The sequence below is a fragment of the Anomalospiza imberbis genome, chromosome 3 (assembly GCF_031753505.1).
Source record: "Anomalospiza imberbis isolate Cuckoo-Finch-1a 21T00152 chromosome 3, ASM3175350v1, whole genome shotgun sequence".
Classification (NCBI taxonomy): domain Eukaryota; kingdom Metazoa; phylum Chordata; class Aves; order Passeriformes; family Viduidae; genus Anomalospiza; species Anomalospiza imberbis.
The window spans coordinates 95,026,805-95,170,983 of NC_089683.1; the positions used below are offsets into that span (position 1 = coordinate 95,026,805).

A 144,179-nucleotide genomic window follows, 5' to 3' on the forward strand; every position below is an offset into this window, starting at 1 on the left:
TGAAAAGGAGCTGATGGTTACAGAAAAGTTTCTGAGACCAATGTTACAAAAATGGTCCAGTAAACTGTGAGAGAAAAATAGCCAGGTATTCTAAGCCTCGAAAGTCATCCTTGCTAGTCAGGACAGTGCCAGGTGCTACACTGATGGTGTTAAATCTAGTGATAGAAAATGTTTAGAAAGTAGTTGCTCAGGCAGTACAAAACCAAGCCAGCTAAAAAAGCATCACATATCAGGTGCTCAGAGCAAAAAAGGAAGGTAGGGACCAGTGCCAGCTACTGTTCAGAGAATATAAAGCAGTGTAAATCACCATGAAAATTCAATAAAGTCAAAGTTTTGAAATGGAAATAAATATAACAGTACAGAATATAACCTCTAACAGTTCTTTAAAAACAGAAAACTCCTACACTGAAATGAGAACCCAATAGAGTTCAACATCTACTGAAAACAGCCATTAGGCAGAAACTCCTAAAAGCCTGCAGCTCTACCCACCAGAGAGTTGCAATTTAGGTAAATAATTTCCTTTAATTAAACAAACACACCTATCAAAGTCCCATGTTGCCTTTTAAGATGCCAGGTCTGCTGCTTTAGGACAACCCCTTTTAGGCATGACACTCTCTGTGTTTTCAGAATATTAATGTTTCTTTCAAAGAAGTAATTTGCAGTCTAGCCTGCATTTTTAGAAGTAAACTGGGCAGGTATATACTCTTTAAGCTCAGGCCACAAAAAAAGGCAAGCTATTTTGATCATTTGGAGCTGTGATGCTTCAGACTGTGTAGAAGACCAAAGCTTACTCTGGAGAACTCTGTTTCACTTCTTCCTCATAGAGTTTTCAGAGGAATGATAAAAAGGAAATTATTGTATGAGGTTACCCAGTAAAGTAAGGGAGAGCGGTAACTGTTTGAACTTTATTGCTGTGGGTAAGATAACCATGTTTGGTCTGGATCTAAATTAATATCAACCTTGGATTTAAGCACAGGGATCAAGAGTGAACTAATGACACTTTGGGTCCCCTTGCACAGAAAACTGTTTGAGACTTAGCTGCAGAGCTGTCATTTATGGATCTCACTCAAAACTGTGGCTTTCCACTGCTAAATACAGAGACATACAGTCTGCTCTGAAGGGAGAATTTGGAAATAAGTGACAATCCATGATGTTTCTAAGGCAGGGTTTGTACTGTGAGAAAGAAACCTTTTAAGCCAGGTGGTAAAGTCAAAAGAAAACTTTCAGGTCCACAAATATGTTTTTAATGTGTGGCAGAGATTTATAGCTTTTTCTCACCTTTATGAAAAGAACCTCTTATTTCATATACTAATGGTAACTGATGTGTTTGAGTCCAGAGAGAGCTGTCAAATGCTTTAGATACTCAACTTTAATCCCTCTCTGGCAAGTGGGCAGTGTGTATATCTACTTTTCTGCACATTACAGAATTGGAGGCCTGAGCAGTCAGCAAGTTAAGCATTATCTTTTGTCCTGATAAACATCAAGACTTTATATGAATTGCTACCATAGCTACTTCCCCAAGCTAGGAATTTCCTCCTTGCCACAAAGTTCACAAGTCAGGTAGATAATCACATAGCATATTGAGTGAATCATGCACATGAGCAGTACGGTTTGAAATAAAATGCTGGTATAACAGAGCTGTAATTAGGGATAACCTCCCACTCAGCTCATGAAACTGTCTCTTCTCCCTGTGATTGCTGACAGAGCAAATGCATGTTGGGGGAAGGGGGGTACACAGCATAACAGAGTGTTAAATGCAGAATTCCTGTAACTCAGGATGGTGTTAAATAAGACCTCTGACTAAGTAACTGAGTGGGCAGCCATCACACCTTTCATTCTGAAACAATCACCCTCCTCAGGTTTCTTTTCCTTTACAGTCTAAATTACAATGGCCATGACTGGAAATGAGCGACTGCAGATGAACTTTTTGATGCAACTAAGTTACAATGATTCAAAGACCTTTTGGAAAGGGTTTTCCAAAAGACATTGTTAAGTCTGCATAAGCAAAAATCAGGAATCAAATCTGCAATCTTTGCCTAAATCAAACAATCAGCAACCTTTAAGAGTACTCATGATAACTATTTTCCTTCCCAGCAAAATGCTCCTAAGAGGACAGCTGAGAGAGAGGTGTGGGGGGAACAAAACCCACCTATTTTATGTGGCTCTTACTACGTTTTTGTTTAACTGTTGCTGTGCCTGGCCTGTTTTTATGACTGGTGTCTGCAAATGTTCACAGGGTTGAGTTTTGGTGGCAAACATGCTAGCAGGATATGGGGGAGAGTGGCAGATGTGGCTTTCCAGAACCAAAGGTTTCATTTGCATCCTCTGGCCTTCATGCCAGAGCAGCATGTGAGCACACACAGGCAGAGAGCAGCTAGACAGCACAGCTCATATTTCCAGGTCTTGGAAGTTGCTCATCAGTGTAAAATAGTCCCCCTTCCAAATAAATTTTCTTGAAGAGATCCTTAACCTAAGCAAAATGTATCATAATACTTCACCGTGTCATTATTCACTCAGCTCAACTTATGTGGGTTTGCTCCCATCAACATTTTGCAAGACAGTTCAAAATAATGGAGCCTACCTATGCATACTGTGTGAGTCTATGATTCATGAAACACAATTCTGAATTCAGACACAAGTGTGTTTTTTTAAAAAACTGCTTTCTAGCCTTACTCTGAAGTAGATTAGCATAAAATACCCCTCTCTACCTAGCCAATGAAGAGTTTTTTGACACCAGATTTGACAGACTTTAAAAATCAGCTTTACTTCTGGCTACTGCCCAAGGCAGCAGCAGGACTCTACAACCAGTAGAGTTCCTCTCTAGATCAAAATTTCAGCTTCATGTGTGCACACATAATGGATCTCTTAAGTATGAAGTTCATGCTGGTTTCAGCCCAGAGGAGATACAGTTACAGATCCCTGACAGTAAAATTATGGTTTCCAAGGAATTTCACAGAATCACAGCATAAGCTTGAAGGGGCATAGTTGAAAGGGGCCCTGAAAGATCGTAGAGTTTGACTCCTGCACATGCACTGTACCATGCCCAAGACTCACAACATGTGCATTGCCCAAACACATGGTTTACCTCTGCCAGGCTGGGTGCTGTGACCACTTCCTTGGGGAGGTGCCCAGCCACCCTCTGGGGAAAGAACCTCTTCCTGATATCCAACCCAAACGTCCCCTGACACAACTTCAGGCCTTTCCCTTAAGTCCTGTCACTGGTCACCACAGAAGAGAGATCAATGGCTGCCCCTCCTCTTCCCCTCACGAGGAAGATGTAACTTCAATGAGGTCCCTCGTCAGTCTCCCCCTATCCTGGATGAACAGATTTCAGCCACTTCTTATATGGCTTCCCCTCAAGGTCCTTCAGCATCTTCATAGACCTCCTTTGGACACTTACTAGTAGTTTAACATCCTTCTTATAGTGGGGATCCCAGAACTGCCCCCAGCACTCGAGGTGAGGCCTTTGTGTTCACCTTGTCATCAACCAGGATCCCCAGGTACCTTTCCATGGCACTGCTTTCCAGCATCACATTCCCCAGTCAGGACATCCAGGGTGGTCCCATCCCAGGTGCAGAATCCTACACTTTCCCTTGTTGAACTTCACACGGCTGGTGATTGCCCAGTCCTCTAATTTGTTGATGTCTCTCTGCAGAGCCTCCCTACTTTTGTGGGAGTCAGCAGCTCCTCATCCTTTGATTTCTACTACCAGGTGTCACACTAAGGACCACACACTATCAGAGCACCCACTGACTCTGAGAATGAATTTAGCCATGACAAACACCATGTACTATTTTGGGTACTGAGAACGTGTCATCAGACCAGCCAGCTGATAATTTGTCATTCTTCACAAGCATGCATTTTTGCCTCTGGGCTGATTTGAAAGAGCCAAAAGCAAAACCCAGGAAGGCAAGAATGTCTCAAGGCTAGAAACAATAGAAATACTGTATGAAAGCTTCACCTGAAAAGATTCCTTCTCAATTTTCAGAGCAAAATAACATGCCAATAAACTTGCCAAACCAAAACCAGCACATACATTTCTTGGCATAAATACCTTTATCACCACTCTGGTAAATCTTGTTCACTTGGGTCAAATATGAAGAGACAAAATCCATGTGGCAGATGGTTGAGCCCCTACGACAATTCATATTGAATCAGAGGAAGTCTGATACATCATTAAAAATCCCAAAGTTAATACTTATCTCCAAGGCACAACCTACAAAAAGAACATGTTCCCTCCCCCTTCCTTCGAAGTTATTTGATTCCCAAGGAGCTCACTGGATAGCATATAACAGATAGTACAAAAAGGGCATTTATTATGGAAACACTTGATGAGAGGAAATAAGATGATATCTCTATGCAACTTAAGGATCTTGGACATATAGTATTACAAGCAAGGAGCATGGATGGCAGGCAGAACTCTACACATCCTTCTCAAGAATATTGAAATCCAGCTTCTTCCCTGATAGCCATGAATGATCAAAAGGCGTAAACAATCAGGCTTTCTATGCTAATGATTGTACTGAAATACTTTCTTAAGTAGTTTAACCAATTAGAACGAGCACCAGCCATTAAAAGGAATCCTAATGATAGATTAGTTATTCAGAATCCTTTAAAAGAAAACTACATTGTTTTTTTATCTCTTGTGTCCATCATTTTGTCTTGACTTTGGCTGTTTTCCATTTTTAAAATAAAAAACCCACCCCCCAAACCTTCACAAACTCTTAGAAAGTATGAAGCTACCAGCCTCTCTGCCTTTATTTTCATTGGCTTAATTTGTGAATCTTTGAAAGTTAATGTATTTGTGGCTTACACATGAAAAAGACTTGAAATTTTAAGTAATACAAGTCTCCTATGTGGGCTCTAAAGCAAAGAATTTCTAATTGCTATGAACTGACTAAGAGAAAAACCTCTTAAAATGAAATCAAATTTCTTTAATTAGATTTCATGTAGAAGGAATATCAGGGTTAAAGTCTGTTTGAAGTATCACAAAAATCTTTCAGTAAAAAGTTTCTGTGTGTTATTCAGATGGGAGTGGAGAAACAGCAGTAGTTTATTGCTCAGGAACACGTTGCCTGTAACATATTTCATATAAAAAGTATTCTTAGCTAAACATGTCCTCCAGTACTGATTAGATTAATAATTGGCAAAATTTGGCCATTATACATTACATTAACAGAAAGTCACTCTTGGCTGTTAACTCTGTTTAGGCTGTATGTTGAGCCATCAGTGCTACAGTACAGGACAACACATTGAGTAACACCATGGGCAAGTCAGAATTAGCAGGAGCATCACATATGTTATTGCTAGCAGAAGCAATGCAGACTGTTTAGAGGACTGCAATTCCTCTGTCAGCTTGTTTAGCTCTAGAGTTAAGCAAAACCACTTTAACTTCATCTTTGTTTCTCATTTATATGGTGTGATTTTCTTTTTTATGAAAAAACCCCAATAGCAACAAAAATCCCCAAAAAACCACAACAATGCAGACACACACAACAGATTTGGCCAGGGTTTTTCTCCTGGAGGGCTTCCTGCTGTGTCCAAATTCACATGTCATCATGGACTGGCCTCATCTGTGGCTCCACAGGTAGTTCTGCCTCGCAGCTGCAGCCAACTGCTTGAGCCCATCTCCCCTGCAAAGCACACCTTAAGGACTTCACACACCTCCTCTGGAGCAGGTGGGACATATCAGTCAGGCCTAGCTTGAAAAACTCCCAGTGAAGTCCTGCATGACAGCTATAGAGCAGGTGACTGAGTCCCACGTCTCCCAACCCCACATTCCTTCCCAAGGGGAATTCAATCCTTGCTCAGCCAGGCTGCAAGGTGTGTTTTGAGGCTGGGTAAATACATGTGGGGCCATTCTCTGTCTTGATTCCTACAAACTTCAGACTTCTCATGGCCTTCATATTAACCTGCAGAGCACGCAGCTGAAGGGCAGTGCCCTGCTAGTATGCCTGTTCAAGATCTGGAGAGAATGAAATCACTGAACTTTTTATTAGCAACCTTTTCTTTGGTTGGGAAGAAAATTAGGCATTTTGAAGCTGAAACTTCTGGGGGGTTACATACCACTCTCATAATGCTAACACCCATGTAGCAACACAAGCATGAGTACTCCTGCCTTTAAAGGGGCCTGGTTTTGTCTCAGAGCAGAACAGAAGTGTTCAGAAAAACACAAAAGTTGTGCAGGTTAGGAAAGTATTTCCCACAGAGCTCTAGTTATGGGAGGCCTCTAATGGTATTTTATATTTCAAACAATTTTGGTTTCAATTAAAATAATAGATGGGAAAAAAAAAAGAAACGGATGGAAGGAGGGTAATTTTTTCCTATCCTGCAGGAAAATTCCAATTACTTAAATTATTCTTTTGCAGAGAAATGAAACAATTGCTGCAAAGGGAAACATGAAATGTCATCCAATCTGCTTCTGAAATGCATTTTATGCAATGAAGCAGCATTTGTGTGGATTCCACTAATTCACTCCATTTTAGAACGTCAGCCAGACAGCAGTTTCAGTGTCACTTGAAAACTATTATGACTGCTGACAGCCAGGGTCCACCTTCACCCCCTTTCCCAGAAGCACCTAAATGTTTTACGGACACAAACCAGTGAAGTATTAGGAACGAATTTTCACGAGGCAACATAAGCATTTCAGTCCATGACCCAGAGGCACTTTAGGCACACAGGTTGCCCTGATGCCCCAAGAGACTGTAGGAGCTGCTCTGGAAGTCTAAGCCCCAGTGTTGGAGACTTATAGTTCTAAAACACAAGATTACCTAGAGTACTTATTGCTAAAGATACAGTGCAGCTCTCTAGAGATGGGCATTATTCCCTACAATCATACGATCACAGTATGGGTTGGAAGGGACCTTAAAGACCATCCAGATCCAGTCCTCCTGTCATGGGCAGGGACACCTTCCTCTAGACCAGGTTTCTCAAAACCCCATTCAGCCTGGCCTTGAACACTTGCAGGCATGAGGCATCCGCAGCTTCTCTGGGCAACCTGTTCCAGTGCCTCACCATTCCCACAATAAAGAACTTCTTCCGTCTATTCAGCCAGCTATTGGTTATCATAATATAGGAGGATTGAACACCAAAGCACTGAATTACTGTTCTCCAAAATTCTTAGGTCCTTCCAAACCTCACAGTCACTTGGGGGCATCAGTTATATCTGAAAAACCTGGTCTAAATATGATCTCCGACTTCCTACAGGCTCTGGCAGGTATCACTTTGGGATTCTCTGGATGGTTTCAGAAATGTTACTCAAGATCTAGTCCATTGTCTTCTGCAAAAGCACAGAATAAAAGTATTTTCAGTGAGATGATTCACTTTCCCCTTTTTTTTAGCAAGAATTCTGCTTGTAGCTGACAGGAAAAGCACTAGGAACTCATATGCAGCAGTCAGGATTTTTATTCCAGAATATTTGAGTACTGTTTCAAAAAGACAGCAAATTAAACCAAAGCCAATAAAATAAGTACTGCAGCCAACATCTTACAAAATATTGCCACCTTCATCTGGTCATTGGATACTTGTTCTATCATAGATACTACTTTCTGGAAACTATAACTAATAAGGAAAACTCCAAGGAGAGTAATCTTGAAATAGGCTCAAAGAGCTGTGAAAAGCACTGTAAGTATGCTCATTTTGGAAAAATAATCTAGTTTTCACTAAACCAGTATCTATATGTAAATAAATATGTCTCCAAGACTTCAGCTATAAGCACAGGCATTAATTTTGTTAGTTTCACTAGGCTTTGTCCTTTCTTCATCTGAAGCAGCACGTTTGCAATGACGATCCCATGCTACTAAGTGAATCTCACATTTACACTGAAAGTGCCTAAGTGCTTTTCAAGCCTTGACTCTGCTTTATCTGCTTCTGTCATAAGTCTGCCTGGCAAAAAAAAACCACATGCAGCTGAGACAGGGGTATGTTCACTTTCAAAAGTCAGTGAAAGAAAGGGGGTGTGGAAGAGAAACTCTTTAACATTGCTCAAGAAAATAGTTTTCAGTCAGACTCCAGTACTGCCTAATTCCTGTCTGCATCAGCCCAGTTAAAGCTGCCTGTGCTTAGGGGCGATTGGCAGTCTGCTCTGGGTTCCTTCACTGCACTGCTAATCTCCACTAATACTCTCCCATGCTTCATTTAATTTCAGTCTCAGGGCTCTTTTTCAAATTCTTCCTCAAATCTTAAACCAATGCCCTCATTGTTTAGGATTCCTTTACCCTGACAAGTCTGACCTCAGATATCCTTTCCTCTTTCCTGCTCTGTAACTCAGGCAGTCCACTTACTCATTCATATGGTAACCTCACATAATGGTCTCCACATTAATTAAGTAATTTTGGTTCTTTAAGGTACTACAGAGGGGTTTTCAGTGCCTTTCAGGCCAATTGAACTATTTTTTTTGTTGAACAGACTGGAGAGTACATGGTAGAAGAGCCAAGGAGAACATGCTCGCTCTCCCTCTGGGCCATTCCTTTCATGCTGCTTCAGGGTTAGGCCAAAACAACATCAGCAAGTCTAATTTGCCCCAGCAGCGGATGGGAAATGACTAAAAACCCTGCAGATTAATTTGTGTCAGATGTATGCTTTAAAGCAAGTGAGAGCAAGAGAGAATGTGAGAGCATTTACAGAAAAACATGCTCTTTCTCTGGGATTTAGAAGGGTCCTCTTGTTTCAGATCTCTTGGGAGCTGAGTGGCCCCAAGCAAATGAAAAGTCCTACCTTTGCTTTATGTTCTCCTTTTGTATTTGATGCTTTTCAGTAATCAGAAAATTCAGAAAAAAATGAGAGGGATAAAAAGAAGCAAAGCTGTACAATGTATAATTGTATTTGCAGTATCTGCTGATTCTTCTAGCAAAGATAGTTTTGCACCATACAGGTAAGATGGTCAGAAAAAAAGGGGGCCTGGGGATTTTTTTTGAGGGGTGAGGGTTGTGTCCCACATCACTCCAGGAAAAGCAAAACATGGTGGAAACTTCATGTCACTCTGGAAAATAGTAATGATTAGTGTTACATAATCAATAACCTAATAGGATTGAAACTGTAGATCAATACATGATCCTGACTAGGAAGCACAGGTCCAAATCAGTTTTTCTGTTGAAACAGTAGACCTCAAGTTGCTCTCTGATGGCCAGATGTGATCACCCAGCTGTGATATCCTAACAGGACGAGTCCTGGAGTGGCTGTGGAAATCCAGCAACCATAATAGTTTGGTGCTACTTGGTGTGACTTAGTTGGGAATAAATTTTTCTGTATATGACTAACACATGAGCTGAAAAACAGCACAACTGGCACTGGTTAGGCTTCTTACTGGTATTTCCAGCAAGGCCAAGAATAGTCATCTCTGTGTCCAATCTCTCTGGTTAATGGTGTTGCGACACTGGAGACCAGTCATGCGTGGGCTATCACTGTGCAGTAACATTTCTGTTGCTAAATTAAATAGATTTAATTTTGCACATTCTTAGAACTCATATCCAATCTGATCTGCTCACCACATCTAAAAGGATTTGTTTACTTTTTAGGCAGACTTGCTGTTTAGATCTCAGATGACTGCCTCAAAAATTCTAGGGAAACTCAAAATAAGTCTCAAAGTGCAACATTAGCATGGACTTATTTCTGGTGAGCGATAGGTCTGCCTCAAAAACTTCAAACCTTTCTCTTCATTCACACTGTTCCTAATCCTTGTCTTATTATGAGACAGAAATAATAACATCCAAAGTCTGAATCCCAATCCCATCCTACCCAAAGTCTGAATCCCAATCTGATTTGGCAGCATAAATATAACCACAGACAAATCTTCCAAGAGAGCCAAAGAGACAAAAAGCCCCAATCTAAAAAGAAAGCAAAGTTTTGTGGAATTAGACCTTAAATCTCAGTTTCAGAACAGGCTAGCACTTAGGAGCCTGTCACAACTTTCAACAAGATGTCAGATATAGTTAATACAACATTTAATATTGGTGCAGTTATACTGGTACTCTTAGCAGTATCACCTATTTCAATCTAGAAAGGAAATAGCAGTACAGGGAAGAAACAACATAGGATGTCTTTATATCTATAAATGTTGTTGTAGTGGGATGTTTTTCAATAAAAACACATACCAGTAACCTAAATGGTTGTACTACTGCCAGATCTTCTATATGAGACCAAGAGTCTCAAGAAGATTTAGATGTCTGTACCAGACCAGTTTCACTAGTGTTTTGGCAGGTAATAGCATTTCCAGACCCACATACAAGCACCAGGTCACATCTGAGAAAGAGAGAAAGTCTTTTGTTACTTGACCATTTTGAAAATATTCTTTTTAGGGTTGCTTAAATGTATAAGAATTGGCAAGTTAAAAAAATAAAGCAATCCTCTTCAAAGGAGCAAAATCAAACACAGCCATTCAGAAGAAATAGTAACAAAAGGAAAGAGAAATCTGTATTAGTGATGATTGTGTCAGCAAGTCTTCTCTCTCTGTAACACATACTTGTGGAAAATGGTAAATACAGCTGTAGCAATTCACACAATGCTGTCTGAATATTTTTATCTGAGACAAAACTACGCTGTTATCTTATGCAGGGAAAAAAACAAGTTCTGGAGCAGCTTAATTCAATAATATCTAGATTCCTAATTCCCTGATTTAGGTCCCAGGAGAAGCTTAGAAACTTTCAGTAGAAGGAGAAAGAGGAATTTCCTTATTTTATCTGATCTACAGGAAAATCTCAAGTTCATTGAGATAGTCTATCAGTTTTAGTGTGCCTAGTGCTGGAAAGAAAAAAAGGCAGCCCAAGCCTGCAAATAACCTGTTTGACTGACCTCACTCTACAGCTCTAAGTTTATTCACCACACACTCACATCAGTGCTAGTTCCAGCTCAGGAGAGAGCAGCTCAGGCACATAGCCAGGGGTTTGCAGGGCAAGCCTCCTCAGCCCTTGCTTGGAGCAGCTTTAGGAGCCAGGAACCACACCCTTGCTTCCTGTCAGAGCAGAGTAAGCCTAGAAGTCACAAAACCTATCTATTGGTTACACTGCCAGAAATGTGCATGTGTGCACCCAGTCCAATACCAATTAGTCTTTCTGGCACCAAAGCCTCAATCATCTATCCCAGGCCAAACCTGTCGGTAGTATGGGACTGACAGTCCTCCTGAGATACACACGAGGTTGGAGGAAACAGCATCAACCTTTCCCACCTCTCACCCATGATGCTCTCCTGTTCAGATAAGGACCATGACTATTGCTCATCTTGGGCTGGGGAAGCAGTCTCAGAGAGGACTTTGGAATATTTGATCCTCCAAAACTAGCAGGATTCATGAGATCAGAACCTCATGCCACATAAAAGCTCAGTGAGTCTTTGCTAATCTGTGCCCAATCTAAGCTCAAATTTGCAATTCCTGGACAGTACCAAAAATACAATTGTAACATTTCTGAGAGCAGAGCTCCTAGTGCTGAGCTGAAGAGCCACGAAGACTGCAGGGTCTTTGTGTATGGTAAGAAAACTGTGCATGGGAGAGGCAATCTGAATGACAGTTGCAGCTCTCTCAACCTTCCTTCTGCCAGGAAGCCTCTCAGCCCCACCAAAAGTCTGTATCTGCTGCCAAAGATTAACCAGCACTGTCAAAAAGACTTCCAGTATTTTCCTGACTTAAATATCTGAAAGGTATAATTAGCAGAATCTCAGCTAATTACTCATCATTACTATCACTATGATATCTGCATTATATTTTTAATAATACAAGGACATTGAAATAATTATGAAGGCTACAGATAACTTGAAATCTGATATCCCTGAGCAGCTGCTTGTAAATATTTCCTTCTGTTATTCCACATTTATTTCTCCTTTGAAATAATTAAGCACTTAAACACTATTGTTTGCTTGCATACCAATGCACATTTCTGACACGAATAAACAAAAAGTGAAAAGTAATAAATTGCTTATCAGGAAGGTACATTTGTTCTGCATTTTGAAGAACATCTGAAGAAGTCTGAAGGACAGAAATGAGATCCCTGAAAGATAGTTTACCATGGCTAATTCTTAGAAAAAAACCCAACCACTCACATGTATTTAAGAGGGCTAGGAGACTTTATTTTTGCTGTAAGCCTCAAAGATTTCATTTTCAGAACTCAGCTAAGGATTCTGCATTCTTAACAATTCTGAATAATCAGGTCCAATTGTCTGAAATCAATGATTGTGAAAAAATAGTCCCTAAATTTTACCCAAGTGCTTTACATGAATGCCTTATATTTCTCTCTCCTAATTTTTAATTTTAGATTCAGTCAACTGTTCACATTTCTAGGCATTAGCAGACATTTGATTGTTATTTTTCTCTTATGTTCAAACTTTTAGGTCCTAGGCCAAGCCGTGGCCTCAGCTGTGCAAATGTAAACCAAGCAACTGTATTCACTTGAGTGAGTTTCCATTAGCAAAGGCACAAGTAGGGCTTGGCTCTCACACCTGATGTGCCTTACCACTCTAATAATCTCATGTTGGGATCTCAGGAACAGAAATACTTAAGTGTTCATAATACTGTGCTAAATATGTGTCTAAGTCTATTGCAGCTCAGGCTTTTACTGAAGCACCATTTAAGAATTCTTTGGTGAAAAAAAAGGGCTAGATTCGTTGACCCAAGGTTCTAAATTTACCATTTGACTATATATTTTTCTTTAAATACGCTCTGACTCAGACATGCATTCATTGCAATTTGTGTACACAGGTTTCATTCGCTCAGCCCTGTTTGCTTTCTGTGTAAAACAGAAGAGGTCACTGTATCTGAAACAAAACTGAACTTACAGCTAGACTAATAAGTAACTTGAATGCAAACAAATCAAGCAATCATGCCCTAAAGTCAGCATGAACCAGTTGATTTTCCTCACTGAATCCCTGCAAATGAGCTAAGTGGAAGAAGGAAAGCATCTACTTTGGGGAAGACAAAGAGGAGCTTTTAGTCTGATAAATGCAATCTCACACAAGAGCCGCTCTGCCTGACCAGGTGACCCCACTTCTCCCTCCCCATGGTCCACATGCTCCAGCAAACTCTGAGTCCCTTCTCCCAGCTCTTGGAAGGAGGGGAGAAGTTTACTACTGGGAGAAAGACTTTATAGCTCCACCAGCTGTGTGAACAAACTCAGACATATTTGGCTTCTGTGAACTTGGCTAAATCAATGAAACATCAGAGCTCAAACTTGATTCTTTATTTCCTTTAGTCTGAGGTTCTGCTCACTATAAACGTGATCTGGAACAGCACGTGTGAGACTGTAAAGCAAAAAGAAATGAAAACAAAATGTGATTGTACATGAGATCAATTCCATGCTGACGTGATAATACGTTCAAAATTCTCATTTCTGTAGAAAGCTGACCACAGGCACTTCATCAATCAGTATTTCGATTTGTAATGTGTTCCGTATGGTTCTCTGTCATTACTTAATGGGGAACATCCCCTCTGAAAACATCTGACTCTGAGCTCTGCATCGAGAGAGCTGCTCGTGTTTCAACCACGTTTCCCAGAAACTGAACACTCAGCAACGTATTCATTTTAGTGACAGCCACCACTAATGAGAAACAGCTATGGGTTCATTGAATCTTTTACAAGCCAAAGAAATTTATATTAGCAGCAGAAAAAAATCTCACTACAACTGAATCTCTAGAATCTCCAAAATCTCGATTTTAACACCCTAAAGCTCATAGTGGGTTGGTGCTTGTACTTCTCTATTTTTTATTTTATAGTATCTCCCTCTAGTTTTTGTTTTTTTTTTTTTTTTTTTTTTTGGTTGGGTTTTTTTGCTAGGTTTTTTTGTTTTTTTTTTTTTTTTTTTTTTTTAATTTCCAGTTAGGCCAGTTGTTCTGACATGTGTTCTGCATATCAGGAACAGGAAGCTGGGGCATGAATTGGAGGGTTTATCACAAGCTGTGAGGTGGTGGAAAAAAAATAAGTCCATCAGAAGTAAAAAGCTCATACAAAACTCAGTGATGGCACTGGAATAGAAGGACATAAAGAAACCAATTAGAAAATCTGTGGCATTTTGTTGGAGAGCTATATTATTTTCCTGCATCAGTTTTCATTGCTCAGAATATTAGGGAATTACTAATCCCAGAACTTCTTGGGTTTCATTGTTTTGTTTTAGGTTTGGGATTTTTTTGGGAGTTGGCTTTTTTGGGGTGGGAAGGCATTTGTTTGGTTTGTTAATAAAGAGAAACAGCTGTGCAAAATTTTGACTTGCCAATACACAAATTTTTTTTTAAATTACTGGACCCACAAGACATGCAAGTTGTGAGGAAACTAAAATTTCAGACTACATGAAATCAACTGTTTCAGAAGACTGGAGTGAACAAGGGTCATACCTTTATTTAGAAGAGTTTACTGGTTGTTCAAGTCATTACTTTGAAATAGTCATTAAAAGCAAAATAATAAAATGACTGGATGTTCAGGATGCAACAGAGTCAAATCAGCATTCTACAGAGAAAACTGTCTCATTAATCTTCTAAAACTTATTTAAATCTACCAACAAGACATTGATAAAGGATAATTTATTTCCATAGTGAGCCTGACAGACACAACACAGGATACCAGGCAAGACACAGCTATGGTAAAAATAAGATTAGCACCTCTCCCATATCATGGGCCATATCGTCCCTTACTCCCATGGACTTCAGCAGGATTTATTTCAAGAGTAAATGCTTAGAAATAGAAGGAAAGGGTTTACAACTGCCTGAATTTATGTTATGATCTTCTCCAAGGCAGCAAACAAAGAATTTCTAAAAAAAAATTTAAAACAGTATTATAATTAATAGTATTTTGACAGCTAATCAAGTCAAATTCAGAGATGAAAAGACAACTCATGTACTAAATTCAAAGCATGGTTAATTAAAACTTCTCATTTTTTGAAGTGTACTTCAAAGGAACGCATTATGTTTCATCACACTAAGAAAGTTTACATTTGCCTCCTAAATTCACTGCTTTTAAAACAATTGTTCCTTCTGGACCTCCGTTTAGCTCCAATGGCAGTATTTCCATCTTCACTATAGAAACCAATAAAGTTCTTGGTTGTTTGTAAATAAAGAAAGAAATTAAATCCCAACCTCACAAGTGACACCAAGGCCACCTAGCTTTTTTTAGATTACTTACCCGATTCAAATGGAAGAGTCAGAATTCCATCTGTCAGGGTAGTAACCACCACAATAAAAAAAAAAAAAACCCTCTTAGAAAAAACATAGTGTGAGCAGCTGAGTCTCTGAAAAAGCATATCTAAGCAAGAACTTTTATAAAGCATCAGAATGTTCCAAGCATTTTGAAATATAAGAGAGAACTCAATTAGAAAGTAGAAATCAAAAATCTTGCTAGCTAAAGAAAAGCATTTGAGACAAAAGATGAGGAAAATACTAAAGCTAGAAATTAAAAGAAAGCAATTCAGAGAAAGACACGAAACAGAAATCAAAGCATCTTGATGAGCATTTGCAGGTTTACATAAAGGACATTTACTGACCTTCAAGACATGAGTGGTATCGTCTTAAAGAAAAAATGGTAGACAATGAAAAACAAACAAAAAAATTTACAGATTTGTTGATAGATTTCTGGAAGCAAAGCCAAGGAAAAGGGAATACAATGTTGTAATGTATAAGCAAAGCCTTCAGGACCCCAAGCCCAAGCACCAAGGACAGGCATCAACACAGCCTCAAAAAAGAGAGCAACTTCTCAGGGCACATGTTAAGTATCAGGCTAACACAGATAACCAGCTTGCAGGTGCAAAAAATTAGGTTGAAATTATGTTCTCTCAAAACAAGCAGCTGATTGGAAACACACCTGAAGTTGACTTTTGGTGTGTGCCTCACCACCTTGCTGATCACTCAGATTATTCTCTTGATTCTCTTGACCTTTCAGTTACCTTCATTCAGAAAGTTCATGTGTGCTGAACTAGATCTCTTTCCTTTCATTTCATCTCTTAGCTGTTACAGAATTACTTTTCCACCTGGTAAAGAGCTTGTAGGCTTTATGCATCCCTTGTTCCCGTGGGGTGTTTCAGTGTGCTTCCCAAAGATGTCGTCAGAGGTAAACTTCAACAACTGCTGAGTGTTCAGGAGTATTTTCTTCTAAGAACTCACATGTTTGCCTCTGAAAAACAGATTAGGCCAGATTTGATTCTGGCTAAAATTTGAAATTAAACTTTTAGAGATGTTCCATTCTTTTTCAATAGGTTAAAGCTGTCAGGGATGCACCCAGCACATTTGAACTGTTTGGAACCGAAAAACTGCAGCAGTCGTAGTAAAAGGTCTGCTGCTACCAGTGTCCTACCTGATCTGGTGCAAACAGAAGAGTTATCCCAATCCTTCTGCAGTGATAGGGAGCAAGGTAGAAGTGTTGGGCCATGCATATGCATAGTACTTGTCTGTCAGAAAGAAATTATTCAATGTTTAGTAAACAAAAAGGTAAAAGTGAGATGAACCACAAATTATTTGTCACAATAGTAAATGTTTAGCTAGCTTGCTCAGATATAATCCTGTTCCCATTTCTTTTGAGAAAATTAGAAAGGCTACATGTATGTATGTGAGTATTTCTAAATAACAGCAGCAAAAAATTGTAATCCCTTGGTACCACAAAATGTGCAAAGCATGTTATTTTGTGTTTCTTTGGATTTCTGTATTCATATTAAATGTCATAATACTGCCATCCTCATAGGAAGTGAACAAAATGAGAGAGCCAAACTCTGGCTAGTTGCTTGTGGGCACAATTTCATAAAACTGAACTTTGGATACTCTACTTTTCCAAAACTGTCTTCCTGATTTTATGTAGAAGGTACAGTTCAGGACTTTATTTCCTGCAGAGAAAGATAAAAACCTGATGTTGGAGTAGGTAGACAAACTGATCCAACCAATATGAATGGGAACAGCATCAGGCTTGAATTTAGAAAAACGGATTTCAGTTATTTTTTTTCTTTAAAGGAGTTCAAGGCTTCTTACCACAGGTGGAGACAAAGAGCTTGCAAGGACCCATTTTCAATTTAATGCTAAATTGAATGGAAGCTCACCTTGTTCCTTCTGCACATAATCATGTTCTATAAAAACACCTGGGACCTTACTGATACACAAGGGATAAATGAGTAGAAAGAAGTCTTTACAATGCCTTTACAAAAAGTCTTTACAATGTCTTTACAACAGCAAGTAGTTCCCGTGTTCTGTTTCAGTAGTTTACACCTCTCACTTGAGCCTGGCGGGGGGAGAGGACATGGTGTGTGCCTATCACATTTCATTTGCCAGGTACCTGCTGGGCACCAGCCTTGGGCTCCTGCTGCTACCACAGGCTTCCCATTGCTGATAATTAATTATTTATAACTAATGAGTGCTGGCCCTATGTTCACATTACTTATTAGGATTATTGTTGTGACTACACTGTTGCAGAAGGCTAAATTCTAGGTTCTAAGTTGGTTTTTATTCACACAGAATTATTCTTAGTAGGTAAAACCTGACTTTGGCATGATTATTTAGTCAGCATTACTCTTCCATTTCCAGAGCTATGTGGCTACACCATTCCATCCACCACCAGTAATAAAAGTACCTAGTTATTTAAGCAAGGACAGATGGGCTGCCACTCTCTTCCTTCAATCTGAGGGTAGAGAAAGTAAGTTCTAATCATATTATTGTTTTGGTTTGGGTTTTTTTTATTCAAGAGTGAGGGAGAAGGTGACTCACATTATGTTTGCAGTTCAGCAGCTGCCTCCTACTGTCCCCCTGAATCATCAATTTAATTGCAGCATTTCTGCCTTGGTCCTTATCGCTTGCAGAAAGGGCCTGATTAACCAGCCCATAGTTTCATAGACTTATAAAACATTCCTGCACAATTGGGCCAGCCAGCTTTTGTTAAGAAGGGATGCGGTGAAATCTGAAAATTAGATTGTGAGGGGAATTTGCAGTGTCAAAAGGAATTTAATCACAATTATTCCTTTCACTCCTTTTGGCACTGATTTAGGTACTTACTTTGATATCAGGTTAGTATAGGAAAGAAGAATGGTCATTTTTAAAGGGATCTTTCTGCAGCCATAGGTGAATATTTTTAATAAGTGCCATCAATGACATGTCAGCCTCTTCAGTATTCTGAACTTTCACTTAGTGTAGAATATCCTCCTAGTTGTTAGAGATTAGTATATATCTGTTGTGCTCAAGGTTAATAAACAGGTGGCATAAAAAGTAGATATATAAACAATGAAAATTTGAAAACTTTGAAATAAATTTTTGAAAAAGGAACTGAAAACTATCAAAAAATTGATACAAAATTTCAAGTATGGCCTCCTGTCACAGTCTTCTTTTCCATGGAATCACCAACAAGGAATCCCTGTAAATGGTTGCTGATGACACAGATGACTCAGAACATCAGAAGTGCAGGTTCAGGTTCCACATGTGAGATTACAGAATGTTATTTTTATCCTCTTTTCATTAAGTGTACTGACAAGAACCTCCTAAACACTTGGGTCCTGTCACAAGCTAAACTTTGTGAATGTAGCTTTGAGTGCATAAAGTGGTTTAGGAACTTAGTAAAGACATCCTGATTTCAATACATTAGATGTTCACTGTGGGGATCTGAGATTTATGCCCCATTATTAAGCCTGACCTTTAGCATGCCCTGATGTTCAGCATCCTTCAGTAACTTTGAGAGGGAATTTATGCCATGCTGCTTGCCATGTGTGACTAACATAGCAATGGGTTGATTTTCAGCTCTTGTTATGTGCCCTCTCCTTAAAAAGTGCTCTACAACAACAGCTATTAGTGACAAAAATAATAATCACCACCCTAATTTATGTTATTAGTTACACAGAATTACAAGACATAATTTAACATTGGCTCTGCCCATAAAAATTGTAATTGTCCCCCAAAATACAAATTAATTTTATGTCTAAGGAAGACTGCTTAGCAACAATAAAAAATGTCATATTTATTAGGATTAGCCCACTTAAATGGAACATATGAAGCATAAATCTTATGTTGCTTATGCAATATGTAAACATTAATTTTATATCAAATATGTGACTTGACATTAACAACCTTTTCAGTGTGTCAAAGTAGGTGTCACTATTAAAAAGCAATTATTGAATATAGTCCTCAAAATATGAGAAACAGAAAACCTTAACTTGGTAGAATACATATAAATGTCCTCTTGGCTACCACTGTCCTACTGATTTGATACTAATTCCAAAATACATAAAAACTTATGCCATGGTATATAAATATAATATATCAGAATTATACAAGTATAGTAATAGCTATTTCTTATTTAATATTGTTCCTCCATAAGCAGTAAAAGCAGAAAAGTGTACAGATCTCTATTTCTGCTTAAGTTCAGCATAAGATAACCACATTTTTATGAAAAGCACTCTCGTGCTTGATCAACATGGCATATTTTACTATATAGGCAGCATGATACTTCTGTCATATTTTAATTGTACTGTTTTCTGTTTTTAAAATATTTAGATATTTTTAAAATGTGGTGTCAAGTACTTTAGTTAGACTGACATCACCTAATAAGCTGTATTGGAATTCAAATCATCACTTTTTCATAGATCTTTAATCACTCCCTGAGTACAAGGCATGTATTAATCTTCTGTTACGATCAATAAAAGAAATAATTTCCCAACACGGCGCATATTTATTCAGGGTTCACAATCCCTTCCATTAACAACTGTAAGTGCATTCCTCTGAATTTGTGCAGGGGAAGTTAATGCCCCAAAATCAGCATTTTCCACAGCAGCCCCATGGATGGTGCTCAGCCAAAGGCACAGCTGTTTGAGCAGCTCTTTGTGTGGTTACCAGGGAATGACCACAGAAAGCCTGTTTGTGCGCTTCTCTGGGGGAAGGGCTTCTGCACATGCACTGAAATGTATTTTCTACTCATGTTGTACAATCTCCTTCCAAGTTTTGAATCTCCTGGAACATTTTTATGCATCCTGATGACCTCATCATCCTCATCATACAAAACATGACTTGAAGAAGAGAAAACAGGTGAGGGCTCAATTTTAATGCTTCCCATTCTGCCCTTACTGCTCCTTCCCACCAGGCTGCCCTCCTTTTCCTCCTCCCTCCCCACTTCAGTTACCCAGCAAAAACCAACAAGTGAAAAACTAACCAAGAAAATGTTTCATAAGAAAAAATTCCATGGCACCCTCTTCCTGACACACAAACACACACAAAAGGCAGCTTTAGTAATAACCACAACCATCCAGTAAATCCAAAAAAGCCAACATAATGAACATACAAAAGTGTGAACTGCTAAACTGTGATATTCAGTTAGTTCTTGGCAGAACACTTTTAAAATAAGTAGGGTTGACACTTGATTAGAAATAGACACTTTCTTTTTCTTTCTCTTTTTTCTTTCTCTTTCTCTTTTCCCCTCTTCCACCCCTCCTCTTTCTATTTTTTTTCACTAGAAATGAATTATATTTGAAGCTCACTGGAGCATAGATAAATGCGAGCTAACATATTTTTAACTTGATTACATTCTGCAGTGATATATAGAGGCACATAGCTACAGTAAGTGATTCCATGGAGAGAGAGGGGGAGGGAAAGAGGGAGGGAGGGGAAAGCCCTCTGCGAATATGATAAGGAAAGCTGGGATGAATTGTGGTCTCTGTTCTCTGTTATCCAAGGGTGGCTAGCTGCTGCTGCACTAAAGGCCTTTATTCCCTGCCTGTGGGAAAGTGGTGGGCGAAGGCTGCATTCTCAGTTACACTGCACATGCAGATTTTAATTAGCTGGATTAAAAACAAGACCGTATCATGTCCTTTAGCAGTATTCTATCTAGAAACAAAAGATTTTCTTTCCTGGCTTCTGCAAGCAGCACAGTACAGCATTAATAAAAAAAAGGTCATGGCAGTTCAAGATTAAAGGTCACACATGATAGAAACTCTATGTGAGGGGGACATCATGTTTGTCTCTGTGATAAAGGAGCTCTGTCCAGGCAGGTCAGCATGCCATGCCTCAGCAATAGGAAAATATAAACATATGGAGTGGATAGATGGTGGAATGGGGAGTTTGGTAAAGTGAGTTCAGTTGTGGAAGTAGGGAAGGGGCAGGGGGGGAGGAGAGCAAATTGCTTGAGAGAGAATATGAGCTGAAAGGAACCAGCTTTAAAACAGCCAAAGAGGGTCAAAAAGAGCCTGAGATGAAGCCTGGGGTGATGGCTGCAGAGCACAGCTCAGAGCCTGTGCAAGGTGAATGAGCACTGAGCCAGCAGGCAGGGACTACCAGCCCAGGCCACTGGGCTATGTCCTTGCACTCCAAAGCCCACCTGAGCATGGCCAGAGCCTGTACCTTTCTCCACAAAGAGACCATGGACTCGTCCCTGGGTCAATCTTCAAGCCCCTAATTCCAAAGCCTCCCTTGACTGACTGCTTGGGCTGAGACTGGGGTTTTTATGTTTTATTTGGACCACCACGACTACTGTGTTGGGGGTTTGTATCTTAGGTTTTAGTTGTTTTCTTTTCTTTTTCTTTAGTGGGGAGCCAGGCTTTCCCCCAGTGAAGTCCAAAGGAATCTGCATATACTTCCAAAGGAGAGTTAGCAGCTCTCTAACCTCCAAGGCTTTGCCTGGAATGCATGGAGCTCTTTCAACACCACTGTTATCAGTAGGAGGGAGATGCAAGACCTCCTCAGTTTCTCACAAGATCAGGCTGCAAAAATAAACACATTGTGGCCTTACAAACCTTAACTGATGCACTGGTCTCAGTAGGACCGCTGCCATATGCAAGCATCCATGGGAGAGGGCTTGAAGATTGAGGGGCAAGACAGAAAAGGGAAGGAAAAGGGAGGCAAAATTAGATAAGGTTAAATGTTCCTCCCCTGCTTTGCCATACTTCCTGCTTTTCAAAATCCAGCTCACAGAAATATTACCAATTTCTGAATATATGATTCTGGGCAACAACTTGATTCTTTGCTTCATAACATTGTCATTAAATAAGATTTACACAGCCTGTGCCAGGTATGACCATACACAAGTAGGGCTCTACAGCCTCCTTTATGAGACTGACCCATGAATAAGCAAATTATGAAATAGACTTTTTACTCAAAAAGGAGCACTGGGTAAAAGCACACAGTCAAGTTCTAATAGTCAGCAAGGTGCTGTACATCAAATGACCACATTAATTTAGAGCACATTCATCCTGTTGCAAACACGAGGCAAAACATGCATTGCTCTAAATGTTGAAATCAGTACCTGTCAGCCTCAGAAATTCAAATATATGCCTGAGGTCTAAGAAAAGTAAGGGCTAGTGCTGGAAGTTAAATAAGGGCTAGTTTCTGGTTAAAACAATACCATTTTTTCATTCTGAGCAGCAATTCAGGATACTAGTTACCTACCAAACTGATAATGCAATGATTAAATTGTCCCAGTTCTGCTGCTGCTGCTGAGATCATTGGAAAATCATGGCTTATTCAATACACGTAGGTAATTTTCTGTAATCTCAGTAATACAGCATGGCCTAATACAATAATTTTGTATGATGAGCTTTTTAAAACTACTCGGCCTTCACTGCCATTTATCTTCAGAATAAAGAAAAATATTCAGGCATGAATTGCCTGATTCTGATTTATATTGCTGCAGGCAGAAGTATAACACAGAACTGTGCAGTACAGTCTTCCACAGGATAATCAGGGTTACACTGCACAGAGTTAGCTCTAGAAACACAGAGCATGAGTTCTCCACTACCTCACACTGTATGAAAGACATATCAGGCTTATCCAAAGCCAGCCCTAGAGCTCTGGCCTTGAAAAGATCCTGTTATAAGAACGTACTCATGTCCTTTTTGAAGGGTTTAAAATAAATTGCCTTTCCCAGACATATGAAATAAGTTGCCACAGAAATCAAGGGGAGTTTTATGTTCACATCAGTTCAGCATGCTTATATGACTTCAAGCAAATGGTGTGTTTGTATCTCAACACCTCATTGCTTTTTACCCCTGTATCCAAACAGGGCACTGGTCACACAAGCTCTTAGCAACTTGCTCAAAGCCATAGGAGACCCTTCATCAGGGAGGAGATCTGAAGCTGGCTTTTACAGAAGCTCAGCTTGTGTGAGAAATCTCTTGGTAGTTCAAAACCAAGTTTTGTGCAGGCAACAACCCAATTTTATTACTCTATGAGATTTCAAAAATTTTCAGTGCTCATTTGGTAAAAAATAACATGAGGAAAATAATCCAAATGTGAAGGAGGTGAACAACCTAATGTTTATACTTCTCAGCAGCTTCTGGTTGCTGAGGCCAGAAGGGGCTTCCTGTTGACTCCTGGCAGAATTACTGAGGTTTCCCTCTGACATTAAATAAACTAAACAAGACCAGCAAGGCATGGGCCCAAAACCATCCATACCACTAAACTGGTCCCTGGCATGGTTTTGGTGCAAGCCTGCTAATGCCCTTCCAGACAATACCAAAGCACAGTTTGGGTATTGATGCAAGTCAGGCACCATCTCCAATAGATAGTTTGGAAGTGGCCACCATGATTTGGAGGGCAAGAGAATTTATCTGCATGGATTCAAGCTCTTTCATGCCAGCTGGCCTCCAGGAAAATTCTCTGACTAATTTTGTTTAACAGTTTAGATGTAGTCAATGTGTCCAGGTCTTCCTTTCCTTCCAGTCTTGCAGAAGCCAGCAGTCAGTGCTTCCAAGCATTGGCAGTGTTACATAGCATTCAGCAGGGTGACAGAAATGACATGAGTTGACCATGCAGCTCTCTGAAATGCAACAGAGTTCATTATATTTTAAAGAAAAGCAGTATAATTGAGTATAATTGAGGGAGTGGATCGAAACAGATCCACTAGAAGTAATAAAGAAACCAAAACAAAAAATTATATGAGCAATTGAAAAATGAATAGGCCAATTTATTTCAAATAATTTGGAGCTAGTTCTCCAGTGCTATGGAACTGTCTGCACAATACACAAGCAAACAAACAAACAAATACATAAACAGTATTTTTTAACAAATACAAACTGTGATATTATATTAATTCCAGGTACATTGTTAACAGCAATAAAAATAGAAAGCATTGCTTTAAGTATAACTCAACCTGGTAGGTTCTAGAAGGAAGAAAACATTTTTATACAAAGACCTCCTAGTTTAAAGCAATAATCATCAACATGAAGCTTATATATAGTATGTGGCAGCTGTAACAACATTCATATCTCAGTGTGCCTGGTCTTAGACAGAGCAAGGGAAGTGCTGAAAACAGTAGCATTCCTCATGGATCTGCTCCAGATCCCACAGAAGTCAGAGAGAATCTACACTCCATGCTTGCTTTCACTCTTGGGCAGCACAGCTAATGTTGAGCAAACAGACCACAGATATGTGGCTCTCTCAGCAAGCCAGGCACATAAGAAAAAAATATCTGCTCCCTCCCTGAAGTCAAGATTTGGGTGAGGGGGAGGAAGTGAAACACAGAAGTGGCACTACAGGTACCTGGTTCCTTCGGCAGAGTCTGTCTTCACAGACCCTGACAACTATAAAAACTTAGAAGCCTCAAGACCCTTTGGGTAAATAACGGTGGAGGTTGTTTCTGGGGCAGAAAAGGGAATATGGTTTTATTTATTACTATCATTAATATGATGTTGCAAAACACTGTCCCTGCTAGAAGTGATCATAACAAAATATCAAATCATCAAAATTAACATGAGTCTTGGGCTCAGCTGGCTTACATATTCTGGAAAGGTCATTAGTTTAAAGTTTCTGCTGCTGGGAACTGAGAAACAATGCCATCTCTCAGGAAACAAATCCTTCTTTTTAATGCTGCCCTGCCCTCCTGATGTTCCTACCACACTTCAGATTGTGTTAAGGGGAAAGAGAAGAGAGCTGATCTCTTCTCCAGAGGACATGGCCATTGCACTGGATAAGAAGACAAGGGCTGGCCCACAAGGAAGATCATTCTACAGCTCCCCATTGATGGACTAAGGACTCCAAACAGTGAACTCTGGCAATTTAAGCAGTACACCAGAGAGACATCAAAAGCACGTGTGTTCTTCCATATCCTCAGCCCACATGAGCTTAAGATCCTAAAGGAGAACTTCAGCAGGCAAGGTTCTATCTACCTAGGAGAGAAGCAGACTGAAAGTTTATTGTGTTCAGTTTGCTCAGCTTTCCCACAGTATTTTGTCTCACCATGAGTCAAGCTAAGAGCACAGATTCTCATTGCTTGATAAGATGCATTCACTCAGATGTTTTTTCCTGCCTACTCTACACTAGGAAGTCAATATGAGGTAAGAAAAGCAGCACAGGAGACCTCCTATGGTGGTGCAAATTAAATTGAAGAAATGATAGTCTATTGTGTGCAAACTTACAATCACACTTAGGAGAGATGACAGGAGGTAAACTAATTTCCAAGTCATGCCTAAAATTACTAATTCTATTTTTTTAGTTCCTGGGCTTCTGTTTTTAAATTTAACAGCATTTTTTAGATTTAATTTCAGTTTGATGGTATGTATTCCAACCAAAATTATGCACAAATATGGACTTTGTAAACCTCTGACCTGTATTTCTGATCTGAAACCCCAGGATTACCTCGGTAAGTGACAAATCAGTAGAGGGGAAAAAAACCCCAACAAACTTCATAACTGATATTAAATGATAAAATAATGCCACAAATGAGAAACCAAAATAATTTTTGCAAAATACGTTCTACATATGGATGTAGATTTAATAAATATTTACTTTATGGCATCAGAACTGATACTACTGTGGCAAGCACAATGCAAAGAGACTTTGCTCCCAACGACCTGACACCAGCACTGCTACTGTGTAGCACAGCTTTAAACCTGCACTGAAGCAATGCTGTAAATCAGGACTCATTCCACCAAAGCCTGTAGAGCTAAATGACCATAAAACTGGTGTGAGAGAGAAATCAGGTTGTTAACCTCTAAGGAGAGCTTGCACTTGTCTCACAACCTGTGTTTGGTCAGGCTGTGTTTTATTCATTCAAAGTGTAAAATGAGAGCCTCAAATTAGGAAATAAATATCTGATTGTAGCTGAGCTATGCTTGATATATTTTCATGATACTAAACTTCTAGTAACTTCTAACTTTCAGAAACTTCTCTGCCCATATCCAATAATATTGCCTGAATTTGAATGGAGGTGTCTGATTCTAACCTCAGACAGCAATTTGCCCCATCTTCTGACCACAGTCTAATGATATGAAAACCCAAAAGCAACTACAAGCTTCCTTCTTTGACCTGGAAGAGAAACCTGACAAAGTTTCTCCAGAAACAAAAGAAATTACTTACCTCTCAAATAGTGGTAGTAGATTGATTTTGGTTCTTTTTCTTGGAAAAAACTTTGCAATTTATGTTACACTACTACTGAAAACAGGAAACTGAGGCCAGGAACCAGAACCTCAGAACATCTACCATCCCCTCTACTTTGTGAATACAGGCTTTACTTTCTATTTTATTACTCAGAAAATAATTTTTGCCTAAATTTTCAGTGGGCTGAGGCACATAATATTGACTGTTGGAGGCTGGAAGGGATTTCTCCTTCAGGACCACCGAGGCACATTCTTTGCACTGTAAGTTCAAAACACAGGTATGAAATTTAGTCTAAACTCCCCTGCAGAGAACATAAAATCCTCTGAATTCAGGTAATATGGCCTTATGAATCTGTGGGCCATGAGGATAAATCCTCCTTAAAATGGACCTTTAAACTTCAATAGAATGTCATCCCAATGCTCACTACCAATCAGACAGCACACAGCACTTCAAGAGTCCTTTTGAGGGGAAGAATAACAATGTTGAGGATGTTCAGAGTAAATACTGAGCACACCTCTGACCCCTCACCTCCAGAAAGGTATAGCAGAAGAGAGCTAAAGCAGGGTCCAACAAGGATTATCAGACGTGTAGAAAAGCTTCTCCACATGGAGAATTTAGGCAGGGGATTCCTTGGCTTGGAAAAAAATATGACTGATGAGTAGTTGACATAAAATTATTAAAAATCAAGAAAGTATGCAGGAAAAAAATATTCAGCATTTCTTAGACCATAAAAGTTAGGCAGACTTACTAGGAGGACTAGTACTTGCTAGACTAGGAAGACCAAGGGAGACACTGTTTTGTTTTATACAGACACTCAGTGTTGTATTGGCCAAAACTGTAAAAAACCCAAACAAAATAGAGTCAGATACATTCTAAAAACAAGAACCCATAAAGGGATAGTGACCATAGTGTTATGGATTCCTTCACTCTTCCTTTCTTTGCATGATGATGGGATCATTTCACTCTGCAGAGATACCAAAGTTCATATCATTTGATTATTTTTGTTTTAATTACTCAGTATTCTCCACTGTTCAAGTTATATATTAAGATAGCAGATTCACATACATATTCAATGGAAAAATTATTAACTACATATTAAGAAACTGAGACATCCAGACCTGGATTCCAGGTTCTTAAATGTTCAGTGGTGTCTGGAACATATTAAATGATTTGTGTTATTAGCTATATGTTGTGTAGTAATTTAATACATAAGAGGAAGTATGTGCAAAAATTGTTCAGCATGGAGCTCCTGATTTCTGATTTCCAGCTACACTGTAATTTTAAGGCATTTATTCATGCACTTTGGTTTTGGCCCTTGTGTGCGTAGTGGAAAATCATAATAAAAGAGCCATCAAAAATTTGAAGAAAAAAATCAAGGAAAATATACTTTGGTGATTTTTTTCTTTTTTTTTTCTTTTTTTCTTTTTTCTTTTCTTTTTTTTTTCCAATCAGAAATCCTAAAGAGCAAAGGTAAGCCCAGAGTTTTTCCAACTCCAGCCCATAAGCCTCTGTCACTGTACAGAGGGGAGAAAGATGTTGCAGAGGAAAGGGAATAAGCCCTGGCCTGGGTCAAGCAGGTGCATTTCAAGAGTTTCACTGAGCTTGCACCATGGCTGCCAGGCTATCCTTGCACTAAATGCCCTTTCCACACTGTTTCAGTTTCTGTTTTGTCCAGATGTTAAGGAGCTTTCTGTTTTATCACAGGGTAAATCTGGGTTTGGCAGATACAAAAAAAAAAAAAAAAAAAAAAAAAAAAAACTACCAAAATAAATGTGCATTTCATTTTCTCTGGGAAATGTAAACAGCATCCACCCAGCCAGCACTACCAGTTAGTATAACAGCAGATAAAGCTCTGGTTGAAATCTGGATTTCACCTCCTGAGTGGCACATACAGATGAAAAAAGTAAAATAATTACTTTGAAAAGGCTCATCCATTTATCTTGCTGGCACAAAGACCTCCTTTACTTTATTTTATGGGATCTTAAGCATCTCGATTCCCCTTTTTGATTAGGTAAAAAAAAAAAAAAAGATGCTGCTATGTAAAAAAAAAGCAGCAAACTCTAAAAGCATTCAGAGAGGGAGCAGTAGCTTTAGCCTTGTGTTTGTGCAATTCCAATAGGTGTATTTAAATGTAAATGCTACCCTTTCACCCTTGAGCCACCTATTCTTACAGCCAGCAGAAAGAGAGCATTCATGGTATAATGTCTTTATGAGGACAAATCTTACACTTAATTTCTCATGTGAATCCAACTCTTTTATAACACATTTTTGTGAGATTAAAAGAACAATATTAGTCTAGTGGCTCAGCAGCCAGATCACTGCTCTGTCACATGGGAGACGTGGGCTCAAAGGGATGGCAGGCAACTGTGCTGGGAAGTGCTTGATGGAAACTGCAGCCACGGAAAGATTCAGTCCTCCACTCTCACAGAATTGTTTAAATCCACATTATCTCCTCCCTCGGGCCAGACAGAGCCTCTCTCTCTCCAGCTCCTTACTGGAAACCATCCAGCTGCTGCTCCCTTACACAGAACTATTGGAAGGGTTTGAGACCCCAGCTCTTTAAACCATTTTCAGTAGCACGCATTTGCACAGTAGGGAGGATTTTCGAGAAGAACTTTCTGAGGATGCATTTCCAGACTAAGTCCCTTTGCCTGCCCAGTTTCACCCAGTGCCCATGGGGTTATCCGTGCTTGTGGCATGGCTGCACTGCACAGCCCACGGATAAGGGTGACAGTGATAAGGGTGACAGTGCAGCTCAAATCCTGATATGTCAGGGCAGAGTCTTACAGAACCTAGGGAGCCCTAAGTGATCTGTATTAGGAGATTTATTTCTCGAGTGGGGAAAAACCTCAGTCCATTTTAGCTAAGAAGTTGAAAAATAAATTACTTAAGCACAGGCCAAGAAAACTGTATCTTACTTTATCCCTACTGGATCGAACTAAGGCATATTTTTTTTTTTCCCACATAATCTTTTTGCCCCGGTCTGGAACATGGTTACATGTGACAGACATCGGACTTTCGCTTCATGGCACCTCCATGAAGGAATAAATACAATTTGAAGCATGGCCCTAAGGCAGCTGCAAGCCAGCTGTGCTGTGCACCAGTGTATGTCCAGCCCTCCTGATTAGTAGAATTATTATACTTTTTGTGATTCTTCTCAGAGGACAGAATGATAAGGGGTCTTTGTGCAGAGTGACATTCAAATGCTTAACAATATGATATTTTTCTCCTTGGACCTTACAACCCAAGTACAAGCCATGTTATTTTCTCCTCCTTTAGCAGCTCTGTGACGCAAGACAGAGAGGTCTGTGTATGCCGCAAGCACCAGCACCAATGTCAGGCATCCCACTTACTTCCCTCACTTCCCCTTCCCCTGATACAGAGCATATGTTTCATTGTGGCACCGAGCACAGGAAAACTGAGGGGAAATAGCCTATTATTTTAGGAGGTGCAGGACCAAGCACCTGGAACTGTGAAGTACTTGGAAAGCACTTCTGTAAATGTTTTAGGCTGCAATATGTTAAACAATTAAGAGGTGTTGGTATTTCTCCGCTCAAGGGCATTTAAACAGGGAAGTTCCCGTTAAAGGCACCAGAGCAGAATGTGTATGGTCATGCCCTTTAAAACAAAAACTACCTGGTTTTTCCCCCCCTTTTCAGCAAAATGTCCACATTTCAGCTGACTTGCTCTTTCAGCAGAAGAAATTAAATTAGATTATTTTAATGCTGCTTTAGATTGTTAACTCCTAAAAAAAAAAAAAAAAAAAAAAAAAAAAGGAGGGCATGAGGTAGGGGAAGGAAAAAAAGTCCAAAGAATAGAATCAGTCACATTGAAAGCTCAATTCAGGTAATTTAGAAAATTGTTTTGCTAATAACCTTAATGCAGTGCTTGTTTACCCAGGACTGTCAGCACTACAGGTTACTACAGGTTAGTCAGTAAATTGCTGATACCAGCTACAACCAACCCTTAAGAAATCCTGCATCTCTAACGTCTTTGCTTCTATTTTCCTGACAACAATACATGAGTCGCTATGCAACACCAAATTAGCATGAAAGAATAAGAACTTAATACTGACATTTCTTAGCCAAGAACATAGTCAAAATTAAGTGCAATTAATGAATGCTTAGTTAATTGTTAGAAAGCTCTTCTTCATGCTGTTTACAGCACAGTGAAATGCAAGTTCTTTCAGACAGGTACACAGAGAGAGACATGCTTACACACACTTACATGGCCCACACATAGGTAACTTATATACACATATACACATTTAGATAAATTCCAAATAGACAAACTTTAGGAAGCTATGTAAGAGAAACAAGAGAAAAAATTACCTACTGGTCTCTATAACACCAAGTCTCTGGAAAAACTTCAGAATTGCCTGTTCAAATATTTTCTAAGATTATGTTAGCAATCGTTTTCACCAAAATGTTTTTCTGACCCAAAAAATAAAGATGACTTGATAGAACCTTAAAATTGTTAAGAGTGGAAAATGCCTGCTTCAAGTTTCTTGTAAGAAAACAAATACAGGAATTGGCAACTTCTGTGCAGTTTTAGCTCCGAAGAAATTATGTCAGGCTTTTGCTTTTATCACTTATCTCAGGGCAGCCCATCAGAGTAACAAGAAGAAAAAAAAAAGTATTAAATCTTAGTGAGTTACTGGAATCTTCTGGAACTGAAAACTATACAGATGGTCTGCAACAAATTTGTATAGAAGATGGTCAATTGTTGACGGGTTCCCAACTATTATAGTGGCATGGTAAGGAGGCAGATACTGGGCACTGAGCACTGAGCAACTGTTGTCACTGAGCCTTCCCCTCTTGGCTGCATCCCCACTTGCCCAACGAGCAGTTTTGGTCTCCCAGAGCAGAGACAAAGGTTGCTTTGGAGAAGCTGGGAAGCCTAAGAACACCATGTAGATTTAGGACTGGATAGGAGGTATTGTGCGGAGGCCATGCCCATTACTCATCCGCTGGCAACAGGCTCTCTTCCTTTTGTCTGGAAAGACGGTAAACTTTCAATGCCATCTGAAAACAGAAGGCCTTTCACAGAGTGCAAGAACTCTGCCATCTCAATCATGTGAAAATATTGTAAACACTTTCCCAGCCCCCATTCAGCTGTCCAAAAAGCAGAGTTAGAAAACACCAAACAAAACAGGAAAGAAAGAAAAGGGTGTGCATTGCGCACTTTGCTTTAATTTATATTTTTTACTCTGAATAGGAATTTTTCTTGGAATTTTCTTTTTTTTTTTTCTTAATGTTAGTGAACAAGCTAAGTAGCTATTATGGAGAAAAAGCAGCTAAAAGCCTATTCTATGTTTTATTTAGAGGAGAAAAAAATGGGTCCAGTGCCCATCAGTTTCTTTCCAGCAGAGCAGCTCTCATATTTCCTTACAGCCCCTGCAAGAATAGATTTCAAATGTGCTACGGGACTTGAATTTCTCTTTCAGTACTTAGGTTGACCCAATCCTGTGAACTTTTTCCAGGAAGGTCTTCTCCTCAAACATTTAAACATCACAAGTGTGGTATTACTGATATACCACAACATGTACAGAGTGGGAAGGGGTCCACATTCACAAAGAAGATTATGTTCAGAAAATACCTGCATGTGTGTACATATATACATTTATATGTATATCAAACATACAATATAAGCAAAAGTATACCTGTCATTTGCACAAAATTCTTAAACTAGTGGTTTTCCTGATGACACTGTCTATGTACATTGTGCTCTTGCACTATACCCTTAACTCTGGACAGTTGTTTTCACAGATGCTTTCAGCACATCACTTAGTTATGTGAAAGTGATGTAGTTCCTTGTTCAAAAAAGGTTGTGTTCATTCCGCTGAAGCCGGGGACTACTTGAAATTTCACAGTAACTTTTAGCCATGGTAACACATTAGCACCACAATTCTTCACTATTTGAAGTATGAGGTTTTCATTTAGATTGGTCAACTTAACACCAGAGGAACAAAGAAAAACAGCTCTGCTGTGGGAAATACACTTTGTTCCTTTTTGTTGAGTTTGGTCCTGAGTCAAATCTGAACAGAGCACAAGTAGGTAAGCCCGGATGTATTCCTGTTCCCTCAAAGGCAAACACTCTGCTCCTAACCTAGGAAAGGGTCAGCTGTCATCTGTGACTTCCAGAGGGATATATCACTCCTATCTTGTTTCTTATGAGTATTTAACAAATAGTGCACACTGATGGAAATGAGTCCCCAACAGGACAGTGAGAACTGATAGCTGTAGGGGCACATCATGTACTGGGCAGGCTCTTTTACCTTCAGTCTCTGCAAATGCAGACAGTTTGCATAAGTAAGAAAGAAGACTTTCTTACTTACATAGACTCATATGACATGTCTTACAGACATACCATGAGAACACAGGCTCATAGGTTGGAGATTTAGGAGAAGTAGCTGCCAATAACTGAAGCAAGGGTTGATAAACTACTCAACATTATAAATTCTCAAATGCATTCCTCGGTACTGCCTTGCACATGCTATCTCAATACTCCCCTCCTTCCCTCTGCATTTTATAAAAAGAAGCTGCTATAAATTAGAATTTTATGAGACTCCAAATAAAAACCTCCACTAAAATTGAAAACAAAACATGGATGTAGAAGCATATGGAAGGTTTATGAAAGCAGAGGAAAAAGAAAAATTATCCCAAGGCAATAAAAAACCTGACTCTTGGTCTTCACAGACCAAGAATTACTGGAGAAAGATGAAGTTTTAAACAATACAATACTGGTACATCTTCCAGAAAAGAGACATTCTAGTTTTTATTTATTCTTCTGATGCAAGGCAGCCTGGTAAAAAATACTCTAAGGCGCATTTTCTGAAATTCTTTATAAAACACTTCAAAGTTATATATGGAAATGAGATACCTTTCTGCTTTGATCCTTGGTATAAGGCTAACCAAGCAGAAGTGGCTTCCTGGCCTTTCATACAGTTTTCTTGGGAACTAAACACTGCACCCTCTGAAATCTTGCACTAGCATTTTAAGTATTTTATGGAATAAAGGCAGTTTTGTTTAATTTACATTTTCATCTTTGTTCCAAACCTCAGAGTGATTCATTCTGGCCACTGTATATACAGTTTTATTCCTAATGCTTTTTTCTTTCCACTACTTCTCCCATCCTCACTACTCCCTGCTTCCAGAATGGTGTGGGTATGGGATGTTGTTTTACTAAATGATAGAGTGGCTATTAAGAATTGTTTTGCTTTATTTTTAAATACAATACTCCACATTCAAGATATTTCCACCAAACACAGCGGTTTGAAAATGAAGAATTGGGAAAGCAATGAAATTTGGGTTTGGTTCTAAATTGCCAAAAAATACTCTAAGAATTTTTAGATTTTTCCTCTCTAAAATGGCTGAAACCTAGGGGCTAAGTTATAGGGATATTGTTTAACATCTTATGTTAGAAGGGAAAATCCTGTAGTACATTTTGTTCTTTGAAAGTAAATGCAATTTGGACTCAGTGCCCAAATAAAGCCTCTGAATTTCTAATTTTCATTTATATAGGATACAAATTATACTGACCCATAACAAATTATATCATATTGGCTTAGAAATATACTGATTAGAAGTATGCTAAACTGATCAGTTGTGAAAAGGTTAAAAGTTGTAGCCATTAAATCATCTTGGTTTCTGATACCCAGTTAAAAATTAATTCAAAGTGTGTTCAAGTGTGTGCAATGGATGGCAAGGATTGCTCATCATGCCACATCCATCAGCTGCAAAAGGCAAACAAGTTCTGGAAAGAAGGTGAGAAAACAAAGTTGAGGACATCCCATATCAGAGTGGGAGAAGTGTTTTTACAGCACAGACAAGCTCATGATCTGGGGAGGTGGTGTTTCTACAGAGAAACTGTAGAAGCTGCCCAAGGCTCTGTGCTCATAAGATTCACTCTGTCTTGGAAACAAGAATGTCCCTAAACATCATAGAAACAAATATCTGAGGCTACCTGGGGTTTTGCACCCTCCTTTCGATACAATCTTACTGAAACTCAGGAATCCTCTCCTCAGTGCTATGACTTAAGCAAACACCACTGAAATATCATTCTCTCAAAAGAAAACCAAACAATATTGTGACACACAATTATTAAAAGCCCTTGTTTGCATGGTACCTTACAGAAGTGGAGAATTAAGATTCTTTGGTCTTCTTCCACATTAGAGAGGAGAGGTGATGAGAGGAGAGGCAAGATATTCAGAACTTGAATAGGATTGTGCTGACTTCTATTTTATTAGCTTCAAATATTCTTTTTTATTATTATTATTTCAGCCCAGTCCCTGGTTTCCTGTGTGCAGTCCCACTAACTCATTCAAGATATTCTCCTCTTGTATCTGCAGAGATGGCAGAATATCACAGTTTTCAGATATTGGACAAGATATCCATAATTATTCAAAGATGGGCCTATAAACTCAGCTACTGAGCAAAAACAAGCTATACACTTTTCTTTATGATGTAGAGGATGAACTGACACAATTCTACAAGAATTGTTGTTAGTGATTTGAACCTAATGACAAAAAGTTTGTTTTCTTTTCATTTATTACAATAGCTGTAACATATTCTGACTTTATCTTTTTTTCAGAGACCATTCCTAATAATTATTCTTCCACTCTAATTATTTTGCCATACAAAATACTCATACCTAAACACTGCAAAATTTAAGAGCACTGCAGGGAAAATCAAGCAGTCCTGAGGGTCTATTAAGATCTTGTGGATGCCAATCCCAAGCAAAGGCAGGGACCCCTCTGAAGCATGGTGAATAGCTAGAGCTCACACCTTTCAACAATGGTGACAAGTGGCCATGAGTCACTCCCTCCCTGAGGCACACAGCTCTGCTTGGGGCACAAGGGGCCAGCAGCCCCTTCATCTCTAAGGAGTCTCCCAAAAGGAGGGTGGCCTGAAGTTCATCATTGTGGATCAATTCCACAGTTTCACAAGGCAAATCTTGACTCTGTTCCCTCCACACAGTTCATGTTGCCTGCTGCCCCAAACATCTCTATTTCCCCCTCTCTGTAAGAGAAGTCTAAACACAGCTGTCAAGTTCTAAAATCAGCATCAAAGCTCAGTAAAAGCAAGAGGAGAAAACAATATGCTTTGTTAAACAATACTGCCTTAGATCTCAAAGGGTTATACAATGAAAGTAATAATTTGAGTTCTGTCTGTGGCAAGCATTACCTAACATCCTCAGTCAGAACCCCACTGTTTATGAGGTGATGAGAAAATAATACAGCTCCCTCTTGTCAGTAGGACAACTCCACTGCCCTGCAGGAATTTTTTTTTTCTATATTTCAGATGTACTGAATCTTCTAGACTTTATAAAAGTAAAACATGCACTGTGCACTCTGGAGCCATCACCTCTCTTGGTCAGTTCATAGGTTTAGCAAGGCCATAGCAAACACTCTTTTGCATCATAAGTCTTACCTTTAGGCTGTTTTACTCCTCCTCAGGAACCAAAAAGGATTAAAACAGGTTTAACAAACCTGAAATAGAAATATTTATGTTTGGTACCATTGGTATTTCTAAACATTTCTCATTTCTTCCCTTTCCCACTGATACAAATTCCCAGTCTTTGAGCCATGTGAAGTGGCTTAAAAGTTACTTCTCAGGGGAAAAAAAAAAAGTTTGTCTGCTAAATCACCCCACACAAATAATTAAAGCTTTCTGTTACACTACAGGTATTACAATTACCACTGTGTATGTCTATACATGATATATTTATGTATTTGTGTGCTACATATTCTTTTTTTATTCCTATACAAGTCAGCTTTCTTTTTTCTTAGTTTTATAGACATCCATTTTTATGCTTAGTATGAATCCTTATGATGGTCTAATATGCTCATCTGTTTAATGTAAGCTACTGAATTCACCAGTTTGTTGACACCCTGATCTCATTATATTCCTTTAAACTCCAGTAAAGATGCAGTAACTCACTTGAACAACTTTTATTGGCAAAATCCATTTGTCCTCTCAGCTGAGCAGGGAGAGAAGCTTAGAGCTGACATCAGAGACACTCAGTGCCTGCTTTTCAGGAATCTGAGGTGAGCATGGTCTTCTCCACAGCCTCCCCAATGTTTTTCTGGGAAGGGGGTCCTAAGCCACTGTGCTGGCTCAGAGGCAACAGGTTCAGGAAGAAAAAATAAGTCTATTAAATGGCACAAAAGTTTTTTTAACACCCTAATGAACAGGTGAGTTGCACAACTTTTGGCCTAAAGGGTCTCCAAGTGGGCAAATCAACCTCAACATTTGCCTGTGCAGCAGGATGGATGCAGCCACTGGAGGATTGAGAGACATTTTAGGGCCCAGGCAGGAAGAATGTTAGGATTTTAGCTGGTCTTCAATAAAACAAAAGTGGAGGAATGAGGGGAAAAGGATCACTTTTCTCTTGGTACAAAATAGCTACTCTAAATGAGCATCCTAGGCCATCACCCAAATAAATATGTGATTTGTGTATTCCAGAAACACAAACACTTTCACCAAAATAATTCTTTTCATTCATTCCATTTCCAGTTTCTTCAGCGGGGAGGGGTTGTGAAAGGATGAACTCCCTGGGATTATTTCCCCATCTGTGACATCATATACAAAGCACCTTATCTCTGCAAAATGCCTGGAGGTCTGCAGAGGTAAAAAGAAAACACCCACACCACCCTCATCTCCTCCTCCCAGTGCTCGGGCAGGCTTCTAGAACTCAGCCTGGCCTTTGCTGTTATGCCCAGTTTGAGCCCAAGGAAATTCCAATGCACTCCTCTTCCTGAGGCTCTCATTTATTTAAACAGGTGGGGACCAGGATCTCTGTGCTTCCCAAAGTGCTGATGCAGCTGAACCAGCAGCAAAGGTATCAATTAAGAATGTGCAATGGGACAGGAGAAACACAGCAGCCCTTTCTAGAGCTTAAGTGCTGGCTAAGTCAAGAACATTGCTCAGATAATCTATAACTTTCTTAACTCAGAAAACCATTAGCCAGCATTGTTGCATAAACTCAACAACAATCTTTTCTTTAAGTCTATCCCACCATTCTATTATCTGTCATTAATTTTCCATATGTTCCCCTCACCACTGCTCTTAGGCTGGGTTTGGTTTACAGGGTTGGATCAGATTTCTTTACAAGCCAGGACATTTGCTGGCTTGCTTACTAGCTTGAGGCCAGTTATGTTTGAGTGAGGCCCAAGCAAAACAAGTGAGATCTGGTGATGTTCCAGTGAGTAGGCACCAAATCTACATGATCCAAGGTTGTTGTTTTTTAAAAGTTTTAAATTTTTCAAGTAGACGCTTTTCCATTTTTTAAGATTATTTTTTAAATTTTTTGTTTTAGGGTTTTTTTAACAGCTTGTGGCTGATACTTGCTCAAATGTTGCAGCATCCCTCTTCTTATAATAAAGCAGAACTTTATGTTCTGATTTCTTTGCACTAACCAAAAGGCAAAAGTTTCTCAGTTATCTATACTTTCAATCACAGATGGGCAAATGCATCAGTATATTTGGAAAAGAGTAGCTGATGAGAAGAAGATGAATAAACCAGTTTGTTTCTAGTCTTTCTACAGGATAATGAAGTCTAGTGTTTGCAACTCTTTCTTTAAAAAACAGTCAGAGTTCATGTAAAACCCTTTAATTCAAATCTGATTTCTAGAAACATTCCTTATGCTGTCACAATGTAAGTCAATAAAAAATAATTACAAGTGAAGTGTCCTTCCATCCAAGCCTTTAAAATAAATTAAAGTGTACCCGTATAATCACGGATACAGTAACTATATCCTGGATTATTTCATTCCTTTTCTCTCCCTCCTTCTAGATTTATTATTCTCAGCACATCTGAAATGTATTTCAAATGCTTTGGGACAAGGACTATTGTAAACTGCCAAGAATACTTGGGGCCCTATGGAAGTGCTGAAATAGAATTCCAAAAGTAATTTGACACTAAAGGACCTTCAGACCTTCGAAAATCCCCAATTTCATATTCCCCACTGCATAGGCAAGAAACTTACAGTAGCAGAACCAGAGCACAGTCCAAATGTGAGACAAAATGAAAATATCAGTATTATATACTGTGTTTCAGGCTGAGTCAAGCACAGGGTATCATGCTAGTAAGCAGCAGTTTGAATGTATCCTGAAGGCAAAGGGGCTCTTTCAAAAGTATATGTCATGTCTGTTCCTAGCTGGTGCAAAGACATTCCCCAGGGTTTTGCTCCATAACTTCCAGCATGGTGTTATAGATGTTGTAACAGATCTTATATGAATGCTGTGCATAAATGCCACAATGTCCATATTGTTATTTTTAGAAACACTTATCAAGGTAAGCAAGCACAGACCCGGTAAAGCAAAGCATTTACATAAATACAGACAAATATTTTGCTCTGGACACAAGCAATGCTTAGGCCCTACATGGCTGAAAACCACAGCTTCTGACTTCCAGGAGTGTGCTTGCATGCTGGGATCCAGAGGTTTGGGAAGCAGAGAATACAGACATCCCAAACAGAAGACTGAGCAGGAACTGCTGAAATGAGCCATTAGGAAATGCAGAAGGTATTACAATTAGCTTAAGCCTCTCTGGAATTTAGTCACCTATCTCAATGCAGGGATTACCATCCTCCTCCACTGCTAGCCAGACCTCCTCCACCACAACAATAAAGATGTGGGTGCTGTTGCTGCCAGACCTGCTTTCAGCAATGAAGTTACAACCAGAGCACTCCCTCAGACTGCAGGAGAGCTGGGCTCACTTCCCTCCAGGCATCGGAATCTGTATTTTCCCCACCTGTGCTGGAAACTATCGTGCTATAGGTTATCCTGCTCTAGAGAGTTCCTCCTTTTCCTTCTCTTTTGGCATGTTTAGGAAATGAACCCAACAAAACTGAACAACATATCAAAACTTTTTTGTTTTTCTCCTTCACATTTAATATTCTTAGAGGGACACTTTATTAACTATATAAGGTTATTTACCAAATAACAGCAAATACTTCTTTAAATACTAAAATCCTAAATTGTGAGTGTTTCCCCACAAAGCAAATTAGGGTTTGATGATGAAAAGTTTAAATAAATAATCCAGCATAGAGATGAGAGAGTAACTACCACAGTCAGCTCTCTCAGGCACTGGAAGTATTCTGCACAGCCCAGTAGCTTGTCCAACTACATCACAGAGACATCCCTTTTTCTTATGTTTGCTTTATGACTTTTACATGTAAAAATGTATACACGTGGGGAAGGGAAGGAGACTGGAAGAAAAGAGCCTCAGTGATGAAATGAAACAGATAATCTAGGAAAAGGCAAGTTTGCAAGTCATTGGCAAAAGTGCAGTTTTTTTGGTTACTTTGCCATATAATAGGCTGGACAGAGAGAATAAAGGGAAGAGAGAGGAGTCTGCATACTGATGCCACTGAAATATTTTCAGAGGTCAGAACTACTGTGGAACTACCAAAAAACACCATCCACCACTAAATGTGGAGTTGAACAAGAAAAGAAAAGAGAAAATTAGAGGAGATAGCTGGGAAAGAACAGTCACAGAAGCCAAGAAAGGGCAAGAATTCAAGGAGCTGGTAGGGTGAACAGAGAGCAAGTGATAGGTAAAGAAAGATGAGTTTGCAGAATAGACCTGTGACTGGATCAGGAAAATCCCAGTAGGGGATTAACTACACACTAGGGGTTTCTGTGCTTAGGTACAAAAAGCTTTACAAGCAAGATTTTTGGCAAAACTTCATGAGTTCCACACTGGAATAATTAAAATAAAAGCTGTTCACTGAAGTTATTTTTGGTGGGCATGTTTGGATCAGAGAGTGGAGTTGTTGAGCACAGTATAATACATGCCAAAAGCCCTATTATGTGCCTGCCACTAAACTCTGCCATACTTGGAAATGTGTTCAAAAACTGTGGTAGAGAGTCCTTACTGGCTTCACACTTGAAGGACAAAACAGTGCTATACATTTAGTTGGAGTTCGCGGCATGGGTCCCGGGACATTTCTGCTGGCAGTGAGGACCCTCTCAGGGTTGAGTCTGAGCAGAGAGACATTTGCTCTGCAGCAGACCTTGGAGAGGGCAAGGGAGTAGTCTAAATTGGCTATTCCTACTCAAAATTTGTGTGTATATATATATATATATTCTAGAGTGACAGGGGCACAGAAGTCAACGAAAGGTTATATATACCCTGTGTTGCTATACCATGTGGTGACCCTCCTAGGTGATGAAATGGGGTGCTTATGCCAAACATCCCTTCACAGCTGAAATAGGCAGGCAAACCAGATGGTAAAACATTAAGACCTATTAGAAAAATATCACTCCATTCAGGTATAACATTTTTGTTTTCTTGCAGTGGAGTTCGTCAAAGGACCCTGCAGAGAAGCTGGGTGCTCTTCTGAGTGTTCCTTCACCATAGGCATTTTTCCTTGAAAAACCACATAATACTAAAGTTCTTGTATCTGGAGACCAACAGGATACAAACAATTCCTGAGAAAACAGCCATGAACCAGAAATTTCAGAGGAGTTCACAGAAGGCACCTTTGGATTAAGGATGTACCTGGCCCAGAACCTAACCATTGTTTGTATGGGAAAGTTGTAGACTTTTAAGCAAATTCAAAGTTCTTTAAACCCAAACACCAAGTATAGGGCTTGAAGTGGCTAAAACAACCTGATACATTGCAACAAACAACTATCACTATCAATCTACCAGGGAGCACAGCCTCCTGAGAGCACAAAAACAGAGGACATACCCAATTTCCTAGTGGAACCATACCCACAGTACAGTACTGCTTCTCCCCTATAGTTGACCCATGCCAGATACATTTTCCTCAAGAATGTCTCCTTCCTTCAGCACCCAGCTCCTGATAAGTCACAAGAGCAAACTGCCTTCCTTTTCTGTGAAGTTATTTTCCTCAACACTGGACAATGCAGGTTGACTCTACTTGCTTTATGCAAATACAGACTCCAGACAAAAACTTTCCAAATCAGGCTATTACTGAAAGAGAAAAATAAATAATCTGAGAAGGTTCTTAAAAAAGAAAGAGAGAAGTTACATACATTTATCAGTTCAGTGGGGGGGTGGGGTATGGTAGTGGTTGTAATTTACCAAATTCTTATTTAAGTGACTCAGAGTCTCTTAGCATTTTACTTAGCCATGAATGTGTTAACTAGCATGTGTGAGGCCTGAGTTCTTATGAACTGTTGTATTTCTGTCATCTGAAAGCTAAACACTGCTTTAAGAAAGTCCAAATGGTGGCTTCATCCTCAAAATGACATCAGAAAGAAAAATATTTGCACTTTTCACCCGCTAAGGAGATGATTGGAAGGGAGAAGCTCTCTCAAGACATTCCTTTATTCTTTTGATAGCAAGAGCTGTGCTGCTGAGACTGCCTCCAGTCACATGTTACTTATACACCAGCTTCTCCTGTCTGCAGCCCACGCTGCAAATATTGTTTTTCCCAGAAATCACAATGTTCATTGGCTTTATTTTGTGAACACCAGACTCCCTCTGCTCCATACCCCAGAAATATCTCAGGTTACTGCTTTTCAAAGCTCAGAAGTTATACAGCAAAGTTGTCAAAGCTGGGATTTGTCTAGAGTTTGCAAACCAGAGCCAAAGTCTTCCTCCAGCTGCACCATATAGCTCTGATACACCCTCCGTCGTCATGGAGGTTATTTTGTAGATCAGAAAAAACAATCATCTCAATCACTGATCTTTTTTTCTGTCCAGCAACTGAATCCGAGGCTTCTGGGGCCAATTACGTCTTCCTAAAAATGCAGTCTGGATTCAGACAAACTGTTTTCTCTGACGCTGTTTCTCACTAGCTTTAAAAAGTACAAAAACATCTATACAAATAAACTCATTGCTCTCTTTCAAAACTTACCTTGAAATACTCATTTTCTGCAACATCCACTTGAAATTTTAACTGCTGGTTTAGGCTGTGCTGATCCATAGTGCTCTCTTGCTACTCTTGCCTCTTGTCTGTGTTCATCTCCTGACTCCTCTTGCACTGTGAGTTCTTTTGCACAGAGATTGCTTTTACCTTTTTTCTCACTTTGGACAGGAACAAGCACCATCAACCTAAGCACTAAGCTTTTATAAAGGATCAACAGGGAAGACAGTTTTGCTCTGTTTATGAATGGCTAGTCTCTTCATGACATGTTGAAGTTCATTGTGCATAGATAGGAAGAATATTACTTGTACAATAGGCACTAAACATCAAATCTCCAATGTTCAAAATTAGAAATTACTGTAAATTCTTTGACCTCTTGCTAAAATTCACCACACCTTAAGAACAATCTTCCTTAAAAGCTTTTGACATAGGGTAAGTCATAAATACCACTTCAAATAGATCTTTTCAATTTCTCTCTTTTCAGCTTCTCCTGTCTGGAAAGAAGTATTGATTTTGAAAGATTCAGGGGTCCCAGAATCTGGGCCAGATTCTGTTCTCCTTGGCAGGTCTGTAAACCAGTAGCAAGTCCTCTGACCAAAGCTGAGCCCCAGGAGGGGAGAACAGCATTTAATACTTCTGATCCCATGCTTTGCTATATTCTCACCTCTCTCCACAACCTTTTTAAAACACTGCCCCAGAATACCTGACAGTGTCTGCTGTCCTGAGCACTGTGAACAGCAGGTGCTTCCATCAGCTCCCTCGCACTTCCAAGGGGCTGTCAGCAGGAATGGCATAGCAGCTCCAACACTGGGCCTGTCTGATTTGGCAAAGTCACCAGTGATAGACTCCCTGCTGCCTTACTTATTTTCATGGTGCAGGAATATGAGTTACTGTGGTAAGACTTTCCACAGAGTGGGAGACTCCCAAGCTGGGTCTTAATAGGTTTTCATTTCTTGCTAGCAGGGCCTGGGTGCAGTTTACACCGACTGGCTGATGGGCTCCCACATTGAAATCAGCCAGCCAGTTTGCACAAGTCTCTCCTCCTAAAATATGTGTAATTTATTTGAGCTGATAGAGAGGATAAGAATCAACTGTCTGTTTCCCAGTTAATAAAAAACATACAATGAGAGCAGAACTCTGCCAGCATATCTTGTTTACCCAAAAATGTTTGGCATTAAATGTGAAATCGGAAATGAACTCATTATCTGATTATTTTCATTTTGAAGAATTAACTGCTTTGGGGGAAAGGCTTGTCCTAAACAGTCCCCTCATATGGATGACTAATTGCAAATACATATCTCTGAAGAACACAGCAAATGCTCATGACTCCCAGGGCAGGGCATAGCACTATCAATTTGGCCAAGAACATTAAGAGTATCCTCTCACGTGGCTTATTTCAAAACAGAAGGAAATACATTTAAGCTAGCAGCATCATGCCCAAGCAGGTGAGAAGAGTTTCAAAAGAGGCCGTGCTCTGGAATTCTTATCCAAGAAATACAGATAAGAAGTGCTTAACAATTACTTGTAGTGGATTTGCCCTTTCTCTGCCAAAAATAAAATTATGTAGCAGTATGGATAGTTATAACTTCTGAGAGGTAAAATTATGTGGAAAACAAGTTCCTTCAGTAATACAAATGAACATACCTCAGTAAAAATTAACAAAATTGAATCAAATACCCATTAAGGGCTAATGATGTTTTGGGAAACTTCCCATTCTAGGATAAAACCCAGGTCACTATGGATTAAGAGAGAACTGAGTTCAAGGCAGTGCATTGGGCTACATCCCCTTGTTTGTCTCCTGCTGTTTCTTTGATTCATTCTCATTTGTTTGATCTCAGCATTCAGTGTTTTCTGGTTAGCCCTCTCTGTAGCTGGTTCAACAGCTGCTGCTCCTTCTAGGGTTGCTGAGTGCCTCCTCTGTACTCAAAATCTGTACTTTTCTTACTGAGGACTGGAGTGAATTTTAGAAAGGGTACTGTGGAGCCCTCCACAGTGTGTCAGCACAGTGCAAGCTAACAAGCATGTGTTCCCCATTGAACATTTGGCTCTTCTTTTCTTATTCCAACTGAAATATTCCCATCCTCACATGCCCTGTGAACCTATCTGCAATAACACCATATGAACATCTTAAACTTCCCATTCTTCTTAGCTACATCTGTTTGGGTTTTTTGTTTGTTTGTTTGTTTGTTGTGTGTGTGGGTTTTTTTTTTTTTGGTGGGGTTTTTTTTTGTGGTTTTTTTTTTTTTTTTGGTTTTTTTTTTGGGTTTTTTTTTTTTTTTTTGCTAGCCCAACAATCCAGAGGCAAAACTAGAGGAAAGCAGCAAAAGTCCCAAGATGATTCTGGGCAAGCCAACACATTCCTTCACAGGCTTCATGCAGCCCATGGACTGTGTGTAGTGCTGGCAGGGATAGTTCGGATAGTCCTGGTGCCTTCCCTTCAACTCAACCAATACAGAAAGCAGGTGTCCAACAATCAGTCAGTGGAATCACTACACACTTGGCTCCTATCACTCAGTTCAGATCTCTTTACAGAGCGGATCCAGTTAGGAATGAGAAGTTACCCTGTCTGGGCCACCAAAATGCTGCAAGTCCCATTTGTCATTCTTTCTTAGCCTATGTTCTTCATTAGTTGAAGTGGAAAGGGAGAAAGCATCTCTCCAGAGCACACCTTTAAACTTCTTAAGGAATTTTAAAGGACAAATTCCCACCAACTGCAATAGTCACTCTCTGTGATCACATGACACAGGAAAATGCACAGGAAAATAGGTAGAATTCTAGAGGAGAAATAATGTATCATTGCAGATACAGACTATAAAACAACATTATGGAAAAGAAATTAAGTCTGGAAACATTACATTCCCACCAGCAAAGACACATATTCACAGCCAAATACTGATATAACAATTGTCATGTACTTTTGTTCCTTTTTCATGTGGCAGCATGTACTCCAGTGCCTGCCTCCTCTCCAGCTGGTCTAAGGCAGCAAAGGGTCACCAGTACTGTTACTTTTCAGTTCCTGGAGGCTCTCTGCTCTGACAAAATGCCACACTTCCTGAGCAACTCTGTCTTGCCCTAGAAGCTAAAGAAATATTCCCTAGCTGAACTGTTAGACTTTCATTTACTATCTGATGCTGTATCAGAATGAGCAGCACTTTAAAGTCTATTTTGGTGTTTGCTCTTTTTTTCTTTAAATCTCTGAAAGATCCTACTTTGGATTGAAAGCTAGAAATAATCATGAACTTGATGAGTTTTTGGTATAGTAAACAAGCTTTCTAAAACAAAGAATTTGAGATTTTCTTTCCATTAAACTGTAGAAGGTAATTAACAGGGAAGTGTAAACAGTTAGCAAATTGTGAATGCAACAGAAAAGGCTGTTTGACTCTCTTTTATTCCAAATGAAATGGAAAAGAGGAGGAATAATAACTATCTTAAAGGAATTTGTCACATGTTGTCTGCACTTATCTTTCACATCTTGTTCTTTCACAGCCTATTAGATGCAAGAAAAGCTGCCTTCTTCAGCTTCCTGCAGTAATTTAGATCAAACCATGTCACCCAGAGCTGTATTTTTATCTCCTTGAATATTGAAGTTTTCACTGGTTTGGGTGTTTGGAAGGTTCCTTAATTGTTCTTACTATGACTTCTCAAGCAATTTCTAAAAAGCTGAAAGTCATATCTGCTCCCCACATTACCAGAAAAGATAAAATGGAACTGGTTTCCTTCACTCTTGATGTTGCTGTTACTGACACCTTTCATCACCTCTAATAGTCTAAGGACTTATCTCATTAAAGAAATGCAATCAGAATATAATGACAATCACCTCATCTCCATCACCACTGCTGGTTAAAAAAGCAGCCTGTTGATCAATATTCACGCACAGAGAAGAGCAAATGTACCCTAAATTGTCCTGGACACAGTGCCACCTGAAGTGTTTTCCTAGAGTTTTTGAATTTTAAATTGTTTCTCTCAAATTAATTTGCTTTAATCCAATTTTGTATTGAGACTCCTACATTGAGGTGGTCCTGTCACCTGCTCCTTTCACCCATGGAGAACCTGCAGCTGAAGACCCAGCGTGGCTTTGGTTAGCGTTGATCAGAGGCCCCGGTAACTTCAACCCTCAGCAAACCCGTTGGTTTATTTCTAACACACGTACTGTGTCACGTAGGCACATGCAGGGTGAGACCATTTCCTTCCCCTGCCTAACCCTGGAGCTGAATGGGTGGGGATGTAAACAGCAGGTGGGAGGAGGCTGTGGTCTGCCTGAGGAGTCCTGCAGCAGCTGCCATAAAAGACACTCAGATACACAGCCTCCCATGGGGAGCTGGGGATTCACTCACTGATGATTTTAGCTATAATGAAAAAACTTAGTTTGAAATGTTGAATGAGTCAAAAACAAACTGGTCGGTCTACAGGAGGTGTATATTTTCATCTGTGAGTTTTGTACATCTCTGCAGGGGCTTTGGCTTGTCCTAAGTGGCCAACAATATATTCTGTTTCATACAAGCTGGAGTCATTGAGAAAAGTTACCTTCCTGTGCTACTTCATTGTTAAAAGTTCTGAATCACAATGTTCCTCTGTGAAAGTTTCCCTCTTACCAAAAAGCTGGGTCGTCAGAAATACAGGCACCTATATAACAGAACAAAACACAAAATCCATTTAAGGCAGTAGGAATTCAACTTTTAGCATGAAAGAGCTCTGACTTTGATGCTTAGGGCTGCATCCCAACCTCATTTTCACAGTATTCTCCCTTCTTTTACAGGTCACAAGAGGCATGGTGTACACACATCTCCGGGTGGAAGCCTGGTCAGTAACAACTGGAACTGTTGGCATCGCAATCTGAATAACAGAGCAGATCTAGCAGGTCACTAAGTTGCACATCTACTGCTGCTTCTGTCTTCAAGGAGTCATGAAGAGAAAGAATAGGAGTTGTCAGTCCTCTCTGTTAAAGGATTGATCTATTTTTTGTCCCACAGTGTTGTTTTTCATGAAGCTTTGTTCTCAAATATTTGATTTTGCTTTCCTGATATGTTCAATGGAATTGTCTGTTAGCACCTGGCATAGTCAGTGGTTTTGTTTGTCACATTTTTGGGCTAGGGAGAATTGTAAGAATCAGCTTTTCCATCAGTATAATTTGCCACATCTTCTGGAACCACTTAGTGAGTGTGGGTACATGGGCTGATTTCCACATTGCTGCTATTGTTTTCCAGGTTTTCTCTGATTCTTTACTTGTAACTGAATGCCAACAGCCTAGAGAACAGGGAGGAAACATTGAAGCAAAGATCAGGCACACAAGCCATCTCTCACAAAATTTTTCAGGTTTTTTCTTCTGATTTTTTTCCCTGTCTAGTTGCATGCCGATTTTTTTTGGTTTTTTGGTGGTTTTTTTGGTGTTTTTTTTTTTTTTTTTTTTTTTTTTTGCACATAGGGTATTCTCTGGTCTTAGTTAACCAGATCCTTAGGGAGCCAGTTTTATACAAAATACAAAGCAGACACTACTATGAAAGCCAAATATATCGTCTCAGAGAAGTAGCAAATAAATAGATCCCATTTGTCTTCAGGTTAATTTGGAAGATGAGGATATGTAGCAGAAAACACATCAAGTCCTATTGCAGGCTCTTGGGAAAGTTATGTTATATATATGTTATATATGTTACCCAACTCCATCTGCAGCTCTGGAGCTTGAGAGTAGCAGCAGAAATGGCCAAGTAGCTTCCAGCTGAGTAAGCACACATTTTATATAGCAGTTTGTTTTAATAAAGCATTGTTCTCTCATACTGAGGGTCCTAGGGCTGTAAGCAGCACAAAATAAAAAAAATCTGTGGAAAGTTTAAGACTCGAGAAGAATAATCGCATTTATTACTGTTAGAATTTACCAACAATGTTTACAAAGGCACTTAAAATGGAAATCTGCCTGTCTCATGCTGAAACATCACAAATGAAGCAAAATACCAAACAACTTTTCAGTCTGACTAGGACATCTGCTCATTCTACCTCCTAGCCCATCTCTGAGGATATCATTAAATAGTGAATAAGTTGGATTTTAGTCAGTTGCTGAGGTGCACGGTTAAGGACATATGAAAAAGATCTAAGTATTATTAAGAGAAAAGACCGTACACATAATTTTTTTGTATTGCCACAAGAAACATAAATGAAAAGTTTAAAAACAACTTCTGGAAATATCCACATCCATCATGAAACCATATGAGATGTGGGCATTGCCATAAGTCAGGGACACTTCTGAACACATGTAATGGCTATTCTCATTAGCCTTGATGAGATTAATTGATCAGAGAAGTTCACAAAAGCAAATCCTATCAGTGGCATTTGTGTTGCACAGATGACATCTGTCATAAACAGTTCAGGTTTGCAAAAGGCTTGCTTTATGAACCTTTAGTATTAGACCAAATGACGACAGGTTCCAGCCTAGGTGGCTGTGGTGACTCAGACACATTTACAATATAGGCCTAGTCTGTACATCAATTGTTCATTTTTCCATTCTCCATATCCTTTTGCTACAGGACATAAGAGGGTGATATTCCCACCTCCTTCCAGTCCCATCCAGTCTGAATTTAGAGCTGCAGTAGAACAATGTGGTTGGTTTCTTGTTCCCAAGATACACCATCTTCTCTTTCTATCTGTACTTTTTTAAATAGCAAAAGGTTCTCTCCACGCTTTTTTGTACATTGGTAATTCTTAACATTTTTAAGCCTATCTGCCACCTCTTTTTCCCCCAAGTGAACTCCTGAAATGACAGCATGACTATTCTGCAGAGAAGCCACGCGGAGCTGCACGATGCTGATTACAGGAGGCTCTTCCACCCAGGCGTCCTCTTTGGCAAAGCGCGGTGGCCCGCGCTGTCTTGTAATGACTGTTCTCTCATTGCTGCTCAAAGCACTCGGGCTCCCAGGTCAGGCATGAAAATGAATAACCAGCATTTCTTCTGCAGGGTAGATGCAGAGCTAGAATTCCGTGAATAGTACCTCATAGCCACCCTAGCCCAATCTGGGGCCTCCCACCAGACTTTATGAACAGAAGAGGGTTGGGACTGGCTGATAATTTGGGAAAAAGATGAGAGGGGAAACCCCCAGCACAGCAGGAACTGATGTTAGTGAAACAATAGCTGGAACTCTGACTCATTGCTGAAGCAATGTCCAAACATGAGCATCAGAGGACACACTGTACTGCAGAAAGAGCCAGCTTCTGTATAAGCTGCACACCAGGAGACCTAAAAAATTCTTAATTTTGAAAAAGTTAAAAATCCCTCTAGATGTTTTTCAAGAGTGAGATCATTATTCCCCCAGTGGTTTTAGATTTGGTAAATACATTTTGCCAGACTCCGGAGATTTTAACTGGATTGTGGCTTGTTCTTTGCTTTTCGGTTTTCTACAGTGGTAGAACACTGCACCATAAGCAGTATTAACAAGTCTCTGTATTCACTTACCATATAGCAAATTAGTGCTTTAAAAGTATTTCCTGACTTAAACTATATGATGATGCAGAAAGTTTGAAAAGTCTGCTGAGTTCAAGAGCCCTTGGATTTGTTGAAATGCCATAAAGGAATGCTCTGTTTAAGGCAGGCAGACAGTCTGATCATGTGCATAGTATGATCACAAAGCCAGGGGGAAAACAGAAAAAACTGAGCTCACCTGCTTGCCTAAGGCCAATATTTTTGTTTCTTAATCCAGGTCTTGCTCTCACTACCTGAATGAAATCATACTTAGAGAAAGCTTGTCCTTTAGGTCAGAGGTGCAATCACAAGACTGCCTTTTCTCTCTTGCCACGGGTTTTGCATTTCAGTAGTTGATGAAATAATTCCTGCCTAAGGTAAACAGGACTCAGTTCAGCTGAATACAGCAGATTTATCCAAGATTTCAAGTGAACACTAAGAAATGCAAAGCAGTTTAGGCAACAAGGTCAGTTTCAGAGAAAGCAGAGTCCTAAGAATGAAAACACTGAGTCAAACTATTTCAAAGCTAGAATATTTTATATACCATCAGCTTAATAAATGGAAAAATGTGTAAATCTGCTCCTTCTAGAGCATTATAAAATGGCATTACATAGGAGATTGATTTCCAGAGCTCCCAGGAGTATGCACTCTTTTCCTGATGCACATGTCTGAGCACCATTAACACAGTTACCAGGGGGACAATATACATGTCAGGATAAAGTACATGATCAGAACCTTCTGAATTACAATTCCCTAATTAGTGTCCCTCTGTCAATTATCTCATTCAGGATGTCAAATATTTCATGAGGATTAAATTTCAAAATACACAGTCTCTCTGATATATAAAATCCCAAAAGGCTACTCAAACATATATCAATGTTATTATATCACATACAGCAGGTGAGAGATTAAACAGTCTGCCACACAGATCTACAATTTTAAAGCTACCATGCTTTTGATGTCGTCTAATTTGGCTCTGCAGTTGCATCCATAGGCTTTTACTTGTGGAGATACACATTGTGCCAAACAGGAGAAAAAAAAATATTCAGGTTTTCAGTCAACACTTTCTTTCCAAAATAATGCCAGGATTGTAATTCAATACCTAAATTGAACCTCTCTGACCCCTCAATCCCAAAAGAAAGGGCAGGGGAGAGAAGGAGAGGAAGAAGAAAGGGGCTCCACAATGCCAACGTCTGAGAAATCTTTGCTTCGTCGTATTCTCTTCTCTGCCAGGAATGTGTGCACCTGGGATGTGGGCATATCCAATTAGAAGCATTTAGGCTTTCAGATTAAATCAAACTTCCTCTAAGAAATATGGTAACACATTAATATTCAAGTTTTAAAATAAACTTGGCCTCTATCTATTAGAGGAAGTAGATCTCCAGGTGAGCAAAATAACACTGGGCTGATTCTACAGGGCAGAGGAACACACCTCATTTAAAATCTCTCTGTAGTCCCCAAACTGAAGTGTTTACTGAATGAACTGGTGAATCAAGACCTAAAATATTTCACACCAAAGACAGTTATAATGCCTCAAAATTTGACATTTTTTAAAGTTTAACGTTCGGTTTAACTTAACCTTTCCCTGTTACTTTTCCACAGATGTCTCAATCAAAAAGTGGTTACATAAAAATGCTCTCATGAGCAAATTTACTGACTGAAACCAGAACAAAGAATCCTAATTGACTATTCAAGAAAATGCACAGAAACCAGCTTTTGAGGTTATAATTGTAAATATTGTGTCAGAAACTCAGCCCTCACAATGACATTCATCTATTTGAGATAGAAGTACCAGCAAGCCTAATCTGCTCATTGTCACTAGAGCACACAATAGAGTACTCTTGGACAAGCAACAACCCAAATATTAGTTCCAGAAATAATTAAGGAAATAATTTTAAATAGCAAAGGAAAGAGAATTGTGTTTGGCTACAAAGAAGCAAAATATGCCAAATAAGTTTTCTATTACAAATACCCAGTCAAGGGTTTCTTGTACTCCATTTGTGCCGCTATACCATATTGATATATGCTAAAATAAGAGATTAGAAAGAGACAGAAGTGAAAATTCAATGTTCTAAACTGCAGCATCTTTTAAGATTGCAGGCCAGACTTTAGAAGAGGAGAAATTTAAAAAAGAAAGTAAATGAAACAAGAATGCCTTGAAATACAAAGAAGAGCTTTACGCATCCATGAGCTACATTTTACCAAGCAATTTCAAGGATATTTCAAAGTCCTGAAGTAAAGATCCTGCCCACAATGCTCTCTGTAAGCAGGAAGTCCCTTTATCTCACCCCTGTGGGAACTGTGAACCACTGAAGAGAAGGACTCTTCTTAGACACACACAGAGCAAAAAGTGCAAGTGTGGCTCCCCTCTGTGCTCTCATCTCAAAGCAGATCCTGAACACAATTCCAACACAATTAATACCAACAACCATTGACAACAAAATATTTTCCCATTAAAATGGATCCCTTTTCCAAATTACATTTTTCTCACATTTGCTATTTCATACCAACTCTTTTAATAAAGGCAGACATCATTTTCATCCTGTATTATCCTTTGCAGCAGTGTCTAAATTCACCCATTCATCAGTGTATACTACACTTTAATAAGCCAGGGTCAACCTAATTTCCTCCTCCTAGTGCTCTCTCCACACAACTTCTTCACGTGTTTCAGCTTTACTTTGAAGTGACTTCCTTGCCTGGCATGCTAAAATCCAGAAACAGAGTGCCTGTCATTATGACTGTAGTTCATGCCCTGACTAGTCACAGCAGAAGGAGAATTAGACTATAATCTCTTAAACAATGTTGAATCTGTAAATCAAAACCAAACAGCTTTTTGGCATGTAGATCAATGAACCCATGTGGGGGTATGAAAATCCAAGAAACTCTTCTAAGGTAAAGTTAGCCTCAGTGTATGAACTTGTTCAGCTTGGATTTTTTCCTCTACTCTGCCCCTTTATGCCCTCAAAAGAAGTGTTCAGAAAAGTTTTTATTGCTTCCTAGAAACAGCAGCTTCTGCTGGATCAGAGGACAAAACAGGTATGCACAAGTTTAGAATACAAACAGTACAGAGATTCACAAGAACCTACCTTCAGTGCTACCCCACCTAGTTTTGATGGTAAGGATGTTTGCATTTCTTTACTCTAAATATAAAAACAAACAGTGGCGGCTCTTCTAATCAAAGGACTATTAACATGTTGCCAAGAAAATTTACAATACATTAAAACCTTGATACAAACCCTAGAGTTATTTCACTGAAGTTATTCACAAACTACCATTGCCATGTACAAAATACATTTGGACAGAGTCAAAGGAATGGACTTGAGCCTGATAGAGAGACATACAGGTTTTGGCATGGAATAATAATTTCCACAACACAGTGGTGGTTTCTACTTGCAGAAGTGAAGCCCTATCATGCTGACTGATATGTCATCATGCACAGCACTTAACTGGGATAGCCCAAGTCCCACTGACACTTTACAATCTAAGTTACTTAAAACCTCACAGGTGTACAGGGAGCTCACTTCCAGTTGCACAAGGGAGCCTAAATATAATCCTCCAAAAAAGTGTCCATAAAGACCAAATTTTTCCTTATCCATCCTAATCAAAGATGCTAAATCAAAGGCATATGGAAAAGAGATTTAAAGTAATTTTTTTTTTTTCTCTGTAGTCCTCTTTTGTCTCTCAGCTTTGATGTCTGCCAGGTTCCTCAGAGTTTCTGGGTTTCTCCCTAATGGCTGCAATGCTCCAGGAAGGGAGAAGGTGACAGAGGCCAATCTGCTGACCACATACACCCAATATGTGCTTCCTAAGTCTTCCTCTTAGTGATATTTCCAAAATGGAAAATTAACAACTACCATAAACAAAAAAATCTGTAATCCTAACTCCTCTTTCCACTCAATTTTTCATGCCAATGTGGACCAGTGTGGAAAGAGAGGGCCTCCAGAGTATCAGCTTTAGTAGATAGGGACGCACAGGATAGCGTGAAACAGTTGGAAGGCCAGGTTTAAACATGTAACCTGAAACACTGGAAACTAGAACTCACAGCGGGTCTTAGCAACAAAATCAACAATATAGGCAGTGCATGACATGTGATCACCAAAGCAGAAGCAAGGTTGCTTAAATATAGCCTCTGTAGGTATTAGAATATTTCTGAGAAGTACACATCAAGTGCGAGACAGATGCTACTAATAAGTAGAGCTTTAGACATTTATTTTTGCATTAAAATATCCAGCTATATTTATCTGAAGGACTTAACCATACCATTCTTGAGAGAAAGGTATGCAAGTTACTTACTGCTGTCTAGACAAAAAGATTTAAAACTGGAAAAGATAAAACATTTGTAAAGGAACACGGAAAAATGCTTTATGAATCCATGAGAAGGGCAGTATCTATGCACTTGAGTCCCCAGAGCTCTGGTTTTAAGAGCTTTCTCTGATGGGGAATTTAGTATATTCACTATTTCATAAACAGTTTCCTAATGCTTGTTCTTGAACCTAAATTGTTTGGTTTTGGGGGCAGAGGTTAGTAAATTATGAAAACTCTAGAAAGCTGGGAAAATCAATCAGTCTTACAGGCAGGAGTGTTGTCTGATGATCATCTGACACTTTTGAAGTTGTGGCCACAGTGTGGTGAACCACTTCAAACCAGGATATAAAGATATGAATCATCTACAGTGAGTAAGCTGTCCCACTTCCAAATTTCCTGAAAAAAAAAATCCAGACTACCTGGACACTCACTATAAGTGTTTGGACAGCTTTAAATGATCCTGTGATCTCAGTGAAGAAAATGTTCTTGAAATGAGTTACATGTTTCACCTCTATTTATAGCATAACCATAAACCAGACCTGCTAAACAGAGGTTTCCCAATCTCTGCTACAGATATTTGGTACCAGGTGGTACATAAAGCTGGAAGGAAGTAGCATACAAAAGAGTTACCACAGACTTCAAGGAGCAGAAAGGTATGAAGAGTTTCACAAGCTTCCCTGAATACTCAGAAACCAATATTTTTTTTGGATGGTGCAAATATTTCTCCACCACTACACCCTTTAAGCATTTTATCTCCAGCCTAAACAAACAGACTGAGAGTAGTGTTCAAGTAACACTTCAAAACATCAAGCCCCTATCAAGAGAGAGAGCTCTGGATAGACACAGGAATGAAATTGATACCATTTTTTCCTCGATCACCCCATTTGCATTGCACAGAAGGAATAACCAAAGAGAAAGCCCAGGTGAGAAGTCAGTGTGGCTTTATACAGCTTTATACAGCTCATGTCTCCCAGCAGGGCCCAGAACACAGTGCTCCCTGTGGGTCTCTTCCAGCCACGAGCTAGAGAGCTGCAGTCCAAACAGCAGGAGTGTCTATAAAGGTGGTGTGATTCAGTCTTCTCTCTTTTCCAAAAACTTTCCATGGGCAATTGAGTAAGAACTAGTTTTGCTGAATACTCACCCGTATTCTCTGAGTAGATCAAATCACTTCAGAAGCTACAATTTATATTATTGCACTCATACTAACTTGAAATAGGGATCTTAAAATACTTCCCGCTGTAAGTCAACATAAATTCAACAAAATTCACACAGCATGAATGCTAAGCAATAACTTCAGAAAATTGAGTTCTTGTACAAAAGTAACTACTGCTGTCATTGACTAGGAATTTTTCCTGTGATTCATTAAATCTCTTCATGGAGAAGAGAATTTGAGATAACCAAATTTGAGATAAGTAAGGGTGCAAAACCTATTCCTGTCTTGATATAAAATTATAGAAGTTGAGCTGCAAAGTACTTTAAAAGGTCATTTTCTTTGTCCTCAAGGCAGAATCAATCTTTGTGCCACTTTTTACAAATGTATGTCCTCAATAATTGTGACTTCATCACCTCTCCAGGCTTGGCTGTGTTTATGTTTCCAAAGGTTTTCCAAACAACTATTCTGACTCTCCCCTGGTGTAATTTACCTTGTTCTTTCTTATTATATCTGCCATGAACAAAAAGTACACATTACTCCTTTCCTCTTTACAACAGTATGGTTCTTTTACATCTTAATTATTGCCCTGACCCTTCCATCTTCTTTTTTGAGTGCTCAATAACTACAATTTTTCAAGTTCTCCTTGGCTACAGTGCTCCAGAGTCCTTACCAGTATAAATTCCTAGAAGATTACTTCTGCAGGCTGCATTATGGTTTTCATATACATACTAGCTGGCCACTTAGCTTTTTAATAATTCATCAACTCATGTTTAATTTGATTCACATTCCCAGATCTTTTCCAGAGAACTGCTGTCTATTGTATTACCCCATCCTGTATCTGTGCAGATTATTTCTGCCTAACACTTTGCTTTTGTTCCTATTGAACTTAATCCTATTTTTTTCAGATGATGTCTCCAATTTGTCAAAATCATTTGGGATTCTAATTCTGCTTTCCACATGTTCAGAACCACCCCCATCTCCTGTCATATGCAAATTTACTGCATAGAATATTATTCCTTTATTCAGATAATTCATGAGAGTATTTAACAATATTTAATTGAAAACAATCCCCTGTAGAAACTCCTCAGTATATTTCAATTAAACAATACAATCAGGTCACTATTATCTAGTTTCTCTTTTAATCCAGCTTTGCATTTACTCACAAGACTTTGTTTCCTTAGCTTTCTGGTAAGAGAATCATTTAAAAGAATTCCAAAATTTAAGTAACATAGGAGCTGCAGTCTTAGTCTTTCCTGTGGACCTGCGTACATCATCAGAGCAAGAAGCTAGTTTACTTTGTCATGATTTAACAAGTTATTAGATAGTCCCCCTGTCCATGCTGTGTTGTATTTTCTTAGGAATATTTAGAACATTTGGAATTTTTTCAGAGGGATTTTGGTGATTTTCTCATTGAGTATGAACCGGCAATCAAATATAGCCATGGCATAGCATGCAAATTAATTTTATGCAAAAACCAAAAGCACTTTTTAATTCCTTGTCAGCAAAACGTATTCTTCAAATACTCACTATTATGGGGGCAGCATCTGTAAGAGGTCTTGAGTAGGCATAGAACCATGCATCTCATATAAATGATGTATCTCATTGATCAGCATAGTAGAAGTATCCCTGTGTGCTGATTTATGTCTCAATGCCTCAATGTGGGATAAAGGCCCCCACAAAGTATCTGGATACCATGTGGTAGTGAATCAGTTATGCTCATTCGGATCACACTCAAAGCACTTATGTCATATTGTTGACTCTTCAGCCACCTGCTCTTGACAAGGAGGTCTGGCACACAGTCTTTGGAGCATACTTGATTTGCTCCAGTCATGCCCTGTTCTGACTATAAAATATATTGTCATCGTTTCCATATTAATATCTTTTGAATAGTCAGCCCTATCTGTACATATGCACAAATGAGATGGAAAAGGTGCAGAAGACACATGGTTTCTGTGGAGGAATAAGTTTTGTGCATCAGTCAGATGGTATAGGCTATCGAAATTCACATCTATCAAATGAAAATTGAGTTAAAAATGAAGTGGCACCACATCCCTGATCAGATTTACTACTAAAATAGATGATGTACTTTTTATCCTATGACAAGTGATGTGGAAGACCAAGAGGCATTCAGATGTAAGAATCTGATAGAATTACCCTTGAAAATAAAGAGCTTGAATTATTAGATTTTATGAAAAATAAAATACAAATGCACTATATACATAAACAACTCCTGCTTCAACTCCACACATAACAATTAAAACAAAATCCTCACTAATGCTAACAATGGTTACTATAGTCATTCTGTGTCAAAGTGTGAGGGGCTTCTGCATTAATAGGAGGAAAAAAAACCATAAAAAGTAATTGTTTTCATGAGCCCATGAGAATATAGATCAAATGGTAGATCAGTATTTACAGGATCTATTGTATTTGGTCAAGAATATTACTGGAGTTTTCTGCTCGCAGATAATTTTGTGGAAAATGTGTTGCTGGAAGAGCATCTTTTGAAATTATGCTTAAAAACAGTTGGAAAATAGAACTTCACAAATTGTTTGGGGAAATATTTTCTTTTGAGTAATCTAATTTTAAATTGAGTTATTCCAGATTTATAATAAATAGCTCAAGTGAAAAAAAAATTGGGTTTCATACATAGAGCATGAGGCCCTTGCTGGCCATTCACTTCTGGTGTCATTTATGATGTCTCTGCAAAGAATCAGATATTTATGGGGTTTTCTACTTGCAAATTTATCTAGAGTTTCAATTGTTAGATTTCTATCACCTAGTAATCTCATTCATTCAGAATTAAAAATACTTCCTTTAAACGTATAACATATTCTTTATGAATCTTCAGTAACAGGAAAAAAAAAAAGGGAAAAAGAGTCATTGTACTTGAGACTGGAATTGAGACCAAACACATTGATCTTCAGGACTGTTTTGTTGAAGATGTATGAATTTCAAAATTCAATAAATATAGACCTGGAGACAGAAACATCTCAAACCACAAATCAAAACTACTGAGGTCTTTAAGAAATATTCATGTTAGACATGGCCTACAGGACTATCAGCTGCTTCGGTCGAGATCAGGAGGAGTTGTTCTGTCAGGGGCAGTTACAGCAGAAAAGGAAAATAATCTCAGTACAATTACCAGTCCTGAGGAGTAAAGACAAATATATTTCCATGTAGCTATGATTAATGAATATTAATACAGCTAATATTCTGGCCTTTGTCTAATAAAATTTAGTAACTCGCAAAACTAGAAAATTGTAATGAGATCATTTATTGCTATCCCTTCCCTCTTTTTACCCAGTTACTGTCTACCTGTAAAAGGTTAAGATGTAGTGGTCTGTGTGAACTTCTTGAAGATGACATCCTACAGAACCATGAATGGAAAAGAACTGACAGATAAAAAAGTCGCATACCTGCTTCTTAGTGACTGTCTAGAGCTGCAATGGAACAGGGCAACTGTGTTTTTCCCTCACAGCCCCCCACCATCCTGAAATCAAACCAAGCCTTAAGGCAATTTCCTGAAATGGCACTTTTAGCTAATGGTGAAAGCATATTATAGGATGCAGAGAGAACCTATAAATGGTAACAAGGCTAAAATCCTCAGCTCTGGACCGCCATAACCTGTTGTTAATCTAGATGCTGAGGAAATGGTGGTATGATGATAATTACTTCTCCGTTCCTCCAGAGGAAGTGCTGTGTGGTACACTTTAAATGGAAGGAAAAAATATTGTCCTTTTAGTATTTTTATCATGCATTGTTAAGTTACTGCATTCCTGGGCTGCATCCCACTGTCATGAAGCCAAGGGCTCTGTCTACCTGATGAATCTTAAGTGGGAAGCAATTTAGAGTACATGGAACTGATGAAATTTCTTTCTACCACTGGTTCTTGCTGTATTCCAAATACTTGCAACAAGAAAAAAATAAACCTTTCAGAAAAATATCAGAACTGCAAAAAATTGTCCAAGAGACTGGCTTTCCATTTATTTCAGCAGGCAACGGGAAATGATCTAGGCGATGTTATTAAACAGCAAAATTTCACTTCCGTGCACTTCTGGGAAAAAACCCCTCACCAACAGCTGAAAACTCCAGACATTCACCAAGACCAGAAAAGGAAGACTCACATAAAATGGGGTTAGAAAGGACTTCAGGTCATGACCCATGCTGTGTGAAAAGACATTGAAACTCACTGCTTGCAGCCCCCCTCATTTTGTTTCTTCTCTCAATAGGATTAAAAAAAATAACATGTATTTTTAGTGTACTTCTACTGAAAGCTTTCAGCCACACAGCATCTTTCTTTTAAAACGAAATAAATTATTAAATATATAGACAAAGAGAATATTAATGTAGGTCAGGATAGGCCTATATTAACTAGGATGCACATGCCAAATACAACCAGCAGTCACAGTGTCAGAAATGCACTAAACTCAAGTCTTGTGTGGTTTATAATTATGTTTGTCCACTATAAAAAGCATTCAGGCTGTGAGAAGGTCATACAAGTCTTGACCAACAAAAAGTCACAGTGCAACAAGAGTCTGCTATGCTTTGGTTCTGCCTTGAGCTGTTCAAATCTGTCTGTAGTGAGAGCATGGCATGGTGTGTCAGAAGACTGGAGAAGCTTTACTTTACAGGAGCAGTGGAAGATTTTATTGCCTGCAGTGCATATGTGGTTTGTAAGCACAAATGCCTTTGCCTACTTTTCTATGAAGACACCTGCAAACAGTAAGGTGAAAACAATACAAGGATCCTCAGGTCACAAAGGGCACAGAGATGCCTACTTGCCACTTCCAGTAGGGTGACCCAAGTCCTCTCCAAGGTGAGTCTTGAGTCATGTCTAGAACCTTTTCTTCATTTTGGAAGATTATCCCTTACCCTTAGCCAAACTTCCACAAGCATCTTTGATCCAGAGGGTGAACTGCAAATCCTGGAAGATCAAAGTTACTCTTAAGATTTGAGTAGCCTGTTTCTTTCTGTAAATCAAAGCACTGGAAAGTAGTTCATTTCTTATTTTGCTCCTATAAATTTGCTTCTTCCCATGGAGACAGATGAGGTGGCTGCAGATGGAATTAGACAGTCAAATGTTTTGAATGTGATTTGTGCAGCCAGCTCTGCTCTCAGAAATCCAGGGCAGCTAATCTTGAAACGAAAATGAGCACATCCTTCAGAATCAAATACCTGGCATGAGTTATGCAGTTTAAGGTATCTGCCATTAGTTCCAGCCTTAATAAACTAATCTAGAAAACAGCTTGCTTTCCCAAACTTGCTGCTTCTCCGTCTTTTTGGTTGAAAAGCTGTAACACATAGTGAGGTCATAATTACAGATTCATCATAGATTTAGTAGATGGGAATTCCTAAAATCAAAATTTTATTCATGGTAATTGACACTTTATGTTTTTTTCTACAAAGCATTCAGTCTCATTATGTTTTACAGTTTTACAAATACCACATACACTATTAAATATAACAGAGAGGGACTATGCTTAAGAGGTTGCCTGGAGGTGGCTATCATGTGAGCAATAGACACATTATTGAAGCAATTCCTTTTTGCACATCTGTGTCAGAACAAGAACCATTAAAATATTTAGATTCTTTTGTAGGCTAAAAACCTCTAAGGTATCCAGCTCCCCAGTTTCTGGCCTGTAGTGAAGACAACTTACTGTCTTCTAAAATTTTTATGGGCTACAAGCTGTCTCTCAGGACAAACAGTTCCTTTTGCAGGTCAGAATCAAAACCTGTTGCATTAAATTTTACTTGCTGTTGCCATGCCAACATGCTCTCTTTGTTCACACTTCATTTTGCACTCTGAATGGCATGCCTAATAAAAAATCAGGACTTTCCATTTTAGCCATCTCAAATGTACATCTGGACTCCATCCCAGACTGTAGGTTCCTTCAGGAAATATTCTAACTCCAGTTAAAAATACAGTTCTTAACTATTTAAAGGTGGCTAGGCATAATCTCACAGCAGGACTGAATTTTAACACAAAACACTTTGATAGGAAACCAATATTTGTATTTGCTGTTATTGTGGAGTTTGGTAAATCACTAGGGCAGAACATGAAGTTGTTTTCCTATAAAAATTTTAGGCAAACTGTGGGGGAAAAAAGAAAAATCATTCTGCATCTAACAAAGAATCTAAAGGAAAAGATGAGCTACACAGACAGCATGGGTGCACTGGAGATGTGAAAATGTCTGAAATTTGCCTAGGTTGATGGTGTAAAACCTTATCCAGCTAATTCCATGATGGGCAGCCTGTGATGGTTTTGTACTGCAGACACAGGCTGGGCTCTTCTGTTCTCAGTTCATGCTTGGTTTAGGGAGCAGGGCTGAGGCACAGGAATGCTGCCCAAAGCATTTCAGTGGGAAGGGAGGCACTTTGCTTTGTCCCTCACCAAGCTTTACCCCAACCAAAGAAAACAAAGAGCAAGTTTTGAAGACACTGTAAACTTTGCCCTCACAGCTGGGCACAGAGTGAAGCAGTGGCAGCCAGCAATAAGGGACAGGCAAGAAGAAAACAAAAAGTGATGGAGAGAGACAGCCGCAGCACAAAGGGTTCATTCTGTGCCTCTATTAAGAAGTCTGAAAGTCCCCTACTGGGAAAAAGAAACCATTAAAATGTTCATTAAAAAGAATATTACCTTGGGCATTTAATATTTATTGCAAGTCTTTATAAGCCATTGCTCTTGGGATGTATTCCAGTAAGTCCCCATGTACTCCCTGTCCTGCTCCAGCCTGTCAGCAGGCCAAACATCCCACAGCAAGTGCCAGTGATGCTCTGTGGCAGTGGGATGCTCAGTTTACCAGGAGGTTTCTTTTACATACCCAGCTATTTGAGCTTTTGTAGCTGAATCCATTTCAGTATTTATTTTAGATTATTTCATAGTATTTCATTTTAGATTATCTAAAGGAAAAAGTTACAACAACCAAAAATAAAAGTGAATGTATGCCACACAGTTTTTTCAGCAGCACCAGTGGTTTTAAGAAGAATAAAATAACATTGGAAGTGCTGGTCATGTACACAGTACCCAACCCACAGCTCCAGCTATGTGTCTGCAATAGCTTCTCAGCCCCATAATATGAAATCCTCTACCTGGTTTGCCTCTAGTGCTTGCTTGCCTTGTTTTTATCTTCTCCAGAATTTGCCTGTAACACAGCTCTTCATTCAACATTTGAAATACAGAGTAGGTTGAAAACATACATATTACATATTAAGGTTATATATTTCTACCTGCACAGCATGAAAAGCAAACACAAAAGACTGTCAGGAGGCTCGACATGTACCCCCCTACTTTCTCATTTCTTACTGGAAGTAGATACCAACTGACAGCATACAAAGTTTCCTTTTGTATATTGATTTGTGTATTTCATAAGGCAGACACAGCACCAAGCATTCTCCCCATATCCTCTCAGATCCTACTCTAGGGAACATGGCCTGCTGGAGCATGACTTTTCCAAAGGTTCTCTGGCCTCAGTATATTATCACAGGTCTGCTACACCACCTCAGCTGAGTCTGCCATTAGCTGATGAAGACTCCCTTATACAGCAAATGCTGCCAAAGTGCCCATCTGAAATGGAACAGGAACAGCTTTAGAAATTTCTCAGCCCTATTTAATATGTCACTCTGCAATTACAGAACTATTCCTACCAGCTCAATTGAATGAACATTTAAGACTCAAGATATCTCAGAGGTGAAAAATAACGTTATAGCCTCTAAAGAAGAAAACCTTCCAAAGACTTTTCAACTGGTCATACTATCACTTGTGACCTGCACATTTTCAGAAACTTAGGTTTAACCACTTACTAGACCCTACAAATACACTAACTCAACTCTAAAGATATTTATTAGAAGGGCAGCAAACTGCTTAGCAAAATTAAATCCACAGTGGACCTGAATCTAAAGCACTTGTTACAAAATCCCTATGCATTTGATATCCTGATCTTCCTAAATTAAGAAGACTGGAGACATCCAATATCAGAGAGACAATAGTTCACATAAATCAAATCTCTTCTACTGATCTAATTCTGCTGCTTTCCCATAAGAATTCCTGCACTCAGGAATTCTTTAATTACAAGAATGAGAACTAGGCTGTCCAAGCACATCATGTAGCCTTGGTGATATACAACAAACAAGCAATAAATAAAATGTTTAACTTCGCTTTCATTCTGGGCCAGGCAACAGAGCATTAAACTTAGCAGTGATTCCTCTGCCAAGCCTTTGTTTGACACAGTTAATATCAAGTAAATACTGATAGGGTAAGGTGTATTTCCATATGTTCAGTCACTCATAACATTATTATATAGAGTAAAGAAAAGATGTGCTAAAGTATAGTGTGAAGAGACACACTTATAGTAAGTTATAGGTATGTTTTTCCTTTAGTCATATGCTACAGGGTAGATTCTGAGGAAACATTTTCTCAAGGTACTTTGGGAAAAAAATGCAGTTGTTTACAACCATACCATTTTACTCAGTTTTTCTTTTAGTTGGGCCCACTTAGTCATAACTGTTGATTTTACAAAATTCATTATTTTCTTTGAAAAAAGAAGAACTACTTTTGATATTGAAAAATAGATTTTTACTGGATTTTCTTTCACAGCACTGAGACTGAACACAATGTTCTTGGCACACAAACAAAAAGGATTGCAATTACCTGGCAATATGGCATCAAAAAAGGAGTAAAATTTATTTTCACATTAATTATAGAATTGTGTTATTACAGTTTAGCTTGTGGAGTTGGGGGGAACAAGTTGGTTTTTTCATCTCTCTGTCATCAAAGGAATTACTCTAAACATTGCTTTCTATATTCCTTCTTAATGAATGTGTATCTCATCAAAGACAGAAATTCTATTTTTTTTCATGTTCAAAATGTATGAAAATTTAGTCTAGGTTAAGATTTATAAAAATATCAAATTCAACAGACTGGAAAGAAAGAGAATACTTTCCATTATTTCATCTTTATCATCAGACAGGACACAATTCCTAAATTCTGGTGCTCTGTTCTCGCCATGCATGTAGGTGCTGTCATTCAGCCAAGTGCAGTTGGATTGTAACTTCCCTTGACATATATTAATTGATCTCTGTGCCTAAGGACCTAAGGATACTATAAGGATATGATACATGCTTCTGGTACATGGAAACCAGAGTCAGTGTAATATAATATTGTAAGGAAAAAAGAAACAAAGAATTTCTGTCCAGGGTGTGATTCTGTAAGTTACTATTTGCAACTTGCCCACTGTTAAACTCTGGCCCTCCCATGTTTTTTAAAAAGAAGAGTGACTGCACAAAGGTCTCTCACTCTCTGAAATAGTCCCACAGTATTCACAGTTTTAATCAGTGGTAAAATATTGGTTATATAGTCGATATCTATCACTTCTGTGTGCCATAAAAATCCCTGGCTAGAGACAGATGTCTACTTTGTGTGTTTTCAATAGATTTCCTCTATTACACCTCCTGAAGTTACTTGAAAGAATTTAATATTCTCACTTCCTCCTAGGTAAATAAATCCTGTGTTTTTCCTCCTGGAGTTTATTGTCTTTTTCTGTATTCTGTTTAGATTGAGGTCAATGGTTCTGGTCTCTGTTTCCTCCCCAGCTACCCCAACCCACTGCCACCTTTCCAGTCAGGAAAACCCCAAGTGGCAGTCAGCGGCAAAGTGAAGGTCAGAGATTTCCCTGGCTGTCCTTCGACGCCTTCCCGCAGCAGCCTGAGTCAGCAGGCAGCTCCTCACAGATTAGATCTGCTTGCTCTCTTGAGAGCACGCACAAAAAATAAAACTTCATGACTGATGACTCCTTCATGAGGAATCCAGTAATTTCTAATCCAGTCCTTCATCCCAGCAAAATTCTTTTCTTCACAAAGTATTAAATTATTTTCTCTTTAAGCTGGTTCATGTCCTGTCCCAGGTAGGATAAGATGTGAACCAGCTGAACAGAAATTTATATCCATTTCACTTCAGTTAAATTCCTATTTGAATAGCAAAGAATTAAAATTTTATTCACTTTTCACAGTTGGTCTTTTTCTTCAATCTTTTAGCACATCTGTAAAAATTCTGAGTCAATCCACATTTCACAACAGTTTATGTTATTCTTAACCACAATTTTCAGTTCAGTCTCCTTCCATATATAATATTTTTCTGGAAGTGGGAAGATTTGTTTTAAAACTGTAAATTTCAACTTTTGAAACTGAGTATGGATTCTCATTTCTGATTATCTAACACAAGCCAGGTTATAGCCTTCAAAAAGTGTGTCTTCAGCATTCCCTGATATTCAGTGGAGTTACTGGTGACAACAGGATATAAGCTTTGACCAGTAGAGTAGTCTTAGTCCAAAGCCAGTCTTGAAGCAGATGGTTACCCAGTAATAAATATGAGATACAAATAGAGCTCAATTATAAGGGGAAGGCTGGCTGACAAAACAAGAAAAATGCAAAGTCTTGCTGCAAGGGATGGATGATTCTCATGCAAGGTCAATAGATGGAAAACATGAAGGTCTCTGCAGCATTTTTCTGGAATTTCCTTGTTTGCTAGCACAAGTTCAACTGAGACAGACAAAACCACTGTCACTTCAAAGCACCGTTTTATCTACAGCAACATGACGTACCCCAGAGCTTACAGCCTCATGGTCCAGGCACTACTGAGGATACATCTGCCCTCAATTTCCCTAGGTCAATGCTGCCCATATTTCAATGGGACTCATGGTGATGTTATGCTCACTTCTGCTGCCAGGCCCAGCTGCCAGGGCAGGCTGGCAAGTCTCAGCCCAGATGGCAATGCCTGTGTGATCACACAGGTGCAATGGAGATAGGCACACAGGTGCAATGGAGATAGGATTCCCAGCAGCCAGGGGTTGCCTCAGTTGGCCAAGCTGCTGAAGGAAACACTAAATGGAAGAGTGTGTCAGGAAATCATCATTTCTCTAAGCCACTGATCTTCTTTAAACTCACTGTTCATCACAGGAAATACTTATTAACCCTTTCTGTGTTCAGGGCCTTCACACATCCCTTTGGGTGAGGATGTTTAGGTCAAGCTCACTTCTTTGTTCCAAGAAACCAATGTTAATATCACCATTCACCTTAAGCTTTAGCACAGAGGACAGAAGACTTCTGAAGGTAACAGGCAGTCAGAACCGTACACCCACAGCGCCCTTAGGATCCCATACCTCACTCAGCAGACCACCCCAGAGTTTTTCTAAGTAAGCCTCAGGTGTTCTTATCTGAGGTGTTCTTATCTGAACATTTGGGTGGCAGCTTTCAGTGTTGCACCACCAGCACTATCCACACCCCTAAATGGAAGCAGCCACAGCTGCTCATTTCTGCGCTCAAACCACCTACGTCACCATGAACAGAACTACCAAACCGAAACCCTCAGGAGATGTCAAATCAGGGAAGCCCATTTTGTGACTTCTGATGGTGCTTTTACAATGCCAGGACATTCAGTCTTCTCAAAATGGTATTACTTCTGAGTACTTAAGTACTTTAAATACTACTTTAAAAGAAATTATTTACAAAATTGTGTCCCTGGGCTTTCAGAAGCCATGATGACTACAAATATCCTTACAAACTTTCAACTTGAACTGAAATTTAGGCATCTGAGTCTCATTAAGGGCCTTGAGTCTTCCCTTTACCCAGTACAGATGAGCTTGTTTATGGCTAAGAACTCTACATGGTCTTGTAGATTAAGCAATGTCAAATGTCTTTCCCATCAAAGAGGTGGAGCAGCCCTGACACAGATGTAATGTGGGTCAGCTAGCATTTGGGAGAGTGTCAGGTTGCATATAATTCCTAGACACAGCTCAGAAGTTAGTTAGCGTAGGCCAGAGACTGCTTCCAAAAGTGAGTTTGGGAGTTTGAAGTGTAGAAGAGTTCGATAGTATGGACACAGATCCTGCCAGTTGCAAATATATTTAGAGCTAAACCTTCTAACATGGCAGTGAGGGCCAGACACAGAAATCTTTTTGTGTCTCAGCAACTATGTCCCACAGTCCAAGTCAGCAAAGCAAAGAGAAAAAAGTATATGTGTATTTGTTACACAAAGAGGGTTTGTCCTATGCTGGGAACTTTCTGTTCTTGGAGACAAAAAACAATTAAAAATTCTGCTAACGACTGGACATACCATATTCTTAAGCTATAGAGTTGCACTTGTAAAATGGAAACACAGACTCACAGCTGATAAATAGCCAGAGAGAGCATTCACTAAGCTGATTATAAATATGTGCTCAGATAGCTCAGGGACTCTGAGGATTGAAATCATGAGATACTCTACATGGCAACACAGTTATTTAAATACCTCCTCTTCCACTGGGAGTTCAACCATTATTCAAAGAGAGGAAGCATATTCACCCCTGAGTGCTCCAGACATGGGAGCTTTCTGAACAAATGAAGCAAATGGTATCCCACAGGGAGATGGAACAACAGCTTCTGTCCCAGCCTCAAAACTGACTGTACCTGAATGAACAGGGGCTGAAAGGTAAGATACTGACTGTACCTGAATGAACAGGGGCTGAAAGGTAAGATACTGACTGTACCTGAATGAACAGGGGCTGGGTTCACGGACAGCAGCATTTATTGAAGCCTGTCACTCCCTCTGAAGGGTTACTTATGAAGGTTAACAAGTTTATACAATGGCAATAAATACAGCTGACAGCAAGAAAACAATTAGATTAACATATAAACAGTAGAGGCTATAATGCTATTAAAAGGGACGTTCAAGGAAACTGCAACCATTGCTACAGCTGTTTTGGAAAGTCTCTCTTTGGCAAAACATGCTGGATTGTCATTCTAAATGTCTGTGCTTCCCATGATGGTTTCCTGAGGAAGGGTTTGTGGATGAACTTGTTTATTTATGACATTTTTTTTGCCCCTCTTAGCTGTAGCTGTGGATTCCCCAGCCTTGTGAAAGTAGTCATTAGTTGTCTTTTTTGGCTAGGAGTAATCAGTAAAGAAACTGACTCTTGTCCAGACAGTTCCTGGAATTTTCTACCAACCTTGTGTAAGAGCTTCATAAAGTCAAATTCAATTTATGTAAGATTTGTTCCAAAGCCATAGGTGTTTTGTGAGAACAAAGAGCAAAAAGGACTGAAATTATGTTTGCTGTTCTGGAGTAAATCATACCAAATGAAATTCACATGGAATTCGCTAAGGTGATCATCTTCCAACTGGAGCAAGACCACAGGTATCAGATCCTGTCATTTTAAATTAGAACCAAAAGAAATCAGCATCACCTCCATACACATACCCTGACGCTATTTTGAAGGCAAGTTCCTTGGCTGTGCCAGCCTAAAGCAGCAATAAACTCCCACAAAAACAATGGACAATCACAGCATTTATGACCTTCTGTCCCTCTAGCGTTGACCTTTTCTTCTCTGGGAAACAGAAAGCAACCTTTTCTTTAATGTTTTAAAAACAAACACTTCATTGCAAATGCCTCCTCCTCTGGAGGAAGGCATACAGAGCAAACACCTAATGGGTTTTAGTCACGTTATTTAATATGCCACTAGAAGAAGAACAGATGCTACAGCAAAAAGTGCATTCTGAACCCAGCATAACAACATAAAACATAGTAAAATACTACCCCTTCAAATGACATTTATGTGCTTGGCACTGAACACATGAAGCTTAACAAAATACTGCCTTACGTAGAGTGCAAGTCCTATTTATAGAAATTACATCCCTGACAAAAGTATCCATCATTTTCTGAAGTCTGCAATCCTGTGCTGATTTTCAGTCACATCCATAATGTCAACAGGTGGTCACCCACACAGTGCTGTGCACAGAACAACCACCTGAATGATGTTGTTCTGATCACTGATTATGGAGTTTGGCCTCTATCATTACATACTTATTGAGTGAGAGCCATGCAAAGTGCTTATTTGTCATTTCAGCTGGCTGGAAGGACTAGCCCATTCCTGACAATTGTCTGCTCTGACTAAATTACAACCCCTCCTCACTCTTCAGGATATCAGGTGCTGTGTAAAGGTTAGAAAAGCACCTACAGCTTGCCATCTCCTCAAGGAACCAGAATGACAAGTGCTTCTTGCTGTGGTATGTTCACATGCTGGCTGATACCAGATTCAATTTAAGATCTTGTTCTTCTGATCAAGGACTGGGCCTCGTATATCTCATGTACTACCTTGCTTGACAGCTTACCATGACCTAGCATGACAGCTGTGGTCATTGGTAATCACTGCCAAAAGGGAGGATCACAGGAGTGGGTGGAAAGGAAATCAGACATTCCTGGCAGCTGGCCTGCAGCTCTGAAGCTTCCTTTCACCAAACATCAGGCTGAAAACAGATCTCCGTTTGCTGAAGAGAAAAGTATGGGCTTCCACTTTTCAATCACTTTTCCTTAGTGCACCATAAAAATGGTTTCCTTTCTCTGAAAAGGAGAAGAGAGGAAAGGCAAAGGGGGGAAAAAATATATGTGTTCACCTGGCAGAGTGATAGCAGAGGGCCAGAGAAGGTTGTTACTCCCTGGTTTGTTACTGTCATTCTTGTTAGCAACAATAGATTAGGCAGGCAGGGAATGATGGCCCTTGGAAAGCAAAACAGAGAAGTGTTTATCATATAAACACGGAATTAGAGTTACACAACACAGAAATGTTTTAACTTGCTTTTTGATGAGCATACTACACAGAAAATGATATCTAACAGCAGAATGTAATAGGTGATTTTACTATTAAATTTTCACAGATGCAGTAAATACCTAAAATATGGTTCCTCTCAAGGGCTCAACAGAATTGCCTCTGCCTCCAAGGAAGATAACCAAAGTTTTTTCTCGTAAATAACCCATCTGAACGCAAGGAAATTCTATGGTATTTAGTCCCATAAACAATTATTTTAGAAATGTGGAAGAGTTTCTGCTTGTTTGGCTAAAATTTAATCTTTTTTTAGGGCAGATGGAAGAGAAAGTAAGAAAGAGGAACAACCACTGACAGCAATTGTGAAATCACACGGTCTACAAACCCACTGATTTGAAAACAAGTAAGATTTAGTGGCTATGTCCACCATGGTAAAACCCCAAAATTCAAGAATTTCCCCAGCTTCTGGGCCTGCCAATATTTTCAGAACAGTATTGTGAAATCCTACAGCTATTTGTTCCAGCTGAGCCTGCTTAATTGGAATTCCTCAGCATTTAGACTTATTTCCTTAACAGCATATGATACAAATAATCACTTCTGGAGACAGTTGACTATATAACACGGGCTCTTTTTTAAAAAAAAATTATTGTTATTATAAAAGACAATAAGCAAGACAGTTCAACAGATTTTTGTCAAACCAAATGTGATCAAAACCATCCCAAAGTTTCTGAGGTTGTATGCACTGATGGATTAAAAGCCTTTCTCTAATCCCTTCGCCACAACTCTTTCAAGTGAAGAAACATGCAAAGACATTTCAAGCACTATGGCAATGTTGACTCGGAGCATTGTTAACTCCTACCAAAAGGCTGTGGGAAGCAGAGAAAAATGATGGAAGGTTTCATTTATTAATCTGTGATGAAAACCAGACTTCTGTTGATGAAAGGGGCAGGGGGAGGAGTAAAGATAGGCTTGTCTGTTTAATGCTTGGCCCTGATATAAGTGATTTTTTTTTTTTTTTTTAAAGAGCAAGCAGCTGAGCACATTGCTTCTGGCTGCGTCTTTCTGTAGGTTGCCAGTTGCCAGCACTCACAAAGCATAAGTTATGTAATAAGCTCCTATCAGGAATCTGAGTTCAAAAACATTTCATGAACTCCCATGCTGTTCTTGCTGGAGCAATTGTTTTTGATAACAAAAAGTCTCTATCACCCTGATTCAGCTGTCTTGGCCCTCTCCAATGGCAGCACTTTGTGCTTTCCCTCAATCTCTTCTCCCTCCCTCACAACAATAACTGTTTTTTACTTAAGGGGACTCTTCCCTATGCCCCTTCACTGGCTTTTGCTAGTGGAAAAGAAAAATAGAGGAGGAAACATGGTTTTGCCCCTCCCATACCTCTGAAACAAGCAGTTTTTCCTTGCTTATCATTTGGAAAAACTTCGTTTCTTTGGCAAGTGCAAAAGAAACACTGGGTTTACAATCAAAATATATTCATCACAATGCCATATTGATAGAATAATAGCTTTTCTGACTTAATTTTGAGAGTAAAGACCTACATTTCAGAGCAATCTTTCTCCCAGAAATGTGTTTATTCCTGATGGAGTAATTTGGAGTCCTTCAGGAAAATTCGGCAATTTTTCAAAGAAATAATTATTGGGTCACTTCCTGAGTGAGGAATTTCATTTGCAGCCACTCTGCCACTTTTATATAATTAAAATCAATCAGGCACATGGATAAGAGCATGTAAGTATTTAAAAGACCTAAATTAGAGCACATAAAAAGGAAATAATGCAGGACAGCTCTTTCAGTCTGGATTCATTGGGAGTTTTATGCCAGTACAAGAATGTATTAATATTAGCCAATATATTTCATCAGGTAAATAACAAAAATCTACTTCCTTGGTTAAATCTAAATAGAAGAAATAAATTTAAATAAAATTGCAATAGAGGTAGAATTAGTGTAAAATGTCTGTATCAAATATCTCATCAAAATGGAGGCTTGAACTCAAAACACTAATAAATTCTTATGAATGCTTCCTTATGATTCTGTTTCCAGTGTAGTTGCTAATATACTTAACAAACAGCTCATTCTTTAAGAAAGAATGAAAATTTATTCAAGAATGAAAATTGTATCTAAGTAAATACAAAATTTAGGCCAAAGTATCTTTGGGAGGTTTGATCCATGACAGTTAGTGAAAAGATCCCCAGGTCTTTCAGCACACTTCAACACAGACACTTGGAATCAGGACATCTGGGCAATGTATTTAATTTTAAAGTAAGGATTTGTAAGGTACTGGAAAAGTATACTGATAGGAACCTTCAAAGCACTATTAGATTGACTGATAAAATATCCATACATAAATCTCAATGCATTTCATCACATGTATTGAAATGAAAAGAAGATGAAAATTGAGGAATATAAAAGCTATTTCTAATACAGCAAACAGAAAGTTCTGTTATTCTAGCAGAATAATTCTATTAGAGGCAGTTAATTTTCAAATAATTATCTTGCATGTACAAAGAATTTTTTCTTCATTTTACCTTAAATTTCAGGGATTTTGTTGATTTGTCAGTTCCAGTTTCCTCATTGAAATGATGAATTCTGGAAAGAAGGGAATAAAAGTTATCAGGCACATTTTGTTTTCAAAAATTTAATCCTCAGTTCTGTTAGCCAAAGATCACAAGTACTTCTGCTCCATTAATTTGTGGTCTAACAAGTCTCAAGCTCTACGTGTGGAGGAAGATTACCCTTTGTTTCAGTAGAAAGAACACTTAAAAGTTACTAATATTAAACATGGATGGATAAATTATAATCAAGTTTATTTTCATTATAGTAGCTCCAAACATTAGTTAATTCTTGCAGTGAAGCTAACACAAATTAATTTATACCACTTTGAGGCACAGAAACATTGACCATCTTCCCACATCAATGAGAGAATCAGCAACAGCAAAGTGCTACAGGTTTAAGATCTAGTTATAAGAATACCTTAGAAATTAAACAGAAAACAAGAACTGCCTATCATGATTCAGACCTCAAATCCCACAATCACTTCAAAAACGTCATGAGTCATGTTTCCATGAGTTCCCAGTGAAAAACAGGCAATACTGTTTAACTAACTGTAGGTCACGAGGCTATACAAGACCTGCTTCAGTTTTTATATCTGTAAAATAGGGCTAACGGCACCAACCTCTATTAAAAATGCTTTGCATTTTTTCAGATCAAAACAACACAGAGCTGTACTGATTTTGGACCTATGCCTACAGAAATCAAACATAGCTCACAGATTTAAACATTGTTCATAGCCTATTTCATTCCAATCTAGAGCTCTGAGAAAACTGAATTGAAAACATGGCAAGTGTCAGCTTGCTGCTTCATGAAAAAGCATTGTGAATGAAACATGTAAAAGCAGCAGCTGCATAAGAACAGGAATCCTGGATTGTAATTTACAGTCATTGAACGTCACAGCATAAGGAAAATAAAATAGTTATTGCTACAAGGTCTTATATGATTTGAATAATTTTCTTCCTCCAGTGTATTAAACTTTGAAATCTTAATGACTCGTTATGTTGCACAGGCTTTGCAAAATAATGCCAATGAATCTACATAAAACTGCAATTTGCTAAAAATTTTGTTGTCTTTGTAAAGCAAAAGAAAACAAAAAAAACACAGTTATTGCATATGACCAACAAAATTTTCAAGTCCCAAATACAAGTTCTGGAGGAAATTTTGAACAAATCATTGATTAGCTGCAAGAGTTATAACATAATGTTAGCAAATACTTGAGATCTTGCCTGGTATGCTTGAATTTGCCTGAATTTGCACAAGACCTATGATGATGTTCCTGGGCCTAGTGATATTGGCACTACTATCAAACAGAAATCATGTCAGCATTGTTCTGAAGTGAGAAGAGAATGAGACCATTTGTGCTTTTAGAATACTCCTATGGAAAACAGAAATTAACCAGTTTAGATGTTCACATGAATAAGAAAGCAAGTTATGACCTTATAAACCAGAGTGAAAAAAAAAGTGTGCTGAAATAAACCCTTTGCAAGAAACCATTTTCTGACTGGTACCATTGACTTCAGCAGCAGTCATAGAGACAGGAACCTGGACATTCATAGAACTGTTACTGAAGGAAGATAATTTATTTCAGTACCTGATCATCAAAACATGATTAGAACATGTTCATAAAGTCTAACTTCTGTTTCAGAAAATGTTGTCCTACAGCCAAAAAGGATAATGGATTTCAGAAAGCTGTGTGACTGGTGGAAAGCAGTGAAAGTAGCTACTTTAGTTTGCTCCACTCAGCTTTTCAGCACCATCTGTTAAGGTTTGCTGCAAAGATTTTCATCAGGATAGATGCACAGCACAGCAACCTCCCATTCCCTGGTAAAGTTTAAGTCTTGTTTTCTAAAACAGAAATTTTCCCTAAAACATCTTCTAAACTGAAATTTCTGCACACTCTGCAAGTAGCAGTACAAGAACTATCACCAGACTTGTGGCCCTATGTTATTCTACATTCCAAGTCAATCACATTAATTTTGTGCAGCTAGACAATGAGTTATAAGGCATAGTTGTGTTTGCACTTCTGTTGAATCGAGAAGACTTATTTTTCTTTCAGAGCCATATTTTTAATTAAATCCTTCTACATTCCTCAAAAATATGTGCTAAAAAGAATGTCAGTGGTATATGTCAGTTCATTCCTCTTTAAGTCTCACTCCATGTCAGAGCAGTAGAAGGTATTTGAGCAGTAGAGTTGATATTTGTTTGAATGCTACAGCTGTCTTTGTTGGCAGATTCATCCCATCTGCTTTTACCTGTGTAAAAGCTGGGTATAGCCTCTAAATCTCATCTAGGATTCCTGCACCCTATTCATCAGAAAAAAATTAGGGGCTACCAGAGATGAATTATTCCATCCTAATTTAGGTAGTTTACATAGTTCAGATGAATCACTCCCTGGACACAGGTTTTTTCTATTAATGAAAAAAGAAAGCTGAAAAAGAAAATTACTCATAGGCATCTAAAGTCAAATTTAGACCATTAAGTGTAGGTGAAATGCATTTTACCTTTACTACTTGGAACTCCACTTAGGATTGGGCTATCTTAGACTTACACTGCAAACCTTCCTAGGCCATGGTAAGAAAACCCACACTAAATCTCCACCCATTAGTGAGAAAAAAACTTATGGATGCCAGCGACTTCTATTAAAAACTATACCAATCCCTATGGCATAGTGATTCATGATATTGCATTGTATATAGCTTCTAAAATAAAGAAAAATCTCCAAAATATACACTGCAGAAGTGCAATATTAGAGAAGATTATAATATTCCAAGTAGTTAATAATAAACAGGACAAAAAAAAAAAAACACCAACATGTCTGTATGCTGGCAGAACACCACCTCATGAATCATGCACCTACTGTGAACAAATATTTGTTGGACAGCTTCACTGGGTTTTTTTGATGTGTCATACTGCATTCATAGGATGACATCTGAGAAGAGAGGATGAGCAATGAAAGAATAAATGTTTTGGGTTATAGTAATAGCCATTTTTAAACCTTTGGCTAGATCTTCTCCAAGGCCTTCCAGTAGCACTCCTAGTACTCCAGTGCAGTACTCTGTCCACTAGTACTCCTAGATACAGAAAGTACCAATCCCATCCACAAAGACACCCAAAAAATAAGAGAATTATCTTAAAGCAGAATAATTATGCATCCCAATGAACTGGCTATTTAAACTCATTATGTAGGAATTGACAAATCCATAGTAATCTCAACATGTGGCAGAAAATTTTTTAACTAGTATCAGCCTAATTAACTGTCTTCCTAGATATTCTAATGATCTTGTGATCAGCACAGGAGAGGCACAAGCTTTGTCAGATGAAAGACTTAAAGCAACTTTCTGACTGTTGGCCAAAATCTCCCCCTCCTCTTTCCCTCCTCATATCATTCATAGTATTCTAACTCTCTGCAATGAGGATAAGTGATCTCAAAGAGACCTGACAGAAACGAAACAGCCATCTCAGAAGATGGACACATCAGATTTCCTAAATACTTCTTTTGCTCCCTCCATTTCATGTTACTATTGGCCACAAAATGCTACAGAAGACACATGAATTTTTCATTAAAATAAAATAAAATTTAAATACAATATATGTTTAAATATTTAAGGAAAATAATAAAACACAAAAACAACTTTTAACACAATGCTGAAAATATTATCTCAACACAGTCTGAAAAACTTGGAAATGTTATAACAAAATCAGTAGCAAAAGAAATCTTTCACTTAACACGAAGTCTGAAGCAGAAATTATGGTTATAACAATACCAATTGGGGAAGGGAAGGCTACTACACATAAGGCCTGAGAAGACTGTGCACACCCAACACTAGGAAAGGATCTTTCTCTCAGGATTCTTTCTGGCCCTTCCTCAGAGTGCTTCTCTCCAAATACAGCATTAGCTGCCCGTAAAGCCAGTTAACAGGCACGGTATTGCAGGGAAATAGAAAGGACAGCACAAAGCTCAATTAGAGTACATTCTGAGTAGGAATTATTTTATCTTTGAGATGGAGAAAGGAAATAGTTACTCCAGTGGCTGAGAAAATCATGATTGCTGCAGGAAGAGCTCCAGTTAAGACAAAGGCTATGAAGTCCCTACTGGTGTTGTGGACTCTGTGCCTTCCAGGATGTGTCTACATGGAGGCACCCAGTTCTGGCAACCAGTGGAAAGATACTTTGAGCAGCACGATCTGAATTTTTTTACCAGATATTCTGCTAAACCCTCATTGAAAGTATGGAGGGAAGGAAAGCCAAGTTTGTTCTGTGTTATAGTTCTTACTAAAGGATGTGGGGAAGTGGAAACATTCTTTCCACATATACTAGTGAACAAAAAAGAGGCACAGCTACTAGAAGACTGGTTGACTCCATCTGCAAGAATGTCCACATGTATGCCCATGATCAGATGAAAAACTCAAGGAATGAAGAACAAAGGACACCTAGGAGGGATTGCAGACAGGCAATAAACAACAGCTTGCAACACAGCTGCAAAGATCAATACAACTGTGTTGAATGCACATATGCATCTGGAGATAGTGCAGGGTGGACATTTTAACAGTTAATACAGTTCCCAGATGATCCTACATGGAATACTACAATCAGCTGAGCATCAGATTACCAGAACCATATGATGAAAACTAGTGCAGTTTCTGAGCCAAGCAATGCTTTGTAATAGATTACTATTTAATTTTCTGTATAAACATATTTATAGCACATCTAAGAGGTCTCAGAGAAAGGACTGTAAACAGCAGCCTGGTAGTATTTGCAATGTAAACACCAAGAATGAAGAGAGCAAATTACAACTCTAGACAGAGAAAAGTAATGCATCTATAGAGAAAAAAAAAACTATTGAACAAAGAGTATCCGGCTTTGGGAAAATGTCTTAAAAATATGAGGGAATTTTCATTGTATGAAAACTAGCAGAACAGAAGACCAGATGACTTAGTAAGTATGCTTACTAAGCATACTTAGTATGCTTAGTATGCAAAAATATGCTTTTCAGATTTCTACCCTGTACTGGTTTTCTAGCTATTGATTGGAATGATATGAAACCTAAAGAAATTAAGAACACTCACAAACACATTCAAGAGAGTACTGAGGAACATGTCTGCAGTTTTCTGTGTGGACTCCTTTGAGGGTCTGCTTGCCAGAAGAGTGCAGAGACACTGAACTCATGGTAAGACATGTGGGGCTAACTCAAGGGCTCCAAAACAAAGCCTCATTAAAAAGTTATTCTGCAGTTTCTTCAGGCAATAACAGCATTTCCCAGCTTTAGAATTTAATTTTTTTTTTAGGTTTTGAATTAAAATTTTTTATTGTTTTTCATCTGGTGGGTAAGAATTTCTCCAAGGTCTGTTTCTTTTCCTATCTTAGGAGGATACAGCCTTAAGAAACACAGTGAGTCCCACAGAGATGTCAAAAGCAGGCGGTAAAAATCAGTCACGCAGTCCTTTTTTTCAGCACATCAGTTGACTGACTGTACCTGAAGAACTGATTTACCCAGCACAGAGATTTATAGATTCTGTGTCAAGATTTAACTGTTGGCACAACAAAATATGTTGCATTATTCACGTCATCCTCTGCAAAGACATATTTCTGCAAAGACAAAGGGATGCATCGTCTATCTTCAAGACTCTACTGTTTGCAGCTATTGCTGCTTGCCTGCAGACTTCTCTAATCACTGAGCGGAGAAAAGAATTCTCCTAATTGCTGAGAGCTTTTGGTTTCCCAAAATAGTTGACCTTCTTCCTTTTTGAAGAAAAAACTTTCCTCTGCCTTTCTGCCTGCCTCCCCACCCCCTTCCTGCTGGCAGACATGAGAAGAGAACTGTGTTTGTTTTCACGGTAAATGGGAGGCCAGAGCAGTGACAAGGCTGATCTCACAGTTTCCAGCTGTTAATATTTGATTTCTTTACAACTGCACATATGCAGAACTCAGAAACTAAACTAGTCCAGTAAGAGCAAAATGCATAAAAGTCTCTCAGCTAAAAAAAAAAAAAAAAAAAACACCCTGAAAGGTTTGAGTGGCGGCAGCATGGCTCTTGACATGAAAGCAAATACTCCAGCTAAGACACAAGGATTATTTGGGCCAAAACTGCTGAACTGCATCTGAGCCTCTACTTCCACAAATAGTCATATGTCAGCTTTTCAAGTGTTGAAGATCCCAGATTTTACAGTTAAACTAGGCAAAATTCATCATTTTTAGATCACCTGAAATGGCTCTGGTAGGGATCAGGGAAAAAATTTCAAGTTCCACTTAGAAACAGGAGGAAAAAAACAACTATTATTATAAACTTTCCTTATCTCCCACTAACAGAGACAACTGTGTATCAGTCATCATGACAATGCTGGTCTTCTGCTTTTAAGTTTGTGTCATTTTAATGTACAGAATTCTTGTCTTTAACATTACTGATATTAAGGATTTACATTGGTCACTTTCAAACAAACCCTTTTAAGGGTTTTTCTACTTAATTTTCATTTTCATTGGACAACAAGAACAATGACAGAAAAACATCTGAACAGAAGTTCAAAGTAGATAAACAGGGTTTTTAAAATAAACAGTTGATTTTTTAAAGTAATATTTTTATGAACCCTAAAACAGGTCTAATCTTCTACTGGAAAAACTCAATATGTCTCCAAATGTGTAAGAGCTGAAGTCTGAGGAAGAAAGGGATTAAATAAATTAAATATAATCACTTGAGTGTTTTTGACAGGATTGTTCAGAATGTTTAGATAATGAGCATCCAAAAGTGAAAATCTGACACTATACTCCTAGCCCTGGCATTAACTTCATCATCTTTCCAGTTTTTATTAATGCTAAGTTCAAGGCAGAATGATTACTACATTTATTTTTATTTTATTTTAATGAAATGCTTCTCTCATGCACAGACTTGCAAATTGAGATTCACTGAGCAACACACTCTTCTGGAAGACTGTGAAATCCTTTCCTTTGCTCTCAGCCCAGCAGCTGGTAGCCCAGCTATCCTGTGGCCCCAGGAAGTTAATGCCAAGCCTGCAGAGTTACCAGCAGAGACATGGAAGCCCTGAGACCTCCTGGCTCCAAGCGAGGCTCCCAGGTTCTTAACTACAGCAGCTCCCAAGCAGACTGGCACGAGGCAGGCTGTGTTGCAGACCATTAGAAGGGTTTCCTTAAAAAGAGGCCCATTTTCTCAGCAAGCCTTTTTCACCTCTATTGGCAGATCAAAGCTGACCCTTTGTCCTAAATTTTGTTTCATTCTCTTCAGCTTTATAGCAGAAGATGTTTTGTTGGGAAAGGCTCTGGACAGCTCTAGTTGTCCCTGTATTCTTACCTTTGAAAGAACTTTTGGTTTTGTTGCAAGATCAGTGACATGGAAAAGACTTCTTGTACACAGGCTTGTAATTAGTGTGGTGAGCCCTACCATTACTCTGCAAGCTACCAGGCAAACCTGACTTCTGTTCTTATTTTCTAGAGACCACCAAGACAGACTTGGTATATGATCCACAACCTGGAATGAGAAGGTTCAAATAGCAGATATTAAGAGCTAGAACATTTCTGCAGACCTGGGTTTTTCCAGCCTTGCCACTACTTTCTCTGGAACATTTTTTCACCAAGAACTTCAAGTCCATAGGAGCTATTCTCATCCTTCCTTGGTATAGATGCTTGCAAATGAAATTACAGGAAACATTCACATTTCTTTCAAACCACAGAAACCTTATTTCAATTTAAATTTTGGAAAAAAATTGGGAACTACTAATTACTCCAGCTGCTTCATTCCAAGACAAGCAAAGAGAAGAGAAGAACAAGGCTCTTCAGCTCTTGTTGCCCAAGAGCAAAGCAGACCCAAAGCAGAAGCATGGAGAAGCAGAGGTATGAGGTAAACTCCTTGGATGTGCCTTCACCAGATGTTACAGCACACTTCTCACTCTCTCTCTCAACCAGCCCCATTCTGACACCATAAAGTAGAGCAACTTGAAGTGACCCTGGATTAGGCCAATTGCAGGCAGCTTCTCCATAACTGCACACCAGCTGGGAACTGTTCTTACACAGCCACGTTCACTCTGCCCCCTTCAAGGCAAACTCTAGGAGGCCACTGCCAGAGATGCCCATTCCTCCCTTCCTGCCAGCAGCAATTTCTTTGGGTCAACACAGCTCTCAGTTAACTCCTTGCACATCTAGAGAAGCAACATGGAGACAATCCAGGATGAACTGTGTGCCTCAAATACTGACCAAACACATTATTAATTTTCATTAATGAGTGCCTGCTCTGTAAAAATGTTTCCCCTGCATAATATTTGGATCAAGTTACTTCCACACTAAGCTTCAACTTATAGATTTTCTAGTGTGATTCAGTAAATTTTTTGTTCAGCCTTCAAACACTGCTATCTTTCTAAGTATTCATTTGGCTATCTTTTGGATGTTTACAGTTTGCAATCTTTGAATAAAATTATAGAACTGCAGGGTTCATTATGACAGAGTTATTTTGCAGCATGTTATTCCATACATGGGATTTCAAGGAGATGATAAAAAGCAAAATAATCAGTTTATTTTGCTCACACCCCATCCATCCCATTTTGCTCATATCTAAAAGTACTAGGATTTTCTAGAGTGAGAGGTTTCATAGCTAACCTTTTCCTTATCCCTCTTTGGCTCCAGACCCCTATCAAAACACAATCTCCCACACTGATAGAAAGAGCCCCTATGAATACAAACACCTGTGGACAACTTTTTATTTGGCAGCTGTATAGAATTATGGACTTATTATCCACAAAAGAGTTTTACTTTCTTCAAACTGGAATTAAAGTGCATTAGAAAACCAAGAAAAATGTTGTTATTGCACATCACACTGGGTCAGGCAGCTTGAGAAAATCCCCAGAAGTAAAGGAGAAAACCATTTGCTTTTTTCCTGTACCATCAGTATCATCTGACCAACTGCTAATTGTACTGCTGAGGTTTTAAAGACCTCTATTCAGGTAAGTGCTGGCCAAAAAAAAAAAAAAAAACAAAAAACCCTCTCATTCATCAAAGCACAAGTACTTTCAAGAGTAGCCTAGTAACACAGAAAAGACTTGAAAATCCTCAAAGTCCAGCCACCTATGGAGTGATCATGTGAAAAAATGTCAAAGAATCACTTTTGTAAACGCTTAAGACAACTGCTACTGAGTGGTAAATACAAAATACTGTTTAATTGCAATTTTCAAAAATTCTTCCTGCTTTCAGTCATTATATGTCTGTCCCTGTGATAGAAATGGGAATTCTTTCAGTTTTCAAGCCTGTGCTCTCCTTTCATTGCAATGAGGACCTAATTCAGAGCTTTAAACTGTGTTCTGCAATGCATAATTAATCTGGCTTCATAGAGACCTGGACAAAAGACCCCATTCAATCTTCAGCTCCTTCCCCCTGAGATATTGTTATTTCTAAAAACTCCTGCCAGCTGGGCTGGAGGGAAATCTCAGCACTGTGGGAGAATGAACAAACTACAGGCCTCCAAGGGATTTGAAGCAACTATCTGACTAAATTGGATTAGAAAGTAAGGAAGGGGAGGGGAAGGAGGGCTTATTCTGAAGTCTACAAAAGCTCATAAAAAATTCTTAGAAGATTTTCATATGGTGAAGGGGAGAGAAATATGCAAGTTTTTATAACAAAACTGAGAAAGAATTTTAAAACATGTGTGAGCCAATACACTTGGGGATATTTGAAGGGATTATTGCTGGTATTATTTCAGGAAAACTGTTGTGTCTGCCTTGGAGTTTTGAAATGGCATTTCTATGCAAAATCTAGGCTTCCTTGCAATCCAAAATAGTCATACTTTCCTTCCAGGTATTTGATACATATCCTGTTTGAACCTATAATGTAACCTAACCATAAGTTGTTTTAAGTTTCCTCCAAAGCACATCACAATTAAAAGCCTCTGCCTAGAAGGATTTCAAAGGGCTATGGAAAAACAAATTCAGCCTTGAGAGCCAGCACCCTGCTTTCATTCCCCCCAAGCTCATCCTCCCAAGTGTGTCAGTTACTCTGCCCAGATCACCTGGCCATCTCTCACACTTTTCACAATATTTTTAGCAGGCACATACTCGGGAGTATTGCCCCATTTCCCTTTTGGAAGACAAGGTGGAAAAAGCTCACAGCCCTGCTGTGAGAGTGGGTGCCTGGAGGAAAAGATGCTTGCTTCTCTGTCTCCTCTGGCTCTGCTGTCCCCCCTGACAGGGACTGGCTGCTTGCAGGCTCTCTGCTCCTGCAGCACTAATGCTATGAGGTTATGTGGGTTTAGCCAGGACAAAACTTGGCTCGCTACCTTCAGAAATATTTTCAGAAGTCGGATCTTTTAGCCACCTTAACCAACAGCCCCCATATTAAAATGGGCAGCCTTTACTTACAACAGCAGGAACTTCACAGTCAAAAGGAACAAAAATATTCCCTAAAAGTTGATCTACTCAGAACTCACATGTTGTTATAGAGTAAAAACTGTGGTACTTTTCAGAGGTCTGGCATGCACTGAAGAGATCAGCATGCACAATGAAAAATGCACCCTGCTGGATGATGCATCTGTGTAAAGATGGGTGCACAAAAATTACAACACATCAGAGCAATCCTAATCAGTCCTAACCAAAACCAAACATTTTTGTTTTTTCATTGTCATCATTTGCTATTTCTAGACTTATTGTCACAGAATAATTTTCTATGATCTCCCTTTGCCCTAGGGAGGAAGTGCAGGAAGGAAAGAAGGGAGCAGGATTAATTTTTTTTTTTAAAGTAGAAAACAAGATTCAGCAATATCTTTCAAAACAGTGGAGGCTTTTTTTTAAGGGTGTCACTTCATAAAGAAACACTTGTATGTAACTTAGCAACAGCAGCAACAAAAGTACTGGTAGCTCATATTCCAGACAAAGAGAAATGTTTAAAACATTAAGTTGTTATATAAAATCCATACAGCCCCTTTGCAGTTTCTTTAATTCCTGGGGTGTAGGAAAAGCAAGACAACATCACCACTCTTGCTTTCCCAGCCAACATAATGAGCCACTTTGGATTGTGTGCAACTGTTATCACAAGTGGTTGGATGTTGTCAAATCCATATCAAGGCATCACATCAAAAATCCTTACTCACAACATTAATCTAACAACTCTGAATAACACTGTGGCATTTCTTGAAAGGGACAATAAAAGATTTCACATCTGTGAAAGAGAAAGCATGGTGGAGGTAAAAAAAAAAAGCATAATTCAGCTAAACACATCCTGAGTAGTGCTAATACTACTTAAAGTAAAACATCTACCTAAATTAGCCCTGACTTTTCTCAATTGACTAAAAATCTCAAGGTCTCAAAATTTGCAGTGAAGACTGCAAGGAGCAAAGGACAAACAGTCCAAGCCAGGACATAAAAAGTCAGTGTTGAATCCCATCCCCACACTCTGGACTCTGCATTGCACTGTTTTGAGCATGAGATTGTGCTGAGAATCCGCTGGCAGATTCTCCACAGGGGCTTACCCACCACGGTCAGGACCTTTCCTAGCAATGCACAAGCAGCCTGCCTCACTCCCACACTGACCCATCTTCTGCAGGCCACCCATGGAGCTGGCACTACATGGGGAACCTGTAGAAATTCTGAAGTGCACCCAGGACAGGAGCAGAGCCAGAGGAACCATTATGGGTGTGCAGGCATACCCCAAATCTGCTGCTTCAGTAAAAAAAAAAAAAAACAAACTTGTTCTCTCTGCAAGGATGACAGAAATTTGGCAGCAACACTGGGCAGGTGATGGAGGGGGAAAGGGGAGTCTGGCAAGGCTGCAGATTTCTGCAAAGTGGCTGAGGCTTGCCCCTCCTGCAAGAAAGGGAAAAGGGTGTGGCTGGAAAAGAAAGCAGAAGAGACTGGGATTTGGTATTCCTACTGCTGTGTTAAAGGTGGAGAGGGCATAGAACAGAGCTTGTCTGCCTCCTGAGGAAGAAGGTCCTTGCCCCAGCCACACTACTTCACAGAGAAGGACTGGGGCATGGGTCAAGACTTTCATTCATACACCTCCAAGAGTATTTCTTCCTTAGACAAGAAAACCAAGGCATGACAAGAAGCAGGATTTCAGAATCCTGCATCTCACAGAAAGGGTCAAAGAGGAACCTGAAAGTTTTGGACAACACGTCTCCATGCCTATGCATTTGTGCAATGCTAGGAAGCTGAACAGACATCCAGCTGCTCACCCTGCTCCCACACCCGGTGACGCTCAGCCCAGCCCCTGCCTCACCCTGCATCTGCCAGCTGAGCCACTCTGCAGCCCTCCCTAGCTCCACTCACGCACACACACACTCATCTGCGGATAAATACTCCAGCCAGCAGCTGAAGCAGATCAGCCAAATAACACGGCGGAGCCCCACAAGTGGAGCAGGCGGGCCCGGCCCGGCCCGGCCCGGCCCGGCCCGGCCCGGCCCGGCCCCGCGGGCACAGCGGGGTCCCCACGCCCCCGCTGCCCCTTCCCAAGCGCCCGCATCCAGCCGCCTCTGCCCCCACAGCCCTGACACGCTGCCTCTCACCCACCACAAACACGAGGGGAGAGTTTAGCCGCTTCTGTTAACTCTGCATCAGCTGCCACATTGAAATCCCACCAAAAATACTCTTAAAATGGGATGGGTTAATATCAAAAGAGGAAGCAGGGCTCTGCAGCAGTAGCTTTGTCTGCTATGGGGCACTTCAGCACCACTCCTCAAAATTTACTGTCTGCCTCATCTCTCAAAAATAGGTCATTAACTTCCTTTCTCTTAGTGCTTACTCCATGTTTTCAAAGTGTACTCAAATAACTCAGAGATAATTTAGTTCCTTCTTTCCCTCCACCTCTCTTCTTCCAAACCTTGGGCTTTAATTGACAGTATTTTCTAGTACAAAATAAGAGCACAATTCAAAAGGGCCTGAGACTAAGAAAAATTGAGGAATGAAAGGCCAAATTTTCCCATCACTTACTCTGATATCCTTGGGTTAAAAAAAAAAAAAAAAAAGAGAAATTTTACTGTTACATCCTCAAGAGGAGGCAGCAGTCTGTCTTCTATATGAATTCCAGACCTAAACAGCCCAAGAAATTTCCATAGAGGGACTGCCACAGCATGATGAACAGAAATATTCCAGAACACACCTGGTTACAATCCCCTGTCCATCCTTAGGAGCACAGTACTGAGCATGCACTCTGTGTAACCCCTCTTGTTTTCAGCTGCCTCCTTCATAATTTACAAAGTGCAGTGACCCACCTATACCACCTTGTCTTAATCTCCCTGTTGAAATGTAATCCTTCAGAAGTTTGAGTCTAGTAAATGCAGTTACTGAATGTCATCCAAAGTGTTTAAACTGGGCATCGAAACTTCAAAATGGTGCTTAAATGGAGCACAAAAATTAATAAAAAAAGTTTCTCAGCTATAACAGTTAGTTGTGCATAGGAAATAACTCAGCATAGAAATTTATAACTTTAAAGTTCAACAGATCCTGCTGAAGTATGCAATATATAGAGCCATGCATTTTAAGCATAAAAAAAAAAGTTCTTTAGAAAATAAACCAGGAAGACCCTGGTGTAAATGTAACACTGGCTCAAATTTTGGGCAAAAACATTCTTAAAATTTGTCCATTTTGCAAGTGTCCAGTAATATAGTAAGAGCAATTAAATCCAGAATAAATATTTTGGCTTGTCAGCTCTAATAAGGGGGACATTACAGAGACTCTCAGGAGAGCAGAGATCCAAGCCCAGAGATCCAAGCCCAGTCTCAGACACACCATGCTTAGGTCAGAAGATTTACATTTGTTTGGCTCTATTAGACTAGGTAGAATAATCTGTTCTACTACAGCTTTGTGCCCAGTCCAGGATGTCCCATGCAACTCTTGCTGCACCAAAACCAAAGTGAAATAAGAACTCTATTATCAGAAATGTGGATAATAAACCCTTTAAAAACCTTACAGGCAGTATTTTAAATTAAAGAAGGAGAAGAGGCAGGTCCAAAGGCAAACTAATCTATTTGATCAAACATTGCAAAATATTATCAACATCCAAATTCTTTTTTATCCCAGGACATGTTCTTCAGATTGCATAAAGGCATTACATATCCCTATATTTCAGCATGGGTTATTGATGGTTCACAGCCCTAAAATGCAGCATAGACCTCTTCTGCTTCTGCTGTAAAAATACTCTGTGGTCTTGCTTAATAACAGTTGTGGAGAGCACAAAAATAGTCGGGGGAAAGAGCTGGGAGCAGGATGTACTGTCTCCTGGCGTGGTGCTCGGTACACGTTCCACCAAACTGCAGCTCGGGGAGCTAATGGGCGATGACACAAACACACACGTGTGCTCTCCCTCCCACCCAGGTGGTATTTTTATTTCTAACCTCCCTTTCCCTGGGTTGCAGGGAAGTTTGACAGAGCCAGCGAGTGTCACACGGGATGCTTAGGAGCTGGCAGGCTCTGGCCTACATTTTACCCACTGACCACAAAGTACAATGCAGTTTAAAGCTCAGGTTGAAGTTTGTGTTAATGAGATGTCATTATAGATGGGGGACATGAGACTGGGAGCATGAGATGAAGCCAATTCTTGGTTCCTATGACATGATGAATCTAAGCCAGACCTGCCAGCAATAACATTCTGCAAGAGGAAGGTTTGAGAGGGCCATGTGGGCCCAGGTCCCAGGGCTTGGTGTCCCAGCAGACACATCCCTTGTCCTGCTGCCATCCAAACACCCTGCAGTCACTACAATAGTCTTGGTGATCAGTTGGTTCAAAGACCACCCCAGTTAAAACAGCCTTGCGTGGGCTGCTCAATGCACTAAAGCTCTGTATGAACCTGTGGTTTAATGACTGCAGCTCTGCAGGCATCAACCTTTCTCCAGGCAATTTATGGTGCCTACAACATCCAAAACATTTAAAGAAAAGTTGTAATGTAAGTTGTTCCATTGTGTATAATTCCAGATATACAGAAACTGATTAAATGGCAAATTTAGAAATACCTTTTTCTAGTAGATATTTGTTTCATCCAGATAATGAGTTTTATTTCAAAAATCAGTGCTAAAGGCATACATGTTCCCCATTCCTACACCAAATTGGAGAAGTACTAGCACCAGAAGACATCCCACCAAAACAGAATTTATTTTCTGCTCTGGAACTATGAAGCCACAGCATGAGACTCCTCCCATGTATACCAGGACCAACTTCACAGATGCCATACTCATGTAACTCACACTGAAAAAGAACTGAAGGAAAAAAAGCTACTAGTGGAACACTTACATATTTTAAGGAAAAAGAAAAAAAAACCAAAAAAAACAAACCAAAAGAAAAGATGAAAAAAAGGGAGGGGGGAGAAAGAAAACAGCCCATCCTATGCCCAAGTTTCTGAAGATAACTGGGATCACAAAGTTGGATAATGAATGACACTTTAAAATAAAAAGCTATCTACATTATATTTTGTGTGCCCTGGTAGATTTAATTCCCTTTTCAAGTACTCTTAAAAAGTGAATTAGGAAATGGAGGTTAGATCAAAGTTGGCACAGGAAGAAACAAGAAAACAAAACAAAATCAACCACTCATCTGCTATTGAAATGTTTAATCTAAACCTTCTTCTGATTTAAAAATAGAAACTATTTATAAGACAATGTGTGCTTTAATCAGAATGCAAGAAACAAGCCAATCATTAAAAGTTCAAAATAAAGGTTTAAACTCAAACATAGTTTTGCAACTACAGTTACAGCCAGATTACAAAATTCCTTTCACACAATGCACATAGCACCCTTTGAGACTTAATGACATTCTGCAGCTGGGATAGTATGAATCTGAGTTCTTTCTGTTCTGACTTATTTACTTCTGCAAGAAAATTCCCCATGGCAACTGGCCAAAGGGGCTTGTCTCCTTAGTGTGTGAAATGTGAGCAGATACAAACTTGACACCATATTTCATCCCCTCGCCTTCCCTCGTGTCTGCATTCCTAACTGTAAATTAAGGGGTGGCACTGACTGTTCTGGGGTAGTAGGAAGCAGCTTATTCAGAAAGATAGGAAGTGACAAAGGAAGAAAAAAAAAACCACATTGCACTGCTTCAAGGCAGTTTCTGAAACTATAGTGAGATTCTTCTCACCCACAATCAGGACACGCTGAAACTGTGAAACAGCTGATTCACTTCTAAAAATGTGACAGTTTTTCCTTTTATTGACCTTTTAGATATGCATTTATCTCCCCATCTAAACAGAAATCAGTAGAAATTTGTCAATACTTGATAATGCACATCTGTACTTGCTGCAGCACCCCTCTCAATTATGGTCTCTTTTCAGGAATGCAAGTTGGGTTTTTCCTGTGTGGAGGGTCCACTAAAACACAGAATACTTCTGCAGCACAGTCTGCCAAAGCTGATTATGAAAGAGGCAATTTGGAACATGGAGGTTTCTAAAGCTGGACTTTAAAAAACAAGAGGCACCTGGGAAATGATGTGCAACTCTCAGAGACTAAATACACTCTGTCAAAACCAAAATTCCCCTAAGGACCTCAGTCAGCCAAGGGTGAAACCATGACCTTGGACACATGTTTACCCTTCTTGGAGCTGATATGCATAATACATCTGGTATTTCAGCTCAGGGATACCATCATCATGGTTTTCCCTCCAATTCCTGACTGTGCAGCTATGTTTAGTAGTGACACCAGTAAAACTTACTTAAAAGCCATTTAGTCAACAAGGTGCTTTTTCTGAGAAAGCCTGAAAGACTCTCAAAATCAACTGCTATCAACTTCTAAACACACTTTTAAATGTACCATAGTTCTGGGTCTATGTCTAGCTATTGTGTCCTACATACTAAAGACTTTCAGGCTGCTGGCTGCCCTGGAGAGAACCATGTGATTCCTTCCAGCATATGGAGAGACGCTTCCAATTCTATTTGTAGCCCCCAAAAATGTCAGTGCTATGGGTATGACAATATTTTAACTTATTTCACTTGAAATGAGGATGGAACAAGGAACAAGACCAAAACCTTTAAGGAACAAGACCAAAACCAAAATTCTGACAGTCCAAACATACTTTGCTTGTTGCTATTTTAAATTTAGAAATAAACAAGATCAAAAACTTTTGTTCAGTCCGGTATGCTCCCCCTGGACTGCAGAGGATCCAGCCATTGGTGTCAAGAGCAGCTCACAGTAGCTGTGCTCACACCTCAGCTCCCCACAGGGGCTGGGATCTTGTTCAGACTGGCTGCAGTGAAGAGGCATTCCAGGGCAGGGAAGCTGAGCCAGGTGAGTACAATCTGCATCCACTTATCCCATCCTGCATAGCACTCCCCCATGCTAGCCCAAGCAAGTGAGAACAGATTAATCTGTGCAAAAAGTATGCCAAAACCACTATCAGTGTAATTAACTCTACTCAAAATGTTTGCAAAATTTAGTGATTTAATTCTAATTTAAAGAAATGGAAAACAAGGTTGGAAGTTTTGAAGAAAAACCCAGGAAGCTGCTACCAACAGAAGGAATCAACGGCCAAATTCTGAAGATTTTCCTGTGCTAAGGCCTGCTACAGAAAGTCTACCATTAGCATCTGTGTAACAGCTACTGGATCTGTGAATGTAGCAATCAAACATGAATGTAATTAAAGCCTGGGCTTTATAACAAATACAGGGTTATAACAGAAACAGAAATACAAATGTCAAATAGTGAATGGCAAATTAGAGCACCCATATTCATTTTATTGTTTCAGTAGTTCTCTGCAAAACACAAAAACAAGTGATATAAGCATTTTAAGAGGCTCAAACTGTAAATTCTTTTGGTACAGCCAGAGAAGTGTTAGATATAGTCCCTTATGCTTTTAGGAGAATACTCCTGATGCAACTGCTCACTACTAAGGAAACTTAACTATCAGCTAACAAATGTAAGGAAGAGAGAGAAAAGCCAGTTCAGAAAAGCAAGCAAGCTTTAAGTGCAATTTCATTCCTGAGAGGGAATGGAGTCAGCTGAAAGAGAGGGTTTTTACAACACCATCCAAAATAGGTGACAAGGAGGAAGGGGAGGGGGAAAATGATTTTTTCTTTTCTCTGGGAAGCAGACCAGCAATGCCAAGATTTGAGATCCTAGGAACAAAATGAAGGAGGACCTGTAGTCTAGGGTATTTGTAGTTCAACCTTGCCATACACAGCAGTATGGCAGAAGTCATCACACACTGTTTTGGTATTGCCATGAGTGCTGTAAGGGTGTGACACGAGATTTGTTTATTCTGGGGTGAGAGATGGGACTGCTGCATTACTCCTTCAGCTGTCTAAGCTCCTGCCATGAATGAACTTGTGCATCTTCAGAGCTGCACACCAGCTGACAGCTGGCAGAACACTATATAACTGCTGTTTTCTCTGAAACGTTTCCAAACCAGACCCTCCTGCTTCCTTGGCTGTGAGGAAAGAGAGAGATTGTTGTACTGACTCCACTGCTTACACCTAAGGAGGTGTAACTGGCCAACTGTAAGCAAATTCTGCTCTTTTACAATAGCAAAAGGGTCAGAAGAGAATAAAAAGTATTGGCTGGGAGGCAGAGGGAGAACAGCAGAGGGGTACATGCTCAGAGAAATCCTGCATCAGTGTCTAAGCAGCATCTCTTAAAGGACCAGCACAGCATATCCAGAAAAGGACAGGCTTATAGGAATTTACATGTTCTCATAAGCTGCAATATTAAATGACCATTTTGTAAGAAATAATAAAAAAAAGAAGGAATTAGGGACAGACAAATTGTTTATCAGCCCTAAAACAAGAATTTGGCAATACTAAGTCAGCTGTTTCATATAATTTCAAAATAGATGGGTTTGGGTTACTTTCCTCTTTTCAAAGGTTTTTCCCCCCTCCACAGCACCATTACTCAAGTTCACATAAGAGGTCAAAGCAACTAACAAATGGAAAAAAAAATCACAAACATTAGCTGAGGTTCAAAAGGCAATTACTCTATTAGAACATGATTTTTACTTTTATTAAAGGGATCTGCTTTACATAAATCCTAAGACAGCACAGGCTGGCACTACTACATTTCTGTCAGAAGGGCCACTTTGAGTCACAGTACCTGAAGATCTGTTCCAGCTTCTCAAGTTCAGGCTCTGTGGGATGAGCCAGATACTTTTTAAATGCTTTTGAGAAAACATGTCAGTAGTCAACTTTTTCAAAACAGCTTTCATATTTTAAAGAGTTATCTGTTTGGGGATGTGGGCTGTTGCTTTTTGGGTTTTTTTGTTTTGGTTTTTTTTTTTGTTTGTTTGTTTTTGTTTTGTTTTTTTGTTTTGTTTTTTTTTTTTTTAAAGAGAGAGAAAATTTTCTAGAGGAGCTGGCACTTGGAGAGTGTGTGACATGGGCTGACTGAAAAGTACTCCCTGTAGATGCAAGGAAGGAAGTCTGACGGAAGTATCAGGCACCATACCATATATTCTCAAATTTACTTAAAACACAAGTTAATTTTTTGTCCTACAAAGGTCTTCAAATATACTGTGCAGCAACTAAGATTCCACAAATGACTTAAACTACCCTACTCAATGTACTAAATGCATGCTAATTGTCCCATGGATTTATACACAAGCCTCTCTAATGTCACAACTGTGTCTTTTACAGTTTGTGCACCATCCTCCCAGAGCAGCTTTCTCTCCCCACACTTCACTCGCATTCACCACTTCAGTCCACCCTTTGATTTCGTGTTCCTGAAGGCCAGTGTTTCACATTTACTCCAGTACTTAGGCACGTGATGATGGAGGACAAAGCTAGCGGTCTCCAGAACAGGGAAGCCTCTGTTCCTTTACAAGCAACACAGGAAAGTGCTGTTCCAGAGTGGTGAAGATTCAAAATTTAAGCCAACTTTTACAATTCTACAACAGCAGTTGTCAGGTTTCTCTAATCTGGGAAAGAGCAGCCCACAGGGCATTACTCTCCCTAGCATTTCTTTTTCAAAGGGGATGAGACACTGAAAGCTCCACAGCTGTTCACTGAGGTTAGCCCAGCCCCTCAGAGTTGTCCCCATCTTTTGATAACTCCACTCAAGCTCGCTGCGATTTTGCCCTCAGACTCCCACTTCAGCATGAGTTAAGCCCATCTAGACAAACATGTTCATTAAAGTTCTTGGGACCTCCATGCCTAACAGATTCAGCAAAGATAAAAAGCTGAAAGTCCTTTGAGGAGCTTCCACTTCCATTCATTAACCACAAGAATCATACTGAGTAAGTAATCTCACCTGCATTAGACTTTGTTTTTAAATTATAAGATAAAGAACAAATCTCAGGTCTTTTGTTCCTGGGGAAAAGAAGGTGGAATCAATTTTGTGTAATTTTCATTCTTGTTGATATTTTCTGCTGGCATTTATACCATTGAGACCCATATTATCATCCATGAGCTTGGCACCTCAGCAACCTATCACAGCTCAGCAAGCAGTTAAATCAGAGCTGAGCCACTTGTCTCAGCAACATCCCACCAGAATTCTCAGATGGCAGAAATTTACACAGGCAGAAAAGTGAGATCAGTGGCACTCTTCGAGACTGATCTTGAGAAATGCACTGGAGTTTAGACATTTCCCCCATCTTGCTGTCCTCTGGTGGACTTTTTCAAATCAGGCTGCCACATTTTACCCCAAGAAGGACACTGTTATTGACAGGAGATCCCAAGCAACATCAAGTTGCTGAGAAATCAGTAGAGATGTCTGCCTTCAGAGTGAGAGCTTCCTTTCTCACTCCTGGTGTTATAATCACAGCTGTAGTAGGATTTCAGAGTATTTCAATTTCCATTCCAACATGCAGCACAAGAATGCCTATGGAGCCAAAAGAACTTGGGCCAAACCACTAAGAGTTTTCATCTTTACTAGCATGCACTTGACCACACACTGTTGGGCAAGGCATGTAGTCAGCATTGCTTATATCAACTTACTGTAAAGACCACAGACTTGTAAATTGTGAAGTTCAGTCCCACGCAAAATTGGGAAGGAAAGGAACTTCTGCTGATGTTGTGCTGATTAGCATCGTTTTTTTTTCCAAAAAAGGAAGTGTCCTCATAATAGTAACATTGTTGGATGTATTTACTATCAAGATCACCAAAGCACTTGGTTTTCCTTTTTATGTTATTTGTATCCTTCACCACAATCATATTAGCAGCTGAGCAAACTTCATTCCAGCTTTGAGGGAGCAGGTTAAAAATACTGTCTCCTACTCACAAAAAAAATGTTCTGCTCATTTGGAGCAATTCTATGCTGCAGCTCTTCAGCACTTCACATCTACCAATCTCAAAGGACCTCACTCTCAGAGTGAGAGCATATGCAACTTCACAACTTCCCTTCTGAATAGATAACCAGTTTTGGAAGTGAAGAAATATGTACCAATTATCTTTAAAACTGGGAGCCTAGAGTTGGACTTCTAGGCTTATTCTTTGCTTTTCCAGAGATATAAATCTTCCATTATGCATTTTCAAAAATGGATATTCAACACCTCTGAATTTCAGCAATTTTTGGTATTAAGGTTTATTTTTAAAATATTAACACTCATCTTTTTCAGAGAGTCATTCAGCTAAATTAAAATACAATTTCTGGTGCGAGTTTTTTATTTAGGCATAAACATTAACTATTTATTCATGTCTGCAAATACGAATGTAGTGATTTGCACTGATAATAGGGAGACTAATTATCACTCTCTACAACTTAATCTTAAATCTATATAAACAAAGATACCCCAAAAGAAGCAAGATGATCTACAGACACAAACACACACTTGTGCACACACATTTTTAGGAAAGCCACCAAGGACAACTACCCCCATCCAGCCAATTCCAGAGATTGCTCTCCCTACCAAAGCCTTTTAATGAAGCTAGTAAATTGCAAAGACTTAAAAGAAAACAAAAAATAATAATCATTCTGGGTATATTCTTATTCTGAATAGGAATTTCATCCAAATAAAGTCTGGCTTGAAATTCTCTTACCAGAGAAGATTTCGAATGATTTATCAAAACTCTGCTTCAGGTACCAGAGTAGTAACAGCAGTGTTACAAACCCAATCCCACAAATTATAAATATCAGTTTAATCTACAAACCCAACCTTTCATCATATTGTTCCAATACAGCTTGATCCAGTTTGGCTGTTTCCTGAGCTTCCAGGCTTGGAAGAATTAAAGAGTTCAAACCCAGCCTGAGCATATGCAGTGTTCTTCATTTTACCCCATAAACACCCTGCTCCTAAAGATTAGTGGAATTGCATTTGAATGCAATGCTCTGGGGTAAGGCAAATGCAATGACATTGTTCCCATATGTAATAATCACCCTAACAGTGATATTAAAACACATTTCTCTCAGCACCATGACAAGGTACAGCTATAGCCCATGCCAGACCAGCTGGATACAGTAGTTTAACACTATCTTGGTGGACATATCTGGATCTAGAACTCAGCTCAATATACAGCAAATGAACAGGATAGGGAAATTGATTGCAAAAATTCAAATCAATTTTCTCCCAAGACCCCAACAATATCTAATTCAGGTTTTGGTATGAGCCACTATCCACAGCAGAAAGAACAAAATAATATTTTTTCACATGACAAAGATCAGAAATTGCTGTCTTCATAGAAGCATTCATTGCCCCTTGGAAGACCAGAAAGTACAGGAACTGCCAAATCTTGGGAAAAAGTTCAGCCTTCCATCATGATCCTCTAACATAGATCAATACTTGCCATCTGCAAGGAGCCCGCATCTAAATGCATCAGTCCACTTGGCTTTTGTGAGCACAGTGAACAGTTTTCCTTTGTCTACTTGCTTATTTAAATTCTAGAGTATAAAAATAAGATTTAAAAAAACTAAGAAGAATTCCAGACTTACACTTGTTTTCTCCTTTCAAAAGAAAATTCTTACATAATTTGCAATCTTAATTAGCACACAAGAGTATAGTAAAGTACAGGGAAATAAAAATTCCAGCATAAAAAAAAAGCAGGATGTGTGGAAAATATAAACAACTTGATTCAGTAAGCATGCAAGGGATTGAGGCCTGTTTGTCACCAGATCTGCCCAAGCTTCCCCCTGGAGTGAAACTCAAGAAGCATACATGGACAAAAGCATGTCAGGGCTTGGTGGGGAAGCCAATACAAGAATAGCTGCAGTAGTAACAGTGTTCCACATTCATGAAGATCTTGGGTTACCAAGATAAATTCAGCTACAAGACTCACCCTTGTGCATTCTTAACCCTTTCACTGCAGGATGCCTTCACACGTGGCAGTGGGGGGAGTGCAGAGAGTGAATGCTAGGGAACCTCAGGAAGGGCTGTTTCTTCTGGCTGACAGTGATACATCTGCTATTGCTCAGGTTTAATCATTCTAGAAATTTAAAGTCTTATTTAAGAGGTAATGGATATGGCTGTGGTTATAAAGTGTTTTGCCATTAAATCATACTGATGTGATTAAGTTGGTTATTTTCCTCACATACTGAGGCATAAGACCTGCTTATCCCAGTCTCCACAAATGAAAAATTAAAAGAATATTTTTTTAAATATTTGTTTATACTTCTTTCAGGCCATTTTTTGAAAGATTGCACTTCCTTCAACTAATAAAGGACATCATTTGAGGTAATGGCTTTCTTTTCCAGTTTCCAGATGTCCTGTTATCTATAGTGTTAACACACAGCAGCTACTATTTTCTTATCTTTCTGAATTATAATATTACAAAACAATTATTTCAAATTTTTTGGTTTTATGCTAGCTGGAATCTCTAATCTTTGCTTTCAACAGTACGTTAGTGAAGACAATAAAGAGGAAAGAACATTCCATCACTGAGACATCTCATTAAATTTCTTATTTCAAAAAGACATTAAATAAGACCTCTTAATAAATGCTTTATTGTATGCTTGACTGTGGGATTTTAAAAAATTCTTTTTTGTATTTGTTGTACAAGAAGCAGATATAGTGTAATATTTGAAAAAAAAAAAAAAAGCTTGTATGTTTTTTCTCCTGAAATTGGTCACAAGAAATAGAGGAAATATTGCAACAAAGCCCACTGATACAGTAATCAGATCCAAAACCTATCCATGGGTCAAATTTCAGCTATTTCTATCAACAGAGGCTTGCTGCATTCTTGCTCTTCCAGAATTTTATTTTATAACCACTCTGTCAGCATTACTGCCTCATGTGTAACATGGGGATCCATAAATAGTTCGCTCCATGACAAGAGAACTGTAGGAATAGAGCCATGAATTTTGGGATAAGTGAAAAACAAGCACTGAAGGACGACAGCAATTATCAAGACAGAAAAACTCACGGTAAGTCTCAAGACTTGTGGTCCAGTGAAGGATACAGAATTAAGTCACATTTATGCCAGCTAACTCACAAGAATAGAGAACACTGAAAGCTCCTTGTGGCTTCTTGGCAAAAGGGTGGGTGTTGGTGTAACTTTCTCCTTCCAAACAGCTTTTCTAGGGCTGCAGTGGAAAAAGCCCCGATAACAGACTGAAATCAGCACCATGTACAAGAGCTGGGATCGCCAGCTCGATGCTAGCAGCAGCCAGTCCTTCCTCACTCAGATCCAAGCAGCCAGGTTGAATCCCACCCTGAACTCTTCACCTCCTTTCCAGCACGCTTCCCCTCTAAATATAAACTGCACTGCTGACATGATTGCAGCTGGCACTAATCTTTTCAGATGTTTTCCATGTTGTCCATGGTTTTGTTTGCTATGTTGAATCAGGCAAAATTCTGGTTTAAGCAACAAAGAAGTAGCAAAAATGTATGTAGATGAAACAAAAAATATAGATAAAAAAACATAGGAACCAACAGATGGGTGTAGGAAGGGAGGAAAAGATTCATAGAAAGCAAGTGATTTGATGAGCCTGAATTAAGTTGAATTAATAATATTCATCTGAAACATTAAATTTCTTACAACTGTTAGAATCTCTTTCATCTGTAATTCTAATAGAAACAAAGCTGTACACTGTGAACAAACATGTTTGCACCAGAGATATCTGAACTCTTATTACTCATTAACAAACTAGTGAGAGCTGAGGTTCCCCTAGTACTTGAGCAGCTAGAAGGAAAACCTAGAAGGAAAAGGAGAAAAATTACAGACAGCAGTTGCCTGCAGTTTGTGTCATTCAGTGGAAGTACCCGAACTTCAGCTAAATTCTGTGTACACAGCTGTGGGAGTACATAAAAATTGAAAAATTAAAAGCCTTTCTAAGAACTCACAGCAAAATGCAAACCAGGATGAATAAAAGCAGGAAAGCATTATGTACCCTAACAGAAGAACTCTCTCAATGCTATTAGATCTCTAGCTTCTTCATGAAAACCCACCTAAATTGATAGCATTAAGAGCCTGCTTCTTTCTCTGTTGCAGAGTGGTGAACGCTGCCATGGTATGCAGACAATCCAGGGGTGGTTCAGCAATCATCCAGAATTGCTCTGTGTCACTCCTGATTTTTCCATTGCCATAAAAATAGTGGAGGTGTGAGTTTTGGAGGTGAGGCAGCAGGAACAGCGTTCAGAGTTCTGAGCCAGAAAAAGGGAATGGGGAAAGACTTGCTAAAAAATTATACCAACCCAAAACACACATGTGAAAAGATGCCAATATTAGCCGAGCAACAAACAGACCAAAGAGAGCTGAAAAATGCCAGAGCCCTGTTTTCCCAGTATAACCTGCTATCCCTAACTGCAAGCTTACAAAGAGAACAAGGCTCTATATTGAAGGGAAGTTTAGGAGACAACGTGCCTGCAGTGGCATTCACTGCATGTTGTAGTTCCTCCCATACAGCTCCTGCGTGGCCAAGCTGGAGGGCAAATGGCTAAAAGTCATAATCAATTTTCATTAAAGAGCTGAAGCCCAACTACCTACATACTCTAGATGTGTTGCTGTGCTTTTCATCATGACTAGATGACAAGCTTTTCCATTAATATTTTACACCATTTTCTTACATCTCTCTCTTCTTTTAACATTGCAGGCCTCTTAATTCACCCAAACACTTGCACAAACATACAGGGAGAGGAGGGAAGCGGGCTGCTGCTGCTTGAACTAGTGTGCTGTTCATCATAAAATGTTTGGGCTGAAGCTAGTATACAAAATCATGTAACCATATCCAGCTTTAATAAGCATAAATTTATGCATTTGAATGCATTTACACATTTGTTGCCTGCTCAAAAGGAGCTTCAAACTTGTAGCTTTATCACTGTGATACCTTCTGTTTCTCTTTCTTCAGATGGAAATATATCTCAAAGACTGACCCTAGGCACATGAAAGGTCATTCAGCTGTAAAGACAAGTGAGGAAGAGGGATGAGGTAACAAAATAATATTAGCAAAACAAGAGGATCTGGTTGTTTGGAAAACAATAATAATGTCCCTACATTTGTAAAGGACCATGCCCTGTGAGCTTTGTTTTGCTCCCAGTCCAAACAGCCCTCTTTCTGCCTCCAGGAGCATAAGGATAACCAACAAAATCCCCACTGAGGGCTACTGTGCACAAGCTTGGATGAATGAGAACTCTTTAATGCATTTAAGAGTTAGTAAAATTATGTACATTATAAATGAAAACAATAGGACAGTTTTGTGCCTTAAAAAGTCTCTAAATACTGTGTTTCAGGACACAAACAGATTCCCTTCAGTAGTCAGTCTAATTTATATCCTCTATACCACATTAAGCAATGACTAGTTGCTCATAAAGAGCCTTTCTGGATTTGGAAAACCACAGCTCCTGTGTTTCTGTGATATGTCCTTAGCTAGCAAAGGATAAAAGAATTCAGAGACTAATGTCCTATTAACTGTCCTGTTAAATAGCTAGTACTACACCAGTAATTTCAGTTAACGCTTTTTAATGGGGTCCAGAAAGAAACCCCATCCTCCCAGCATATCCCCCTGCACAAGGTTACTCCCTTACCACAGCCAGATCTGTAAAAGAAAACTATCTGCACCTCTCCTATTTCATTGCAAATGCCAGTGTTTGGCTGTGAATGCACCACTTCCACTGGAAATTTAAGCTAACAGATCTGACTGTGTCTGGAAATCACTGAGGGCACACACTGCTTTCCTCAAACCCTGTTGAGAGGGGAAAGCATAAGGCAAGAACAGTCACAGCTTCTGCAGCTTCAGGACTGCTGCAAACTTTTCTTATCTCTTTTCTGTTCAAAGCTGTGACATCTGGGGTTGCAAACTAGCACCAACAAGAATTTCTAATTTGTCTCTAATCACATACAGGCAAAGGTGTCTCAGTTTAATAAATCAAGATTACTGACTCATGCACTACTTTAGAAGTATTCCTTTTTGTGCTTATGAAGGCAGGGAAGGAGGAAAGGAGGCAGGGAATAGGGGGGAAAGGTGCAAGATTTCCCGTAGGCTGTAAATATGCATAAGCAATTAATTTTTCCTGACTGTCTGAAAAATGAACTGAACTGGAGCAGAAACCCAAAATCTATTAAAAACAAACAAAAAGCATAAAGAACCTAGACCTTGCATGTTATGTATGTGGTCCAGCTGGGGATTTTAGGTGTAACTGTTGATAATTATTGCTGATGGCAGAAGTTCAATTAACACTGCTCAGAGCTGGCAGGGCTCCTGCTCCGAGGGCAGATTTCTGTGGACTGCGAAGCGCGGCACCAGACACTCCGAGTGTGCCGTGAGGGCGTGGAGGGGCTCTGTGTAATTACACTTCTTGCCAGCCTGCAAAAACAACAGCCATCCACCACTCCAGCCCAAATATAAAATCTGGCAGAAGGGGACTAGGCATTCACACTAATCTGCTGCCCTTCTGTTTCAAATGACACGTGCTTGTAAACAAACAAACAAAAGTATATTTGGGGTTTCAGGCTAAGAAGAAAAAGGAGACTTTTTTTAATGCATGGGCTAAAATCTTAATATGTAAACCATCAGTCAAACTCTAATTGCCTAAATTACTAAAAATGCCTTGCAAAATTACAGCAAACACTCTACCTAATGGCTAACATGAAAATTAAATTGCTAAACTGCAAATTAATGACAACTCTGCTATGACATTAACAAAGGAGACTTCAGAAAAATGAAAAATTAGATCATTCTGGAGAGCAGACAGGAAAATGCACAGCTTTCATGCATTGCCCACATGTTTGCAATGAAAACCACACAAAATTTGCCTGAGTTCAGATTTCATTGCAAACATGAAACTTAGCTCAAGGGAAAATTTGCTAATGTTTGCATAACTATTCAGTCAACTGGGGCCCAGCCTCAAGCAAAGCTTTATGATCTAAAGAACTGTAAGAAAGGTACAGTTTCAAAACAAAACTAGGTATAATGGGGAAAAATGACAGTTTCATTTTGAATTATGACAAGATTTTAAATTAAACTTCAGAGGCAAATGTAATAACAACACAGACTGCATGAGCACAGGTGAAGACTGAGGATGATGTGCTGCCTAAAATAATCATAATAATTTAAAAAAGTTTAATCTTGCTTTAGCAAGGCATGTCAGAATAAAAGCTGTTCTCAGGCTCACAACACACCTTGAGGGACAGGGCAGGGGACACCCCCAGTTCCATGTTATAGGTAAGAAATTGAGGCACAATGGTTACACGTGAGCAATAAAGCTTGACTGTGAACTTAATTCTATCTAAACATCCTTCCTCTCACTCAGATTTGCTTCTGCATGCAAAGCCAATCACATACACACACACACCTGTTTCAAGCAGCCCATTAACTCCAAAGCCAAAAGGAGTCTCACCAGTCTCACTTCGCACATACTCTGAGCATATCACTCAGATAGGCTCCACGTGCAGTTAGTCAGTCACTTGGATATCCTCACATCCATCCTCCCATCAGCATTTGGTGCCATCTATTTGTATGCAGTACTTTCAAAAGCAGTTTGCCTCCATGTTTCTGCTTCTGCCTTATTGAGTCATTCTGGGCTTTGATATCACTGAGTTGAATTCAGCCTGCCGGGGATATTCAGTGATGGAAATTCTAATGCTCAATCGGACTGGCCTACAAAATAGTTGGCAACCCTATAGCTGCCCAAAAAATTGTATTGAGTGTTCCTTTATACAGAGTCACCAAAACACCCTCCCACATACTGCACAACCAGAGGCTCCCGTTAAGTGAAGAGAAAAATAACAGTAAAATGCATGCTTTTTATATCAAAGTAGGATTTTTCATTGAGATAAGTAACAGAAGAAGCAAGGCTTATTTTTATCTCAGTATGCATAATTACAGTCAGACGTATAAACTGTCAACACACTACTGGAGAGGAAGGGGAGAGTAGAAGGGGATTTTTTTGGCAGAAGGAAAGGAATTCCTTTCTGGTTTGCTTTGGTTTCACAGTCAGCTAGTTATCTCAAGATCCATAGTCTTATGTTAGAAAAAAAAAAAATCTCCATTTTATAGTGAAAACATAGCTTTTAACCTCCACCATGTGAAGGTAACAAAGGAAACATTAAGTGTCACTCTCCTTTGAAAGTAATTTGTTCCTGGAATAGAGCAAGCTCTGCCAACAAGATTACATTCAAAAGTGAACAATATTAGAAAATCACAATGACAAGGACTATTTAGAAAATTACACAGTTAAGAAGTATTTTCTGACTAATTTTGGTGCCCAAGTTAAAAATTGTTAAAGGGTTGAATTCCCCAAATGGAAAGATCACTTGGCCTGGCCTATAAAATACACAACAGTTTCTTCTGACACTATTTAAACCAGCACAAAGGTCTAAACCACTTAAAAGAGGGACATTATTCTTCAGAAGCATTTTGGAAAACCAGAGCAATAGCCACGTTGCAACTCTAAAGTCTGAGGTAGCACAATCTCAAAGTGGGTCTCCCCACATTCTGGTTCTGCAGAGTCACACAAGAACTAGCACAGCTGCATCTCTTTAGCTACTTGGCAGGTCCTGTGAGATCCCCTATAGCACCATTCTAATGCAGTAATATATTTTCCATTTCCAGCCCTATCTCTGCTAACACGGACGTCTTGTAGCCCCCTCCACCCTGTCCACTTTAGCATGGTGTGGACACGTGCTTTGCACTCAGTATAAATCAGCTTCAAAAGCAGACAGACCCTGGAGTCACTTGGGCATCACAACTATAAATGATGCCTAAATTTCATTTTAAACTTGAGCCAGGGTCACCGCCTGTCCTGATTCACTTCGCTATTGTATCACCCCAGCAACAGCTGGTAGATATGCTCCGAGCAGTTTGTCTCTTGGCACCTAGTGGAAAACTCTCTGTCCTTGTATGAGGAATTGCTTCAGTTCTTCCCCTTGCTTTATTCTGTGCAGGATATTAGGTGAGCCTCACAGATATCACCTGAACTAAGCAGGACATTGTTAATACCCAAAGAACAGAAATTCTGGTTCTGGAATAAAGCAAAGTGTCAAAGTGACCTACTGTAAATCCATTTATATCACACGCTGAATTGAAGGCACATGATTCTGTCAAAAAAGGCATCAAGTAAAGGGGCGCTGTCAGCAGCCGCTGCTTTTCTAAACTGTTTCAATAAATCTGCAGAGTGTTTCCTTAAACATCTAAGCCTCTCAAAACCCCTGTGCAATTTTCTTTTTCTATGTGCATGGAATGTCATAGAGACAATCAAAAATAAATAACTCTTCCTGGAGATGATGTGCACTTGGCAATAACAGCTAGAGTTTCTCAAGGCAAATTCAAGAGCAGACAGGCTAAACAGACTGTTTGAGAGTCATAAGTTTGACACAAATGTAAAGTGGACAAAGGAAGCCAAAACCCTGACACAGGGAGTGCATCCAAATTTTAATGAACTAGTTTGATCAGCAAATCCTGGAGATTCAGGATTCACCCAATAAACTCAGACTTTGTCCCCCAGATGTCCATTAACTGACGAGACATTTTAAAAAGGCCTTAGGTCTTCTTGGTGTGGCCATTTTTTCCTCTCCTTTTTTCCTTGGAAGGGAATGAGTAAGTCCAAAGCACCGAAGGCCAGCCAGAGCTACATATGTTTTATGTACATAAATGATCACAAGAAACAAAACACACAGGACCATTTTATATTATTGTAATTACAGTTGATAGACTCCAGAAGAACAGGCTATATGACACGTCAAAAGAAAGATGAATATGCAGGCTTAAACTATGTACTTGGTGTGAGCTTCATAATTATGCATTTTGAGTCTCTCAGAGCTACAGGCCATCAGCCAAGAGCTACATAACTCATTTGGCAGCAAACAGGTACCAAAAAAAGCCCATCAAAATCTGTCATCAGCTTTTTTCTTTTTTTTTTTTTTTTTTTTTTTTTAAGGAATGGCTTCAAAGTACTTTGGAAATGTCTTTAAGTCCCCTGGCTGCCATAGCTAAGTCACCTTGCAGCCTTGACCACTGTTTCTATTACAAGAAGCATCTAGAATGAATCTTTTCTGCCATGTTGAACAGGCTGACTTTACCTCATAAAATGTCTTTTCTTCCCCCTGCCCTCATTCATTCCTTACCACAGTACCAAGTAATTCTATTTTTAGCACAGAAGGAAGTGTCAAGAGAGACTGTCAAGGGTGGTGCACCACAGAGCTGACCCACCACATTTTTACATACATTTAATAAACAATTAACTTCAAAGCTCTTTGTTTTCTCAAAATAGAAGACTTCAATCAGGAAGCACAATGAATAATGGGGGAAAATGCAGTTATTGGTGAGAAAGGAGACTACTGTCTTCTGTTTGCTGCTGCCAGGATGGGGCAAACATAAATGCTGAAAAATATTTCAGCAAAAAAGGAATTTCTTTTTGCTAGTATTTATATAAATATTGAGTGATAAATACTTTTTCACAATTTTTAACAGACTATGATATAATTTCAAAGGTGCTGGTAAATGTTTCAAACCCATTGGGATAAAGTAATGCAGATCGAAATTTAGTCTTTTGTTGTTTTGATCCTGTCAACCCTTTTTGTGGCAAATGTTTCTCTAGCATCATTCAGGTCTGCCTCTGTGCCCCTACTCACTACTCATTTATCTTGCTTTGAAAAAAAAAAAATACTTTTGGAAGACAGGCAACCAAAACTTTGGAGTTCTGATCTTGTAAAGAATCATGCAGACACAAAAGTTTTCAGTATTGCATGAGTTAAATGCAGAGGGGCAGACTGTGACTTCACACTGAAGAACTGAATTAAAGAAAAAGTACAAGAAAGGTCTTGCCAAATCAAGCCCTCTCCACACCATCCTAACAGGGAAAGGGCCTGTATTAAAGAAAGCCTCATAACTTTTATCAGCTGTTATCCCTATTGTCAAAATTCCCAGCAGAAAGTACAAGTGGGCTGAATCCTTGGTATCCAGAGAAGTCATTCATCTGGCATTAACAGAGTCCTGTTGGCATCTTGATGATGTCAGGTTCAAATAAATGTATTTCACAAACATCATTAATACCCTGATCTTTTGCAGCTTTCCTAAAAACACACAGTATACAAATACTCCAGAAAGAAATTTTACATATAGAACCCATAGGTTAAATATATGAAAAACATATAAAAATCAAAGCACGTTTCTGCAGAAACACAGCATTTTTCACAATTGCCAGAGGCACATGAGAGAAATGTATCCCCAAGATCCCTCTCTTTTGGTCTCCAGTACTCCTGGTTCTTCTCTCAATATGCCAAAAGCTCTCCTGCTCCTGATTTTCCACTGCACTGTCGATATACAAGTATTAGGAAGAAGAGATCAGATGCAGATCTTGTTTTCAATATCTGCTGCCAGAGAGGTGCACAAAACCTGCATTATCATACTTTGTATTATGTAAGAGCAAATGCAGCCCACGTTTGACTGGAGCAGTGAGGTAGCCGCCACCACACCCCATGGCAGAGGCACACACCACCACCTCCAAGACAAGAAGCTGATATAAACCCAGCAAATCAGCATCTTCACAGAGAAGTAATTACGGAATGATTGTAACAGTGTAAGGTTAACAACACACACCACAGCATGGCATACTCTCCCCAGCATGACAGTGATTGAGTGCCATCCTTGTCACATATCAGGATCTTTCTAAAAAAGGATAGGAGAGGTTGGCTTTGCACTCCAGCAAGATATTTGAATTTAAGCAGCTGTGTAGTTTCTTAGTCTTTAGTCTGCCTTTGGACAACATTTGAAAGTGAAAGGATCAGAACAATAAATCTGGATGTCACAACAAAGGGTTCATCTGTAAACAGTAACCTACAAATCTAACAGACTAGTCTGGTAACTATGACAAAATAAGAAATTAAATCTCCATGTAGATCATTTGCAGAACTGGCTGCATGAAACTTGTCTTAATGGTGTCTTTATATGTTTACATGTGCATACATATATGTATAAAATCACTTATCAACAGGTTTTTAAACTTTATTTTCAGCCACAAAAATTCACTAAGTGGCATCATTTTAGCTAAACCATCAGCAGTGCAGAGAAAAGTAACTTAAGTTTAAATAAAGCAAAAATCTTGCTCGGACTTTTCTTTATGCTTCTCCCAATTTGGAGATAATTATTACCAGCAAGAGAAGGATTTATTTCTTGCACTCTCCTTTTAATAAATAGAAAAGCCTACATGACAGATTGCATAGAATTATCATTATAAGTACTCAAAGATATTTTTGCATGCTCAGAACATGCAGGCTGAACCGTGCAACCTCAGAACTGCTCCAGCTTGCCAAATTCAAGGATGCAAGTTGTAACAGTGGTACAATGAAGCTGTACTGCCCTATAGTACCTTGATAGCAGGGATGACTCTGGTACTGTCTGTTTCCTGTGTCAAACCACAGCAACATCCACTCATGACTATTGCTAGTAATAACAGCTTGCAAAACATCACTCCCCATTTGCAGATGCACAGTCATAGGTGCTCCAGACTTCTACATTTATTCTAAAAAGCCATTCTAAAAACTGGTGTTGGCAAATTTCTTGGCTTCAGATGCTTCCTCAGTCCTTCTGAGTCTCCAGTAACGATTATAATAGGTTTCCAAATAAATAAACTGGTAAGTACCGGACCAAAAATGCAGCACAGGAATAGTCCCACAGAAATCAATGGACTACCCAAATGCATTAAATTTGGCAGGAATGGTGCCATATGAATATTAATTTGTCTTCATATTTATCAACTAGAATTCTCACAAGGTCTTGAAGGACACATTTCCTTTGCACAGAAAATACCCCTAATTCTTTGCTTTTCAGGGGGCTGAGGATATAAGAAAGAAGGATAGTCTGTATGCAAGGAGATGCTTTTAATTTTGTCCCACTGAACTTACAGGACCCATAGTGAGAGGTTAAAATGCATCTATGACTCGGATTTGGTTGCTTCCAAGCAGTTATTAGTTGTCCCTGACAGTTGGGATCTAAAAAAAAAAAAATAAAATAAAAAAATAATAATATAACCAGACTTTATTAGTGAGGCTTTAGATACATGTCAAAGTCTTCAGGTTGCCAGAAAAGTCATATACAGAAGAAACAAAACTCCCTAACTAATCTGCAACTTGGAAACATCTTTTAAAAACCACAATTTGCATAAGTTATTTGTGATATGGCTAGGTACATCTCAAAATCTGATCTTCATTTATATGTCAAGAGTACTATGCATCAAGCATCTGCTAAACAAGCGACAAAACTGTTTTTCTCTTTTACAGTTCAATATTAGATACACATATCAGCTATGCACTGCTGCTTGGGCATCATTAGAAGTATGTTCCCAGTCTATGTCCCCCTTTCACAGCAGGATACACAAACTTGCATTGGTTTTTGCTGCATCTGCCAAAAGACTCAGAATGACACAGATCTTTAAATCAGAAAACATGTGCTGTGCATTTAAAACCTTGCTCAGCTCTATTTGTTATTGCTAAATTAATGAATAATAACATCCCATTTTTGTGTGTCATTATGAAATATAATAAACTCACATAGACCTAATCATGTAGTCCATCAAGTAAGCAAAATTCAGAGGAAGACAATAAAGGCTGATATCAGAGTATGACAATAGCATAAGAACCACAGGGGACTTCCCCCTGAATTTAAAAACTTCTTGGTAACTTCCCTACGACTATGGTAACTACAACTAAAGATGGAAATTAACTGGATCACAAACTTCTGAAGAACATATTTGCAAACCCCTACCCAGGATCAACAGCCATAAGATCTTCCATTGATAACAGGACCATCTAAATAAATAGATCAAAAAACACTGCTCTGTTTGAAGACAAGTTGCCACAGAGATTTCATCCACATGCATGAGAAGAGAAAATAAGATTTCATGTATGATGAAGGCAGTAAGTGGAGGAAGAACAGAACTGTTGGAGAGATGCGTGGATCAAGGTCAGCTGAAAGGCTGCTCACTAAGACTTCAGCAAATCATGACACGGGCAGGCACAGCCTGTAGTTGCCAAGAGTTCAAGCAGGGACTCTGTGTAGAGGCAACACCTTCCTGAGGCAGAAGCTGCAGAACCTTAGTACCTGGCTTTAGGAGACCCAGCTACCACTCCCCAGCCATGCTACAATTCCAGGGCACCGGAACACACTCTGTAGTGACTTTGGGCCCTGCTGTCTTTCACTTTTCAAATACTGCTGGTTCCCTGCTGATGGTACAGGTCTTGTGTCTTTCGTCATATAAAAATACACTGTTCACATGGTCAGACAGGTGGGTCACCACTGAGGCAGAGCCTTTTACAATTCTCCATGGAATTTGTGTTCAATAGCAAGTTTTATGATATCTAATTATGAAGAAAAAAAAAAAAAAAGCGGTATTACAAGACCTGATCCTTCTTCTGTTTAGAGCTTTTCAGTTGCTTATGATGGCTAAGGATGCAGTCCTTTATTGCTGTCCTCTAGAAGAGATTCATCAGCTCTAATGGCTTTGGTGTGGATGAAACTGCAGTGCTACTATATGGCTATTTGCAAGGACCATTTCCCATGGAAATGGGATCACACACCATATGCTTTGGCTCAGTGCAAGGCACGAGAGAGCACATGGCTTCAGACTGCACCAAGCACACAGCATGTTCTCTAGCACTTCCTACACTAACACTGTGGACTCAAAATCATAGTTCCCTGCTAGGAAAATTTATTTTCACCAACTTGCAACAGACAGGAGCAAACAGACTCTAACTCAGGGGTCAGAAGACTATCTGAAGGGATGAGGAAAGCCCCACTACAGTTTCAGTTTCCTGCAGCTGTCATTGCATTGCATTGACATGCCTCATAAAGTCAGCATGGCAACTATAATTTTCTTTTGAGGTCTAGTGATAGCAGCTTTCTTGTGAAACATTTTCAGATTCTTGTACCAGCCATATCAGGCATCATTGCTATTTCAACAGTGTCAGCACAAACAATTTCCTAAGTAGTCCTATACTGCGAGCTCAAAAAGATGGATTTATTTACTCATTCAGACTCATTAAAATAGCTAAATGTTGGCTTTGCCTTAGAAAATATCTTACGATTATTTGGCAGCCACAAGAAAAATGAGCATCAGTTTTCCACAAATCTGAAATTTGTATTCTGAAAAAGACCCTGTGGTTTCTAGTGTAAGGCTGGGGGGATCAGTGATAGCTTGCAAGCTCAGGATACACATACTAAGCTATTTAATCAGCCTATGCAATTCTGTCTTTCCTCTTAAATGTAAATACTTTAGATGCAGGGAAGAAAAGACAGCATATCTGAAAATAGCAAAGTATCCTTCATTCTTCCTCTAAATCTGCAGATATTTAAAAGACATCAACAGATGAGAAGGTCATTTCCCCTAAAAGCATTATGTGAGAGTTCATGAATGAGGAACTGTGTTCCAGAAAACTGTCTCTCACAGCACATGCACCACCACAAACACCAGGTCTAAGTACAAACCCTTTTCCCTTCCAGCACTTGATGCCTTCATGGGCTGGAATACCGCAGGCAGCTGTACTCGTGGTTAGGTATAGCGACTCTATCCTGCATACAAAGCTTTGCAGAAAAAAGTGACAGAATTTTGCTGCAGGCACTATAACTAGACAACTTTGCGTAGATGGAAAACGTGGGGAATTTGGAAGAAGCTCAAGAGACATAGTTTGGTTTGTGAAAGGTTCGGGTGCTTTATTTGGAGTTCATTCCCAAATCTTTCGGATATTTTGTGCCTCTTCATTTCAAGACAGAACCAGGACATATGCACTGATTTTTATTGTGTCTAGTCATTCCATCATTCCCCACATTTTCCTGGACACAATACCACAGAGAACACCTGCCTTGGCATCAATAAAGCTCCAAATTCAGCAACAATACTGTATGCCATCTTGCATCCCATTTTTATTCAAATCAGCATCAGGTCTTCACACAGAGGGAATCATAGCTAGCTCCCACAAATACATGTTTAGCAAAGGCATAATGTATTATACAATGAAAGAAAAGTGATCAGACAATCCTACAAATTAAATTAGTTTGGACCATGTCAGAAATCAAATATTTGTGACAATTCTCACTCTGTTTAACACCTCTTATCTCAAATTTAAACAGGATTACAGTTGGCTTGATATCTTATTAGCTTTATAAAGAGGCAATATGTAAATGACAAAGTAAACAGGTATTTATCGATATTTTACTCAAGCTGACACTCAAAGCCAAATGATGTTTTTATTAGCAATTTAAGTAACAAACAATTTTTTTTGTCCATTTGGCCTTGAAAGAAAGCATTGTACTAACACTTTGCTTGCCTCTCCCTCTATGTAATGTCACTGATTTTCTCAACTGAAAACATGGTGCCAGTGAGCACAGCTCCTGGCCATGGCCAGTGTGTCAGTATGGCCAGGGAGTATATGTCAGTATTACCTGGGAGCCATCAGCTGTAACTTGCAAAGGGTAGTAGATCATATCTAGAGCAAAATGCATATAAGGAAGCACTTTTTTCTAGAGTTTGGCCATGTTACACTACTGCTCAAAAAGGATGGGCAGCTGGTTACAGATTAATAGAAAAATTGCCCTGCAAAAGTCTTCAAAATGCCATTGAGATTATTGCACCAATTTACTGTTGCTCCAAGGCAAGACAAATTCTACCTATGTCTTTCCTGCCTGATGGCTGCCAAATCTACTGGACTTTCTGTTACTGGAGGTCCTTTACAGCTTCCCCAGACAATTTTTATCAGTTCTTTACCATCTATCTGTCTTTACCAGTAGAACAAACCTAAGCCTTTCTTAGGCTAGTTTATGCCCTTTAACTTCCTCTCTTGCCTGCCAGGGCCATGGTTACCAAATTGACTTCTTTGCAGCTGCTTGGTACATATTTCAAAATCTTTTTCCTTTCTCATGCAGGTTAAGAAAATCTGATTTCAGTATTCCATGCAGATGTTTCTTCAATCCCTTAAACCTCGATTTTAGTTCTTTTACCCAACTGAGTCTACCTGCAACAAAAACTTAAACCCAGGAGAATAATGTGAGATCAGAAGGCTCATTTTATGCAGCTTGAAAAGCTGTGACCTCTTAGTACCTTCCAAAGCACCTGCCTTCATCCTCCTTGCAATCACACAACCCAACTGATGCCTGTTCAGCTGCTTAGCCATGACTATACCAAACTCTTTTCTATTAAACTACCTTCAGTGTTCTCTGTCCTGCATCTGTACTGCTGCCTATTCACATCATCCTCCTCTGCACTTACTCCTATAGAAATACATCCTATTTCTTCAGAATAGTCCTTCAATTTCTCTTCAAATTTTAGATGTTCCTCAGTTTGGTTGTTACCTGCAAACTTGAAATGTGTCATCATCCAGATTGTGTAAATTTTCAACAAAACCAAGGTCCAGAGAAACCTCCCCAGAGCCCTGCACAGGGGCACACTATTATAACAAAGGATCATTGGAAACACCCTTCTTTCATGGAGTTTATCGCTGCCTGCAAAAATCTCATTTTCTGTGTCCCTCACTTCATTATGAAGGTGTCATATAAACGAGAGTCATAGCTCCAGCAAACTCAAGACATAAAGCATTTTAAGTTATGTAATGCCTTCTAGCTGTTTTTAGCCTTCCCTCCCACAGTAACCACCCAAGGAGAAACTAGAGACACTGAAACTGGACTTGTTACCAGAAGCAACAAGAACTTGAGTTTGTGGTTACACTTTCAGCGACAATACTGATTATTAAAAATTATTAAGTAATTTTAATCTATCTCTGCTCTCAGCTGCTCATTCACACCTTGTACTGCTAGGAACTAACTGTGTGCACCACGCTTCTATGTGGCAAACAGAATCTGAAAACCAAACCACCCAAATGCCTGTGCATGACAGGAAAGAGGCAACATTATGGTTAGTGCTGAAAAAGTTTCTTAAACTACACTAGTATTTTAATTAGAACATGAAAGTCTAGTCACAGGTTTCAAAGAGAAATCCAGAGCTGCTTAAGCTATATAAAGGTATTAATTTTGTCAAGAACCAGGTAAGATAAAAGTGGAAATATCTTGTGGTGCTCTTCATCATCTGCATGCTAGCAGTCGCTAACCTAAGACTCACGAGAGCAGAGGTGCAAGGAAATTCAGACAATTTCTTTCCAAGTGCCAGTGAAGAGCTATGCACACTGCAAGCTGCAACCAGCGGGCCATGCCGAAGCATTAGGAACCTGTATTCAGTCAACATGGTTAGATCACAGACTGAAAAAAACCAACCTTTTTATAGTTTTTGTGATTCTCCTGAATTTGACATCATACCAATATTGGAAATTCATAAATTATTTCAATTTTAAAGAAAGCTGGAATCTAAAATTTATAACATATAAACAATTCCTCCCTGAGTTAATGTAAATTTCTGAAAATTCAATAAGTTTGCATATATGCTTCAGAACATAATGCATCTTCCACATATCTTATTGCGTATATAGCATGTATATAGGACCCAAATCAGAATGCCATCTTCACAGACAGTCAATGCAAGCACCTTCCCTTTCAAGCCATGGGACAATTTCACAACTGAATTTCAAGTCAGTGCCAGAAAGAGGATGATAGTACTTGTTTTTTGTTAATGTGACTGTCCTCCCTGTCACTGGATTAAATGGTAGATCTTTAAACATGCTGCCACATCAAGCAGCAGAAACAGAAACATTAATTTGCCTTCTGCTATTTTGGACATGACGACAACTATTTTTAATTACATTTCCATTCATAATCAAGCTTCCAACATGTGAGTTCAATGTTTTCTATTTGCTTATTTTAATGGTCCCTTATACAAGCCAGCCAAGGCTATTATTTATTACTTTTATTTCTGTTTGTAAAAAGGCAAAGAATCATGAAATAGCTTGCATTCCTAAAGCCTGTTGCCATTGGGCAGGAGTGCTCTGGATCATCACCACTGGCAACAATAGACAGTGCTGTAAAAATAGCATGTACACATGCAGCACAACAGACCAGCTGGCCATCTTAGGACAAGGGAAATACAGCTCTTATGACCTCAGCAATAGTTGTCTGTGCCAGTTTAAATCTCCAACAGAGGAATTTAAATTAATGTTGATAACTGCTCATATAGACTCTACCTTCAGTAATGAGATTAATTCTTACTGTTATTGCCAGTTCTGTCTATAATAAAGATGGAAGGTCTTTTCAGTAACAAATGGAAAGTCATTATAGCCACAGTCGAATAGTAATAGCTCATGGGCCGTGTGCTGTTCTCCCTTCAGTTTGTTGCTTCATCACTTCACCCATGACCTGGAGGAATAATTTCTCCTTTACCAACACAGCAGCAGCTCAGTTTCCATACTTGTTGGTGTTTGATGTCTCTTACAATTATAATTCTCAGCAAATCCAAAAGCCATAGAACATCTTAACATCTGAAATTCTGTGTCCACCATGACCATGTGGTACTGAATTCTCAATTAATGTTAGATTGATTAAATTAAAAGATGCAACAGATTTGGCTTTTGAAAACAAATTTGGGAGATGGAATATTCCAGTTGCCAAGAAAAAGCCCAGAGAGAAAAATCATGCTGTATTGGCAGAGAAAGATATGGACAGCATGATTAGAGGGAGCACAATATGCATTATCCAACTTCAAACTTCCCAAAGACAATCATGGATTACACCCTCCATGAATGGGAACTAGCTGCAAAGTTTGCAGCCCTCATAAAGTAGAAACAGAGAAGATCTGAATCTGTGGGGTCAATTCAAAGCCATAATTAGAAGTGTTACATCTTTCACTCTTCCAGCTCTCAAGATTTTACCAGGTGTCACTTAGACATGGAAAGGAATAGCATTTAGCCAATGTGGCTGTTCCCCTACTGCCTGCACCCCTCCCCATTCAGCTTGGAATTGGCTGGGCATTTTCAAGTTTAGACACTGCATAGAAATCTCAAAGTTTCGTAAAAAAAAAAAAAACTGCGGCTAAGAGATTTCATTTAGTGCTCTCTACGTATGGAAAAGCAGGCAGAAAGCAGCAGCAAGTCCACATGACATGGAGGCAGTCAACACACACACCCTTCTGAATTAGCATAGCACAGTAGTACCTTGCTTAGCTGGACTAACTAGGAGTACCTAGGGAGGAGAGAAGAACCAAAGCTGATGAAAGGGTTCACAGACATAGCAAATATTAGCTCTCCTAACCCTATTTCTCATCAAATTTGTTTGCAAGTTTATAATTTTAAAATTTGAAAATAAGATGAACTCAAACTGCCTTAAATGCTATGGATTGAACAAAACACAACAAATCAAAGTGACTTATTTTTATTTTTAATAAAGGAAATCTCTACTTAAAATCAAGACTGGACTATTTTTGCCTTTATTGTTTTTGAAAGATTTCCTCTAGTCCCAAACAGAAATAATTCTAGGAAGTCTTACATAAGTGATCTGATTAGGTGATCTCAACAGTCCTCTCTGTCTTCAAAACCTATGAATCTGTTTTCAGACACAGTATAAAAATCAAGAAACTGAGTCTTATAAAAAACATCTTGAGTATTCTTATCAAAGGAAAACCAGTTTGTATATTTCTAAGTCAAAGGACAAACATAAAAAGAAAGTGTAAATACAAAACAACTGAGAGATTTCAGTTTTAAAAATCAATATTAAAAGAGTGGAGATAAATTCACATTCTGAGAGGATAGATGTATAGGTCTCCAAATTTTTCCAATAATCCTCTTGGTTATCCTTACTTCAAACCAGGCTACCACTTTAAGTCACATCTGTACCTGTCCCTTGCAGCAAACTTTATGACAATGTTAACATACAGTCTGACCTCTTGTGCAGTGCCTAAGAGGGTCCACTGTGACCTGTATGTCAGTATTCACACACCATCTGTTCTTTCACAGGAGGAAAAAATTCTTTCTTTCCATGTGAATTCTGAAATCTGACCAGAACATGTAGTTACAGCAGCCTCTTGCACTGAGAGGTGTAAGGTCAGGGAGAGTGTGACCTCCAGCCTTTTCCTGATGACGATGCCATAGTTCAGTGTATCCACACTCTGCTGCTGTGCATGGAAGGGAAATACATTGTAAATGAGTATGGATGTTAGTGACGCCTGGAAAAAGACTAGACAGAAGAACCTTGTCCTTATATGCCTACTTGAGGATAGGACAAAGACTACTGTAAATCAAGTCCCAAAGTTACCGTTATAGTAAAAATCTAGGAATTTTTCTTGACAGTAATTTCCTATAGCCCTAATATAGATGCAAGGATGCACACCTCCATTTTCTTTCCTTATTTTCAAAAAATTCTTCCAGTCAAGCCATCTGACCTGCTTAAAACAGGAAAAAAAAAAAAAAAGACTAAGTAGAGCAAGATATTTTTAGCATTCCTGAAGGAGCTTCTTCCAAATGTCATTCATTATAGAGCTACGTGAAATCATCTCTCTGGACACTCACTCCAGAATCTAGGACAAAGTGAAAAACTGAAGCCACAGCCCACCCCAGAGAAATACTGGATTCCCTGTTCCAGCAAAATGCATTCAATTCAAATTGGTTTGTTCCTCAGCCAAGGGACATAGCAACATAATTTACTATTTCCCTTTTGAATATCCAATACAGAATAAATCTGATCTGCTGGGGAAGTGTTTTGACAGTCTAGCCTAAAAGCACATCATCTGTTTCCTGGAGCTTCCTTCCAAAGCTTCAGCAGCTAATTTTACACCATTGCACCCATAAGGTCTTAGGAAAAGGCAGGTGGAAGGGAATTAAATAGTTTACAAAGAGTGAACAACAACAGCAAAAGGTTCTAAAAACTTAGTCAACAGTTTATATCCATTATCCTTTTGTTGCAAAGCACCTGCAGTGTGGTGCCGCAAAAGTAAGATTGTTAGCTTGCAAATATCATTCTAATAATTATTTTCTTATATAACATCACACCCTCATCCCTCACAGCACTTTTTGCATTTTGAACCAAATCTCCACTTGTTAGTGTGAGGAAATACAAACCAAATAACTTTGGCTAGCAATAGCATGATTCATCTTTCTCTATAATCCTGTGTTCCTTTCAGGATGGCAGTTTTCTCCCTACCCAATATTTTACAGGCACTGCTACATGATAAACGGCACACAAGAAAAAGCAACATTTGGATTCAGGCTGCCTACCTGCAGTCTTCCTCAACTCCTCCCTGCCAGCTGCACATAAATTACATATATTGGCATCACATCACAGCCTCCCATGATCATTCAGTTGTAGAATGATGCCTGTTCAGCATTCACTGACGCTGCTTCTCCAGCCTCAGTGAAAATTACATGAGTAGAATTTGGATGTGTGGTACCTTTTAGGATCTGCAAGTATCCTTTTAGTCTACGTGTAGTTTTCTCTACCATGAATTTTAGGTAGTTTACAGGAAAGGACCAGTTTTCAACACAATCAAATGGGCAGACGTAGAGAGGAATAGTTGTTGCAAAGAAAAACTCTTGTATGGGCAGCAAAACCAGCTGTGATAGGACACGCTAACAATGGCAAGTCAGCTGTACTTCCATTTTATTCAGTATGACTCAGCTGCCCACGCGTGACATTCACGGCACAGAGGTCTCACGTTGCTAAAATTTGGACAGGAAAAAAGAACAAAAGCTGATATTTTATTCACAGTCACACTAAAACTGTGTTTTACTGCTTTTTTCTTGCGAGGTGAAGGAGGAGAAAGAGGAGACAAATTATAATACTTAACTAGCATGCAGCTCTGGAGGACGATGCAGTACTCAATGAATTCCTTCATTCACAGTGAAGGATGTATAAAATATTTACATGGATCTTTCTCAGCCATCAATTTTTTCAACCTTTAATATTATTTCATTTCCATTGTAATTTATCCTTCATTTTTCCTGCCCTTTTCTATTTTTTCCTTAATTTCCTTCTTTAATTCCCTAGTCCTCCTTTATTTATCATAATTCAAGAGGATTAAGAAACTGACCCATTTAGACACACTTTTAAAAGTTTCTCACTTCTTAGGATTTCAGTCCATACTAATGTATTTGATGATAAGTAGAGTAATCTAAATTTACCCAAAAGACTTCCTGGATTTTTTTTTTTATTGGTGGTGGGTTTTTTTTGTTTTTTGGTTTTTTTTTTTTTTGTTTTGTTTTTTTTGTTTTTTTTACAGCTGTCAGCCTCTCCAGTGTTGGCAAAGCTTGAAAATATGGACAAGGCCTCAGTAAAACTTTGGGTGAAGATACTGTCAGGAAAAGTAAACCCAGACTAGCCCAAAGTGATTATTTGTTAAATAAATAGAGTGCTTTATCATCCTGTAGTTGGGTAAGATTAATTTTTTTCTTCCTTATTTTTTAATGGTCATGAGGTTTTGCCAATATAAGCACAAACATAGTATAAAGAATCTTTAGTTCAATAGTTCTGTAGTTTTCAAGGCTGTCTGACTCAAAAGTAAGGGAGCTCATCCTCAACCCTGTGCTTAAATATGATTGGTGTCTAGTGAGATCCAAAATCCTCAATTAGATCTCAATGTCCACTGTAGAGCACATCAGAATAAATTAGTGTCAAAGATGGCAATTGAGACAAAAGTGAGGCAAGAAACCATCCAAGTTAGTCAAGAAGAACTGCTGAAAAAGAAGAGATGCTGAACAAGATGATCACCTGTAGAGGGGATTCACAGTCCTGAAACGCCTCCAGCCAAAAGGAAACTACACCTGCTCTCTATCACAACTACAACTGATCCCACTATTGCTACAGCCCAACAAAGATGAAGCTTTCCTCCTCCTACCACAAAGGGTTAACAGTGAAAATATGCTTAAAACATTTATGATACTTAAGGGGAGAAGAAATATCAGCCAGAACACCTTAAAACTATTTAGACAAGATTAATTATATTCAGCAGGGACTGACGGAGTTTTATTGAGAAAGTTTCAGCAATTTCAGTCTTCAAAAGAGAACAAAGAGTACAAAGCCTCCAGGTGAGAAAAGGAATCCAGGAAGTAGAAATGCGACAGCATGGAATGACATGAGGAACTATGGCCTGTTAGGATCTGTGTATCATGTAGGTCATGAAACAACTTGTAAGCAGATGTTAGGATCTGTGTATCATGCAGGTAATGAAACAATTTGTAAGCAGATATATGAGAGTCATGTCTCAAGTCTTGAACTAAAAAGGCCATCAAGAACCCTCTAAGTAATATAACCATACATATCAGATCATTTCCAAATGTTATATTTTCACTTGCTCAGGTAGGAGTCCAGCTGTGGACCACTTGGAAACTGTTGCTCAAAACACCAGGAGGTACCAAAATCCAAAAGTGTACGATGGGATAAGAAATATTGGCACAGACGTGCCAAGAAGAAACAAAGAAATGTTAATCTAAATTCTTCTGCTGACAAACAGGATATATCCCTAAGAAAATTATAACATGTGCATCTTCTGTACCCACACACAAACACTGGGTTTTGTGAAATCTTACTTGAGTCCGCTAATATTCTCCTAAAGAGACTGGGGAAATAATTATGAAACAGACACAAAACTGGTTAGGAATTAAAAAAGCCACTACTACTAAAAATGTGAACCAGGCCAACAGAGAAGCTGTTCAGCTGAAGCCTTAACACCCCCTTACCAAGGAACCTAGACTAATTCAACAGAAGCAGCTGTCCTATCCTAGATTGTACTGTGCTGGTGCAAAACAGCATCTGCCATATATTTGTACAGAACTTTATCTATGTGATATCTCTAAACTGAATGGAAACATTGTGAGGTTCTACATTTGGGCATTTACAAGGACCTCAAAAAAGAAGCATTCCAAATCCTTCCCAAATTCTCTAGGCTGACTCCTTGGTCATTAGCTCCTCCTGTCTCAGGGGATGAATCTCCCAACTCAGTTACAGTTCCTCCTTGGTGTTTTTGTTGATTTTTGTGTTTTGCTGGGATCTTTTTTAAGTCTTCTTAAATATTTGTTGGATTCAAGACTATACCAGATGTGCTTTTAAATGTCTGAGGCATTGTTTGTAATCAAATCAAAGCTTTGTTTTAAGAACAGATGCTCAGGTGATGATCCTGAAGTAGCTTCTGCAACAACTTAGGGTGAACCAGTTTTAGGGAGATTATCCTGTAGTCAAGTACTCTTTTTACTTTATTTCAAAGAACTACGGAAACCTTACATACTTATCTCCAAATTAAAATTTTAAACCATGCTTTACTGTTCCACATACTAAAAGTTATGTAAGTATGAAATAAAGCAGAAAATATAAAAAAAGTTTTGTACACTGCATTCTATTTAAGCTCTAGATATCTTAAGTAAAGCTACAGATCTTACTTGATTGCTATACATTACTATATGTGTTATTATGGCAACTAATGAGTTACGGATACAACATTGGTATCTACCAGCTCTCACAGCTTCTGCAGATCCTGCTAAAATCCAGGAGTGCCTTCAGTTCCCTCAGCTTTGCAAAAGAGAGAACACGCATCTGGCGTTGTGCGCGCTACATATACAAAGTTCATGGCCAAACCCAGCATTTTTTAAACAGGAAATTCCTAGGGGCCAAATCTAAAAGCTGTTATTTAGCTCTATGTTGTGCCAGGAGTCTTTTCAGTTCCAGCACAGTCCTACAAACCAAAACAAGAGTTGTCTCTCACGAAATTCAGGGTCCAGCTCAATTACTTAAAATTACTTATTTTCCTTAAGTGAAGGCCCCTCCTCAATTTGATCTCTACTGCAAAGACAAAGAGGTTCAGCCATTTGGGACTAACATAGTCAACAAGAATGAAAGGTACTCACAATCTTTGTCTTTCTCTATTTCACCATAAGGTCCCAAGCAATGTGGTATGCCATAGCTTTAAGCACAAAGCAAAGCAGAGCAATGTACCAGGTGTACACACATCAACAACTATATCTTGGGCAAAATCTTTGAACCCTACTATACCACGTAGCAGACAATCAACTTAAACAACTCAAACATACATTGCAAGCAACTCTGGTATTGACCATAGCCCAGTGAGCTGTGTCTTACACCTCCTCTATTATAGTTACCTTTCTTCTATAACAATTGTACAGATTAATCACCAGTCTGGAGGGGTGAGAGTAGTGGCTTTCAAAATAGACTTTGATCTCCTAGCTGACAGATTCTTGAAGCACTCACAGTAATCCATGAGATATTACTGTAGCAACAATGACAGGCTGATAGCAGAACAAAATTTGCACTGAAGAAGCACAAAACATGAATAGTGGTTGTTTGAAAACAAATGTTTGCAAATGTAAACTTCAAAATATAAGGGCACTACAACTCCACATGCTACAACTGCATTAAAATCTAACCTCTTAACTACATAAGACAAATTCTGAATAAATCTTGGAGATTCTTCCTGTTCTCAGAAAAAAAAAGAGATATAAAATGAGAAATATTCGTTGTTTTATTTATTATGCTTAGAAAACAAGAGATACTGCCATTTCTCATGTAAGTACTTACACAGAAGCTCCTAGACAGTAAAATTACAGAGCCAATCTCTCTTCCAATATACATTTTATACAACCCCCTGCAGATACATAGACCTGCGTGGGGTATAGTGTGGCAAAGACATGAGCAGCCACCTTAAATCCAGAATGACCTGTAAACAAAGTAATATTCAAATATTGTTCATAGAGCCTATAAAGAAATTACTAAAAAAATACTATTACTGACTGGAGAATTAGTGATTTTCAGTCCTTCTGCCTTCCAGGGTTGATATTATGTAGAATTTAGAGAGCATTTTTTGTTGTACAAGCATGAGTAGGTTTGTGTTTAGCCAATAATCTCTTAAGGCCTCCAGGAAAGTGTTAGGAAATTGAATACTAGCAGTTGCATTTAAAGCAGCAAACAATATCACTATTCAATTCACACACCTGAAGTGACCCCCAGGTTAAATATGCTCAGAGAACAAGTTATGAGTAACTTAACCTACTACACTTCATGTCATTAGCAAAAAAAATGAGAGTTTCAGTAACAATTACACACAGAGGGAAATTTTGTCACTCTGAGCTTTGAAATAACTCAATGACCACTGGGGTCTGTCACAGCTGCGTGCTACGTGCACATGCTCACACAGCCCTTATCAGCTACTCCTATTTGCAGGTAGCAGGAGGCCAAATTCCCTCAGATGTGAAGACAGCACAGAAGCTGAGCTAGTGGAAAAAAGTTCCTGACATCCACCACTCAGGAAAGAGATAAAAGTAAGAATACCTGTGCAGGTTTTGTTTTTCTGCAGTCCATCTACACTGAATACTGCAAAGGCTTTGCACTCCAGTTTCAGGGTCTTTCTTCTCTGAGTCTTTTCTGCTCCACCCCTCCTTTATTCTGCTCCATTCCCACCACCATTGTGGTTCTGAGTAAAAGGCAAACAATTCCTATTCTTCTTGTTTTCTTGTCCTGAATTCCTCTAGTACAGTATATTCATCTTCTCAGTTCTTGATGGAGCTCTGATTTATTGGAGAAGCAGCTGTTCTTTACTGCATGTATTAAACAGAAAAAAAATAAGGACTCCACTTCTAATCACAAAGTTCAAAGAATCCATTTTTGCCTCTAATCTTCAAATTTTATGCATCAGGCTCCATGATACAAATTTAATTGTACTTCAGTGCAGTTATTTCTCTTACACCTTTCAAAACCGCTTTCAAATATCCCCATACAAATAAATCAATAGTAAAATCAGTTCCCTCTAAAGGATTCATTACAGTAGCTTTGATTAGACTTTAGGCACCAACTTCATTTTAGTGCCCATTTAAATTAGACCACTTTTAATCTTTATACTGAAGATACCTTCCAACTCAGGGGAGTTCAAATAGATGTTGTGTAGCCTCTCATATAGCTATAGTCTAAGAGAGGGTAGCAAAGTTCACTGAATTTCTGACAGGAAAGGCTTCCTGTAGAGGAATAGAACTATACAAAGACCCATAAAACCATCAAATCTAGCTTTTTGCTATCAGGTCCTTTAAACTGTGCTACAATACCACCTTTGCAGTGGAACTCTATGTTTTTCCTTATCTATTATGTTGTAGCTGATGTTTCCATAAAATCATAATGCAATTTATTTGTGGAAGAAGTTTTTTTCAAGTCTAATGAAAGATTTTAATCACAGCTTTAAATGCAGCTTTTGGACTTTTTGGCACATATTAAGGGAGATGTTTGGAAGCTTGAATCAGGATTGTATATTGTTGCCAGTCAGATTAGAAATAGCAAGGACATTTTCGTAACACTTTTGAAGAAAAAATAAGAGCAATCAGATTTAGGAGAATCCAGTATACACATATTGTAGCAAAGTATTTTATTAGTTTGCAGTATCAGATTAGATTGGTAGTTTAATTGCAGAGACACCTAATTCATCTCAGTTTGAATAGAAACAGCCTTCTGCCTATTCAAAGAATTAATAGTCCAGTGAATCTACATAGAAGAAAAAAAAATCCAATAGACTCTGACAATCAAAAGAGATTTGACTTAAAAGCCAGCAGTCTTAGCCCCACACATGTCTACAAGAAAACATGAACCAGATCGCTGAGAATGTAATGCTGCCCAAAGAATGTACCCTGCCTAACCACAGTAAAAAGGGATTTAGTCTCCTGTGCTCTGGAGAAAGACCAGAGAACCCAAAACACACACATCAAATTATGACTTACTGTTGGGAAGTTTTTCTTTCGTGACCCCATAGATGACAAGTGAAATTCCCAAAGCATGGCACTATTAACCAAGCATACTTTTCTCTCTTTTTTTCTTCTTTAATAAGCACCAGCAGGAGACATCTTTGCATTGGACGTGATAGGAAGTTGAGGTTTAAAGTCAGACCACTCGGGACCAGATGTTTCCTAGTGGAAAGCTATGCATAACGATTGAGATTCTCAAAAGGAACCAAATAATCACTGGGTGCCCTTCCATGATAAACTGTAACACTGTAATCATCATTAGTAATGCTACAAATCCAGAGTCCTAATTGTGCAGTCTTGAGTTAAAGGTGTCTTTGTTCCAAGATCCTTAAGTCTGAACTCCACCATTACAAAAGGCCTCATGAAACTCTGAAGAGGGTAATTTCTCAGGTGGAAAGCACCCTGCTGACACATTCCAGTCTGATAAGTAATGGTAACAAGTCATCCTTTCTTCTAAAAATGTTTCTACAAACACAGCCTGCCCCTAAGTTCTTAAATTAATTTTAACCATGGTAAAATATGATTTTAACTGCTATTCTGCTTTGGCGATTCTGTGCTCCCCAAAAAGTAGTGAACGGTGATGAAATTTCTGATTAAGAATTGTTCAGTAAATGACCTAATTTATAACAATATTTATTTCTATTTCTATTCAATATTTATTTCTAGACTGTCAAACCCATCCCCTATTCAAAGAGTGGATATAACACTTTATAAATACAAGTTGAATTCCTACATGAAGTACAAAACTGAAATCAACATTGACCACAGATCTGAGAAACAAAACAGCTGCAGACTGTGGTTATCATCACGTCCTCTGGAGTATTTTTGCAGAAGCTTCTTTGCAACAAACTGGAAAATTTGATTTTTTGTTAATTGTACTTTCAATTTTAGAGAATGTCATGGAGACAAAGTAATTTCTTACTATAATTTAACAACAACAAAACAGCAATTCAAAAACTGGCAGATCCTGCATGTCAAACATTAGTAATTACTTGGAAAATCATAATAGCCAGACATGCAGATCTTCAGCGTTTTTCCTTTGCACAACTTAATTAGTGCAACACACACTTAAATCTGTCCTAAAGCTGACAATGCCTCAAGCATTTCCTTAAGAGAGGGCAGTGCGAGTTCAGCTGTGTCAGGCCTCACCAGCTGCCTGGCACACCAGTCTGGGCACGGAGCAAAATAAAGGAAAAATAAAGTGACCCCCAGCCTTCACCAACAGGGAGTCTAAGCTGCACTTGGGTCAGGATAACCTGGCAGTTTCTGCGGCTGAATGGGGTGGAAAGCAGACAGAAAGGCAGAAAAATAAGCAATCCCAATGAACAGTGCGGCACAACAGCCAGCCAAACGCCTTTTCTCCAGGCAGGATGATACTGTGACTATTCACTGTGCATTAGTGCCAATAAGCCTTAAACTTGCTACCAAAACCACCCTATACCTTTAATGGGAAAAGCAACTCTTTTCTTCCCCCATGTAGCCACACATGCCTCCTAGAGCAAAGAAACATCGAAAGCAGCAGACTAGATGCTCTACAGTGCTTTTTTATATGGAAGGTGGGTCAGAAATCAGAACTGGTTTCATAAGCAGAGAAACAAAAGACATCCCACGTGATAGGCTGGAGTTTGGAACTTTCTAGAAAGATCTGAATAAACTTATATACATAAACTTATATAGTTTATAGACATAACTTATAGACATAAAAATAAATTACACTGCTAAATGCATGTATTGTTCATTAAAACAGTAAGGCATTTAAAATATTTTCTAGCATTTAAGGTCTAAATTAAGACATCTCAAAGGATGGAAAAGAATACATTTTCCCCAGTGGGAAAAAAAAAATGCTTACAACCTTTATGTTCCTATGAAACACAGGAAAATCAACAAACTCACATTTCAGGAAAAAATTAATACTTGAAATTAATTATTTTATATTTCTAGTTCCAATAATCCATTACAATTACAGAGGATTATGGAGCTCTGGATGAAGGTCCTCTGCACAGATCACTGTACAGCAAAAAAAGGTGCTGGTCCTGAAAATGCAAGCTTCCATGAATTTTGTCAAAATTTTCTGATAATCTCACATCTTGCACGCAGAACAATTTGATTGCTTCCATCATAGACACTTCTGAGGTCAGAGCTCCCTCCATTACCTTAGGCTGATGTTGGCCAAACGAGATGAGTCTGTGGCACTAAAGTGGGTGTTTCCATCACCCCTTTCACCTAGGCTTTTCAGAGACAAGCAGCATGAACGTGCCGAACATTCTGCTGTTTGCAGCAATGAAACTGTTCTGCCCTTCTGCTGTACTTTGGCACAAGTTATTCTTCAACTCCTGCATCTGTAACAGGAATTAATTATCTGCAGTTCTGTATTCACTTGATCAGAGGCTTTAGTGCACCCATTCATAGTATTTAAAACACAGAGTCTCAGCTAACAGCTAAGGGCTCTGAAGGACAAGGCGAGAACCAAGTGTTATGTACAGAAAGCCTCGTTTGTCTTCAGCATCTGAACTAATCTGTTACTGGATTTGTTTCACTTTTTTGTTTTCAGTTGCTTTATGTCTTTGGAAAACCAAGGCTCTCCAAGTCATTCAGCAGTGTTACATCAACCAACACATCAGTGCAGTGGATGTCAACATCACCACACTCCTGGAGCACAGCCAGCACTGGACAAAGCATCCAAAAAGTAATGGGGACCACTTTCCTCCTTGGGAAGTTTCATTTTAATACCCTTTTTAAGGATGCTGATAGCTAAGAGATCACCACAGGGAAAGTTCATCATCAAATTCAAGCTTGTAAAACAGACGGATACAAGTCTGGTAGATTAAATAGTGACTCAAACTTGTACAAAATTAAGGAGATAGATTCTATTACATATTTTCATTTTCTCATTATTAATCAAGAGGTCTAGCCAAATTTTCAGCAGGCAGAGAGGGAATAGTTCCAATGTCATCTATTACTTCCCATCTCAGTTTGAAACTGTCTTACTGATTCCACTGAAAGCATATCTATGCAAGATCTGGACCAGCAGAAAATCAGGCTCTGGCATTTTTCTTTGGGACATTTTGGATCTAAAAGTGAACTTTTGAGCTCAGATACGAGAGTTGTTTGTATCTTCACTGGTTTCATTTCTCTTTGGTTACTTTTTAAAGCTATAAGAAAGGATTCTAATAAGTAACATAAGCAAACCAGTCTCAAGACAGACTAATTATATCACTTTTGCCCTTTGCTTATAGCAGTTTTAACTCATCTCTAAATTCCAGTCATCTGTTTCTAATTCAAGTATATTTCAATTTCCTCACTTGATATGAGGATCAGCAGCACTAGTGCTCACCAGAGACCCTCACCAAGGGCAAATAAGAGTCAGAAAAAACCCTGGTGCTCTGCAAAGCAAGTTGGCCTGGCAATTCTCAGCCTGGGCTTTCAGTAACACCACTTAGATCCAGCAGCTTAGTAAGTATAGGGCAAGTAGCCCATATAGGTGCTGTTGCTAGTGAATACAATTTTAGTATTTCAAGCGAGTGTTCAGAACTTCAGAAGAAAGATTTACCAGATTTCCACTCTTTCTTGTGTTAGTATTGGCTAGAGAAATAATTCTAATTGATAGACAGATGCCTTCTCCATCAGCTGTTGTCCTTCTCTGATGAATCTTTACTAGCAGAATATTACACTGAACCATGTAAGGTGTTATACCTAAATGTCTATGTATGAAATCCATCCAGGGAGATGAGCACCAGTGTAGGAGGTTATGGGACTGATGGGGGGAGGATAGATTGGTAGCACAGCTGTGTGACTAGCAATCTATACTGTTGCTCAATAGCTCATATTCCACAAGTCTCTTTTTTGTTTTCTTCAGGATGATAAGAGGAAATGCAAGGACCTCTAAAGGGGTTGTGTGAATTATTTTCTCCTTAGTGGGGGAAAAAAATAAATGTCTGTATTTCTACTGTTTATTTGCAAGATGAAGCTGTTCCTAACAGTATTTCCCATTTCAAGAGTGTGTTACTGTCATGGTTTGACACTGGCGCGATGTCAGCGCCCCCATGAAAATGCACTTTTCTAAATAATTGCTGTGAGATGTGATCAGGAACAGAGCAGAGCAGGCCCAAGCTTAATAACAAAGAAAAGAACTTTATTAAACTACTACTTCTATAAAAACTACAAACACTAAATCCTGGATGAAAACCTTCCAAAACACCCCTCCTCTTCTTACCTAACTTCTAAAAAAACCCAACAGTGAGACACCACCTAGGATCTTGATCAAGTTGCCACCCTTCAAATAATCAAATACTCAGTCCTTCAAGGGAGACAGGAGTCTCTCCTGTGCCACAGATCCCCCAGGAAACACAATTGCCACCCTTGTGTTTCCATGTCACACATGGCAACCACCCGGAGAAAATCTGCCAGTGTGACACTCTCCATGTCACAGTGCTCTCACCACCGTGCATGGACAGACTGCTCATAGGGCTCTTTTAAGTATGCTTTGCCATGGACCAAAAGAGACAACAGTTCAGCTTCTCATCTCGGGACTACAGTCCCCCCCATTTTCCCCTGGGGCTGAGGGTCCAAGAACAGAGGTCTTCATCTCCTCTTCTTCTTCCTCGAAGACAGAGGGCCTCTCCACACCTTCTTCAACTCTCCTCTGTTCTCTTCACTCCTCTGCTGGTAATCACTAAAACAGGTCTCTTGGCTCACCAACGCACCCCCCTAAGTGCAGCTTCTGTCAGGAGAATTTGGTTCAGTCTATGGCTAACAACAAAAGTCCAGCCACAAGCCACTCCATCATCTCTTTCCAACTCAACAATATCCTCTTCCATCATCTCGGATCCCAGACTGTCTCTCTTCTACTTCAAATCAAGGAGGAGTAATATTTTACAAAGCCTTCATTTCTCAGGAAAGGGTTAAAAGTTCAGACTCCCTGGACGGCTGATATCTCTGCCCAGCAGCCGATTCCCAAGGCCAAGGCTGGGCACCTTCCCCCCCCTCCTTCTTCTCCACCGGCAAAGTTGCTGGTGCCGTCCAGACTCTCTGTATCTCCCCTCTGGAGGGGGGAACGACAAAAGCATCTCTACTTCTCTCCACCCTTCCGTCCACAGGAGCTGGCTCGGCTCCAGTCCTTCTACTCCTCAGCTCACCTCGACCAGGCCTCATGGCTTCCCCTCCCCCACCCAGCCCCATGGCTGGGCATGGGAGATCTGCACAGCAGCCTGACCAGAACTAAAGAGAGCGAGCTCTTGGGAGTTCTTGCTTTTAACCCCCTGTGTTCTCAGAGGCGTATCCACACCTTCAGTGGCCACTTTAGGTGCCAATATCCAAACTTGACCACTGATTGGTTTGACCCAACTTCCTGAAAGAATTCACTTCCATGTCAAACCATGACAGTTACTTACAATAGGCTTTTGAATTTTCTTCAAGAATTAGTTCACAAATAGAAAATATGATGCAGGTAAGGAAAAACCAATGTTTCTCAGACTTACTCTACTGACTATAGAGTTGAAAAAAGGATATCCCACGTGTAAGCCTGGGATGGGCTTTCCTGATAGGATATGTGGCTGCAAGAAAAAAAGTACAATGTCCTCATCACAATAGGAAACTTTGAACAATATGGAGAGAATGAAAACTATTAATCTATTCCAAATAATATTCTTTATTGTAGCAATGATGTTATTACTTATTGTTTTGCATTCACATATAAATTAAGAAGAAATTAATGCAGTCCCAACTGCATTGTGCCTTTTCTGAGTTGGGGTCCCCCTAAGACTATTTTCAATTAAATGTTTTAGTCAAAAAAGTTAATAATAGAAACAACATCTGCAGCAAAAGGGGCAGAAAGGCAGACTTTTTGAATACTTTGACAGTTCTGTGATTTCCTGACAACCTGTGTGAACTAGACATAAATTTGTCAATGAAAATTTGAATTCAAAAAAGAAGCCAAGTGAAAAGCCAAGTAAAACATGGCTGCAGATTTCCAACAAGAAAACTTTAATAAAATGAGCCAAGTCCAGCACCCACAGTTATTAGTATCACATACCTTATCTAGACAGTTTCTCAATCACCTGCAAGCAGCTAAATATAGAGCATTATTCTTAACCATACTTCTCACAGAGGTACTAAAGCCCTAAACAGAAATCCTACACAATTTTTTGGTAGATTAGCACAACTTCTATGGCACATACCTAAAATCAACTTCACACAAAATCAGAACCATGTGCAAAACCTGCCAAGCCCTGAATGAAGAGGGATATTCTCAGCTTCTCTGAGTAGTAGCAGATGTGAAGCCCTGGCAGTACAGCCTCCAGTGAAAAGATTAAAAGGGGTCTTAACTCACATTTGCTGGCAGATTGAGGTGAGTAGGTCTGCAGAAACACCTCCAGTTGACTGCTACCTCCCATCTGCCCCCCACTATAACTTCCCTGCTGGCAGCAGGCACAGCTGAGTAGGACACATGCACACTAAATCACTCTGTGCTTCTGGCACAGTTATGTGAAAAGAAATTAGTGGGTACACCATTAGAGTGGCTCGTTGGACACTCTGAATGCAGTTACCAGCATTCAAGTAATCTCCACATTCAGAAAGGGTTGGAAAGCTCCTATGGCTGTCCTGAGCTCCCACTACAGTAAACCTCTACAGAGCAAGGCACACCTTTTCCAAGGGCTGGACAATGCCCATATGCTTGGATTTGTAAGAGTACAGGTAATATTGCCATCTAGTGACTCCTGTCATAGCAATATTGGAAAGATTTTTATTGGGCTATGCAAGTATCCTCAGCAGCTCTAAGGTTCTCACCAATCTGAAGGTCCACAGCATGTAAGTTTGCAACTCATTCATATCATAGCCAGTTATAACAATCAAATCATTTTGGGTCTGTCTTTGACTCTATCTTCTAGAAAAGCAGTTACAGTCCTTCTTCAGCCTGTTCATGATCAAGCTGATGACCCTCAGAAGCCTACAGCTCAACAGATTTATTCCATAAATTTAGTGATTTTCCTGGTACTAGGCTCTTATCTTGCATCACCTACTTGGACTTCAACAAAAAAATGAATGATGGAATTTTTGTTAAATTGCAAGGTGCAAATAAATTGAAAGAGCATTCTTGTAGCACGCAAGCAAAAATATTCTGCAGCTGTGCTACATCTCCAGCACATTAGCCAAACTTTGATAGAGACATGCTGAATCCATTCTTTTCAGAATGACAGAAAAAGCTCTGTCTGTCATCTAACTCATTGCAGATACAGCAAGTCAGGACTGTGACCATCTTAATGCAATTGTGATGGAGCTGTGATCCAGTCTAAAGCATTTAGCAATCAGCAACTTTTTCTATACACTATAAAATACACTTTCTGCTTCCAGGGACTTTACTGCAGATCTGAGGGAGATTCCATGTCAAGATATTTGGCTTGTTTAGTGTGATTTTTCTCCATTCATTCTTTTTAAACTGGAAGAATGGTAGCAGTTTCCCTTCAACAGACCCATACTGGAGGCTTCACAGTGGCAGGGGAGAAGGGGGTGGAGGAGGGGAGAGGACAATATCAGGAAATAATTTAGTGGGCAATCATGACCACCAGATACAGGAACAGGTAAAGTGCTACAAATAGAAGCACGAAGAGTGGCTGTGAAAGAGGTGGTTGGGCTTGATTACAAAGAAGTGAGGGGAGAGCAGAAACAGAAGTGAACAAAGTTTGAGAGAGCTTTAACAAAGAAAAACTAGTAATACAGGGAAGGCATTAAAGAGAAAGAATGCACACTCTTGGACAAGAGGAAAAATGCAGCCCTGAGTAGTCAGGAGATAAGTAAGGCAATAGTCCAATTTAAACTAGGGTCAGACCAGATAAACACCTTTGACACTTATGGAATTTGCTAATGTCCCACTATAATGATGCTGCTTCATTCTCCGTCCCTCACACTGACAGTCAGCATTCACAGGTCAGTTTCATGGATTAGACAATAGTGCATGCACTGCAGACACAGCCTGTGCTAGGTATGACTTTAACATAAACAGTTTGGAACAGCCCCTGTGCTTTGCTTTCATACCATTCTTGCACTTGAATTACTTTAGGAACAGCAGCTGCATAACTCAGAAAATTGAGAAACCCTGACAACGCCTCCATTGCAGTTGGACTAGCTAAAACAACTCAGTGCCTGGGGAAGTTAGTCTGGCCTTTTGTGTCACCCCATGTTGCCACTGGCCTCCAGCTACATTAGCTTTTCTCATGCATTCCAAGATTTACTCTGTTATGCTCTGTGAAGTTTGTTCCACAGTGTGTGAGTATACCAGTGCTCTTGCTCATGTGCATGGAAAGGTCAGAACTCACAGATGTTTTGTTAAAAACATAGAACCCATGACTCGCATGAGATCTGTGTCTTATTCAGAGAGAAGGATATATATCCTGCATATGGAAAGCATCACATTTAACTCATTTAAAACATGAATCACATTTCTCATTCTTGCACAGCTCATCCCAGCTATATAATGGCTGCTATCACACTGTTAACATCCAGCTTTAAATTTTTTTTTTAAAAAGAGCTTATCACTACGAAGTACAATTCCCTATAGATGAAACTTTGAAGGCATGACCAATGAAGAATGTACCATTTCAGAACAGAAAAAGACTGAACAATGCAGAACACTCATCCAACACTTGTATCATACATATATAGCAGCGTGCCTAGATCTCATTTATGGGCTGCCACCCATATTGATGTTTATATAGTTCAGATTCAAACAAAGAATTGCTGCCTCAGAAAACTTACAGCTTAATTCTCCTACCAATCCTTAGGTCAACTCAGCCATAGCAAGTAACAATGACACATTCTGAAAGCAGAAATGGACTTTTTTCAAGATAGGAGAATATTTTAAAATGCACTGAACCCAGCCTTAGGGAGAGTTAGGAATGCCTTTATAAATGCTCTAACTTAGCTGGAAGTTTTGTAGCAGTTTTTCATTCCCTACCCTTTCCAGCTACACCTTAGGAGCACAGAGTCATCACATCCTCTTGCATCTTAGGTATACTGTCAGTACAAAGGGAATGCTTACATATCTGATTATGCCATCTTTTGCAGTGTTTTTTTTTTTTTGTAAAGTACTAGTAGCACAAAAGGTCTGTCACACGCAAAGCTTTAGGCTTACTTGTAAGTGAAAATTTTCTTATTTGGAATTTGAATTTTAGACCTTGTTTCAACAATGAAGCCTGAAGCCCTATAAAAATAGTGTAATTTTAGCTCCTTTTTTTGTTGAACATACAGAGCATAGTCTGCACTAAGAAATATACAAATTCCTTACATGGAATTAATAATCACATTTGTTGCCCAAAAATCCACCTATTCTGAGGAAGTCTGACATATTCACTTTTTGCAAGAGTGGTTTCCTATCCATGGATTGCCCACACTGACATCTAAATAGGCAACACAGAAACAACAGTCTAGGACAACAACAGTTTGCAGAAACAACACACAGCACAACAGCTCTTAGTAACATTTTGGTTTGGGTTTTCTTCTCCGTCCTTGGTGAGGATTTAGATGGAATAGCACAAGCTATATGGAGACATGTGGAAACAGCCTTGAAAGAGAAAAGCAAACTGGACAAAGATGAAGATAAAATCTTGGGGACAAACCACAACTGATAGAAAAGTAAAGGAAGGAGAAAATGAAATAAAGCAACTCAAATAGATCAGATAAGATTCAGTCAGGTCCACACAAAAGCCTGCAGCAGTTTACTTGCTTTAAAACAACAAAAAAATGTGTTTGGGCTTGCCCCACAGGGCCTGGCAAAGTGTCCTTATAGGCACGCAATGCCACTTCCTGAGCCACTGAGGGTGTGACCCAGACCACCTTTCCTGCTAGCCCACCTAAGTACTGGGACCTCACTGGGCACATCACAGGGAGTAGTTAATTTGCAACTGCAGTTTCTTCCTTCTACAACCACACAGCATAGACAGATGGTCTAAGAGCCCATAGACTCAGCAAAAGGCTATGAACCTGAGCTGTAGGAAATACGGCAGCAGAAAAACAAGGGAAATGTGGGGTTGGAGGCTAACTTTTTCCATCCAATACCAGCAAAAAGCGTACAGGGTGACACACAACATCTCCAGCATGTGTGAAGCTTACCCTTCCAGGTGCCCTCTCCATGCACCAGGTCTGCTGTTATCCTTGCAGTCACACTGGGACTTGATTTCACAGGGGAAGAGACGTTGGGTGTGAGCACAGGGCACCACTGAAGTAGAGTACACAGGAGAGGTGAAAAGTCATTCAGGTAAGCTTAAACATGGACAGTGGAGGACAAGGAAGAATGAAGACAGGGCAGTCTTAAAGATAGCCACTGAGAGATGGTCAGAAGCAGATGCTACAAGACTTTAAATGCCATTTCTGTCTGAAAGCTATGAAGAGCTGGTATTTCCTTTAATATGAGGGAGAGGGGTACAGCCATATCTGCAAGAAATCAGGCTACAAAATTTGTTCTCTGTATATAATTAACCTAAGTTTAGTTAAACGTCAGGTGTCTTGAAAGAGGGATCTCTAAGACTGCTATAGAAACTCTAGAATTTCCCTCTTGATTATGAGGGAACTCTGATGAGGTATTTGGGTTTCTGAGTAGATGTAGTAGACATGCAAACTAGCAGTCACACATCAGAATGACTAGGTAAGAAACTTCAGCTTCCAAATATACTTGTAAAGGTTAAAATTAATTAGGATACAGAAATAAACAATATTTCACTGGAAATAGGAAAAAAATGGTCCCAACACTGCAGAAAAATAGCAAGGCCTCCAGTAGAACAAATCCAAGTTTAAAATGCAGTCCTGTAAACAAGTCTGCAGAGTTTATGCAGGGGGGGAAGGGCTTTTGCTAGGAGCAACACATCACTCTAAAGAGCAGAAAAAAAAACATGTACTGGTAATAGGAAAAGTTATTTTCTTCTTAGATCTGTGACTCTACAGGATAGTCTAAAATAAGCATGCTGAAACACCGCTAAACAAGCGCAGCAAAACCTCTAAAAATTCATGCCTAAGTGATGACATTTTTACGTTTTCCACTTATGCATGTGAGTGCAAAAGAAAGGATTTTCACTAAAGCAAGAAAAATATGGCTTTTTTTCCCCCACCCCTTCTGCTCAGTGACCAAGATAAGAGGTCAGGAAATACAGATGCCCAAGCATGTGTCTTGCAGGGACCCACACACCAGACCCATCACCCTAATCAACACACTTACTGTTTAAGCCTTTTTTTTTTTTGTCTTCCCTCTTTGCAGTTCCTGTAAGTTTGATAAGTTTTGTTTGTGGTTTGTTGAGGTTTGGGGTTTTTTTTTTTGAAAGAAAAGCTCAAGAAAGCTGTGTATGTTTTATAGTCAATACATCCATAAACCAAACACACCAAATGCTAGAACAGTTTGCTAAGAGTCATCCAGGCGAGCCCTAATTAAAAAGAAAAGAAACCCTTGCAAACAGCATGTCTTCAAGAGGTGAAAGGTCCTCATGCTGCTTGGTGAGGAAACACCAGGGCCACCTTTAAACTTTAGAGTTTTATTAGTGCCTTTGTCAGCAGCATGTATCTGTGTGTTGTGTTTTAATCGAGGCTCTGAATTTGTCTGTGACAGACTCAAAACAGGAAATTAACACCCTGCGGTGTAGCGGCAAAGCCTCAGAGGAAGCAGCAGTGGGGTACATGAGGCCGAGGATGAACAAAGACCCATAAACATAACGTCACCCATAAAAGTCACACTTGAAGGCACAGGAAGGATACTAAACAACACTTGGCTGCATTACACACTTGCAGTGAAAAGAAAGCCTTGGGTTGAGAGGCAGAACATTTGCAATGCGCTTATTTTTCGAAATATTTGCTGCGGCTTTTATTTTGAGCAAGGCAGTTCAAAGTTAGGCATAGGAAATACCCAAGCAGTTCACAAACGTTACATTTCCACTCGACACGTGGCTCAGGGCTAAGATATTGCTTTTTATCTATCTCCCTGTTTATTTGGGTTGTTTCCTCTTCGTAAGGGGTTCAACTTTTCTGCAGGCTGCAGGATGGATTTCCACTGTTACCATGGCATTGCTGACCTTTACCATGGGGCTGTTAACATGACCTTTGCTTCTTTCCATTCCTACAAGGATGTTTCAGGGTAAATAATGTGGAAGCCAAACAGCACCGGGAGATTCCTCCTCTGGGAGTTGGGAATGCAGCTAGCTCAGCTAGGAGAGGAACAGGGCAAGAGCTGCAAGCTGATAGCTGAGAGCTAATAGCAACATAAAACTGTCTCAAACAGAACTCTTCTGCCTCTGAGAGATGCCTGGCAACCACTTTTACAATATTTAACACTACCTGTGAACCGCCCTATCTTGAAAGCAGAAGGTAGGGCAGACCATACACAGTTGCAGGAGCCCAAAGGTAGACTCTGCAGGGCAGAGCCATCATGTTGAGTGGGGTAACAGAGCTTTAGGATGAAGAAATATTGGTAATATTGCTTAAGATGGCTATTGTAACTCCTAGGATTTTTAAAGCCTGAAAGGCTGCCACAAACAGAGGGGAAGTTCACTTTTTAAGAAAAACATGCATTTTACAGAATTTCAATTAAAACAACACCATAAACTACCTAATTCACTATTAAAAAAAAAAAAAAAAAAAAAAAAGAGGAAAACCCTCTGTTGTAGCCTTTATCTAATATATTCTTTGCCTCAAGCAACTCTTAATATAGTTATATAAATTCTATTAACTTAAATGAAAGGAAAATCCAAACTTTCATGGGGCAGTAGAAATTGCTGCTGCAAATTAGACCAGTCTGCAGCCACTGTACTGAGGGGAACTTTAAACAATTTCTGCCAGACTCGTCAGGCATGAAGTAATATTTTGAACATTGTAACAGTGGCTAGAAGCTTCAGGAAAAGGTGTGCATTATTGGGAAAAGGTTTTGTTCACAGTGGGAGTTTCCTCTAATCCTGCACAGATTTAGAATTAATTTTTCAGGAGAGACCAAATAATACCCTAAATTCCACTAAAATTCGATAGGATTTATGTGCCTAACATCCTAAGTCCTAAGCTTTTATGTTGGGCTTATGCAGTAGAGCATGAGAGCAAGATATTTCATATATAACTCCAACAGTCCAGATTATAGTCAAGTAATCCAAAACACCTGTGGATCACCGCAGTCAAAAATTTGTAGAGCGAGGGTTTTTTTTTCCCCCTTTTCTGATTTTTAAAGCAGTATTTCCAGTACCTTTAGGATCAGAGCAAACTCCAAAAAGCACAACTCGTGAGTGAGTGTCAGAGCAGCCCCAGTGCCGTCCTGGTGCTCAGGCTGGGGGCTGGTCCCACAGGCACCCCATGAGCAGCTGCAGCGCTGTGCTCATGCAGAAAGCCAGCTGTGCAGAGACAGCACCAGCTGCAGAACTCCCTGTGCCTGGGGAATCCCCAGCCCGGAAAAGAAGTCGACTTTGAATTCTCTGAGCTGTTGGGGCAACACATGGGTGCTAGATCAGCTTTGGTATGGTGTCCCCGAACTTCCACCCAGTACTAACACAAAATATGCTACAGAGTTAGAATAACTTCACTGACTGTGCACAGATTGTCTAGAAGTGACTTAAGATGATTTTTAAAAAAAAAGGATAAAATCAAATTACTAATATAAATCAGTAGCATTTTAAGGGGGTACTTTTTGTTGATTCCTAATAACTTTTTTTTTTAAACACACAGGACTAAAAAACTAAAGTTCACCTGAAATGTCATCTGAACTCTAGCAGCTTGAACACGTGGTTTCTCATATACTGGTTTCAGAAAAAACTCTGCTCTGTTAGATACTGATGCAAAAATCTGCAAGAGAAAGGTACCAAAGAGCAGCACCAGAAAGTTATGCTGTTCACAGAGGATCTGTTCAAATCAGATGTTGTTGAAGAGATTCAACCCAAATGAGGATGCTGTGAAGACAAGTTTAAATACATGTCACAGATTCAAGTGGAACCTAAAATTAGTACAGAGTATTTTGTCTCTTGTCTCTATATTGCTGTCCTATGTAATGAGATCATCTTGTTGTTAGAGCCAAATGCTCTCTCTCACTGCTGTTGCTATGAGAGGCTGACAGAAGCTGCCAAGACCTCTCGTGAGGCATTTTAAATTAAAATCTATATAAATATTTAGCTGTCTTTTTTATCACCATACGTCTTACAGAGTTTAGATACTGGTATGGCAATTATTTACCTTGCAAAACCAGTTAAGCTATGCCTGATTTCACAGCACATAGCTGATAAGTGGGCACATATAATGCTAGAAATATTTTGTTGAGTAGAAAACCTGAGATGGTTGCTATGGGCTTTTGAGGCACTTATATAAAAATTAAAATTGGAATAAACTCAAAGGCCTCATTTGTCTCCCATTTTTGCAAGTGACAATCCAAATGAACCCCCAAATGCCAAATTAGAGTCCTAGAGTAAAATCTAATGTGACAGGAGGCTAATTAGGCCACCTTGAAAAGCTAATTTTTCACAGGAGTAGGAACTTCAGAAAAAGCCATTTTCAGCAAAAAAAGTTGGTTGTAATAATGTGTTGTTTCAAAACTGAGTATCATTCATGCTAGGAGAAATATGCTGAAAATACATTTCCAGAACTGATAAAAAAAGGAGTTGTTGTGACTATATTGAGAAAATGGCATTTTAGCCAGCTGGCATTTCTCAATAAGCAGCTCTACAGTCAAACCTCAGGCAGTCCTATTTCTTAGGTATGCACAGAGAGCAGAGTACAGATATATCCCCTCTGAATTGTGACACAATCCCCACCAGCACATGGAACCCTACTGTTCCTTTAGTTTCTCAGTCTGATGTTTCCACAGCCAAGTTGCTCAGACAATCCAGAGTTGCAGTAGGAGCTGGTGGTGCTGGCCAAGCTGCATCTGCCATTCTTTTCCAGTAATGAGGCAGGTTTCAAGGTAACTAGGTAGAGATCTAGTTACCTAGTCACCTTGATCTAGACCTAGATCCCACCTAGGTAACTAGGTGAGATCAAGGTGTAATGAAAAAGAACTGGATGATTTTTGAGTCAGATTATTGTTGTCAGTCATAACAGACACAGTGATCCTGCTCCCAATTTTTTGATCTCTTTCTCAGTTCACTCAGTATTCAATTCAGAGGGCAGACAGATATATATACCCAGAAGATTACCTGGAAATCTCAAGACAACTCTCCTTCGTCAGAGGAAAGTTGTAGCAATGCAAGGGGCAATCTCCAGGCTTCATCTCAGCTTTACACTTCTTTTGCTGATACATGAAAAATGTCAGGGGGGATAGGAGAAGACAGAAAGAAAACATTAAACAAATGATGGCCAGATGGATTAAAAGAGGTTTAGCATTTTTTCACATAGTTTGCAACTTTTTTCTTAAAATTGTTTTATCCCTTAGGTACATTGAGGTTAATCTTTGGAACAAGGCTGATGTATAAAGTCAGTTAGAAGACAGGAAAGGGGTAAGAGTTGAAAATTATCACCAAGATCAGAGATGATCACTATCACAGTTGCAACTAGAACTCAGGCTTGCACTATCTTGGTTTTGCACTTGCATTTCTGGGGCACACTGTGCCCAAATGAGCCTTTTTGACTTTACACTTACTATCACAATGGACTTCTTCCATATACAAAACAATCTGATTACCCTACAATATAAATAAGGATCACATTTGCTGAAATCAGAGGGAAATCCATTGGTAGCTAGTGTTAGTAGAAGCAGGTTTAGTATTGGATTTTTTTCTCTTAAGGAGTCATTCCACAAAGTAACAGACAATCTTCTAAAGTTTATGCCTGAGAATTATTTTTGATCTGTTAGAGATAAAACTTATTTGGACTAATTTAGAACAAAAGGAGATGGGAGGATGTGTTCTAGACTGTTTACTGAAATAGAGTAGTACCTGGGTTCAACAGCTCATGAATAACTTATGAGGCTTCATAAGATTTTAAACAAAGTTACTCCAAGATCTAGAGAAGACAGCTAAAGAAACATTGCTTCTGAATGGATTACACAACACTTTATAAACCTTTTTCTTAGCTAGCACCTTTTCCAAATAGCACCTCACTGTACTTCTTTGACCTTACAATAAAAATACAAAGAATCTGTCAGGCCACTAACAGCACCCACATGAGGGGAACTTCCATCTTGCTATATCCTGTAAAAGGTTTAAACCACAAACTTTTACTGCAATATAAAAAGGGACTGTGCAGAACTTTGCAAAAACATTTCTGTAAAGTATGAATAGCTGCCTTGGGGAAACTCCCCCATATTAATAGAAATAGCTGTTATTGCCCACGCTGAGCAATGGCTCAGAGGGAATCTTTACAAATATTCTTGTAAATTATTCCATTTGAATGCAGCAGTTTTCAGGAAGACATCTCAATAAGCAGGGAAGTCAGAAAACAAGCTGATAAAACAAAAAGCAGCAGCATTTCCCAGTACAAACATTGGCAGCAAGGACTGCCTTCCACCAACACAGGAGTTTCTGCCCTAGGGGTTACCAGCATTCTACCCTCTGCTCCATGAGATCAAATTGCCCCTTTCCCTAGGATTTGTTATTGAAGCAAGACCATTTCTCCATTTCATGGACTGCATTCTGATTAGCAAAAATAAGCCCAGACCTTATGGATGTCTAAAAAATTTAGATCTAGGATAAAGAGGGGCGGGAAATGTAGACACCAACATAAACATGGATTCTGACATTAACACACGGCATTTCTTAATTCTCATCAAACAGAGACAGCAATAGCAACCTTGTACTCCCTGAAGGCATCAGCTATAGTATCTTCTCTTGTACCCCTGTCCCCAGAGTCTTCAACTATAATGTATTTCCTTTTCCTATTAGTTGCTCCAAAATAAGGGTCCCAAATGACTAACAGTCAACCCATCTTTACAATATGCCTCCAAAGAACCAGGTGTAAGAATGACTGCTTAAAAGTGAGGAATATTTAAACTTGCTGTTATTATGCTTATAGAAAGGTATAGTTATTACCAAACTCTCTTCAGTGTTTTCTAGACTCACTTTTTCAACTTTCAAAAAATTTGAAAAATGTTATCAACACCAACAAAGGAAGCAGCATGAGAAAACTCAAAACAGCAGAGATTAAGAAATATAATTTAAAAAAAATTTTTGAAAGAACTATTTATCAACAAAACTTAATGCTGAACTCGAACCACATGTAATTAAATGTTCTAAGAGGAGAAACTTTACACTTTCCAGGACTTCTTATATGCAGTATGGGCTGCTTGGGAAAGAGAAATCCATCCAATTTGTTTTAACATTTCAGTTGCTGTTTACTGATATTACTGGTTAAATCTTGTGCAGCAGAAAAAAAAAAAACCCTAATAAATGAGCAACATTCTGTTGCATGGATATCACCAAAAAATCAGGGATCTGTCACAAACACTCCAGGGTTTTTTTTTAATGTAGATCTTTTCTAAAGAAACAGCCTTTAAACTCATTAGTAGTGTGCTGGGTGCCCAGCCTGAGGTTAAGGACTCATGGAGTTCAGCCTTTCATTATGTTAAAGAAATAAATCACGGAACTTGAATGTGACTCTCAGGATACATGATACAGGTTGTGAAGTATAAATCTAGAATTTTCAAATTGTTTTGGGGGAAAAAAAAAGCTAGACTTAAAAGATGATTGCTTTTAAGAGCTTATGGTTCCAAATTGTTAACCAAAGTATATGTATATTTATGTATGTAAACATACTAAAATGTACCTCTATCCATTCAATCAGCAACCATAACCAGGAAACTGGGATGGCAAACAAGAAAGTTTTTTTCTTTGTTCTGATTTTCTTCCTTTTTCTAGTTTTTCTTAGATTAGAAGATCAGAAAATATATTTACAGCGGTGGAGAACACAGTCCTACCTTTAATTATATCCAGAGACTTATCTGTATAATGAATTGAAAACAAATTTCTAATTTTTCAAGACTAACAAGGCTGAAGACTTTCCATGCTGTGTGTTTGACTAAACCAAATTTGGAGGGGGAAGAAAGGGAAGAACTTATGCAGTTAACAGCTTAGCTGTTCCTAAGAGCAAAAAGTGTCAAAAGTAAATTGGTTTTCCAAAGCTCAAATTCTTTTCTTTGTGCATCCCTAACACTTCTAGTCTTTGGAGCAGGAGCATTACATTTTACAAAAAAACCCTTTGCATCAAGGATGGGCATTTGTTGTTCCTGAGTACCTGGATTACATCCAGTCTGCCACACTAAGCTTTTGCAAATGAAAAAAATAGTCTCCACTTGTACCTGAAGACACTCTAGCAGTTAAGATTTCCTAGCCCCTCTTCATTCAGCAAGCTATGATGTCTTGTCATGTCAAGCCATGTATGCAAGTCAAACAAGAAAATTTTAACATTTTCATAACTTCTGCCTGCAACAGCCACAGGATATCTGAATTCATTCCAGCTTGAGAAGAAGCAGAATAATTTAGATTTTTTTTTTTTCATTTCTTAATTTAATACCTCCTTCTATTTTCTTTGCTTGGAAAGCTGATGGCTGGGACCTGGTGTCTGTTCTTGGTAATCCAGTGAATCCCTGAAGGGCTTCAATATGTCTAAAAAACATTCCTTTAAACTGAAAACAAGGATTGCTTGAGGGAAGAGAGGGGAACATAACCAAAGTATGAGGTTTTGGTCTGAAGAAATGGAATCCTGGGCGTTCACATTTTCCTTTGCTTCCATATCCGTCAATACTGGTGGATCTCACAAGGTTTGGATTTCATTCCACACTTGTCTACACAGAACAACAACGTGCAGTGACTACTGTTCGGCCCAAGCTGGCTCCAAAGTGCTGCTGGTGAGTCATTCAAATTGTCTGCAGTAAAAGGATGTGAGCATTACACAAATAACAGCTAAGAAATGCAGAGAAGTTTCTATCCACTACAGATCTGGTGTGTGGAACAGATGTCCCTCCCCTTTCGGTTCATGTTGATAACAGAGATTGGTGGCTGCACAGCAACAGCAAATGACACAGAACAGCCCTGTAGGGAAACCCTCTATCAACCTGTCTCTAGAACAGGGGCTGAATATTGTATGTAAAAAAATTATCATTTTAGTTTTAAGAACTAGTTCATAATGGGTTTGAATGCATAAATTCTTTCATTTACCAGGCACTGAATGCTTCCCTTAGCAAACTTGACTGCCCCTAATTTTACTCAATTATTTGGCAGCAAGTTTATACATATGACTTCTGAATACATACAATCTCCTATTTTCCATGCCTGAAAGTCAATGGCAGTTACACAAGAAGCAGAAACAAAGAAACCTATGACCATTTGGGGTGATGTTAGGCAAAAACTAAGAAATTTACCCAGTGAATCCAAAACATCTGACAAAGTGAAGCTTATTTTTCAGCAAGCTATCCAGAGTGAAGGTCAAGATTTCTACTAATGGCAAATCTACATTGTTATATAAGTTACTTTTAAATTGAATATTTTAATTACAATTCTGTACTCAGTATTTTAGTATAAATATATTCAACTCATTTTTTTCATACTGAAGTTCACCAAAACCAATGAATACAAACCCAGAGACAGTAAAAACCAGTGTAGGTGAAGGTACCATGCATTATTTTAAAAATTTCGTATTCTATTAACAAATAGTTCCTATGCAGCAGCCTGTATATGACCCAAGAGACCTCTGATGAGCCCACTGACCTTACCTGATTCTACTTTTAACTACTTGAAAAAAGAAAATTACACAGTAAGTTTTTGGGTTTGGTTTCCATTTGGTTAGGTTTTTTTAAGATACTTTCTGGTTTGTTGCATTATTTCTTGGATACTACAATTAAGAGTTTATTAAAATTAAAATTAATTTTACAGTATCATAGCAGAACAATAAGTTATATCCCTTAAATATTAATTAGAAATTAAAAAAAGCCAAATCTACATTCTTTAATCAAGCAAAACTACTACTTGAGGTCAATCAATTTTTGCTCATCAGAGCTTGAGACTAGCCTATAGGTTTTCAGCCTCAGCAGAGCTTGAGGCTAGCCTATAGGTTTTCAGGACTACCATATTTGCAGTGGTACTCAAAATCTCACTCCTCTGCTGCTGCTTCAATGGAGAAAGCTGCCACAGAGACGTGCTAAGGAACAAAAACAAAGGTCTGTTTACACTCTGAGCTCAAGTCAGAAAACAGCAGAAAAACAGGAAGGCACATTCAGAAGCTGGTACCCATTTGGTGGTTTCCGTGCACGGTTTCACGGTCGTGAGGTCATGGCTGATGTGGAAATGCCGCGCTGCTCGCGGCACTGCGGTGCTCACGGCACAGCCACCCCTGAGGAGCTCTGCTCACACTAGTCAGGAGGAACAACCGCACTTGAACTGCCCCCACCACTACAGCCATGGAAACTAGACCTCAGCCAGCTGGTGGCAACCCTGTGGTACAAACGATAGAATGTAGGACAGATAAATGCTTCATATAAATGTTCACACACAGAAATGGAAAGTGGTGGAAATTAAAATAAATATATAAACTCCCTGACTCAATGAGAAGCTAGAAGCATGTTTTATGCTCTACTTTAGCAGTGAAACTGTAGTTCATCCAATGCTACTGCAAAAGACTCCTTTTTTAAAAAAATAATCACCAGCTGTGATCCAAAATCAACAGTTCCTACAGACTTTTATATGCTTAAATCTTAAAAAGAAAAAAAGAGAATTGGACAGGGAGAGGGGAGCTTGGGGGTGCTTGTTACCCTCAACTTATTCTCTTCTCAAATGACAGTGCTGAAAATCTGCACTGCCTGGGGTACAATTTTGCTTTCATGTATTTGCTTTTATAGTGAACAGCACAACAAAATCTCACCCACTCAGGAATTTCTAGAAGTGATAATAGATTCAGAACATGTAATTAAAACAAGCATACAATTAAGACAAATATATTCCATTAGAGCAAATCAATTTTTCCATTAGCTTCAGTAGAAACAGGTCTATTAGATGTAAACAGATTAAAGATGACACTAGGGTAGATGGGCTCAGTTTTGACTTCCTGTTCACATTTCACTTCAGCTGAGCTGTTCAGACATCCTCATTTTGTCTAAGGGTGACAGATCATGAATTTGCAGCTGCGTGCTTACAGATTGCAAAGCCTCTACCAATAGGCTTAATTATTGTCCATGCAAAGATGGATGACAACAGCAGAGGTTCACACCCAAAGATCTGCTTGGACAGGGACTGGGAGACCATCAAGATAACAATTGTTCTGGTTATCAATCAGCAGTGTCCCAGTTTAGAAAGAGGATGAAACACTTGACATTTTTATGCAGCTAGTACAGTATGTGCACACCAGATACTGAAGAAGCAGAACCCTTATTCCAAAGGAAAAAAAATTAATCAGTCACATTCACATATCTTCCTTTTTTGTGGCAGAGTGGGGTAAATCCACTGAATTCAAAGACATTATCCATAAGATTAAGGATTCAAAAGGCCTTTTCAAAGCCCAGTATGTTTCTTCATATCTTTCCAGTTAGTGCTTTAGATGAGAAATTTGGGTAGAATTAGGCTTCTAGCATGTCATAAGTTTTCTGTCAAATCTTGAGAACTATTTTCCTCAGATTAATCTTTGGGCAACTTTCTCTACTGTCTCCATAAGCAGAGTAAATACAAGACCTTTCTGATACACCAGCAATCATGATGCAAGAACATACAAGAAAAGCAGACAGTCAAAGGAGCAGGCAAATTTGCAGAGCCAACATGTTTTTTCAGAGAGAGACAATTGCCAGGTGGGAGACTAAGAAGCAGGGGAAAAAACAGATTGCACAGTTTGAAGAAAACCAAGTACCTTTAATATTTCCTTCAAGAAGGATGTCCAGCCTTCCTGGACTCCTTAGCCTTTCAGGACTGCCTCCTAAGGGGCTCTGTCAACCAGTCTCCCAAACAGTCCAAACTCTGCCCTCTAGAAGTCCAGGGGGAGAGTTCTGCTGATCCCTCTACTTACTTCTCCAAGAATTGTCATTGTTATGACCAAGTCAGCATCCAGCCATCACCTCCTCCACAAGTTCACAAACAGGCCCAGCAGGGCACCTTCCCTGGCTGGCTCACTCACCAGCTGTGTCAGGCAGTTATCTTCCACATACTCCAAGAACCTCCTACACTGCTTCCTCTCTGCTGTATTGTATTTCTAGCAGATATTTACTAAGTTGAAGTTCCCCATGAGAACAAGGACTAGTGATATATATCATAAAGATGAAAACTACAAACAGCAGTGCATTTTTTGCTTACAGTTAGGTATGCCAAAAGGACATCTATTT

The 144,179-nt window shown here is 39.2% G+C and overlaps 3 long non-coding RNA genes across 4 annotated transcripts; all 3 read right to left on the minus strand.

Moving 5' to 3' along the window:
• Positions 1 to 23,046: 23,046 nt before the first annotated feature.
• Positions 23,047 to 36,634, minus strand: LOC137471465 (uncharacterized). Its single transcript, XR_010997634.1, has 3 exons — positions 36,171 to 36,634; positions 26,978 to 27,064; positions 23,047 to 23,671 (listed from the first exon to the last, which is right to left on the minus strand). It is a non-coding gene; the product is annotated as an uncharacterized lncRNA (long non-coding RNA).
• A 7-nt stretch (positions 36,635 to 36,641) lies between these two features.
• LOC137471466 (uncharacterized) lies at positions 36,642 to 73,252 on the minus strand. Its single transcript, XR_010997635.1, has 4 exons — positions 72,079 to 73,252; positions 69,396 to 69,498; positions 46,597 to 46,695; positions 36,642 to 36,851 (listed from the first exon to the last, which is right to left on the minus strand). It is a non-coding gene; the product is annotated as an uncharacterized lncRNA (long non-coding RNA).
• Positions 73,253 to 75,692: 2,440 nt separating this feature from the next.
• Positions 75,693 to 84,023, minus strand: LOC137471467 (uncharacterized). Of its 2 annotated transcripts, none has more exons than XR_010997637.1 (2): positions 79,512 to 84,023; positions 75,693 to 76,533 (listed from the first exon to the last, which is right to left on the minus strand). It is a non-coding gene; the product is annotated as an uncharacterized lncRNA (long non-coding RNA). The 2 variants fall into 2 exon arrangements; XR_010997636.1 differs by having other exon boundaries at positions 79,404 to 84,023.
• Positions 84,024 to 144,179: the final 60,156 nt, after the last annotated feature.